This window comes from Oncorhynchus clarkii, chromosome 10 (assembly GCF_045791955.1).
Source record: "Oncorhynchus clarkii lewisi isolate Uvic-CL-2024 chromosome 10, UVic_Ocla_1.0, whole genome shotgun sequence".
NCBI classification, from domain to species: Eukaryota; Metazoa; Chordata; class Actinopteri; order Salmoniformes; family Salmonidae; genus Oncorhynchus; species Oncorhynchus clarkii.
The window spans coordinates 49284232-49428410 of NC_092156.1; the positions used below are offsets into that span (position 1 = coordinate 49284232).

The 144179-nt window shown below is 42.6% G+C and overlaps 5 protein-coding genes and 1 pseudogene across 7 annotated transcripts; 5 read left to right on the forward strand and 1 right to left on the reverse strand.

Moving 5' to 3' along the window:
- The first annotated feature begins 13293 nt into the window (after positions 1 to 13293).
- Positions 13294 to 35793, forward strand: LOC139418706 (RAC-beta serine/threonine-protein kinase-like). The gene is made up of 14 exons (XM_071168358.1): positions 13294 to 14030; positions 15236 to 15400; positions 15598 to 15726; positions 15972 to 16083; positions 16297 to 16444; positions 23978 to 24109; positions 24752 to 24817; positions 24948 to 25016; positions 26203 to 26325; positions 26697 to 26825; positions 30744 to 30958; positions 31167 to 31254; positions 33023 to 33125; positions 34003 to 35793. The coding sequence occupies exons 2-14, from the start codon at positions 15355 to 15357 to the stop codon at positions 34080 to 34082; spliced, it is 1440 nt and encodes a 479-aa protein (XP_071024459.1). The 5' UTR covers positions 13294 to 14030; positions 15236 to 15354; the 3' UTR covers positions 34083 to 35793.
- An 11224-nt stretch (positions 35794 to 47017) lies between these two features.
- LOC139419625 (uncharacterized) lies at positions 47018 to 61848 on the forward strand. 2 transcript variants are annotated; one of them, XM_071169603.1, is made up of 6 exons: positions 47018 to 47729; positions 50552 to 50671; positions 53565 to 53717; positions 58347 to 58438; positions 58625 to 58745; positions 60285 to 61848. In XM_071169603.1, exons 1-6 carry the CDS (start codon positions 47166 to 47168, stop codon positions 60633 to 60635), a joined length of 1401 nt encoding a protein of 466 aa, XP_071025704.1. In that variant the 5' UTR covers positions 47018 to 47165; the 3' UTR covers positions 60636 to 61848. The 2 variants fall into 2 exon arrangements, with proteins under 2 accessions (XP_071025704.1, XP_071025705.1); XM_071169604.1 differs by lacking the exons at positions 58347 to 58438; positions 58625 to 58745 and having other exon boundaries at positions 47064 to 47729.
- Positions 61849 to 70553: 8705 nt separating this feature from the next.
- Positions 70554 to 89520, reverse strand: LOC139418707 (claudin-4-like). 2 transcript variants are annotated; one of them, XM_071168360.1, is made up of 3 exons: positions 88547 to 89520; positions 75991 to 76013; positions 70554 to 70965 (listed from the first exon to the last, which is right to left on the reverse strand). In XM_071168360.1, the coding sequence occupies exons 1-3, from the start codon at positions 89159 to 89161 to the stop codon at positions 70554 to 70556; spliced, it is 1050 nt and encodes a 349-aa protein (XP_071024461.1). In that variant the 5' UTR covers positions 89162 to 89520. The 2 variants fall into 2 exon arrangements, with proteins under 2 accessions (XP_071024461.1, XP_071024460.1); XM_071168359.1 differs by lacking the exon at positions 75991 to 76013 and having other exon boundaries at positions 70554 to 71205; positions 88680 to 89520.
- Positions 89521 to 112824: 23304 nt separating this feature from the next.
- Positions 112825 to 121102, forward strand: LOC139418708 (claudin-like protein ZF-A89). The gene is made up of 2 exons (XM_071168361.1): positions 112825 to 113354; positions 120460 to 121102. Exons 1-2 carry the CDS (start codon positions 112879 to 112881, stop codon positions 121100 to 121102), a joined length of 1119 nt encoding a protein of 372 aa, XP_071024462.1. The 5' UTR covers positions 112825 to 112878.
- Positions 121103 to 123552: 2450 nt separating this feature from the next.
- Positions 123553 to 124173, forward strand: LOC139418709 (claudin-like protein ZF-A89). The gene has a single exon (XM_071168362.1). The coding sequence runs from the start codon at positions 123553 to 123555 to the stop codon at positions 124171 to 124173; it is 621 nt and encodes a 206-aa protein (XP_071024463.1).
- Positions 124174 to 138823: 14650 nt separating this feature from the next.
- Positions 138824 to 139393, forward strand: LOC139419257 (claudin-4-like; annotated as a pseudogene).
- The last annotated feature ends 4786 nt before the right edge of the window (positions 139394 to 144179 follow it).

Here is a 144179-nt window from a genome sequence, read left to right on the forward strand (position 1 = left end):
CCTAACATGGAAAATGTATGATAACAATCCTAAAATGTTTTGAAGACTTTTTACATCTGACATCAAGGTAAACAAAAACATCTACCTATCAAACCTACCTGTTTGGCTGATTGGGTTAAATGTTTGTTCTAGGAACATGCCGTTTTTAATTAAGTTGTCTGTCATATTAAATATTATTTCAAATGCAAATTGTTGTATTCTTAATTATGAAGTTCAAGTTGCATTGTACTTTATAATGTTGGTGGCCTATTTTTTTCATTTTTCTTCATTTTGCAAATGCTGCCGGTTGGTGTCGGTTCTGTCCATTGAGGTATAAAACAACTGTAGACTGCTGCCAAGATGGACGCCTGTTGTTTTCAACGTAATCTACGTAATCATGTTTGCATACGCCATTTTGTGGTCACTGCCATCTGCTTTACAGAGCCGATAACGCCTGCGCACTAGCACTCAGTGCGCACTGGAGCAAGCGCAAGCAGCGACAATGTCATCACGTCAGCCAGATGATTGGCAGGCAATGGATGAATATTAAATGTTCATATTTCTGGCTGTGAGGGATGAAGAAAAAAACGGCCTCGAAGACAATTACTGGAAAAATCATTGGAGGTTGCTGAGGGGAGGACGACTCATAATAATGGCCGGAACAGAGCAAATACCATTCCACTCATTCCGCTCCAGCCATTGCCACGAGCCCATCCTCCCCAGTTAAGGTGCCGCCAACCTCATGTGAATCAATGGATATGTTAGCCACAAAGGTGATAACAAAAGTGTCATTTTAGGAATAGGGTCGTCTATGGGAATTGTCCTTTTGGTTTAGGCTTTAGCTAAACTGCAGTACCAAAAGTGCCCTCTGAGCACAGTGTTCCAAACAAGAACCGTGGCCCCCTTTCCCAAACTTGGCACAGGACTAAGTTTGGGAAAGACTTGATCTACACAATATAAATGCTACTGGTGTGAACCAGATGGACTACTGCCATCATTGCGGGCGGCGGCGAGTCTGATCATCAGACCAATCAACGATTCAGAACTTTCTGAGATCAACCAACCAGCTCGGGGACCTGCTGCTCTATTATTGCACATGAGTTTTTAACTACAATGTTTTGTCCTATCTGTTATTTGTGTAACTTTGTCCAAAGGCTGGAATGTCTGATGAATTTATGATTTGTGCCTTAGTAGGTCTATTGCCTAGCCTGCTTTGTGTAGCATTCAACTGAAATGTGTCTTCCGCAATTAACCCAACCCCTCGATTAAGGCAACGGGGGGCTGCCTTCATTGACATCCATGTCATGGGCGCCCGGGGAACAGTGTATGTTGTTTTGTTTTATGAGGACCACAATGGAAATACGTTTTAACTTGCATTTAAATGCATTAATCCACATGCATGGTTGTATTGTGTTTTTAAATTGTCAAATAACAAAACAATTAAAAGTTAATTGATGTTATAAGAAGCTAGCTAATCTGTTGTAAGAATCTTTAGTGATAGCTCTATCTACATATCAGGAACTTTGTCATTCCTCCTCAGACCTCACCCCTCCCCTAGTCAAATATCAAACTTGCACTAGTCAAGCATCACCCCTCCTCCTCACTTATGAAGTGTCACCCTCAGCCCTGCATTGGTCAGTTATCACCCCTGATCTGGTCAAGCCTAACTTCTTCTCACCCCTTACCCTTCCACTCTTTTATTCACAATGATAAGCTTTTCATTGGCTGAAATACATGCAAAACGCCAACAACCACAATAACATGTGGAAGTATAAGATTGGGAAATTGTATCTGCCAATTCTGATTTATCATAATCATAATTAGCTACAATTAAATTAATTTAAATGAAAGTGTTGTTAATATGGATATCGACATTGTACATTGGCACTTAATCTCATCCACCGGCTCTTTCTCTTTCAAATCGTCTGGTTTGAAAGAGAAAGGCACTTGAATGGAGCCTATGGCAGGAGCGGGAAAAACTCCCGCTGGATGTTCATTGGCTGATCACTTAGTACATCACCATCTACCGTAACCCATAGCCTCCCATCTGCATTGTGGATTTCAAAGTGCGAGCAAAGCAAGTGATTTAGGCAAAACAAGGAAGTGAGTTCGGGAAATCGGAAAGTTTGCTCTGCCGTTAACATTTGCTGATCCTCAACACAGCGCCCATCAATGGTGCGTGCTCAAGTCCCCTCCTATACCCCCTGTTTATCCATGACTGCATGGCCAAGCACGACTCCAAACCATCATTAAGTTTGCCGACAATGATGAGACAGCATATAGGGAGGAGGTCAGAGACCTGACAGTGTGGTGCCAGGATAACAACCTCTCCCTCAACATGATCAAGACAAAGGAGATGATTGTGGACTGCAGGAAAAGGAGGACCGAGCATGCCCCCATTCTCATCGACAGGGCTGTAGTGAAGCAGGTTGAGAGCTTCAAGTTCCTTGGTGTTCACATCACCAATGAACTATCATGGTCCAAACATACCAAGATAGTCGTGAAGAGTGCACGACAAGGCCTATCCCCCCAAGGGGACTGAAAAGATTTGGCATGGGTCCTCAGATCCTCAAAAGTTCTACAGCTGCACTACCGAAAGCATCCTGACTGGTTGCATCACCACCTGGTATGGCAACTGCTTGGCCTCGGTCCGCAAGGCACTAGAGAGGGTAGTGCGTACAGCCTGGTACATCACTAGGGCCAAGCTTCCTACCATCCAGGACCTCTATTCCAGGGTGAGTCAGAGGAAGGCCATAATAGTTCCAAAAGACTTCTTAACAGCTTCTAACCCCAAGCCATAAGACTCCTGAACAGCTAACCAAATGGCTACCCTGACTATTTGTATTGACCCCTCCATTTTATACTCCTGCTACTCTCTGTTTATTATCTATGTATAGTCACTTGACCTCAACCAACATGTACATATTACCTCAATTACATCAACTAACCTGTGCCCCCACACATCGACTCTGTACCGGTACCCCCTGTATATAGTTGTTGTATTCGGCGCATGTGACAAATAACAGTTTATTTTATTTGATCTATATGGGTACCAAATGAGTTATTTCTCATGTAAGATGCTATCTTATGTTAAATATAATCCTGGGAGGGGAAAAAATGTGCCAGGTTACTAGCTTCCGCCAGCGACACAGTGATACAGATGCCCAGTGGAAAGCACCTCAGGTCGGCAAACATCTCTATACAACATCCGTGCACTGGTCGCTAAGTTACGTCATTACTGCTTGATACAACTACATAGCTGTTACCCATTAATCAATTGAAGTCATGAAAGAGAAGCCCCGGTTGCAACGACACGGTTGGATTTCTATTTCCACAGGGGGCCCGTTCGAAAAAGTATGAAAATGTACTAGCAATCTAACCAATGTTAGCCAGTTAGCTTACGTGCTTGACTGCCGTTGTGAGGTCAGAAACGCTCAGATCAACCCTACTCATCGGCCAGAGCGTCCAGTGTGCGCTCTGAACGCTCAGAGAGCGAAACAAGATGGGTGGGGCTAAAGCTTAAGAAGGTGTGAACGATGCTGAATGTGTGTAGACAAAGAAGAGCTCTCCAGTAGGTACCAAAACATTCAAGGCCATTTTCTCAATAGTGAGGTTACAAGTTTATCAACTTTCAAAGCAGAATAACTTTCCCATTGTTCCTCAAATGCAGTGTATGATACAGAGCTACAAAAACTACACCAAACTTAGCATTTCCACTGCCACAGAAACAAACCACTGAGGTATAAAAGAACTAGACACTGCCGTTCACATACGCCGATTCATGGACGGCCCAACTTCAAATGCGCACTAGCTCAGTACGTCATCCAAAAACATGGTAGACATTGGATGAATATAAATGGTAATATCTTCGGCTGTGAGTGGTGGAAAAATAATCAGCTTCAGCTAATAATTCAATGGATCTTTTGTGCACAAAGGTGATGACTAAAGTGTCTTATTAAGAATTTTCAAATATGACTAATTTATATGGCAGTTAATGGAAATGGTCTTTCTGGGCCGAACGTCAGTTAAACTGCAGTACGGAAGCAAGACTGTAGGAGCAGTCGAAACCATGCTTCTAGACCGGAACTCTGGCCCCAGACAGGACTGCTGTATGGGATGAATAGTTTGTTTGACTTTTCTTTCATATATCACAGATTTCTAATATTTTTAATGAATGGTTCACCCTGCAGATTTTTGTACCTATTCAACATTTTGGAACCAGACAACCAGCATGTTGTTGAAATTTGTATGCATAAAATGAGTGGGTGTGTCAGTTCTGTAACCATAAACTCGGAGGGAGGGCCACGGCCAATCGGAGGCCTACTCCTTTCGACATGCCCACTACTTTACTTTCGACACACCCACTCTCCCATATTCCGATCGCAATATTGGGCTGCAGCTACCCTGTTCTCGCAAGGCCTTGGACCAGACCTTTTTTTTCTACTTTTTTTACAGTGCGTTTTTTAATCGTGTTCGAAAGCATCAAATCTATGATGCATTGTGGGTAAATTGTGACTGACTGACTTATCTACAAATAATAATGGGTTGGAACCGGTTGGAACCGGTTCAAGAACAGAATCAGAACCGAGAACCAAAGTGATATAATACTGTTCCGGAACAGAACCGTTATTTTTAAAGCATGGGATTGGTTATTAACATTCTTTTACATTCCAGGCATTTTTTCAGTCCCACAAAAAAATGCAACAAAGCACCTACGTATGCAAAGCCCTCACTCAGTCACTCAGAAACGGATTTCAGTTTCTGCATGCCTGCCAGCTGAAGATCTTTGCAAGTATGTCAGTAGCCTATCTGCCTCTCCTCCTCCCCCTCCGAAGCATAGTCTAGTAGCCTATTGATGTTACAAGCGTGATTCAGAAATTAGGGAGAGAGATTTGAAATTAGAGAAGAATGGATTAAACTTTTCAATGCTAGGTAAGGATACTATAGGTGTCACGTTTCACATTGGATTTATTAACTACTCTGAACAAAAAATTAACGCAACATACAACAATTTCAAAGATTTTACTGAGTTACAGTTCATATAAGGAAATCAGTCAAATGAAATAACATCTATGGATTTCACATGACTGGGAATACAGATATGCATCTGTTACCTGTTTACCCGTTTGTAGTCTTAACACTCTGTATACTCCCCTTGTCCTAAAGGTAAAAAGTGACCCACCTTCACTAAACCCCTAAAATAAAGTTGCTTAATTTAATTTTCAACCCCAAATCTATTTTGCATGCAGAAACAACCTGTCATTCATCACAAACTTTGTGAATATCTGGGTTTTCCCTCTTCACAATGCAGAAAGACTGCATTTAATCAGTGGACACCACTCGTTTTTATTACAACACACCTGTCATAATTGTTTTCTTTACTAAAGTAGAGGTTTATTATTATTATTATTATTATTGGTAAAGGTACTACATAGGTGTAAACATAATTGTTTTAGCAAGACATAGCACTTGTATTGCCTAAGAAAGTAGCAGAAATGTGCAGAAAGTAGTTTTGAATGCATTTTATTGAAGGGAAACAATAACAGTCTTGAACTTATTTGGCAACACAGTGATATATTCTTATATACTGTACAATAAGGAATTCAACTACAAAACACTAGTCTTCTCCAATTTTTTTAACCATTGCCCACACCCACAAGATGTATAAACAACAACAATAAATAAGAATAAAATAAGATAATAGCTATTAAACAAAAACGTGAAGAACATAAATCAATCAACTGTAATTAGCACATGTAGGACAGAATACAAGTGTGTGTGCATGGACTTTGCAGACGTATTTCTCACATGTGCAGCACATAGTATTTGTTTTACAGTCCTTCTTTGGGGGGCAGAATTGGCATCTCCTCCTCTTGCCTGCCCCAGCTGCAGTCTCAGGTGGATCAGGACAAGATTCAGCCCCCTGAACAGCTTTCACAAGCGCTGCAGAGGCTGCTGTGCGGGGGAGGCGCAGCTCTAGGAACAACACTCTTGTTTCCGCTTATCAGGCATCCAGGTAAGGTTGATCTTATTCCATATCACGAAGGCATTGTATGAAGACACATCAATGATGTTATGGAAGATGACCAGGGGCCAGAGGGCAGTCATCCTCCTGCAGCTGTAAGTTCCAATCACCTTGTCCAGGTTGTCCACGCCTCCTTTGTTGTGGTTGTAGTCTAGGATGATGGCTTCCTGTCCTCATGATCACTGATCTCAGCCGTTTTGTGCAGTGTGCTCAGGAGGACCACATTCTCGTTCCACTTTGGGAGGTAAGAAACTAGAGTGGTGGTGGTGGTGAAGACAAACTTTGATGAGGCCTCTCTCCTGCTTGTTGCGAGGAGTGCACGTGGAGCTCAGGCTTGTTCTTTCTAACTGTGCCAACCATGGTGATCTTCCTCTTCAGGAGCTGCTGGCTGAGTTCAATCAGTAGCACACAATAATCTAAATTTTTCATTCATTGTGTGTGTGTTTGTTTGTGGTGTGTAAATTACTTTTGAACTGCTGGGTCAGAAATAACACTAAGACCATCTTTGTAACCTGGTGGTGTTACAGCTTTCATGGAAATATGAACAAAGGCAATGTTTCACTTTTTTCTAATGTTGGGGTCACTCTAGGAAAAGTCATCAAATTTCAAGTTGCAAAAAGATCATTTAGGGGTTTTCTCTGCTGTTAAACATAGTGGCGGGTAATTTTTGACCCTTAAGACAACACAAGGGTTAAAAAAAGGTAGGCACGTAGATCAGCGCTGGACATCTCCTTTGCATTGTTGATCGGGTTGTTGATTGTGGGAAGGAATGTCTCTCACGAGACCAAATCTATTCAACAAGCTATAGTGGATGTTTAAAGATGGTCGATCGACTGGGGGTTTAAATTGTCAGTGGAGATCGCCGCCGTTTTACGGTCTCCTAACCAGTTGTGCTATTATGTTTGTTTTCTTCGCGATAGTTGTAAATAATTTTGTACATAATGTTTCTGCAACCGTATCTTATGGCAGAAAAGAGTTTCTGGATATCAGGACAGCAATCACTCACCTCGGATTAGACAAAGATTTCTTCAACAACAACAACAGCAGCAGCAAGCAGGACTCACACGATATTCTCCAAACAACCCACAGGGCAGACATCCCAATTATTTGCAAAAGGAAGCGACGGAGAGGACGAAGAGCCGGATGCCTCGTCCGGACCCGCAGAAGACAACTAGGAAAGCTGCCATTACTGTCAATAATACTCACCAACGTGCAATCATTGGACAATAAACTAGAAGAAGTAAGATCACAAATATCCTACCAACGGCACATAAAAAACTGTAATATCCTATGCTTCACTGAATCGTGGCTGAATGACGACATTAATATTCAGCTAGCGGAATACACGCTGCACCGGCAGGATAGAACAGCACACTCCGGTAAGACAAGGGGGGGCGGTCTGTGCATATTTGTAAACAACAGCTGGTGCACGAAATCTAAGGAAGTCTCTAGATTTTGCTCGCCTGAAGTTGAGTATATTGTGATAAACTGCAGGCCCCCTACTTGCCTAGAGAGTTCTCAGCTATACTTTTTGTGGCTGTTTATTTACCACCACAGACAGATGCTGGTACTAAGACCGCACTCAGTCAGCTGTATAAGGAAATAAGCAAACAGGAAACCACTCACCCAGAGGCGGCGCTCCTTGTGGCCAGAGACGCGTACAAAGCTCTCCCTCGCCCTCCATTTGGTAAATCCGACCACAACTCTATCCTGCTTACAAGCAAAAATTAAAGCAGGAAGCACCAGTGACTCGGGTCTATAAAAAAATGGTCAGATGAAGCAGATGCTAAACTACAGGACTGCTTTGCTATCACAGACTGGAACATGTTCCGGGATTCTTCCAATGACATTGAGGAATACACCACATCAGTCACTGGCTTTATCAATAAGTACATTGAGGACGTCGTCCCCACAGTGACTGTACGTACATACCCCAACCAGAAGCCATGGATTACAGGCAACATTCGCACTGAGCTAAAGGGTAGAGCTGCCGCTTTCAAGGTGCGAGACTCTAACCCGGAAGCTTACAAGAAATCCCGCTGTGCCCTGCGACGAACCATCAAACAGCCATCAAACAGGCAAAGGCTAAGATTGAATCATACTACACCGGCTCCGACACTCGTCGGATGTGGCAGGGCTTGCAAACTATTACAGACTACAAAGGGAAGCACAGCCTTGAGCTGCCCAGTGACACGAGCCTACCAGACGAGCTAAATCACTTCTATGCTCGCTTCGAGGCAAGCAACACTGAGGCATGCATGAGAGCATCAGCTGTTCCGAACAACTGTGTGATCACGCTCTCCGTAGCCGATGTGAGTAAGACCTTTAAACAGGTCAACATACACAAGGCTGCGGGGCCAGACGGATTACCAGGACGTGTGCTCCAGACACGTGTTGACCAACTGGCAGGTGTCTTCACTGACATTTTCAACATGTCCCTGATTGAGTCTGTAATACCAACATGCTTCAAGCAGACCACCATAGTCCCTGTGCCCAAGAACACAAAGGCAACCTGACTACAGACCCGTAGCGCTCACGTCCGTAGCCATGAAGTGCTTTGAAAGGCTGGTGATGGCTCATATCAACACCATTATTCCAGATACCCTAGACCCACTCTAATTTGCATACCGCCCAAACACATCCACATATGATGCAATCTCTATTGCACTCCACACTGCCCTTTCCCACCTGGACAAAAGGAACACCTATGTGAGAATGCTGTTCATTGACTACAGCTCAGCGTTCAACACCATAGTACCCTCAAAGCTCATCACTAAGCTAAGGATCCTGGGACTAAACACCTCCCTCTGCAACTGGATCCTGGACTTCCTGACAGGCCACCCCCAGGTGGTGAGGGTAGGTAGAAACACATCTGCCACGCTAATCCTCAACACTGGAGCTCCCCAGGGGTGTGTGCTCAGTCCCCTCCTGTACTCCTAGACTTGGCACTCCGGTACCGCTTGCCATGCGGTAGCAGAGAGAACAGTCTATGACAATTTTTAGGGCCTTCCTCTGACACCACCTGGTGTAGAGGTCCTGGATGTCAGGCAGCTTTGCCCCAGTGATGTACTGGGCCGTACGCACTCCTTCGGGTGCGGAATTTGACTTTGGACACTGAAATTGTTTGTTTTTTGTGTTTGATAATAACATTCCGTTTTGGAAGTGAACGCAGTGGTGCGTTTGGTTGGCGGATCTGCACAGCTGTACTGAGACTGTGGTAGGCATGGCCGGTAGATCAGAGTACAGTGGCTTGCAAAAGTATTCACCCCTATTGGCATTTTTCCTATTTTGTTGCCTTACAACCTGGAATTAAAAGCCAGAAATCTTGTTTGTATGTGACTAAATACTTATTTTCCACCATAATTTGCAAATAAATTCATAAAAAATCCTACAATGTGATTTTCTGAATTTTTTTCTCTCATTTTGTTTGTCGTAGTTGAAGTGTACCGATGATGAAAATGACAGGCCTCTCTCATCTTTTTAAGTGGGAGAACTTGCACAGTTGGTGGCTGACTAAATACTTTTTTGCCCCACTGTACCCCGAAGAATTCTGGCTGTTCAGAGGGGGGTGGGGGGGTGCAACTCAACATTAGGAAAATGTTCCTTTTGGGCAGAGTTTCCACTCTCGCTTCACCTCTTCCTCTCTGCATCTATTCAAAACCCAGACATCTGCGAATGCCTTCTTGCTAAGCCATATATTCTTACAAATATTACTATTTTGAACAAATATTACTATTTTGAACAAGCTGGAGACAAGTTTTTCAAAAATGAAGGACGAGGACGGGAGGTTGATCGGCATCAAGTACAAAAAATGTCAACCGTATTTCAGTAGCTCAGAAGAATATATGAGGAAGAAACCGGAAAAGTTCAGGCTGATCCATACGTGGTGTTATTTTGGGTGGAGAGGAGGTTGGGGACTGTTGAGTTGGTGAAAGTAACTCGAGGTGGACTTGCAAGGATTTTTAATGTTTATTAAGTTCAGAGGGAGCGGGCGCTCCATACCACTCGCCTAGGGACAAGAACTGTGACTTGCTTTAATCTCTGGAGCAGGGCGCCTTTGAAAGGAGTGATAACTGGGGTGGTGTTAAGTGTTGAGAAGGACTAACTGAAATGGAAGATTCCCAGTGTCTGTGACGCCCGCCGTTTGGTGCGAAGCAGACCCGGTTGAGAGTGTGGTGAAACAGAGAAGACACTGTCTGTCCGGCTGAGTTTTGATACAGAGTTTTTAACAGACAAAGAGAAGTTAGGATGTGTCAGTTATCCTGTGAGAGCTTTTGTCCCGAGTTTTAAATGCCAAGCTTATGGTCATGCTGCAGCAGTGTGTAGGAGGGAGATTCATAGATGTGAGAAGTGTGCAGGAAGGCATGCGACAAAGCAATCTGTAGTATCCGTGAAAAGGGTTGTGTGTGTTAACTGTATTTTTATGTTTTTTATATTTTTTTATTTTCACCTTTAATTAACCAGGTAAGCCAGTTGAGAACAAGTTCTCATTTACAACTGCGACCTGGCCAATATAAAGCAAAGCAGTGCGACAAAGACAACAACACAAAGTTACACATGAAGAAACATACAGTCAGTAAAGTAACTGAGCTAAACGACTATTGCCCCGTAGCAATAGTCGTTCTCAGTCCTCTCCTGTACTCCCTGTTCACCCATGACTGAGTGGCCATGCACGCCTCCAATTCAATAATCAAGTTTGCAGACGACACTACAGTGGTAGGCTTGATTACCATAAACGACGAGACGGCCTACAGGGAGGAGGTGAGGGTCCTGGGAATGTGGTATCAGGAAAATAACCTCTCAAACGTCAAAAAGGAGATGATCGTGGACTTCAGGAAACAGCAGAGGGAGCACCCCCCTATCCTCATTGACGGGACAGTAGTGAAAAAGGTGGAAAGTTTTAAGTTCCTCTGCGAACACGTCACTGACAAACTGAAATGGTCCACCCACACAGACATCGTGATGAAGAAGGCGCAACAGCGTCTCTTCAACCTCAGGAGGCTGAAGAAATTTGGCTTGTCACCGAAAACACTCACAAACTTTTACAGATGCACAATCGAGAGCATCCTGTCGTATCACCGCCTAGTACGGAAACAGCTCTGCACACAACCCTAAGGCTCTCCAGAGGGTAGTGAGGTCTGCACAACGCATCACTGGGGGCAAATTTCTTGCCCTCCAGGACACCTACACCACCCGATGTCACAGGAAGGCCAAAAAGATAATCAAGGAAAACAACCACCAGAGCCACTGCATGTTCACCCTGCTATCATCCAGAAGGCGAGGTCAGTACAGGTGCATCAAAGCTGGGACCGAGAGACTGAAAAACAGCTTCCATCTCAAGGCCAGACTGTTAAACAGCCATCATTAACATTGTGTGGCTGCTGCCAACATACTGACTCAAATCTCTAGCCACTTTAATAATTAAAAATTGGATGTATCACTAGTCACTTTAAACAATGCCACTTTATATAATGTTACATACCCTACATTACTAATCTCATACTCTATACCATCTAAATCCAATAAAATGTATTGATAAAGCCCTTCTTACATCAGCTGATATTTCAAAGTGCTGGACAGAAACCCAGCCTAAAACCCCAAACACAAGCAATGCAGCTGTAGAAGCACAGTGGGTAGGAAAATCTCCCTAGAAAGCACCTAGGAAGAAACCTAGAGAGGAACCCGGCTCTGAGGGGTGGCCAGTCCTCTTCTGGCTGTGCCGGGTGGAGATGATAACAGAACATGGCCAAGATGTTCAAATGTTCATAGATGACCAGCAGGGTCAAATAATAATAATCACAGTGGTTGTAGATGGTGCAACAGGTCAGCACCTCAGGAATAAATGTCAGTTGGCTTTTCATAGCCGATCATTCAGAGTATCTCTACCGGTCCTGCTGTCTCTAGAGAGTTGAAAACAGCAGGTCTGGGACAGGTAGCACATCCGGTGAACAGGTCAGGGTTCCATAGCTGCAGGCAGAACAGTTCAAACTGGAGCAGCAGCACGGCCAGGTGGACTGGGGACAGCAAGGAGTCTACTGCATCTTGCCTATACCGCACGGCCATCGCTCATCCATATGTACATATTCTTATTAATTCCTTTACACTTGTGTGTATAAGGTAGTTGTTGCGAAATTGTTAGATGACTTGTTAGATATTACTGCACAGTCGGAACTAGAAGCACAAGCATTTTGCTACACGCACAACATCTGCTAACCATGTGTATGTAACCAATAAAAATGTGATTTTATAACACATTAGAAAAATCCATGTACAGTGTTTGCAAATGTAGAAGAGTAGATTGAGTTAAGGCAATAAATAGGCCATAGAGGTGAAATCATTTCAATTTAGCATTAACACTGGAGTGGTAGATGGGCAGATGATGATGTGCAAGTAGAGGTACTGGGGTGCAAAAGAGCAAGAGGGTAAGTAATAATATGGGGATGAGGTAGTTGGGTGTGCTATTTACAGATTGGCTGTGTACAGGTACAGTGATCGGTAAGCTGTTCTGACAGCTGATGCTTAAAGTTAGAGAGGGAGATATAAGACTCCAGCTTCAGTGATTTTTGCAATTCGATCCAGTCATTGTAGGGATACCCATGGTGCTGGAGATCAGAAGTGTCCGGTGAGAGAAAGGCAGGTTGAGGTTGCCAGGATCAGAGTAGTTCAAAAGGTATCATATGATGAGGCAGTGAAGAGAGTAGTAGAGGAAGATGGGTTCAGGGCGAGGGATCCTAAGAGGCTCCCTGTGAATAGGCAGAGGCCAATAGAGTGATAGCAATAACATGTGCTTCAGTAAGGTCGCCATGGTTATCAACTGTGCCTCAGAAATTGAACATAAATCACAGTAAATAGATGTTTTGGTGGCAGCTGCAGAGAAGTACTTGTGTGTACGAGATTTTACTGCAGAATAGTTACAAGATGTGTTGAACAATAGTGTCCCGTCCTCCCAGGGGTGCCAGCCTAGTGTAGAATCAGATAGGGACAAGTAGTGGAATAGTGGTGAGGTGTTAATGGTTTTAGGGTCTGTTGGTATGGCAATTTTTCTTCCTTTTCCCCTACCTTTTGTCACTTCCCTTTTTGTGTCACAAAGTGTAAAGAATTCACACTCCAGAACAGTAGGCGGAAACACAGGGCAAGAGAAGAGAAATAGATGATTTCAGTTGGTTGTGATCCGCCAATACAAATTTAAAGAAGAATATGTCCACGGCTATAACAATGGCCAGATATTTCGCCGGATATATAAATGTGAAGCATCCGTTTGGCGTTTCCACTCACTACCAAATTTGGTGAAGAGAGGAAGCTTGCAGTGGGAGAAGACGGTGCGGGATTAATTTTGACTGACTTTCTGCACATTTTCTCCTCGATTTAAATATGAGATCTCAATAGAGTTTTCTGTTTCCGAAACTAAAATCTGTAACAAACAGAGTGTACTAAACTATGTGAACTTTATCCTTTGCAACTTTTTCCAAAAATGCCGTTGTTTAGAAGGAGTGCAAGGGCGAATATAGTTATTGCACAAGTGCACTTCACAGAGTAGGTGGAAATATGCAAATAATGCTAGTACGCGCCAATAGGACCTCGCTATCTCGTGCTTTGCTCTGACCACCTCCTTGCTTGTTTTTACCTCCTTGCTTGTTCAGATTCATTTCTTCCCATAGGAAATGACAGGCTCTGGTATATCTTGGGTTGGTTAAACAATGTTTGGTATGCCTTCTTGCTCAGGCAGACGCCCGTAAATACGTACCCCGTCTGCGTCATTTCCGTTTGTACACTTTTTTTTTGGGGGGGGGGGGGTATTCCTTCTCGGATGTCCTGTAAATTATTGGATTGAGCCTGTAAAATAAACGGACCTAAACAAGAACAACGTGGAGAGAAAACAGCTTAGAAATACGCATTTATACTTTTTACAGTTTTGGTCATTTTAATTCAAAGAGCAAATAGCTTGCTACTGTTCTGCTGCGTACATACTAGAAGATTAGTGCACCCTGACTCAAACACGCCACTGCAGAAAACGGTCGAAACTCAGGTAACGTTACGCGTTAGCAAGCTACACTGCAGAGAAAAAAAGGGCAACGCTACGTTAGCTGAGATAGCCTTGTTTGTAACGTTGCAGGGTTGACAGGGGGAAAATGTAGACACCGATGAACCCTAATACCAGCCCATGGTGGGGAGTATTAATGGAAGTTAGCTACCATAACTGTTAGCTAGTTTAGCTAGCTAACGTAAAATGTTACATTAACAGTTAACTTGGAGTTTTCTGATGTTTATTTCTTCAATATTGGCTCAAGAGTCGCTAAATCGCCAAGTTGTTGCCAAGAAGGTCCATTTGTACCTTACGTTTTAGTTTCGGTTGCGGGTGGGAAAGTGACAGGTGGTGTTGTCAGTCCTCGTCCAAACATATTTGAAGCTGGTCTTGTCAGCTAACGCTAGCTACCTGCTATGATGAGAGTTCATAGCTAGTGCCGTGTGTGCTGCTTACCAAAAACAGGAATAGCCTATCTAACTTTACAGATATGTGTCAATACAACATTTAGACAGTTTATGCCATGCCGTTTCAATTTACTATTTAAATTTAGCAAGCTACAGATCAACCATCCGTTGATTGCCAACAAAACCGAGAAGTTCTTGATTGGAGCCATTGCGCTACAGTTAGCTAGCTAACGTTAACTGTTTAGCTGTAGCACGTTAACGTTAGTTACATCAAGTTTCAGCCTGATTTTTCCAGCATGTCTTGACTCAGCGTCTCAAGTCAGCCTGAAACTTGATGTAGCCTAGCTAACTAATTTGCCATCTTTATTAGTGTCGGACAGTGTTTATTTTAGCTATATGTTAAACAGCTGATTTGACGGTGTCTGCTAGCCAAGCTAACTGACCAATTCGAACTCTAATGCTCTCTGTACACCCATTGCAACACTTTCTCCCTCCCAGCCATGCTCGTGTGCTTACTGGTACCCTCTGGCACATTTCTTTGATCTATCTGTTTTTGCAGCACCAATAAAGTCTTGCCCCAGCGTCAAATATAAGCCATGCTTAATAAAAGTTGTCGTTTTTTGTCATTCATCCAGAAAGGTTAGGTGCCAGTAATAATTGTCTGGAAAATCATATTGGATGCAAAATGCTGTTAATCTCTGCTCATCTCTTCATACTCTGTGTAGGCTAGCCTATGTCTTACAAACTCATATAGACTAGCTGTCATTAATATTCCTCTCATGTTGTGGTTTGTTTGTCTAGGTGCTGGGTTATTGTAAACACTGACACCCTCCTGACAGTCCAAGTCACTCAGGCCCCCCTCCCTTAACCCCACCCGTTCCCCTCCCCTACCCCCTTCCACGACCATCCCACCCTTGACTATGAATGAGGTCAGCGTAGTCCGAGAAGGATGGCTCCACAAGAGAGGTGAGGACACACAATTTATTATTATTCACAGCTAATATAATCACTTTCAAAACAATTTCTGACAAAGCCAGGCAGAGAAACAACCATTCCAGGCTGTATGTAGTTGCTACTGAATGTACATTGTGGCTGACCTCAGACGAGGCTATATGAGAGTTTTCAGGGGGTGTATACTCAATCCCACTTGTCTCTCTGTGCAGGTGAGTACATTAAGACTTGGAGGCCGCGCTACTTCATCCTAAAGAGTGACGGCTCCTTCATCGGCTACAAAGAGAAGCCTGAGCTGTCCGTCCAGAGCTTGTCTCCGCTCAACAACTTCTCAGTGGGAGGTGAGGGTCCTTCAAAGGGAAAACTTTATTGTTGATGTCTTGTGCTCTTGCCTCCGGCAGTGTTTGTTATTTTGCTGGGTGTTTAGTGCCACCTCTGTACATAACATTTAAATTAAATGTTTGTGTTTTCAAGGCTAGATGTTGCTTTGGGGGTCTTCACACACTTCACAAATTTAAATGAGGTAAAAACACGGGATTGCGGCATTAAAACATTTGTAATGCTGTAATCCCCCCGTTTGTCCTAGAATGCCAGCTGATGAAGACAGAGCGGCCCAAGCCTAACACATTCGTTATCCGCTGCCTGCAGTGGACAACGGTCATCGAGAGGACCTTCCATGTAGAAAGCAATGCAGAGAGGTAAGGAGGGGATAGGGGCAACTATGAGGTGTAAGAATGGGCCAATGGAAGGGGTAGATAAGAGTGGGGAGGAGGGATAACATTCTACATAGAGGTGGAGGGAGGGATGGATATGTTTCTGTGTAAGTCATCGGCAAAAGTGATTCGAAGGAATTCTACAAGCTCACTAATGGTGTAGTAATTGCACATTATTTGGGTGTGTGTGTGTGTCAGAGAGGAGTGGATGCGTGCCATCCAGGCGGTGGCCAATGGGTTGAAGGTGCGAGAGGAGGAAGAGCCCATGGACCTGTTTGGCTCTCCCAGCGACAACAGCAGCATGGAGGAGATGGAGGTGGCCATGTCCAAGACCCGCTCCAAAGTGGTGAGTGTGTTTCTATGACATGATAGACAACATGTTCACTCAGATTATTCTTCCAATATGGTTGGGTGCTAAATCCTGGTTTGTTCCTACCAGTGGCGGTCAGTGACATTTTTAAGATGAGGGAGGATGATCAATTTTTTATGAGCATGGCCTTATTTCTATTACAGCATATTGGATGAATACATTCACCCAGCATATTCCATTCACCCAGCTCAATGTAACATCAATAGGTTTAGGCTACTACATGATACTAGAATGTTCCATATACATATCATGAGGTTGCTACAACCTAGCTTATGACTGAAAGTTTACAACGTATGTGCACAAGTTGAGAGAAAATATGTCTTCAAGGGTAGACAGTAACACATTCAATACCGCCTTGCACACTCTTGCCTGCATCTAGCGGCCTGTCAGGACATCCTGGATCCTGTTGCAGAGGGAGGTGTTTAGTCTCAGGGTCCTTAGCTTATTGATGAGCTTTGAAGGCACTATGGTGTTATGGAGGGCACTATGGTGTTTTATTTCTTTCATGACATTCCCAATGGGTCAGAAGTTTACATACACAATTAGTATTTGTTAGCATTGCCTTTAAATTCTTTAACTTTGGTCAAATTTTTTGGGTAGCCTTCCACAAGCTTCCCACAATATTCCTCCTGATAGAGCTGGTGTAACTGAGTCAGGTTTGTAAGCCTCCTTGCTCGCACAAGCTTTTTCAGTTATGCCCACACATTTTCTATGGGATTGAGGTCAGGGCTTTGTGATGGCCACTCCAATACCTTGACTATGATGTCCTTAAGCCATTTTGCCACAACTTTGGAAGTATGCTTAGGGTCATGGCCCATTTGCGACCAAGCTTTAACTTCCTGACTGATATTTTGAGATGTTGCTTCAATATATTCACATAATTATCCTCCCTCATGAAGCCATCTATTTTGTGAAGTGCACCAGTCCCTCTTGCAGCAAATAGTACGATCGTTGCAAACCGTAGTCTGACTTTTTTATGACGGTTTTGGAGCAGTGGCTTCTTCCTTGCTGAGCGGCCTTTCAGGTTATGTCGATATAGGACTTGTTTTACTGTGGATATCGATACTTTTATACCGTTTCCTCCAGCATATTTACAAGGTCCTTTGCTGCTGTTCTGGGATTGATTTGTACTTTTCTCACCAAAGTATGTTCATCTCTAGGACACAGAACGCGTCACCTTCCTGAGCGGTGTGACGGCTTCGTGGTCCCATATTGTTTATACTTGCGTACTATTGTTTGTGCAGATGAACGTGGTACCGTCAAGGATGATCCAGACTTGTGGAGGTCTACAATTTTTTTCTGAGGTCTTGGCTGATGTCTTTAGATTTTCCCATGATGTCAAGCAAAGAGGCACTGAGTTTGAAGGTAGGCCTTGAAATACATTCACAGGTACACCTCCAATTGACTCAAATGATGTCAATTAGCCTATCAGAAGCTTCTAAAGCCATGACATAATTTTCTGGAATTTTCCACGCTGTTTAAAGGCACAGTCTTTGGCACAGTCTTTGGCACAGTGTATGTAAACTTCTGACCCACTGGAATTGTGATACAGTGAAATAATCTTTCTGTAAACAATTGTTGGAAAAATTACTTGTCATGCACAGAGATGTCCTAACCGACTTGCCAAAACTATAGTTTGTTAACAAGAAATTTGTGGAGTGGTTGAAAAATGAGTTTTAATGACTCCAACCTAAGTGTATGTAAACTTCCGATCAACTGTAGGTGTTCCTTTTGTCCAGGTTGTATAGGGCAGTGTTGAGTGCAATAGAGATTGCATCATCTGTGGATCTGTTGGGGCGGTATGCAAACTTGAGGTTCTAGAGTTTCTGGGATGATGGTGTTGATGTGAGCATTGACCAGCCTTTCAAAGCACTTCATGGCTACAGACGTGAGTGCTACAGGTCGGTAGTCATTTAGTCAGGTTACCTTAGTGTTCTTGGGAACAGTGACTTTGGTGGTCTGCTTGAAACATGTTGGTATTACAGACTCAATCAGGGACTGGTTGAAAATGTCAGTGAATACATGCTTGGAGAACACGTCCTGGTAATTCGTCAGGCCCTGTGGCCTTGTGAATGATTAAGTCATCCGAAAAGCTGGTGCTCTCATGCATGTTTGTGTTACTTGCTTTGAAGCGAGCATAGAAGCAATTTAGCTCGTCTGGTCGGTTTGTGTCACTGGGTGGCTCGCGGCTGTGCTTCCCTTTGTAGTCTGTAATAGTTCACAAGGCCTGCGTCATCCAACGAGCATCGGAGCCGGTGTAGTACAATTCAATCTTAGTCCTGTATTGATGCTTTGCGTGTTTGATGGTTCGTTGGAGGGTATAGCGTGATTTCTTAAAAGCTTCCAGGTTAGAGTCCCGCTCCTTGAAAGCGGCAGCTCTACCCTTTAGCTCAGTATGGATGTTGCCTGTAATCCATGGCTTCTGGTCTGGGTATGTACGTACGGTCACTGTGGGGACGACGTCATTGAAGCACTTATTGATGAAGCCAGTGACTGATGTGGTTTGCTCCTCAATGCCATCGGAAGAATCTCAGAACATTTCCCAGTCTGTGCTAGCAAAACAGTCCTGTAGCTTAGCGTCTGCTACATCTGACCGCTTTCTTATTGACCAAGTTACTGGTGCGCCCTGCTTTAGTTTTTGCTTATAAACCGGAATCGGGAGGATATAATTATGGTCAGATTTGCCAAGTGGAGGGCGAGGAAGAGCTTAGTACGCGTCTCTCTGTGTGTGTGGAGTAAAGGTGGTCTAGAGTTTTTTTTTTTCTCTTCTGGTTGCACATTTAACATGCTGGTAGAGATTAGGTAGAACGGAAGTTTCCCTGCATTAAAGTCCCGGGCCACTAGGAGCGCCGCCTCTGGATGAGCATTTTCCTGTTTGCTAATGGCCGTATACAGCTCATTGAGTGCGGTCTTAGTGCATTTTCCTGTTTGCTAATGGTCTTTAGTGTATCAAAAATATAGGTGTAAACTCTCTTGGTAAATTGTGTGGTCTACGGCTTATCATGAGATACTCTACCTCAGGCGAGCAAAACCTTGAGACTTCCTTAGATTTTGTGCACCAGCTTTTGTTTACAAATATACATAGGCCGCTGCAGAAGACGCTGTACTATCCTGCCAAAAAAGCTTAACTTCTTGACCATACTTGAGACGCAGACGTCTCAAGTATGCCCCTGGAAATGCAAATGCGCTACGCTAAATGCTAAATGTACTCGTTACAACTCAATCTTTGATCAAAATTCACAAGCAGGGTATTGAATTAAAGCTACACTCGTTGTGAACCTAGCCAGCAAGTCAGATTTTTAAAATGCTTTTCGGCGAAAGCATCAGAAGCTATTATCTGATAGCATGCACCCCCCCAAAATGCCAGCACGACACGTAAACAACAGATTTTGCGGTAGCCGGCGCTACCCAAAACGCAGAAATAAAATATAAAACATTCATTACCTTTGACGAGCTTCTTTCTTGGCACTCCTATATGCCCCATAAACATCACTATTGGGTCTTTTTTTCGTTTAAATCGGTCCATATATACCCAAAATAGCTTTGTATGGAAGCTGTGTCATTCAGAAAAAATCATCGTTTTTAAACGCTGCGTAATTTTTTTAAATTAAAAAAGTCGACGATAAACTTTCACAAAACACTTCGAAATCCTTTTGTAATCCAACTTTAGGTATTAGTAAACGTTTATAATCTATCAAAATGATTACAGGGCGATGTCTTTTCAATAGGTCTTCACTTGCAAAACAATGGCTTCTAATGTCTTCATCAACTGCATCCGGGTGAAGACTGGGAAAATGGAGGTCAGATAGATGGATTTTCCAACAATTAATTCAATTGAAAATTAGGACAATGGCGCCATCGTGCGGAATTTGTATGAATTGCAGGCAGTTCGATATTAAATTCTGTTCTCTTTTAACAACTCGTGGAAGTGACTTATGGAAATTATTTTTAGCTTTCAGAGAGCAGTTTTTCTTGCGTTTTTCAATTAAACACACGATCTGTTATAGTCACAGCCGTGATTTAACCAGTTTTATAAACTTCAGTGTTTTCTATCCACACATACTAATCATATGCATATACTATATTCCTGGCATGAGTAGCAGGACGCTGAAAAGTTGCGCGATTTTTAACAGAATTTTCGAAAAAGGAGGGGGTAGAAGTAAGAGGTTTTAACCTGCCAGCTGTATGTTAATCATGTTGTCGTTCAGCCACGACTCTGTGAAACATAAGATATTACAGTTTTTAATGTCCTGTTGGTAGGATATACATGCTCGTAGTTTGTCTATTTTATTATCGATTGATTGTACGTTGGCTAATAGGACCGACGGTTAAGGTAGATTACCCTCTCTGCGACGAATCCTTACAAGGCACCCGGACCGTCGTCCACGATATGTCTTTTCCTCCTTCGAATGACGGTGAGGGCCCTGTCGAGCGTCCGAGGTAAATCCTTCCCGTCCGACTCTTTGAAGAATTCCTCCAGTATGAGGTGAGTAATCGCTGCCCTGATATCAAGAAGCTATTTTCGGTCATAAGACACGGTGGCAGAAACATTATGTACAAAATAAGTTACAAATAACTAAAAACAAAACATACACAATAGCACAATTGGTTATGGGATCGTAAAACAGCAGCCATCTCCTTCGGTGCCATTTATTATCCGTATTATATTAGCTTACGTCATAGTTAGTCAACATAGCTACCAGAACTAAAGCGTTAGTAAACTTGCTACAATCATGCAGTACCGTCATCAAGCAGTTTAGCAGTTACATCAGCAGGCCCCGGTGGCAATAAATTCATAAAACCAAAAGCTTACCTTAACTTGAAAGAGTTCCAGTGTTGGATAGTCAGCTAGCTAACATAGCATGCTTCTGTTTGATCCTGGTGTTTGAGTAGGCTAAAATGGCTAGCTGCATTTGCTAGCTAAGTCAGTGACAAAAACATCTCTCCTTTGTGTCAACTACTCACCACATTTTATGAACTGCAGGGCTAGCTAGCAGTAGTTTCTGCTTTTAGTACTGGATCCATCCTCTGATCTTTTGATTGAGTGGACATGTCAGTTCATGCTGCAAGAGCTCTTATAGACTTCTAAACTTGAAATATGAATATCCTTGTTCATGGTATGGAGGGAGAGAGGGGAATGCAGAACGTTTATGTTCTGTCTGAACATCTTATTGTTAGACATCAGGTATCCTATGGAAAGGAGAAGGCCCACAGTCTGGTTTCTACCCCAAAAGTGAATGGTTATCTGTAGGATGAATGTATATGTTGGAGTCAATTAAGTTTGGATATGAGCCAGGGGCTTGGAATGTTACCGAGTAAGGGAAAGGCCAACACATGGTTGCGGTCACGGATAAGGATGGAGAGCTGTGGATTAGTGAGGAATGGGTGCCGAGGTCAGGTCACATTAAGGGAGAAGGAACCGTTTATTACCAACATTATTTTCCTGCCTAGCAATAAAGGTGTAATGTTTAGCGAAGAGGAAGAGACTTTACCTAAAGTGTGGTGTGTGTGTGTATATATACAATTGTGCTGGTGGGAACATGTCTTTGTCTCTTCAGCTGTCTGACCCATTGGGTGAATAAACTTGGTTTTATAGTTATAGTTTATAAACTTGAACTTTTTATTGTTGTCTGTTAGGTTCTAAATAGACAAGAGTAAAAACTAACAGCCGCCTAGGTTTTAGGATTGAAGCAAATGTACCCCGGGGAGGATGGAAACTAGCTGTCCTCCGGCTACACCATGGTTCTTCCCTACAGAGTGCTGTTGAGGCTCCTGTAGACCTTCATTGCAAAACAATAATTATTTGGTGACCTGTGAATATACACTGCTCAAAAAAATAAAGGGAACACTTAAACAACACAATGTAACTCCAAGTCAATCACACTTCTGTGAAATCAAACTGTCCACTTAGGAAGCAACACTGATTGACAATAAATTTCACATGCTGTTGTGCAAATGGAATAGACAACAGGTGGAAATTATAGGCAATTAGCAAGACACCCCCAATAAAGGAGTGGTTCTGCAGGTGGTGACCACAGACCACTTCTCAGTTCCTATGCTTCCTGGCTGATGTTTTGGTCACTTTTGAATGCTGGCGGTGCTTTCACTCTAGTGGTAGCATGAGACGGAGTGTACAACCCACACAAGTGGCTCAGGTAGTGCAGCTCATCCAGGATGGCACATCAATGCGAGCTGTGGCAAGAAGGCAACAACCCAACAGCAGGACCGCTACCTCCGCCTTTGCAAGGAGGAGCAGGAGGAGCACTGCCAGAGCCCTGCAAAATGACCTCCAGCAGTCCACAAATGTGCATGTCTGCTCAAACGGTCAGAAACAGACTCCATGAGGGCCCGACGTCCACCGGTGGGGGTTGTGCTTACAACCCAACACCGTGCAGGACGTTTGGCATTTGCCAGAGAACACCAAGATTGGCAAATTCGCCACTGGTGCCCTGTGCTCTTCACAGATGAAAGCAGGTTCACACTGAGCACATGTGACAGACGTGACAGTCTGGAGACGCCGTGGAGAACGTTCTGCTGCCTGCAACGTCCTCCAGCACGACCGGTTTGGCGGGGGTCAGTCATGGGGTAGGGTGGCATTTCTTTGGGGGGCCGCACAGCCCTCCATGTGCTCGCCAGAGGTAGCCTGACTGCCATTAGGTACCGAGATGAGATCCCCTTGTGAGACCATATGCTGGTGCGGTTGGCCCTGGGTTCCTCCTAATGCAAGACAATGCTTGACCTCATGTGGCTGGAGTGTGTCAGTAGTTCCTGCAAGAGGAAGGCATTGATGCTATGAACTGGCCCGCCCGTTCCCCAGACCTGAATCCAATTGAGCACATCTGGGACATCATGTCTCGCTGTCTCGGATGCTTTAGTCCAGGTCTGGGAGGAGATCCCTCAGGAGACCATCCGCCACCTCATCAGGAGCATGCCCAGGCGTTGTAGGGAGGTCATACAGGCACGTGGAGACCACACACACTACTGAGCCTCATTTTGACTTATTTTAAGGACATTACATCAAAGTTGGATCAGCCTGTAGTGTGGTTTTCCACTTTAATTTTGAGTGTGACTCCAAATCCAGACCTCCATGGGTTGATAAATTTGATTTCCGTTGGTAATTTTTGTGTGATTTTGTTGTCAGCACATTCAACTATGTAAAGAAAAAAGTATTTAATAAGAATGTCATTAATTCAGATCTAGGATGTGTTATTTTAGTGTTCCCTTTATTTTTTTGAGTAGTGTAATTTAGTATAGTTTGTTCATATGCTAGCTGGGGCCCCCCGACCTCCATGTGGCCCCCAACCAATTGTAGTTTTTAAATAAATTATTGGGGTGGATGAATCGACCTGTTCTGAATATTGGGTAAGGACATACCCCCCATCCCATGTGGCAATTTTGTCTATGGTGTGAATGATCTGTTGTTAAGTATCATAGTTCATCATCAATGTGTTTGGCTGGGCTGGGTTACATAAGATGGTTGAATTTTCAACCCTGTATCTGTGTTGTCAGACGATGAGTGACTTTGACTATCTGAAGCTGCTGGGGAAAGGCACATTTGGCAAGGTTATCCTGGTGAAGGAGAAAGCCACGGGGATGCACTACGCCATGAAGATCCTGCGCAAGGAGGTCATCATCGCTAAGGTAAAGAAATAGGCCTAACCTATACCACTTTACAGTGGTGAAGACTACTGGCCATCAATTTATTGGGAAATTACGATCCTTTGGTATTAGGCCTAATCTAGTTAGTCCGATTGTCCTGTATATGGCATTTTTAGGTGGTGAGTGTTATATTTAAGCAATAAGGCCGGAGGGGGTGTGGTATGTGGCCAATATACCACAGCTAAGGGCTGTTCTTATGCGCAACGTAGAGTGCTAGGACACAGCCCTTAACTGTGGTATATTGGCCATATACCACAAACCCCCTAGGTGCCTTATTGCTATCATAAACTGGTTACCAATGTAATTAGAGCAGTAAAAATAAATGTTATGGTATACGGTTTGATGTACTTTGAGTGTGACTCCAAATCCAGACCTCCATAGGTTGATAAATTTGATTTCCATTGATCATTTTTGTGTGATTTTGTTGTCGGCACATTCAACTATGTAAAGAAAAAAGTATTTAATAAGAATGTCATTCATTCAGATCTAGGATGTGTTATTCAGGGCTCGAACCACCCAGTTTATAATTAGTTATAAGCTAAGGGTCTAAGTACTGTGTTTTGGTGTTTATTGTTGCTGTGAAAGGCTGGCCCTCTGATCTGATTTGTGTAAATGTGTGTCCAGGATGAGGTTGCGCACACGGTTACAGAGAGCAGAGTGTTACAGAACACCCGTCATCCCTTCCTCACAGTGAGTGTTCTGTGTTACTGTCAACCTATTACGTGTGCTGGTCCAAAACAGAACACCCACACATGCTGTTTATTTATAGGAGGGCTTGCGGGATGGGAAATTGATCAATTGTCTCATTCCACTCTTCCAGACACTGAAATACGCTTTCCAGACTCATGACCGATTATGTTTTGTGATGGAATACGCCAACGGAGGAGAGGTGGGTGTCCCAATGACACACACACACACACACACACACACACACACACAAACAAACATGAATGTGTCATTACAGTTTTATCAATTGTTTGAACACTGATTGAAACGTATCCATATGGCCAAAATATATATATATATTTTTTTTCTACATAAGTTTGTCATTTCACATTGTTTTCATGCTAAATGCTAAACACTTTTTTTGCAGAACATTTGACACAAATCTCCATTACAAGAGAGAAAAAACTAGGAATTAAGAAACACTGATCTGGTGAAATTACCATTTGATGACGAATGATACCATTCTGATGGATTCAGATAGAACACATGTCACCAAACAAAGGTGTTAGTTTGTTTTATAAAATACCTTTTCTCATTGACAATTTAGATGTTAATCTAGGGAGGATGGTAACTGACTCTATAGCCACTCCTATCTGTCATGTCTTTAATATGAGCATAGTGGAAAGTGCTTGCCCTCAGGCCTAGAGGGAAGCAGAAGTCATTCCGCTACCCAAGACTGGTAAAGCGGGCTTTACTAGTTATAATAGCAAACCTATCAACTTGCTGACAGCTCTTAGCAAACATTTAGAAAAATTGTTTCACCAAATGCAATGCGATCTCGCTGTAAACAAATTAACAAGACTATCAGCAAGCTTAGAGAAGGGCACACATGTACTGGACTGACACAAATGACTGATGATTGGTTGAAAGAAATAAATTGATAAAGAGATTGTGGGAGCTGTACTGTTACATTTCAGTGCAGCATTTGATATCCAACCTATAACATATTGTGGATTCAGAGCTATCTATCAAATAGAACTGTGTGTTTTCTTTTAATGGAATCTTCTATAATGTCAAACATGTTAAATCTGGTGTATGGCAGGGAAGCTCTCTAGGCCCTCTTTCTATTTTTACCAATGACCTGCTGCCACTGGAATAAAACAGAATGTGTGTCCATGTATGCTGATAATTCAACCACATGCGTTCACACAGATAGTGTGAAAGGTATTTTAAGTTTTGGTGGTGTTAGTGCATTTAGCAAGAGAAATGTTTAGTTTTGGCAAACACTTGCAGTTTAGTGGCTGTTGCAGAAATCGTGTTCAAGCAATCAAGGACATTTTTTTATATTAAAGCATCTCAAATGAATAATTTCACCTTTTTACACTCTCTTGCTGTATTTTTCCCTACAGCTCTTCTTCCACCTGTCTCGGGATCGCGTGTTCACGGAAGACCGGGCCCGTTTCTATGGCGCTGAGATTGTATCTGCATTGGAGTACCTCCACTCTCGTGATGTGGTATACAGGGACCTGAAGGTAAGCACTATCTGTGTTGATTTTGTCCTGCTCTTTGCTCCCTTCATACATCAAAGGATTTTGTTTTTTGAAATTGTAATAATAATCATGCCTTGTGTAAATTCTCAAGACGTTTACAAAAAGTACCATTTGACCATTCTCACAGTTGTTGGTGTGACATGTGAAGCACAACTTTTTAAAATCAATTGACACCTGAAAATGGGATGACCTGAATGGCTGATTCCGTTTGCTAGCTAGCCATCAAGATCATCAAATAAGTCGGTGTTCTCTCAGGATGCAGACTGATTTAACTTACTCAACTGTAACCTTTGATAGTGACATCACCAGGCACTCTGTTCTAATGTCTCATCCATCCTGGTGTCTTTTCTCAGCTGGAGAATCTAATGCTGGACAATGACGGACATGTTAAAATCACCGACTTTGGGCTATGTAAGGAAGGTATCACGGATGGCGCCACCATGAAGACCTTCTGTGGCACCCCAGAGTACCTTGCACCGGAGGTGAGGGCACGGTGCTGGGCATGGCTAGTGCAACATTGTTATTCTTAAAAATAAATAACACCTAATTTACATAAGTATTCATACCCTTTGCTATGAGACTCAAAATTGAGCTCAGGTGCTTCCGGTTTCATTGATCATCCTTGAGATATTTCTAAAACTTGCTTCAACAAAGTGCTGAGTAAAGGGTCTGAATACTTATGTATATGTAATTTTTCAGTTTTTATTTTTAATAAATTAGCTAACATTTCTAAACCAATTTTTGCTTTTTCATTATGGAAATAGATTGATGAAAAATATTTAATCAGTTTTAGATTAAAACAAAATGTAAATAAAAACTCAAGGTGTCTTGAGTACAAAACAATTTAGGCAACCGGGATCTTGATTTGTCTATTTATTTAACTTGGCAAGTCAGTTAAGAACAAATTATTATTTAAAATGACGGCCTAGGAACAGTGGGTTAACTGGCTTTTTCAGGGGCAGAAGGACAGTTTTTTTTTTTTTACCTTGTTAGCTTTGGATTTGATCTAGCAACCTTTCGGTTACTGGCCCAATGCGCTAACCTCTAGGCTACCTGCCGCCCCTATACAGTATATCGCCCAAGCCTAACTGGGCGTGTAGACTTATGTTCCAGCCCTACTCTAAATCAACTGCTCAACAGGACCTTGCTATGCTGACTCAGTTGTGTTTGAGCAGTGCTGGATAAAAAGACTGCACACCCAGTGGCCTAGCTCTCCAGATGGAGATTTGATCAAATCAAATTTATTTATATAGCCCTTCGTACATCAGCTGATATCTCAAAGTGCTGTACAGAAACCCAGCCTAAACCCCCAAACAGCAAGCAATGCAGGTGTAGAAGCACAGTGGCTAGGAAAAACTCCCTAGAAAGGCCAAAACCTAGGAAGAAACCTAGAGAGGAACCAGGCTATGTGGGGTGGCCAGTCCTCTTCTGGCTGTGCCGGGTGGAGATTATAACAAAACATGGTCAAGATGTTCAAATGTTCATAAATGACCAGCATGGTCGAATAATAATAAGGCAGAATAGTTGAAACTGGAGCAGCAGCACAGTCAGGTGGACTGGGGACAGCAAGGAGTCATCATGTCAGGTATTCCTGGGGCATGGTCCTAGGGCTCAGGTCCTCCGAGAGAGAGAAAGAAAGAGAGAATTAGAGCGAGCATATGTGGGATGGCCAGTCCTCTTCTGGCTGTGCCGGGTGGAGATTATAACAGAACATGGCCAAGATGTTCAAATGTTCATAAATGACCAGCATGGTCGAATAATAATAAGGCAGAACAGTTGAAACTGGAGCAGCAGCACAGCCAGGTGGACTGGGGACAGCAAGGAGTCATCATGTCAGGTAGTCCTGGGGCATGGTCCTAGGGCTCAGGTCCTCCGAGAGAGAGAAAGAGAGAAGGAGAGAATTAGAGAACGCACACTTAGATTCACACAGGACACTGAATAGGACAGGAGAAGTACTCCAGATATAACAAACTGACCCTAGCCCCCCGACACATAAACTACTGCAGCATAAATACTGGAGGCTGAGACAGGAGGGGTCAGGAGACACTGTGGCCCACTCCGAGGACACCCCCGGACAGGGCCAAACAGGAAGGATATATCCCCACCCACTTTGCCAAAGCACAGCCCCCACACCACTAGAGGGATATCTTCAACCACCAACTTACCATCCTGAGACAAGGCTGAGTATAGCCCACAAAGACCTCCGCCACGGCACAACCCAAGGGGGGGTGTGGGGGGGGGGCGCCAACCCAGACAGGATGACCACATCCTGTCCACTAATTTGATCACGTGTTTTATACAGTAACAGTGCTGTATATTTGACTTAAGGCATTTTTTCACAGTTATGGTATTGAGTATAATTATACAAAGCTGGTATTGGTATCGAAGCTACATTCCTGAACACTTTGTTTGTCATCTAGCTAGTTTGTAATGAATTATCTCGTAGGGGTATCCTAAACAAATGCACATGGACAAACTCATGCTTCATCCATCTATAGCCTAGCCACTATGCTACTAAACTCAGCAAAAAAAGAAACGTCCCTTTTTCAGAACCCTGTCTTTTAAAGATAATTTTGTAAAAATCCAAATAACTTCATAGATCTTCATTGAACAGGGTTTAAACACTATTTCCCATGCTTGTTCAATGAGCCATAAACAATTAATGAACATGCACCTGTGGAACGGTAGTTAAGACACGAACAGCTTACAGGCGGAAGGCAATTAAGGTCAGTTATGAAAATTTAGGACACTAAAGAGGCCTTTCTACCGACTCTGAAAAACACCAAAAGACAGATGCCCAGGGTCCCTGCTCATCTGCGTGAACGTGCCTCAGGCATGCTGCAAGGAGGCATGAGGACTGCAGATGTGGCCAGGGCAATAAATTGCAATGTCTGTACTGTGAGACGCCTAAGACAGCGTTACAGGGAGACAGGACAGACAGCTGATCGTCCTCGCAGTGGCAGACCACGTGTAACAACACCTGCACAGGATCGGTACATCTGAACATCACACCCGCGGGCAGGTACAGGATGGCATCAACAACTGCCCGAGTTACACCAGGAACACACAATCCCTCCATCAGTGCTCAGACTGTCCACAATAGGCTGAGAGGCTGGACTGAGGGCTGTTGTAAGGTAGATCCTCACCAGACATCACCGGCAACAACGTCACAAACCCACCGTCGCTGGACCAGACAGGACTGGCAAAAGTGCTCTTCACCGACGAGTCGCGGTTTTGTCTCACCAGGAGTGATGATCGGATTTGCGTTTATCGTCGAAGGAATGAGCCTTACACTGAGGCCTGTACTCTGGAGCGGGATCGTGGTGGAGTGTCCATCATGGTCTGGCATAGCATCATCGGACTGAGCTTGTTGTCATTGCAGGCAATCTCAACACTGTGCATTACAGGGAAGACGTCCTCCTCCCTCATGTGGTGCTCATCCTGACATGACCCTCCAACATGACAATGCCACCAGCCATACTGCTCGTTCTGTGCGTGATTTCTTGCAAGACAGGAATGTCAAGTGTTCTGCCATGGCCAGCGAAGAGCCCGGATCTCATCCCATTGAGCATGTCTGGGACCTGTTGGATCGGAGGGTGAGTGCTAGGGCCATTCCCCCCAGAAATGTCCGGGAACTTGCAGGTGCCTTGATGGAAGAGTTGAGTAACATCTCACAGCAAGAACTAGTCAATCTGGTGCAGTCCATGAGGAGTGGAATGCACTGCAGTACTTAATGCAGTTGGTGGCCACACCAGATACTGACTGTTACTTTTGATTTTGGCCCCCCGTTTGTTCAGGGACACATTATTCCATTTATGTTAGTCACATGTCTGTGGAACTTGTTCAGTTTGTCTCAGTCGTTTAATCTTATGTTCATACAAATATTTACACATGTTAAGTTTCCTGAAAATAATCGCAGTTGACAAGAGGACGTTTCTTTTTTTTTGTATAGTTTCCATCCTTTAGCCTACAGGAGAATGCTCATTGCTAAAATAACACACCTGCCTGATAATATGAACCCTGTAGTCTATAGCCTTTTTAGAGCCAGCCCTAAACTTATTTTTGCTAACATGGGCTCATTTCTGGAAAGGAATATTAGCAATTGTGTGTTGTGCAGACCTCAAAATTGGTATTAAATTGTATTCCAAGTGGCATTAAAAAGGTCTTAAAGTTTAAAATTCTACTTCATGGAACCTGCAGATATCCTGCTTAAGATTGGTTCTCTTATCTACTGATTCTCCATTGTTTAAAAAAAAGTTAATCTTAACGCAGTGAGTATTTAGATTGGAGGTATCCCACTCAATGCTAATGTCATCAATCGCCTATGGAACAGTTATATTTGAAGGCCCCCATAAAGTGACTAAGACCGTTTTTTTCCCCCTACCTCCCTGCACGTCAAGGTGCTGGAGGACAATGACTACGGTCGCGCTGTGGATTGGTGGGGCTTGGGCGTGGTCATGTACGAGATGATGTGCGGTCGGCTGCCCTTCTACAACCAGGACCATGAGCGGCTGTTTGAGCTCATCCTCATGGAGGAGATCCGCTTCCCCCGGAACCTGGCCCCCGAGGGCAAGGCGCTGCTCGCAGGCCTGCTCAAAAAGGACCCCAAGCAGAGGTACGTTGTGGTGGGGTTGGGATATGGTTATGTGTGACTGTTTGACTGGCCTGCTCAGGGAGGACACCATTTGTGTTAGGCTGGGTGTCTGCTCAAGAAAGGTGTGTGTGCTCATTGATTGCAGGCCTGCCCACACAGCCCCTAATGTAGTAGAAAATACTGGTGCGAATCGAGCTGGGTTCTCTGATATTCTGTTGTTTATTGACAGGTTAGGGGGAGGACCAGATGATGCCAAAGATGTGATGTCCCACAAGTTCTTCACCTCCATCAACTGGCAGGATGTGGTAGATAGGAAGGTGAGTGAATATAGGCTGATAGATTAGTGGTACTGAATCAGTCAAATGGTGGCATTCCAGGTCATTTTGTTTGCACTTGTTTGACATCAACTGCTGAATGACTGATTCCCAAATGACCTTGCATCATCAATAAGTAAATGAATTAGCCTTGTCTGAGCTAGAACGCCCCATAGGGCAGGAGACGATCACTTGTTTCTGTAGCGTGAGGCAGCTTGATGTAAAAGTACCCCTCGTGCACCCCCTGGACAGGGTGCTAGTATTTTTCAGGGCCTAAAGCAAATTATTTTCCTTAATGCTGAGTGCTAAGCAGAGGATCCTGAGTCCTTTTCCTTGATGATTGGAATATGTTCAGAGAGACTGACGATACCATCAACAAGCTAACCACCTCCGTCGCCAGCTTCATAAGGAAATGCATCGGCAATAGTTGTCCCAACAGTGAAGGTTCGCTGCTTCCCCCAATCAAAAGCCCTGGATAACACAGAGGTTGGCGCTGAACTAAAGGACAGGGCTACTGCACACAGGGCCATCACAGACAACTGCTGAGGACAGGAATAAGTACAAGAACTCCTGCTACGACCTCCGCAGAGTCATCAAACGAGCAACGGGACCATGTAAGAATAAAGTGGAACTATAATACACAGGCTCCGACCCTGTCGCCTGTGGGAGGGGCTACAGTCCATTACGGATTACAAAGGAAGACCCAGCCGTGATCTGCCCAACTATGCCTCTCTACCAGATGAACTCAACCCATTTTATGCACACTTCGACAATAACACCACCATACCGTACGTGAAGGCCACCACTGGGTGATCTCTCTCTCTCTGAGGCCGATGTGAGTAGGGTCTTTAATCAGGTAAACACTTGCGGGGCCTGACGGTATTCCAGGGCATGTTCTCAGAGATCAGATCAGATTGCAGGCATATTCTCTTTGTCGGAGTCTGTAATCCACATGTTTTAAGATGACCGTCATTCCTGTTCCCAAGAACTCTAAGGCTTCATGCCACAATGACTACCACCCTGTAGCACTCACATCTGTAATCATGAAGTGCTTTGAAAGGCTGGTTATGGCACACATCAACTCCATCATCCCAGACGCCCTAGACCCAATCTAATTTGCATACTGCCATAACAGACAACGCAATCTCAATTGCATGTCACACTGCCCTCACCCACCTATACTGAACAAAAATATGAACTCAACATGTAAAGTGTTGGTTCCATGTTTTATGAGCTGAAATAAAATATCTCTCTAAAATGTTGCACCCTTTTTTTGACTGTTAGTGAGCATTTTTCCTTTGCCAAGATAATCCATCCACTTGACAGGTGTGGCATATCAATAAGCTGGTAAAACGTGATAATTACACAGGTGCACCTTGTGCTGGGACAATAAAAGGCCACTCTAAAATGGGCAGTTTTGTCTCAATGCCACAGATGTCTTGTGAATGTGACATTAAAACTTGAAACTAGTGCCAAGCAGAGAGGCATGAGGTCCCATTTTCAGAGTCTTTGGTATGACTCAACCTATCAATCTCCAGGCGGACACTTTAACCATAAGGCCACAGAGTTGGTTGCATCATAGATCGTTATTATTTGTAGATGGCAGTCAATCAGAATTTACCAACAACGCATCACACATTTGATGCTCTCGAACTCAGCCAATATCAATATGTTTTACAAGTCATCTGAGATGGCAGAGGAAAGGTTGGTACTGTGATTGCTGTGATGTCTACTTCTGGACCATTTAACCAATCTCTGCTCTCTACCTCAGCTGACTCCGCCCTTCAAGCCTCAGGTGACGTCGGAGACCGACACCCGCTACTTTGACGATGAGTTCACGGCACAGACCATCACAGTCACACCTCCAGACAAGTGTGAGTTTGTGTGTGTTTATGTGTGCATGTGAGTTTGCAAGTGTTTTTATTAGTGTGTAACTAGATTTTCATCCAATTGGCGATAGATGTTTACGCAAGTATTCTAAAATGTACATAAAAACAAAAGGAGCATCAAGCTCATCACTGTGCACTATCACCACCCTGTGAAGTTCAGAACTTATTTTATCTATAGCCTAAAATAGGGCATGCTTTCCTGAGTCGTACTGGGTGGACCACACACCAAATCATTGACTCCCAAGTTTGTTTTGATATGGATATTTGAGCATAAAGGCATTTCCACTGCCATTTCTTGCATTATTAATTTTGCTGACACAAAAAGATGCAGGAAATTGCCAGGGACATCACGATACTTAGGTGCCGATATGTATTGTGATTCTCATGATTCTATACGCATTGCGATTCGATGTTCCAAACATATTGCTCTAATAAAAAAACATTGCACATGCGAAAACAAGTTTTTTTTTTTTTTTTTTTTTTTTTTTTTTTCAGTCAGGTAAATAAGTGCTGAAAACAAAATGTCTTTCTATTTAAAAAGATTGAGAACACGCTATGAATGAAACATGCTTTTTGGTGCAGGTACAGCCAACTAGCTATATTGTCTTTACAATATATCGTCAAAAAAAGTATCCCGATATGTAACTATAGATATTTTTTCCCCCCCTATCAATATTGTTTAGCGTATTTAGTTTTGGTGACGTTTTTTTTTGTTGCTGTTTCATCACGTCTGTCGTGACATTTTATTTATCCGACATACTTTACTCGCATAAAAAGGTTGGATGGAAACCTGATTTGTGCCACTTTATGCCACCAGCAGGGACGACGTTACGGCGCTGACACTGTTTTCTCTGTTTTCCAGATGACAATCTGGACTGTGAGGACCCCAACCAGCCAGCGCACTTCCCCCAGTTCTCTTACTCCGCCAGCATACGAGAGTGACAGTCTCCACCATACACACACTGGAGAGACCCATACCGCATCAGCTCACACACTCGCGTCCACACTTGTAAAAAAAAAAAAGACTGCAGTCTTGAGACACCACAGGCTGATGGATCTCTGGTTACAGCGGGGATCTAAGTGCCTAGGCTTGCAGCCATCTTGTCTTCTCAAACTTCGCCTACACTATGGTCATGCACAAATGCAGCCTGTGAACTGCACAGGACTTCAGTACCTCATGTCGTCAGCAGCAGCAGTAGCACATCAGCCATGCACAGGGAGGACTAGAACCTATAGGTGGCGCTATAGGACACTACTGCTCCTCAGATTTGAGGCACTGATTTCTCATTTCTTTCTTCTCTCGCTCTTTCTCCCCTTGCCCCTCTCACACTAACCCAGTAACTCACACAGCTGGGTAGAAGAGAAAAAAAAGTCACAAGTGATTATTTTCAAAAATGAGAAAAAAAATATTACACCCCCCAACCGATTGTTACAGTTGATAAGGAGTCATATTTCAGATTTATTCAAGTGGTCTTTTTCTGGAACTAGCTGTTACCAATAGTGTTGAAGTGGTTCTACTGGGGGGGGGGTGTACATTTGTGGTGGTGGTAACAATTAAGATGTTTCTCCCTCAATGTGTTTGACTATGCTTGGAGAAAAAGCGATACAAAATTGAATGTCTGCATTTCGTGTGTGTGTGTCAGAGTGCGGTCGTGTTTGTGTGAGCTAGCTGATTGACGTAAATTGCCTGGTGAGTATAAGTAGATTAATTTGCCACGTCACACTACACGGATGTTTCCGACACTCAAGAACCTACTCTGGAATATGAGAAGATGCAGGACAGAGTACTACCATTTTAACTGTAATCAAATGAAATGAACTAGTATTATGTTCTTGTTTCTGACTGCTCATTGTGAATAGAACAGCAAGTGCTACAGAGAAAAGGAATGGGATTTAGGGAATCACTGTACATATACAGGGAATCACTGTACAAGGTGTATATGTACATTTTGTAAAACCCTGTTTTTAATTAAGGACTGGTCTCAACACCTCTGCTCTGAGACACACCAGCCATATGATTTACAAGGGTCGACGAGCAGTGGGGCTGCGGTTACACAGGCAGCCCAATTGATATCTTATGACCAATCACAGATCTTTTTCAGAGCTGATCTAATTGGTCAAAAGACCAATTAGTGAAAAGATCAGAATTGTTCTACCTGTGTAAACGCAGCCTTATATACTTAAGCAGACCTCCTTTTACTCTAATTATAAGATTTGTATGTTTTATTGTTATCTTGTTGCTTCGTGCAAGTATTTTTTTTTTTCAATTGTCATAAACATCTGCTGTACTATCAGAAATGGCCACACAGGTATTGATGAGTGGATCAGTGAAGGGTTGCCGTTCTGGTCACAACACCAGGTGTGTGTTGAATGTAATCACGCCTGCTCCTCGTTGCCTGGTCTCACTGCTGACGGTTGCTGGTCGAGACGAGGAGATTCAGGTTGTTCTCAAATGTTCTGTTAGTCATGTGAGCCTTGTGTCCATTGTGTGCCATTTTGAAATCATTTCTGAGAGGAACTTTTCTCTATTCCACCGTGCTGTTTCCCTGACCCCTTTGAAGAAATTACTACTCTCGTTTAAGAAAACCATTCATAAATGTCTAAATGAAAGTCTGTTTCCCCTGACTTATTTCAATTAAAGGATCTCATTGTATGTATTTTTTTGTTTTATACCGTGTGTGTGAGACACCTGTATGCATGTCACACCTGTCTGTTCAGGCTTGCATGTGTATTGTATAACCCCTCCTCCCACACACACGTAACATACTCACTTGGCGGGAACTGTAACAAGGCTCAGATAGCGAGGATCACTTCATGGCACAGACTGCTCAGCCCCTCACACGTCCAGACCGTGCATTCCCCATGGTCGCCAACCCACTTCTGATTATTTGAATCAGCTGTGTAGAGCTACTGCAAAAAACAAAACGTGGCCCCAGGAGCGATTTTTGCGAACCTGCTCTAGGCCTGCCTTCTCGATGGTCAATTGTGTAAATTGTTACAACGGGTAAAGGATCCTGTTTAAGTTATTTAGTCTACGCAAAATTAAAACAAAATCTATCACTACTGTCAACATAATTTCTTCTACACACAAATGGGCCCACTCACACAACTTCCTACAAACACACAGACAGATTAAATAACACAGACCAAGAATCACAAATATAGCTGTGAAGAGCAATGAACAGGGTTCACAGAATGACAGAAAGGACACTATCAGTTGGATATGCAACTTTCTTATATAAAAAAGCAAGCACACTATCATGTAGGAACTATGATGATTGCACATAGTCTAAACAATGTTCCCTCTAAACTGCGTGTGTGTGTGTGCGGGGCTGTGCACCTCTTCCAGGACTGCCACGCAGAAGAAATGCCAGGCTGCACAGACACAAGACATTGAACTTCACTGAGTTGGCCACATGCGTTTGCAATACATAGATCAATGTTTTTTCTGTGATCTAATCAACATGTCAGCCCCATTGTCAATACAACAAAACAAATCTAACTTTGCAAGATTGAGTCTGATTTTGTTGTAGGCAGAGCCAGTGTGGAGTGGAATTCTGTTGGCGGGTAGCCCACAAGCAGGTCTTTCAATCATCTGCAAGTGAACGCTCTTTTCAGATCAGAGCCACGCGTGTGCACATTTGTGGATATTCTTTGATAGTGAGTTATTACCCAGTTATAGATACGTATATGTCGGCAATGGAGATTTACTGCTTCCCACAAGAGGACAAAACATGCAGGCTACATGCAGGCTACATGCAGGCTACAAAACCTTATGTCTTAAGTAAAGGAGCACTGTTGTATTTTGAGACAGGCTTGAATATTCAAATTAACAAATAGGCAGAGGGTAGCTTACATTGTCTAATTCTCTGTATGGTGTTAATCATTCATTTTATTTTCTATGGTGGTTTCTTGCGTCATACAACAAAATACAATGCAATTGACAGTCACCTATTTGGCCCATAGAGTTAGATCAAATAAAACATATTATTAATGTCAAGCGCTTCATAATGGCAAAACATGTTTAATAGTCTCATGTAATGTAGCCCTGCATTGAACACCACATATAGGCTACTGTAGGCCGTATCTGTGACCGACCAGCTGAAATTGGTATTATGTATCAAAATTTGAAATTTGTGTTTTTTACTTTGGATAAAAGTAGAGACTCAGAGCTAGAAAAAGGTATATCATACACTACAGTTGAGGAACAATGGGAAAGTAATTTTGCTTTGAAAGTTGATAAACTTGTAAACTCACTTTTGAGAAAAATGTTTTGGTACTACTACTGGAGAGCCCTTCTTTGTCTACACCCATTCAGCATCGTTCACACCCTCTTAAGCATTAGCCCCACACATCTCTTTAAGGGTTGATCCAAGGGTTCTGTACTAACAACAGCAGTCAAGCACCCAAGCTAACTTGCTAGCTACTTCCAGACACAAATGAGTGAACAGCTCACTGAACATTTCTCGCCCTAGCAGAGCTGATTAGGCTGTTATGTTATCAGAGCGTTGGGGACTGTAACTGTGCTGCTGGCAAGAATTTCATTATGCTTTTTTGTCCATCTGTACAAACAATAGTACTCAAGTATAAACAGCATGGGATCAAGCAGCCGTCATACCGCTCAGGAAGGAGACGCGTTCTGTTTCCTAGAGATGAATGTACTTTGGTGTGAAAAGTACAAATCAATCCCAGAACAACAGTAAAGGACCTTGTGAAGATGCTGGAGGAAACAGGTACAAAAGTATGGTCTGATGACACAAAAATAGAACTGGGCCATAATGACCATCGTTATGTTTGGAGGGAAAAAAGGGGAGGCTTGCAAGCCGAAGAACACCATCCCAACCGTGAAGCACGGGGGTGGCAGCATCATGCTGTGGGGGTGCTTTGCTGCAGGAGGGACTGGTGCACTTCACAAAATAGATGGCATCATGAGGTAGGAAAATTATGTGGATATATTGAAGCATCTCAAGACATCAGTCAGGAAGTTAAAGCTTACTCGCAAATGGGTCTTCCAAATGGACAATGACCCCAAGCATACTTCCAAAGTTGTGGCAAAATGGCTTAAGAACAACAAAGTCAAGGTATTGGAGTGGCCATCACAACGCCCTGACCTCAATCCTATAGAACATTTGTGTGAAGAACTGAAAAAGCGTGTGCGAGCAAGGAGGCCTACAAACCTGACTCAGTTACACCAGCTCTGTCAGGAGGAATGGGCCAAAATTCACCCAACGTATTGTGGGAAGCTTGTGGAAGGCTTCCCAAAACGTTTGACCCAAGTTAAACAATTTCAAGGCAATGCTACCAAATACTAATTGAGTGTATGTAAACTTCTGACCCACTGGGAATGTGATGTAAGAAATAAAAGCTGAAATAAATCATTCTCTCTAGTATTATTCTGACATTTCACATTCATAAAATAAAGTTGGGATCCTAACTGACCTAAGACCGGCATTATTTACTAGGATAGAGTAGGCAAAGACTCTACTCTATCTGCTTTAGCACTCAGAGTACACGGAGGAATGCTTGCTTACAGCAGGCAGATGTGACATTGTCATTCCAGGTGGACAAACTAAATGGATTTGTCCCTGTATCCCAAGAGGGGCCCCTTCAATGATGAAATGGTGTTATTTGGACCGAACGCGAGAGTGATCTGGGGCCTGACCTACAAAGTCAGGTTGTGAAAACATTAAAACCCCCATCTCGAAAAGTTGACATTGCAGTAGTGAATACTACCAAACATTACATTACCTTACCAAGACAAACAATGCTAGGGACATTACAGAGGGGGGTAGAGTATAACCCTGTTCCTGTGCCTAGTGGAGAAAAGGTTACTGTAGCACAGGTTCATGACAGGTCCCCACCAGAGCCTGGACCTGACACGGGTCACACAGGGTGGGTGGGAGGCACCTGTAGATTTACAGCACTTGAGCCAAGAACAACAAGAACTAGTCAAACAGATGCTCAGAGAGGAATTAGCCGTTTCTTTTGCCAAAGATTATGTACATCGGGGCATCCCATACCCCCGTATTCACAAAATACTTGATGGTTTGGGAGGAAACTCATGGTTTACAGTTTTAGATCAAGGAAAGGCATACCACCAAGGCTTTGTGTGTCCAGATAACACACTGCCCTTAGCACGCCTTGAGCCTTATACGTATGGAACAGAATTCAAGCCAAACAGGCTTATCAAACAGTCCCTCTGCCTTCCAACGAAGCAGGGAGGAAAGTTCAGAGGGTATAAGAGAATATGTATACCATATTTGGATGATGTGCTTTTTTTTTGTCAGTCATTTGAACAACACGTGGAAGATGTCCAATCAAATCAAATCAAATGTTATTGGTCACATGCACGTGGTTAGCGGATGTTAATGCGAGCGTGGCTAAATGCTTGCGCTTCTAAATCCGACCGTGCAGTAATATCTAACAAGTAATCTAACAATTTCACAACAACTACCTTTTACACACAAGTGTAAAGGAATGAATAAGAATATGTACATATAAATATATGAATGAGCAATGGCTGAACGGCATAGGCAAGATGCAGTAGATGGTATAGAGTACAGTATATACAGATGAGATGAGTAATGTAGGGTATGTAATGATTATATAAAGAGGCATTGTTTAAAGTGACTAGTGATACATTTACTACATCCAATTTTTTATTATTAAAGTGGCTAGAGATTTGAGTCAGTATGTTGGCAGCAGCCACTCAATGTTAGTGATGGCTGTTTAACAGTCTGATGCCTTTGAAGCTGATAGAAGCTGTTTTTCAGTCTCTCGGTCCCAGCTTTGATGCACCTGTACTGACCTCGCCTTCTGGATGATAGCGAGGTGAACAGTCCATGGCTCGGGTGATTGTTGTCCTGGACGATCTTTTTGGCCTTCCTGTGACATCGGGTGGTGTAGGTGTCCTGGAGGGCAGGTAGTTTGCGGTGATGATGCGTTGTGCAGACCTCACTACCCTCTGGAGATCCTTACGGTTGTGGGCGGAGCCGTTGCCGTACCCGGCGGTGATACAGCCCGACAGGATGCTCTCGATTATGCATCTGTAAAAGTTTGTGAGTGTTTTTGGTGACAAGCCAAATTTCTTCAGCCTCCTGAGTTTGAAAAGGCGATGTTGTGCCTTCTTCACCACGCAGTCTGTGTGGGTGGACCATTTCAGTTTGTCCGTGATGTGTATGCCAAGGAACTTAAAACTTTCCACCTTCTCTACTACTGTCTCCTCGATGTGGATAGGGGGGTGCTTCCTCTGCTGTTTCCTGAAGTCCACAATCATCTTCTTTGTTTTGTTGACGCTCAGTGTGAGGTTATTTTCCTGACAGCACACGCCCTCACCTCCTCCCTGTAGGCCGTCTCGTCGTTGTTGGTAATCAAGCCTACCACTGTAGTGTCATCTGCAAACTTGATGATTGAGTTAGAGGCATCCATGGCCACGCAGTCATGCGTGAACAGGGAGAACAGGAGAGGACTGAGAACGCACCCCTGTGGGGCCCCAGTGTTGAGGATCAGCGGGGTGGAGATGTTGTTTCTTACCCTCACCACCTGGGGGGCGTCCGGTCAGAAAGTCCAGGACCCAGTTGCACAGAGCGGGGTCGAGACCCAGGGTCTCGAGCTTAGTGATGAGGTTGGAGTGTATTATGGTGTTAAATGCTGAGCTGTAGTCGATGAACAGCATTCTTACATAGGTATTCCTCTTGTCCAGATGGGTTAGGGCAGTGTGATTGTGATTGCGTTGTCTGTGGACCCATTGGGGTGGTAAGCAAATTGGAGTGGGTCTAGGGTGTCAGGTAGGGTGGAGGTGATATGATCCTTGATTAGTCTGTCAAAGCACTTCATGATGATGGAAGTTAGTGCTACAGGGCGGTAGTCGTTTAGCTCAGTTACCTTAGCTTTCTTGGGAACAGGAACAATGGTGGCCCTCTTGAAGCATGTGGGAGCAGCAGACTGGGATAGAGATTGGTTGAATATTTCCATAATCACACCAGCCAGCTGGTCTGCGCACGCACTAAGGATGAGCTAGGGATGCCATCTGGGATGGTAGCGGGCCGTATTGTTTGGTAGCAGGCCGTGTCGGTGGCACTATATTGTCCTCAAAGCGAGCAAAGAAGTTGTTTAGTTTGTCTGGAAGCAAGACATCGGGGTCCTCAACGGGACTGGCTTTCTTTTTGTAGTCCGTGATTGACTGTAGACCCTGCCACATACCTCTTGTGACTGAGCCGTTGAATTGCGACTCTACTTTGTCTCTATACTGACACTTAGCTTGTTTGATTGCCTTGCGGAGGTAATAGCTACACTGTTTGTATTCGGTCGTGTTTCCGGCCGCCTTGCCCTGATTAAAAGCAGTGGTTCGCACTTTCAGTTTTGCTCGAATGCTGTTCAACAATCCACGGTTTCTGGTTGGGGAAGGTTTTAATAGTCGCCGTGGGTAAAACATCATCGATGCACTTGCTAATAAACTCGCTCACCGAATCAGCATATACATCAATGTTGTTGTTCGACGCTATCCGGAACATATCCCAGTCCACGTGAACAAATCAATCTTGAAGCGTGGAATCAGATTGGTCGGACCAGCGTTGAATAGACCTGAGCACGGGTGTTTGCTGTGTTAGTTTCTGTCTATAGGCTGGGAGTAACAAAATGGAGTCGTGGTCAGATTTGCCAAAAGGAGGGCGAGGGAGGGATTTGTATGCGTCGCAGAAGTTAGAGTAACAATGATCCAGAATTTTGCCAGCCCGGGTCGCGCATCGATATGCTGATAAAATTTAGGGAGCCTTGTTTTCAGATTAGCCTTGTTAAATTCCCCAGCTACAATAAATTCAGCCTTAGGATATGTGGTTGTCATGCCCTGACAATAGAGATCCCTTGGTTCTCTATGGTGTTGTAGTACAGGGCGTGACTAGGGGGTGTTCTAGTTCAATATTTCTATGTTGGTGTTTTGTATGGTTCCCAATTAGAGGCAGCTGGTAATCGTTGCCTCTAATTGGGGATCAATTTTTCCCACCTGTGTTTGTGGGATATTGTTTTGTGTATGTGCATGTGGCACCACTACTTTCAAGTATTCGTTGTTTTTTTATTGTTTTTTGAAGAAGTTTCTCTTTATTAAAAGATGTGGAACTCAACACACGCTGCGCCTTGGTCCGTCTCTTATCACGAACGTGACAGAATATTCCACCAAGAAAGGACCAAGCAGCGTGCGGAGGATAAAGTGAGTTGGACCCGGGAAGAGATAATGGGAGGACACGAGACCCTTCCTTGGGGGGAGTCGCCAAGGAGCATAGGGGGGCAGTGACGATGTCAGGGACCGCGGCCACAGAAACCCCAAGATGTTTTTTTGGGGGGGGGCACGAGGGGTGGTTGGTCGAGTCGAGGGGAGTGCCAGAGCCCGCCTGGGAGTCGATGGAACACTGTGAGGAAGGATACCGGAGAGAGGGGTTAGCAAGGAGTATGCTGCAGCGCAGGCTTGCTGAAGAGCGTATTTTCAGTCCGCTGCCAAAGAAACCCCAATCATTTTTTTGGGGGGGCACATGGAGCTGGCGACTGAGTAGAGGGAAGAGCCAGAGTCCGTCAGGGAGGCGATGGAGAAGTTGGGGGAGAGAGAGAGGAGAGAGATGTTGGTCAAGTGTGTTCTGCTCAACATTCGACCTGAAGAGCCAGTCAGCAGTCTGGTGAAGTCTGTGCCGGCTTCACGCATCTGGCCTCCAGTGCGCCTCCCCAGCCCGGAGCGTCCTGTTCCGGCTCCAAGCACTCGACCTGAGGAGCGTGTCATCAGTCCGGTGCAACCTGTGCCGGCTCCACGCATCAGGCCTTCAGTGCGCCTCCCCAGTTTGGTACGTCCTGTGCCAGCTCTCCGTACCCTCCCAGAAGTGTGTGTCAACAGTCCAGCGCCACCTGTGCCGGCACCACGCCCCCGGCCGCCAGTGCGCCTCCCCAGTCTGATATGTCCTGTGCCTGCTCCCTGCGCTCGCCCTGAAGAGCGTGTCACCAGTCTGGTGCAACATGTGCCGGCTCCACACATCAGGCGTCCAGTGCGCCACCCCAGCCCGGTACGTCTTGTGCCAGCTCCCCGCACTCGCCCTGAAGTGTGTGTCATCAGTCCGGTGAAACCTGTACCAGCTCCACGCACTAGTCCCCCAGTGCGCCTCCCCAGCCCAGAGCGTCCTGTGCCGGCTCCACGCACTCGACGTGAGGAGCGTGTCATCAATCCGGTGCAACCTGTGCCGGCTCCACGCATCAGGCCTCCAGTGAGCCTCCCCAGTTCGGTACGTCCTGTGCCTGCTCCCTGCACTCGCCCTGAAGTGCGTGTCATCAGTCCGGTGCCACCTGTACCGGCTCCACTCACTAGGCCTCTGGCGACGGTTCACAGTCCAGAGCTTCCGGCAACGGTTCACAGTCCAGAGCTTCCGGCGACGGCCCACAGTCCGGAGCTTCCGGCGACGGTCCACAGTCCGGAACCTCCGGCGACGGTCAACAGTCCGGAACCTCCGGCGACGGTCAACAGTCCGGAACCTCCGGCGACGGTCAACAGTCCGGAACCTCCGGCGACGGTCCACAGTCCGGAACCTCCGGCGACGGTCAACAGTCCGGAACCTCCGGTGACGGTCAACAGTCCGGAACCTCCGGCGACGGTCAACAGTCCGGAACCTCCGGCGACGGTCAACAGTCCGGAACCGGCCTCCCAGGTGGCGCAGTGGTTAAGGGCAGCTGTGCCACCAGCTCTGTCGTAACCGGCTCTGTCGTAACCGGCCGCGACCGGGAGGTCCGTGGGGCGACGCACAATTGGCATAGCGTCGTCCGGGTTAGGGAGGGTTTGGCCGGTAGGGATATCCTTGTCTCATCGCGCACCAGCGACTCCTGTGGCGGGCCGGGCGCAGTGCACACTAACCAAGGTTGCCAGGTGCACGGTGTTTCCTCCGACACATTGGTGCGGCTGGCTTCCGGGTTGGATGCGCGCTGTGTTAAGAAGCAGTGCGGCTTGGTTGGGTTGTGTATCAGAGGACGCATGACTTTCAACCTTCGTCTCTTCCGAGCCCGTACGGGAGTTGTAGTGATGAGACAAGATAGTAGCTACTAAAAATAATTGGATAACACGAAATTGGGGAGAAAAAAGGGGGGTAGAAAGGGGGGTAAAAATAAATAAATATATGTATATATAACAGTCCGGAACCTCCAGTGAGGGTGAATGGTCCGGAGCCTTCTGTGACGGTCATCGACCCGGAGCTTTCAGTGACGGTCAACGGTCCAGAGCTTCCCGGGACGGTCAAGAGACTGGACATTGGTGAGTAGTATACTCGGGAGCGGTGGGAGATATCCGTCAGGTACTCAGGCAGCTAAATAAATGGGGTATTAAACTCACGGCTGATAAGTGTGACCTATTCAAGAATGAGGTCAGTTATTTCTGATAAATAATTGATTCTGAGGGTTACAGAATGGATCTTAAATAAATTGTAGTCATGCAAGATCTGGTAAACAGGCCACCAACAAATGTGAGAGAGCTGGGGGACCAACTGGGGTTTCTGGGGTACTACAGGGATTATGTACAGAACTTCAGCATCTGGGAAGAGAAGGACCAAGATAGCTATGCAGTTGGGATAGGCTCCACCCCACCAGAAAGTTATATGGGATGATGCTCACCAGAGAGCATTAGAGTGTGTTGACTAATCCACCTGTGCTTGCTTACCCAGATTTATAGGACCATTTTATCCTGCATGTTGATGCCTCTGAAGAGGGATTGGGAGGTGTGTTATACCAACGAAAAAGTGGCAACTGAGAGTCATTGGATATGTCTCCTCATACTGACACAAGCAGAGAGATACTATCACCTGCACTCGGGGAAACTGGAATTCTTGGCCCTCAAATGGGCAGTGACTGAGCGGTTCCGAGATGATCTCTTTTATGCTCCCTCTGTGACAGTGTACAGTGATAATAACCCCTTGACATACGTACCAACTACAGCAAGACTGAATGCCACCGGTAATCTCTGGGTGGCGGAGCTGTCTGACTTCAATCTCACACTGAAGTATCGTCCTAGAAAGGTGAACACTGACGCAGAGTTTCTGTCACGTTCTCCTTTGCATGCTGAACATTACATGAAAGAATGCACGGAGAAACAATCACCTGAGAAGGTAAAAGCAACAACAGCATGATTGTGTAACTGGGATATCTGCGGTCACGCTAAGGCCATCAGTGTAAGAGAAGCTGTCAAGGTGGGGGGGGGGGGTCAGTTACAGACCGATTGTCTCATGCATGCTCAGTCAAAGGCAAAGTTAAAAGATGCAACTGTATCCAGAATCTTGGGACTAAAAAGACAAAGGACTAAGCCAAAACCAACAGAATGTCATCAAGAGTCATGTGAAGTCTCACCAGAGGGATTATTACAAAGGAAAACAGCTAAATGGACACAAATTGTGGTACCAAGACCGTACAGAACACTCATTTACAAGTACTTACACACTGAAATGGCCCATCTAGGAACAGAAAGAGTACGGAACTAGAAAGCTTTTATTGGCCGCGCATGCAACATGACATTGAATACTTTATCACTAAAGTGTGTAAGTGTATCAAACAAAATAAACCCAGTGTAATAACTAGGGCCCCGATGCAACATGTACGGGCTGCAGCTCCTTTTGAGATGATTTCAATTGACTATGTGCAACATTCTCACTGCACCTAACATCAATACTAAACTTTAGACATACGAGTTACCACACCCAGTCTCAGGGAGGGTTAACTCTGGGAATTCCCCTGGTATCTACTGAGTTAGGTAAATCGGCTTTAAGTTGTCTCGCACCTTATTTGTGGAACAATCTTCAAAAAAATTCTTACATTTGATGTTCTGGTGCCTCTAGGGCTTTTCAGAAAGCTGACTGAGGACTTTATTACTGATGAGTGTGTTTGTTTTTTTATGACCGTGTTTTTCTTTCTGCTTGCATTTAATATTTATATTTTGATGTGTGTATTTTCTGTCATTTATGTAATTCAGCGCTCATCTGTAAGAGACCTTGGTCTCAGTATGACTCCCTGATAAAATAAAGGTTAAATAAAATCAATCTGGTTTACTCTCTGTGGAGGGAATGGCTGCTGAGGGGCTTTCTGGTTTCATTGTGAGACAGAGGGGGTTACTGGGACAGAACAAATGAGAATAATGTCACAGAGCATTGCTGTATATACTGGGCATTCTTCTACAGGGGCTAAACAGATCCCACATTCTTTGCCTCCTTCCACTGTGTCAAATTTATTATTTATCAGGAGTATCAGTGAGAAAGTGGTGGTTCTGCATTCCTAGTTGGACACACATTAAGGAAATGATGTAGTCATGGTTTGCACTTCTCCTTATTCTTCTTCTTTCAACACATTTTACCATGTCCAAAGAAAGTCAGTCTGTGCTGAAACAGATTTTTATCTGAGACTGATTTTATCTCCAATCCACTCCCTAATGTTTTTCACTCTCTTTCGCTGTCCCCCTCTTTTGTTATTTCTGTCCCTACCCCTCCCTTTACTCTTTTCTCTCACACACACACTTTCTTCTCCTCCCTCTGCAATGGGTATCTGTATAGCACAACGTTGCTATATGACAATAGGGCAGTATAAACAGGTAGATGTTGTACTTGATGCCTGTAATCTGTGTCTGATTGTGTTAAGAAATCAAAGGGCCACTTCCCTCAAGCCCTGACATGTTGACATATCCGTATCCAGGCTACACCTTCACTGTAGCAATAGAAGCAGAAGTTGAAGGAAAGTAGGGTGAGGGTGCAGCCTTTTCTGACATCACACAATTACATCATCACACATAAGATGTTTTTGTCCTATTCATGTCCCTCAGTGTTCAGGAAAAACAAGTTGTTAGACATTCTGTCTTTTTCTCTCTTCTTCTTTTTCTCACTCTGTCATATCCTCTTCTCACTGGCAGTCCGTTTTTGATGTCCGAGTGAGATTGTGAGCTCCTCTTCCATTCTGTCTTTTCTGTCTCTATAACTCTCCTCTCTCGTTGGTTTGCTGTTTTGGTGGTGGTGACCCCTGTGTTAGACCATGGGAGATCCAATAGCTTTCTCCGTCCTAAACAAGAGACTGAGACCACAGTTCACTGCCATGGAACGCCTCTGCTACTCCTTGGACACACTGGAAGATGGATCACAGCGGCCTGGCACGGTCAGGGGTGGTTCAACCACACGGTCTACAATACTGAGGGATGTATCACAAACACAAGACGACTCAAGCTCGACCACTACCAAACCAGAGCAGGAGGATGTGGTAACAGAAGGGTTGATTTCCCTGACTGAAGAGGGGGACATCGGTCCTGAACCGTTGGCCATGCCTATGATCAATGATTGTTCAATGCTGTTCCTGACAGTAGAAGATGCTGGTCCTGATGGGTCTGGTGAGCTGGCCGTGGTCAGGGACAGTTTGACCGTAGCGAGTGACGGTCCAGATGGTTTGACCGTGGTCATTGAGGGAGACGGAGACGGTTCTGATGCAGTCAGTGAAGATAGGAGCACGTCCAGACGGAGCTACATAGATGGAATGTTACCCGACCTCATCAGGAGTGGACGACCGCTCAACAGACGCAGGACACTAGGGCCAGTCTCAGACACGGTGAGAGAGAGAGAGAGAGAGAGAAAGAGAGAGAGTGAGCAAGAGAACAAAAATGAGAGATTATGTTTGTGTGTGCTGTGAGGCCAGAAATGTGCATTCAATGTCATTCGATGCAGTAAATGTTATGGAATTAAAATATCTTGCACCAGGACATATCTTGCACTAGAACACAATGCACCTCGTTCACTACTAGCGTGCAATACTGTGTGATACGGTGCTATATAATGCTATCAGCTCATGGAGACAGGTTTGATTTGTGGCTGTGTATGGTTGCTAAAGGAGATATGTGGGAATATTGTTGTCTCTCTTTGAGCCCTTATCAAATCCAAATCAAATCAAAATATTAGTCACATGCGCCAAATACAACAGGTGTAGTGAAATGCTTACTTACAAGCCCTTAACCAACAATGCAGTTAAGAAAAATACCCCCCAAAAATAAGAGCAGCAGTAAAATAACAATAGCGAGGCTATATACAGGGTGTACCGGTGCAGAGTCAATGTGCAGGGGCACCGTTTAGTGGAGGTAATTGTAGTAATATGTACATGTAGGTAGAGTTATTAAAGTGACTATGCATAGATAATAACAGAAAGTAGCAGCAGCGTAAACGAGGGAGGGGGGGGGCAATGCAAACAGTCTGGGTAGCCATTTGATTAGATGTTCAGGAGTCTTATGGCTTGGGGGTAGAAGCTGTTTAGAAGCCTCTTGGACCTAGACTTGGCGCTCCGGTTCCGCTTGCCATGTGGTAGCTGAGGGAACGGTCTATGACTAGGGTGGCTGGAGTCTATTTGACAATATTCAGGGCCCTCCTCTGACACCGTCTGGTATAGAGGTCCTGAATGGCAGGTAACTTGGCCCCAGTAATGTACTGGGCCATACGCACTACCCTCTGTTGTGCCTTCCAGTCGGCGCAGTTACCATACCAGGCAGTGATGCAACCCGTCAGGAGTGAGGCCCCTTGTGTGTGTGCATGTATATTTACAGTACCAATCAAAAGTTTGGACACATCTACTCATTCAAGGGTTCAAAAATAAATAATACATTGTTGAATAATAGTGAAGACATCAAAACTATGAAAAAAGACATGGAATCATGGAGTAACCAAGAAAGTGTTAAACAAATCACACTCTTGGCATTCTCTCAACCAGCTTCATGAGGAATGCTTTTCCAACTGTCTTGAAAGAGTTCCCACATATGCTGTGCACCTGTTGGCTGCTTTTCCTTCACTCTGCGGTCCAAATCATCCCAAACCATCTTAATTGGGTTGAGGTTGGGTGATTGTGGAGGCCAGGTCATCTGATGCGGCACTCCATCACTCTTCTTCTTGGTCAAATAGCCCTTACACAGCCTGTAGGTGAGTTGGGTCATTGTCCTGCTGAAAAAATGAATGATAGTCCCACTAAGCACAAACCAGATGGGATGGTGTATCCATGCAGAATCCTTTGGTAACCATGCTGGTTAATTGTGCCTTGAATTCTAAATAAATCACAGACAGTGTCACCAGCAAAGCACCCCCACACCATCACACCTCCTCCTCCATGCTTCACGTTGGGAACCACACATCCGGAGATAATCCGTTCATCTACTCCGAGTCTCACAAAGACATGACGGTTGGAACCAAAAATCTCAGATTTGGACTCATCAGATCAAGGGACAAATTTCCACCAGTCGAATGTCCATTGCTTGTGTTTCTTGAAACCATTCAAGTTTATTCTTCTTATTGCTGTCCTTCAGTAGTGGTTTCTTTGCAGCAATCCGGCCATGTCGGCCTGATTCATGCAGTCTCCTCTGAACAGTTGATGTTGAGATGTGTCTGTTACTTAAACTCTGTGAAGCATTTATTTGGACTGCAATTTCTGAGGCTGGAATCTCTAATGAACTGCAGCAGAGGTAACTCTGGGTCTACCTTTCCTGTGGCGGTTCTTATGAGAGCCATTTTCATCATAGCGCTTGATGGTTCTTGCCTCTGCACTTGAAGAAACTTTCCAAGTTTTCCACATTGACTGACCTTCATGTCTTGAAGTAATGATATATAATTTCTCTTTGCTTATTTGAGCTGTTCTTGCCGTAATATGGCCTTAATCATATACCAAATAAGGCTATCTTCTGTATACCACCCCTACCTTGTCAAAACACAACTGATTGGGTCAAACGCATTAAGAAGGAAAGAAATTCCACAAATTAACTTAACAAGGCAGACATGTTAATTGAAATGCATTCCAAGTGGCAACCTCATGAAGCTGGTTGAGAGCATGCCGAGAGTGTGCAAAGCTGTCATCAAGGCAAAGGGTGGCTATTTGAAGAATCTCAAATGTAAAATATATTTTGATTTGCTTAACACGTTTTTAGTTACTACATGATTCCATTTGTGTTATTTCATAGTTTTGATGTCTTTACTATTATTATACAATGTAGAACATAGTAAAAATTAAGAAAAACCTTGGAAGGAGTGTGTCCATGTGTATGTCCATGTCCATCTGTATGTTTGTATGCAAATGTGTGTGTGCGTGTGTGTGATGAGCTGTTATACACGTATCCAGTACAACACGATTTCTCAATCTCTGATATTTCACTCAGGAATCTGGATTAGCAGGGTTTCTTTTTACCACTGGGTCCGAGTTTTTTTAAGAGAAAGGTTGTGTACATGTGCATGTGTGTGTCTGTGTGCATCGTTAAAGGTAGTGTCTCGGGAGGTGGTTTGTGCATATGTCTGTGTGTTTGCATGTAACACTGTGTCTGTGTATGTCTAGTTGAAGTGAAAAGTGAAATTCTTGTAGGAAGTTGATTAACGTGCTTCTTTACATATGTGCTTCTTTGTGTTTAGTTGAAGGAGGTGCGTCGGGAGGTGGAGCTATCTCGGAGGCGCAGTCTGAAGCTGAAGGCTCAGGTGGATAAACTACAGGAGAACAGAGAGGGACCGGGATGGAGTCAACACAGAGCGAAGGTAACACGCAAACACATTTCAGATACAGTCAAGCTTTCAGAGCATTCAAGCAGAACAAGATATTTCAAAGGTAATTTCAAAGGCATAAGGCCTGGTCATACAATCATTGAAACAGAAACAAAAACAGTGTTATATATAGAGGTTGAATAACAACAAGACACACACAACAATAGGGCTTGAATGGATTATGCTGATAACTGTATGGGAAAGGAGTATGTCTTACTGCACACTAGGAATGAATCATTTTGGTTTCTGTGGAGCACATCACCTTTAGAAGTCTGTGTGTATGTTGAACTATCTTCCCCTCTTTCAATCAAATGTATTTATAAAGCCCTTCTTACATCAGCTGATGTCACAAAGTGCTGTACAGAAACCCAGCTTAAAACCCCAACCAGCAAGCAATGCAGGTGTAGAAGCACAGTGGCTAGGAAAAACTCCCTAGAAAGGCCAGAACCTAGGAAGAAACCTGAAAAAGGAACCAGGCTATGAGGGGTGGCCAGTCCTCTTCTGCCTGTGCCGGGTGGAGATTATAACAGAACATGGCCAAGATGTTCAAAAATGTTCATAGATGACCAGCAGGGTCAAATAATAATAATCACAGTGGTTGTAGAGGGTGCAACAGGTCAGCACCTTAGGAGTAAATGTCAGCTTTTCATAGCTGATCATTCAGAGTATCTCTACCGCTCCTGCTGTCTCTAGAGAGTTGAAAACAGCAGGTCTGGGACAAGGTAACACGTCCGGTGAACAGGTCAGGATTCCATAGCTGCAGGCAGAACAGTTGAAACTGGAGCAGCAGCACGACCAGGTGGACTTGGGACAGCAAGGAGTCATCAGGCCAGGTAGTCCTGAGGCATGGTCCTAGGGATCAGGTCCTCCGAGAGAGAGAGAGAAAGAAAGAAAGAAAAAAAGAGAATTAGAGAGAGCATACTTAAATTCACACAGGACTCTGGATAAGACAGGAGAAATACTCCAGATGTAACAGACTGACCCTAGCCCCCCGACACAAACAGCAGCATAAATACTAGAGGCTGAGACAGGAGGGGTCGGTAGACACTGTGGCCCCGTCCGACGATACCCCTGGACAGGGCCAAGCAGGCAGGATATAACCCCACCCACTTCTAGCCCACAAAGACCTCCCCCACAGCACAACCAAAGGGGAGGCGCCAAACCGGACAGGAAGATCACGTCAGTGACTCGACCCACTCAAGTGACACACCCCTCCTAGGGATTTTTTATTTATTTCACCTTTATTTAACCAGGTAGGCCAGTTGAGAACAAGTTGTCATTTACAACTGCGACCTGGCCAAGATGAAGCAAAGCAGTGTGACAATAAACAACAACACAGTGGGATAAACAAAAATACAGTCAATAACACAATAGAAAAATCTATATACAATGTGTGCAAATGGACCTCCCTTATCTCACCTCATTTGCACACACTGCATATATACTTTTTCTACTGTATTATTGACTGTATGTTTATTTATTCCATGTGTAACTCTATGTTGTTGTATGTGTCGAACTGCTTTGCTTTATTCTTGGCCAGGTCGCAGTTGTAAATGAGAACTTGTTCTCAACTAGCCTAGCTGGTTAAATAAAAGGTGAAATAAAATTTTAAAAAACATCACCAAGAGGTAAAATATATAGTGAAAACAATAGTGGTCATAAAATCATTCATAGCACGGCTTTTGATGATCCTTGGTTGGGGTCTGAGCAGATTATTTGTTGCGATTGAAAAGTAATAAAATGGTGGTCCGATAGTTCAGGATTATGAGGAAAAACATTAAGATCCACCACATTTATTCCACGAGACAAAACTAGATCCAGAGTATGACTGTGGCAGTGAGTAGGTCCAGAAACATGTTGGTGATGGCTCTGAAAGCCTTTTGGAGTGGGTCTGTGGACTTTTCCAAGTGAATATTAAAGTCACCAAAAATTGTAATATTATCTGCCATGACTACAAGGTCCGATAGGAATTCAGGGAACTCAGCGAAGAACGCTGTGTATGGCCCAGGAGGCCTGTAGGCTGCATAGATTTCATGACTAGAAGCTCAAAAGACAAAAAAAACGCCTTTTTTTTTGTAAATTTAAATTTGCTATAGTAAATGTTAGCAACACCTCCGCCTTTGCGAGATGTGTGGGGGATATGGACATTAGTGTAACCAGGAGGAGAGGCCTCATTTAGCACAGTATATTCATCAGGCTTAAGCCATGTTTCATTCAGGCCAATTACATCAACATTATGAATAGTGATTAGTTCATTGACTAGCTGCCTTGGAAGTAAGTGAGGGATCTAAGATTAATGTAGCCCTATTTTGAGATGTGAGATATCACAATATCTTTCAATAATGGCAGGAATGGAGGAGGTCTTTATTCCAGTGAGATTGCTAAAGCGAACACCACCATGTTTAGTTTTGCCCAACCTAGATCGAGGCAGAGACACGGTCTCAATGGGGATAGCTGAGCTGACTACACTGACTGTACTAGTGGCAGACTCCACTAAGAGGCAGACAGCCTGCTGCCTGGCCTGCATCCTCTCATTGTGAAACTAGTGGAGTTAGAGCGCTGTATAAGTTCGTAGATAAGATGAGAGCACCCCTCCAGCTAGAATGGAGTCCGTCACTCCTCAACAGGCCAGGCTTGGTCCTGTTTGTGGGTGAATCCCAGAAAGAAGGCCAATTATCTACAAATTCTATCTTTTGGGAGGGGCAGAAAAAAGTTTCCAACCAGCGATTGAGTTATGAGACTCTGCTGTAGAGCTCATCACTCCCCTTAACTGAGAGGGGGCCAGAGACAATTACTCAATGCCGACACATCTTTCTATCTGACCCCTCTCTCTCTCTTCCCCCTCTCTCTACCCCCAACCCCTCCCTCGCTACCCCTATCTCTGCAGGTTACAGAGGAGGTTCACTCCATTCTGAGGTTGTTGCTTCCTTTGACAGAGTCCAGCCCAGTAGAACCCTCTGTTCAGGAGAACAGTCTGGATACAGCACTGGTTCTGCTGCAGAACGTGGCACGCAAACTAGCATTGAACCACACAGCACAGGTGAGTCTTAACTAGCACTGAGTCACATAGCACAGGTGAGCCTAAACTAGCACTGAGCCACACAGCACAGGGTGAGTCTAAACTAGCTCACAAGTCTCAGCCACACAGTACAGTTGAGCTCAGACTATATTTTGAGGAGTTGCAACCTGATTGTCAAAACAATAAAATGTATTTAAGTTTTTGGGTTCCAAAATATTTCCTCCAACTTGTTCTTAGTGAATGTGTCCCAGGCTTATGACACAGTCTTGTGCTCATACAGTCATACCTCCCAGGGGAGTTTAAATCGCATATATATCAGCAAACAATTTAGGCAGAAGAACCATCGATACCAAGAAACCAGTAGCGGCTGCTCAGAGGAAGGGGAGGACCGTCCCCCTCAAGGAATTTCATAAAAATGGAAAAACTTTTTTTAGATAAAGCTATACTAAATATGTTCAAGTCTCCTAATAATTGATAAAAACACATTGTTTTGCAATGAAGGTCTACAGTAGCCTCAACAGCACTCTGTAGGGTAGAACCATGGTGTAGCCGGAGGACAGCTAGCTCCTCCTCTGGGTACATTGACTTCAATACAAAACCAATGAAGGCTCGTGGTTCTCACCCTCTTCTATCGACTTACACAGTAATTATTACATCTTCCAGAGTATGTCCTCCAACCGATCAAGTAACATTTGATTTGGAATACAACAGGTGTGTAGACCTTACATTGAAATGCTTACTTACAAGCACTTAACCAACAAGAATATATCTAAAAACAAAACGTATGAGAGCTCTTGCAGCATGACCTGACATGTTGTCCACCCAATCGAAGGATCAAATAATAAGTATACTGTAGTACTGAAAGCATAAGCTACAGCTAGCTAGGACAGCATTGCATAAAATGTGGTGAGTAGTTGACTCTAAGAGATAGAAAGACAATAGTTGAACAGTTTTGAACAAATTAATTTCTTAAAAAATAAAGGAGAAGTAAGAGCGAGAGAGAGAGTCATTTTGTTTCAGTTTTACAAATGCAGCTTTCTAGTTAATAAGCCTGGAACTGGAACTCTTCCAAGTCAAAGTAACCTTCTGGTTTTATTCATTTTATGGCCACCGGCCATTATGACAAATAATGTTTCCCAGCCAAATAGTACCCCCCTCTGATTGACAATGGGATTCGATAAACTATTATCGTCCGTTGCTATATCAACGGTGTGATGACCTAATGATTGGACGTTTGGAGATCATTACAGCGTAAAATAGGTTATTTTCATCATCGCTATGCGAACAAGGCTGATTTCCGCGACAATGTCGCTGTTTAAACAAGTTATGTTTAGCCAATACATTTAAAACTTATTTTGGGTACCTTCCTAACATAATAACACAATCCATGTCTTAAAACATTGCTACATTTCGGAAATGGCAAAGACAACATGTAATCTGCGTGACACATTAAAGTTATTTACTTTACACATCAGGAAAACAGCTCATTTCCACTCCATTCATATGCAAATCTGTTTGATTCATACACTGGCTTGTCTGGCTGTCATGTTTATTTTAACCTTCCCTTATCTACACTGAAATAATATAATTTCAGTAATCCTCTATTATGATTAAAAAAAAATATATATATATACATATATATATATATCTCGCATAGCTCATTAGTACACCCTTGTGGTTGAACATATATGTAACTTTTGCAGGTCCTAGGATACAACAATGAATAATGTGGAACAAATAAATACCACCAAAGGATACCTTACAATTTACAATAATGAACACCTTGTGAAACAGCTGTGAAAACCAACCTGGCATTATTTAAGATTTTAATATATAAACTTACATCGTTTTTGGTACAGTTGTGTCATTAATTTATTTTCACAGATTTGTTGTGCACTCACATGGCAACGATAGACTAAAATACTAAATTCTGGTGTGTGGAATGTAGAGGAGGTGGTTGCTGTGTGGGTGGGAGGTTCTGCCTGTCACTTGTTCTCAACAGGCAGCCAGTCTCAGAAGGGGGTCTTGAAGAGGGAGACTGCAAAGTCCAGGCAATGCTGCCCTCTTTGTTCTGAGTGTTTGCAGTGCTAGTGTTTTTAGTTAGTCTGTGCATCTCACATATTATGTGCCCAGTATGATAGAGCAAGAAAACCTTCTTAGCAGATAATGACAACAACAGTAGCTGTAGATGATGTAATGAAAAAGGACACTTACTGATCATGTGCCATGGTGAAAAAACTTTGATGGGCTTCAACTCCGGCACCACAGTCTTTGCTCTCTCAAACTTCTGGCAGGCTAGACAGGGTACTGACCTTTAAGCAAAAAGTGACAAATTGAAACATTGTGTGCTCTCTGATATGACATTCATTGAAATCATAATAATTTCTGATATAATAGAATATGATTGATAAACAAAAGGTTATTTCACTTGCCCAGCTGTCCACCTCCTTGACAATTCCCCGTCAGAAGAAGCGTAGGTTGATTTTGGCAATCATGCGCTTCACTCTGAAATGGCCACCATGCATCTCGGTCAGCAAGGTCAGAGTGGCCTCCTTCTCCTCCTTAGCAACAATCACCCTCCTGTGTGGCTGGCCATCCTTCCCCATAGGTACATGTGATTGCCTAACAAGTTTGAAGAGAAGAGTTTTTGAAATACTCAAGTCTAAGTACATTTGCACTGCTGTCTTTCTCTCTGTCTTCCACTCTCTTTCCACCTCTCTCTCCCTATTTCATCCTTTCTTTCTCCCCCCCATTGTCTGTCTAGCGAAGATACCTAGTCATGGGCATTTGGAATTACCATAATTGCTTACACCTATTCATTTGATTGATCAGGTTTAACGTACAGCTAGACACCTCAATATGACAGACATAACTATATCAGTGGAGGCTGCTGAGGGGAGGACGGCTCATAATAATGGCTGGAATGGAGTCAATTGAATGGTATCAACCACATGGAAACCACATGTTTGATACCATTCCATTTACTCCATTTCAGACATTATTATGAGCCATCCTCCCCTCAGCAGCCTCCACTGAACTATATGTATAGCTAGCAACTAGTTAACGTTAGATGGAATATGGTTGTCCATACGAAATCCGTCCAGTTATCTAATAGAGGTTTACTGCTTAACGTTACCCTGAATTGTGAATTTCTCTGCATGCTGCGCCTCTTGCTGAGATCAGTGCTGTCTTCATAGTACTTTGCCTGGTTGGAAAGATAAAAGAAAATCTCCTCAAGGGATGCCATTGAAGTGCAACTACATACAAACAGAAAGCTGCAATAACAGTTACAGTAGCTTGCAAGCTAGCTAGCTAATGTTAGCTAAATAAAACTGTCTGGCTAGCTGGCTGGCTACTGTAGCTGGCTAGCTGACTAGGCAGGCTGAGTTATATAAGTACAGTAGCTAGCAATGTCAATCTAAAAACAGCTTAAAATATTTATTCCTATATAACAATATTTGCGTATATAAAGACAAATAGGTGGTAAACAAAGTGTTTTCTTTCCAGTCGTTTCGGTCCTCTGAAGCAGCAGGTCGTCACCGTCAAAAACACCGTCCTTGGAGAACAATTCTGAGCTAATAATTTTGTTCGGACTGAGCGAGCATTTATGCAGTGAAATAGAACTGCCCGCATCCTCCTTCCTTCGTGACCACTACGAGGTAAAATAGAGCCAAGCAACCAGCATAGCAGTGGACTCTTGGTTCATTACGTAATCCGGTCAAAATGTTTCAAGTTCTAGTAACAGCCCTAGCAACAGAAGCTTGAACTTATCGAATTCTATTGTGACGCAGAGGGGGACACAATTTGGCCGGGGGACACTATTTGGCATGATAGTGTTACTGCATAAACTGCTTACTGACTATAGACTGTAACGTTACTACATGATTGTGGTGGGTTTATTAACACGTTGGTTATATTATCTATGTTGACTATGACGTTACTTTAGCTAATATGGTAACGACGATGTAGGCTGTGTGTAGCGGTTATGATATGATGTGGCTTGGAAAGTTTTTTTTGCCTGGTCACATAGAGCTGATGTGTTGTCAATTGAAGTCCACAAATGAAGGGAAAAGGTGAGAGGAGTAGAGCTCATAGATGCAAGAATGAATACAATGGGGCTCCTATGAAAGTGAGCTGTGTTTACGTGTGATCAGGGGTGTATTCATTTCGCCGATTCTGTTGAAAAAAACGTTTCTTTAACAAAAGCAAACAGAATGAAACTGGGATAAACATAGCTGCATCTGCACTGGTTTGCAACTGTTGGAATAATGATTACACCCTAGATAGATGCAGGCAAGAGTGTGCAAGGTGGTCCTGAATGTGTCACTTCAAATGTTTCTCTCAACCTGTTTGTATCTACGTTGTAAACTTTTATTCATAGGCTAGGTTGTAGCAACCTCATGATGGGCATAGGGAAAATTTTAGTATCAATGTTATATTGAACTGGGTGAATGGAATATGAATGACAGTCATCACATTTGCTGTAATAGAAATAAGGCCATGCTCAAGAAATTAATAAATTGTCCTCAATCGTCTTAAAAGGCACCGACTTCCACTGCAAAAACACAATTTTATCTCAATGTCCGTATGAATGTCAATTAAACAAACTTCCTTTCTTTCCCTACCACTCTTTCCTTTTGGCTTAACAAGGATTCCAAGTCCGGGGATCGTAGAGAAAATGATGTGGATGGCAGTGCTGTTCTACAACAGGCACTACAGGACAGAGACGATGCCTTGGAGAAGTGAGTGTACACATACACACGAATGTGCATGCATGCAGACACACATGGCTCACACACTTAACACGCACGCACGCACACACCATGGCAAAGAGAGTTGTCAATACTGCTTGTCTAAAAGAGGGATCTGCATCGTTCCAGTAAAGGAATGAGACTTTGATGGGGTTTTTTCCACTTCCTGTTGAACAGGAAGAAGGCCATGGAGGCGGAGCTTCTTCGCAGTAAGACAGAGATGATGTTACTTAACAACCAGCTGCTGGAGGCTGTGCAGAAAAGACTGGAGCTCGCTTTGGAAGTAGAGGACTGGAAGGTACTTAGAGAGAGACAGAGACAGAGACAGAGAGAGAGTGATGAGGGAGGGGGAGAAGAAGGTACTGAGAGAGATGGAGGGAGAGAGGGAGGGAGGGAGATGGACGAGGGAAGAGGGGAAAGAATGAGTAAGGAGGGGAGAGAGGGAGGATAAGCACGAAGGGAGGAAGGGTAGGGAGAGAGCAGAAGAGCCAGAGAGGGGATGGAGTTATGGATATTGTTCTGTAGATACAGTGGATATACTGTAGAGTGAAGAGGAAAGATGAGAGAGATAGTTGAAAGAAAAAGGTGAAAGAGCGCTTGAGTAATGTGAGCAGAGAGAGAATATAGAGAGAGAGAGTAGAGAGAGAGTCACAGTCTATGGGAAGGGAAAAAGGGATATGTCTGAGACATACAGTACGAACATGTTACTGTGGAAAACAAGCTCTCACTAATCAGGGGAAAATAGCAAATTACCCATGGTTTAACACCAGTGTTGGGGAGTGGTGAACTACATTTAGTTCAACAAGTAATTTCATACGATTTTATAATTCTAATATTAGTGTTTTCAGTGGTTAATAACTTGTTTTTGCCATGTAGTGGTGTAGCTAAATACTGGAACTAGACAACTTTTTTTTTGCAAATAAAAAAATAAATAAAAATATGGGTGAACTAGGCAAGAATGTCCTTTCTCTTTTGGCATCTCACTTGAAAAAACTTTTGTGTGCCTATTTCTCACTTTTTGAGTTCAGTAGGCTAAATGACACATTCTGTTGACATCTGACTTCTTTTAGTGTGACGTAATTAATGGGTAGCTTGGTAAATACGGTATATTTTCAGAGTAGCTTTCCCAACACACACACACACACACACACACACACACACACACACACACACACACACACACACACACACACACGCACGAGGGGAGCGGCTACGTCAACAACCCTCCGACTCTACTCCATCCCTTCTTCAGTCGGGAGTTGCACATATGTGTCAGGGCAGCAGCAACACAGGTTGTTTAGACTCTAGGTTAGATGATTATGAATATTATATTATGAAGTTATCATTTAAGAATTCAAGAGCATTGAAGATAAAGCACCTGTCCCTGTGCACGGTCCTGCATGGGTATGAAATACACGTACATTATTTACACGGTGTAGTGCATCCAGCCGGTACATATCACCAGCTGGTGTCCTAGCATGACACTGTAGTAATAGAGCCTGGGGCCTCAGGGGCCATCTGGTGAGAGACCAGCTCCCTCTAGTGGTGCAATAGAACATGATATTATATTACCGTCTTGGGGACAGTAGACCACTGATCTAGCAACAGCGGTCTTATTCTTTCCAATGATCATAACCACTTATGAATTAGGGGACAGAGTTGATTCTAGGTCAGAATAAACTAAAAACACAAGTAGTCAGAATATATACCAAGTTGTACCAAGTTTGGTGTTTAAGGGGTAGAAGTTGCAGCGTTGGGCAAAAAAAGATAAACAATAGAAATACAATTACAATACTGGAATACCATGATGAGATGAATAAAAATGTCCCTTTATCAGGACGATATCCAGATGATCCTCCAGCAACAGCTCCGGAGCCAGCAACAACAGGCAGCAGAACAAGCCCAGAGGAAGCCGTCCCGTCTGGGGCTGCTGAGGAGGACCAACAGACCCCCACTCCAGAGGCCAGCCTCTACCCCCTTGACCTACACCACTGGACAGGTTCCCGTTAGTACCCGCGTCCCTTCCCCCTCTCCCACCCCCCAATGTACCCCTGTCACCTGGAGGGACAGGCTGAAAAGGGGGAAGGTGGGTCGTCATAGTGGCCAGGATGCAGAGCAGGCATTGCAGGCATCGCGGTCGTCGAGCGGCAGCAGACTGGAGGAGGGGTTTCATACCATAGACTTATAATAACACATCATACACAAAATCATATGCATTTAAGGGAGGGATACAACTCATATCTATGTACTGTATTTACTGGTAACTACTGATCAATCTTTCTAACTGTGGATTCTTACTGGGAGAGATACATTGAGCTGATAGTGAGTCACAAGCAGATTCATTCATCCAATCTACTAGTACTGTGCACCGCTCTGATCTGTTTGGCTTTAGGAAAATATTTTCCAGAGAATTCTGTCTATTGGTGCCTGGATACTACATTTGGGTTGGAGATTTTCCCTCCAACTCTAGGCATACATTTTCTATTGTAATGACAAGCAGTCATGTTGACTGTAACACGTGTCTCTGATTAAAGGGGCAATCCTTAGTTGCTAGGGCAACATACATTTTTGGACTTAGAAATGAATGATATCTACCCATTGATTCTTGAAGAATATAACATATAAATGCATATCAATGCCTAATGAGCTTAGTTCAACTGTCATACTCCATCAGAACCCAAAATATAAGCTTGTTTTACTCCAATGTTTGTAAACATAAATGTAAACAAACAGGGCCAATTGCAACCACTGATGGCCACTAGATTATCGCCAGCCGATCTCTTGTTAAACCATCAATACATGCAAAAATGTATGTTGCTGTAGCAAATAAGGATTGACCCTTTAATCAGACTAAGAGATTGGAGAATGAATCTGCTTGTGACTGTGTATCTAACCAGAGGGTGAAATTGAGAGGTGGCACCACAGGTTCAAAAGTGGTGTGGCACTGGTCAGGTAAAACTCTGGGCCCTATTCGTAGGCTATGATAAAATATTATTATTATTATAGATAGAACAGATGAAAAGGGAAGCTATGAATAGGGCTGGAGTTTTTCTTGTCAGGACATGGGAATTGGAATCACTCCTGGCCTAAGGTGAATCAAACCCTTTCAAACTCCTACAAACCTTGTTATTGTTCATTCTGAAGCCTTTATGTATGGCAGAGTTACATTTAGCACTATACACAGTATAATTTGTAACAAGGCAGGGTTACATTTAATATTATACACAGTAGAATTTGTAACAATGTTTTTTTTTATGTGTAAGTCATAAAACCACTAACCTTGTGTCATTGTCCTGGTCTCCATCTGGGCCACCAGAGGTTGGATCCCTGCTTCTCACTGTTGGAACTGATTGCCTGTAAAATCCATACTGTCAATCATTAAATCAACTACTTTAAAAAAATGTATTGAAAATGATATTCCCCTTTTCATGAAGTAGATGTTATTGACTGTCACTCATTCTATTGCACTCAATTCTAACCAAACCTGCGTTATCAGTTCATATCAGTAGGTGTCACTGTGCACGAAAAGACTGACGCCATGATGGCTGACTGTCTCTGTATTTGTGAAAGCTATGGTGGTGCTAGAATCCATAAATTATATTTTTCTGCATAAGCCATCCAACTGTTCTGTTGGACAAATGTGTTATATTGTCTCAGTAGACTGCTCTGTGGGATAATTTCTAGGGGTTTACTTTTAAGTCAGTGAAATTTGCTCCACAGATATATTTCAATAATCACCAGCAGTGGAAATAGGATAATACAGTGCCTTGCGAAAGTATTCGGCCCCCTTGAACTTTGCGACCTTTTGCTACATTTCAGGCTTCAAACATAAAGATATAAAACTGTATTTTTTTTGTGAAGAATCAACAACAAGTTGGACACAATCATGAAGTGGAACGACATTTATTGGATATTTCAAACTTTTTTAACAAATCAAAAACTGAAAAATTGGGCGTGCAAAATTATTCAGGTGTTAATACTTTGTAGCGCCACCTTTTGCTGCGATTAAAGCTGTAAGTCGCTTGGGGAATGTCTCTATCAGTTTTGCACATCGAGAGACTGAACATTTTTCCCATTCCTCCTTGCAAAACAGCTCGAGCTCAGTGAGGTTGGATGGAGAGCATTTGTGAACAGCAGTTTTCAGTTCTTTCCACAGATTCTCGATTGGATTCAGGTCTGGACTTTGACTTGGCCATTCTAACACCTGGATATGTTTATTTTTGAACCATTCCATTGTAGATGTTGCTTTATGTTTTGGATCATTGTCATGTTGGAAGACAAATCTCCGTCCCAGTCTCAGGTCTTTTGCAGACTCCATCAGGTTCTTCCAGAATGGTCCTGTATTTGGCTCCATCCATCTTCCCATCAATTTTAACCATCTTCCCTGTCCCTGCTGAAGAAAAGCAGGCCCAAACCATGATGCTGCCACCACCATGTTTGACAGTGGGCATGGTGTGTTCAGGGTGATGAGCTGTGTTGCTTTTACGCCAAACATAACGTTTTGCATTGTTGCCAAAAAGTTCAATTTTGGTTTAATCTGACCAGAGCACCTTCTTCCACATGTTTGGTGTGTCTCCCAGGTGGCTTGTGGCAAACTTTAAACAACACTTTTTATGGATATCTTTAAGAAATGGCTTTCTTCTTGCCATTCTTCCATAAAGGCCAGATTTGTGCAATATACGACTGATTGTTGTCCTATGGACAGAGTCTCCCACCTCAGCTGTAGATCTCTGCAGTTCATCCAGAGTGATCATGGGCCTCTTGGCTGCATCTCTGATCAGTCTTCTCCTTGTATGAGCTGAAAGTTTAGAGGGACGGCCAGGTCTTGGTAGATTTGCAGTGGTCTGATACTCCTTCCATTTCAATATTATCGCTTGCACAGTGCTCCTTGGGATGTTTAAAGCTTGGGAAATCTTTTTGTATCCAAATCCGGCTTTAAACTTCTTCACAACAGTATCTCGGACCTGCCTGGTGTGTTCCTTGTTCTTCATGATGCTCTCTGCGCTTTTAACAGACCTCTGAGACTATCACAGTGCAGGTGCATTTATACGGAGACTTGATTACACACAGGTGGATTGTATTTATCATCATTAGTCATTTAGGTCAACATTGGATCATTCAGAGATCCTCACTGAACTTCTGGAGAGAGTTTGCTGCACTGAAAGTAAAGGGGCTGAATATTTTTGCACGCCCAATTTTTCAGTTTTTGATTTGTTAAAAAAGTTTGAAATATCCAATAAATGTCGTTCCACTTCATGATTGTGTCCCACTTGTTGTTGATTCTTCACAAAAAAATACAGTTTTATATCTTTATGTTTGAAGCCTGAAATGTGGCAAAAGGTCGCAAAGTTCAAGGGGGCCGAATACTTTCGCAAGGCACTGTATATAGACTCATCAAATCAAATTCTCCAAATGCCATGAAATGCTCACTTACAAGCCCTTAAGCATTTCACAGTAAGGTTTACACCTGTTGTATTCGGTGCATGTGACAAATAAAATGTGATTTCATTTGATTTGATTGTGACACCAGCTTTGACATGAACTACGAACTTCACGTTGGTGCTCATCGGCCCTTTTACATGGAAATGAATTAGATACAATATCTGGACACAACACAAACTGCTTAGACAGTGGTAGCCTGTTAAAAAAGAAGGCAAGCATGCACACACAGTGACACACATACAGTATGACATACACGCTAATGGCTGCAGTCAATTTAAGTGCTGTAACACCATAAAGAAATTAAAGGATCGTTACTAATTGACTGTGAATGGCACACTAACCTACAGTAAATGACAAACTACCTTCCAGCTGTGTTCCTTTTTTTCTGGTCATTTATGTGACATGATATTTCTTTAAAGTCCGGCACTTTTCAGAATGCAAATTATGCAACTACTTTCCCTGTAAATGATCATTTGTAGTCACAATTTGTAATCGCAGTAAATAAAAATGTCCTGCTCTCTCTCTCTCTGTCTCTCTCACCCTCTTTTTTTCTCTCTCTCTGTCCCTCTGTCTCTCTGTCTTTGAACTTTTAACATGAAATGTTCCCTCAGATAAGAACCATAATAATATGTCATTATGTAAGAGGAGAAGAAGGTGTCATAAGGAAACTATTGTGTATAGCTTACCACACAAAACCCAATCCAAATGTTTCGGTCCAATTACTAATTAAATGTTTCTAATATTTCACAACACTTAATTGTCCGTAATGGGATAAACGAGTTGTAATGAATTGAAATGTCAGTAACATGCTGTGCGCACTAGCCTTGAGAAGTAACCAACTGTTGACAGTTTGATACCAGCTAGAGATAGCTATCCCTGGTTTACCTGCGTCAGTGTTACAGGTGAGGCGGGGTGGGGCAATGCTCATTTTGAGGCAAAAATACGTAGAGGGTCACTCCAGAGCACATTACAGCACACTTCAATACACGGTTGGGGTAAATTCGAATTCAAGTCAGTCGAATCAGGAATGATTTGAATTTGAAATTCAACTTTTTTTAAAGCTTTTTTAAATAGTTTCTTTTTTTTCTTTCTTCTTTTTCAGTTTGTCATTGAAAATAGATGCTATTTTGTCAATTCTTGAATTGAAATTTCAGTTTAATTTAATTAGTAAGTCAGAAGAGCTTAGTGCCTCTCCAACAGTTGTTAGTGCCTTTCCAACTCTTTCTCCTGAAGTGTTTCACCACCACGAAATCACCTGGTTCAAACAGTGTTCAGCTCCACCTGCTAAATTTGGCAAAGACGCCTTCACCTGGGGGAAAAGAGTCTTAAGAACACTGTTAAGGGTGACACAATATGACCTCCTCCATTCCTTGAAGGGACAACCTGTTCTGGGTATGATCTCTCTCACGAGTGCTTTCGCCACAGCAGCCGGTGTGTCTCTCCTGCAAGGGAAAGATTCAATCCATTTAGAAAACATGTCAACACTCACTATACAATACTTATTCCCCTCGCAAGGGGTCAACTCAATGAAGTCCATCATTAAGTGCTCAAAAGTTCCTTCGGGCCTTGGATTGACTGAAATGTTGGTCAGTCATACAAATCAAACATTTCTTGCAGAAATTATCTGCAAACACAGTGCCACCTACTCTACACCAACATTTATTTACAATATCCACCATCCCTCCTTCGACAATTTTGCAAGGAACTGGAAAGTACAATGGGACATGGTCTGCTCCACTCATCAAGCCATACACCCGAGGTGTCCTTATGACAGCACCCCGCCCACTTCAGGTGTCTCTAAAGCATCAGCCTTGGCCTGTAACGCAACAATATCATTAACAGAGAAAGGGTTGGTGGGAGCTGGAACTGCTGCCATCTGTAGGAGGGAGGAAACAGAAGAAGTAGTAGCCAGTTTAGCTGCACAGTTAGCCTTGGCATTCCCAAGATAAATGTTATCTTTAGAGTGTGGGCCTGACACTTTATCACCAAGATTGAAGAGGGGAGTTGAACAGCCTCCAACAGAGAGGACACAAGCTTACCATGAGTAATTTGTTTTCCAGAGGAGGTCAAAAACCCTCTATTCTTCTACAATGTTCCAAATCATGCACTACACCAAATTAATACCTACTGTCGGTGTATATGTTAACAGAGCTGTCTTTATCCAAAATACAAGCTCTAGTCAAAATATAATTATGCTCCTTGAGCTGACAAGTGAGATGGGAACCTTGCACTCTCCACAGTCTTCAAATTAGTCACAAGAGCATAACCAACTTAAGGCTCTCCTTTATCATTATGCTGAGCAGACCCATCTACAAATCCGGATTTCCTAACAGGGTAGCTCAAGTCCAACCTAGGGCTACAGTCAATTTCAATAGCTAAGTCACAGCCATGGTCTTCACCAGCATCTGCTATTGGGAGAGTTCAGTTAAAGGGTAAAGAATTGTACACCGTTTCAGAGTAACATGGGACATTGTCAACAGAATGTTCTGATCGTCTAGCAGTCTCGCAGGCTTTAAATGAGCCGTTATTGCCTGTGTAATAATTGTGTGCACAGCATGGGGCACATGAAGGGCTAGAGGAGACACAGCCACAATATCAGAACATGCCAAAACAGCCTCAGTAGCAGCCGCTACTGATCTCAAACAGGAAATCATTCCCCTGATCACACTATCCAATCGTTTAGAATTATAACAGATCAGATCCATGATACTCCGTCAAAAGTGCTGACATAAACTCACCCGTCTCAGAAACAAACAGATGAAAAGGTTTCGTATGGTCGGGCAGGCCCAGGCAAAGGGCGGACATCAGAATTGGTTTCAATTTTACCAATGCTACCTCAGCCTCATTGGACCAGACCACAACTTCACTCGCCTCCATCTTTGTCCCATAAATACAATCCTGCAGTGGTTGAACTATCTCTGCATAGTATTTCAACCACGGACGACAGTAACCAGCCACACCCAACAAAGACATCATGTGTTGCTTGGTACCAGGTTTTTAGGCAACCCTTTAATTGCCCATCGCTCCACCATCTCCTTTCTGGGTTACATCATCGCTGCAGGGAGTGTACAGATGGATCCCGGAAAGGTGAGAGCGGTGGTGGATTGGCCCCAGCTTACATCCAGAGTGAAGCTGTAACGTTTCCTGGGATTCACCTATTTTTATTGACGCTTTATCGGGGATTACAGCACCCTGGTTTCCCCCCTGTCTGCACTCACCTTTGCCATGGTTCAGTTCATGTGGTCCCAAGCTGCTGACCAGGCATTCCGGAATCTCAAACACCGCTTCAGCACAGCTCCCATCTTGGTTCATCCTGACCCGTCACGCCAGTTTGTGGTGGATGCCAATTCTTCGGATGTTGGAGTGCGGGCTGTCTTGTACCAGCGTTCTGCCCTGGACCTCAAATTACATCCCTGCGCCTTCTTCTCCTACCGCCTCAACTCCACAGAGAGGAACTATGATGTGGAGAATCGTGAGTTTCTCGTGGTGAAGATAGCATTGGAGAAGTGGAGATAACCGGATGTTCGTTCCTGACAGGGTCTGCTCCTCATCCTGGAGTTGGCCCACTCCTCCAGGCTTGCCTGCCACCCAGGCTCCCAGCGGACCCTGGCCTTTGTGCGACAAAGCATTTGGTGGTTCCTGACGTCTCCTCGTTCGTCGCCGCATGCACGATCTGCACAGAACAAGACTCCTCGGCAAGCTCCGGCTGGTCTCCTTCAACCTCTGCCTGTCCCTTACCATCCCTGGTCTCATATATCCCTGGACTTTGTCACATGTCTCTCCCCCGTCTGATGACAACATCCTGACCTTAGTGGATCGGTTTTCCAAAGCTGCCCACTTCATTCCTCTCCCCAAGCTTCACTCTGCCAAAGAGGTGGCCCAGCTCATGGTGCAGCTTGTCTTCCGGATACATGGACTGCCTGTGGGCATGGTCTCCAACCGGGGTCCTCAGTTCTGGTTCTGGTTCTGGAAGGCATTCTTGCCACTCATTGGGTCGTCAGCCAGCCTGTCCTCTGGGTTCCACCCCCATTTCAACTGCTAGTCGGAGCGAGCCAACCAAGACTTGGAGACAACTCTGCACTGCCTGCGCCCACAACACCCTTCCTTGCTCTGCCACTGGTCTATCGCCCTGTGAATGTTCCCTGGGGTATCAGCCTCCACTCTTCCCTGAGCAGGAGGAAGAGGTTGGCATACCTTCGGCCGGCCAATATGTTTGTCCGCCACTGTCATCTTACCTGGAAGAGAGCCTGGTCGGCCCTTCTCAAGTCCACCTCCAGGTGGCAGATCACCACCGAACCCCGGGCTCCCCGGTCTCGTTTCAGGCAGTAAGTATGGCTGTCCACCCGGGATCTACCCCTACGGGTGGAATCCTGCAAACTCTCCCCCTGGTTTATCATCCCTTTCCCCATCTCCAAGGTCATTAGACCCTCTGCTGTTTGTCTTCTGTTGCCATGTACCCTCCGTATACATCCCACTTTTCATGTTTCCAGAATTAAACCAATGTCTCACAGCCCTTTGTCTCCTGTTTCCAAACCCACCCCTCTGCACCGTCTCATCGACGGCCAACCGGCGTACACGGTGAGCCGTCTAATGAAAGTTCAACTTTGGGGCAGGGGGTTCCAGTACCTGGTTGACTGGGAGGGTAATGTCCTGGAGGAGAGGTGCTGGATCCCCGCTAGGGACATCCTGGACCCAGGCCTCATCGCGGATTTCCAAAGCCGGCACCTTGGTCAGCCAGGTATGCACCCAGGTAGGACACCAGGTGACGCCCCTAGAGAGGTGCAGGGGTATTGTCACTCCCTGATCTGTTTCACCTGTGTTTGTGCTTGTCTCCACCCCCATCCAGGTGTCACCAATCTTCCCCTCAGTGTATTTATACCTGTGTTGTCTGTTTGTCTGTTGCCAGTTCATTTTGTTTCGTGAAACCTACCAGAGATTTTCCCCTTGCTCCTGTCTGTTCAAGTTCCTGTTTTCTAGTTTTTCCCACTTTTGACCATTCTGCCTACCCTGACGCTGAGCCTGCCTGCCGTTCTGTACCTTGCCACACGACACAGGATTATTGACCCCTGCCTACACTGACCCTGAGACTGCCTGCTGTTCTGGACCTTTTGCACCCTATCTGGATTACTGACCTCTGCCTGCCCTTGACCTGTCGTTTTGCCTGCCCTTGTACTAGTAATAACCTTTTGTTACTTCGACACTGACTGCATTTGGGTCTTACCTGAAACGCGATACACTTGAAGTCAATATTACATGAATCACTCTGTATTTTCAGCAAGCTGGAGAGGTCAGTCAGTTGGATGCAGAAATTACCAGTCTGAAGTGAGCTCTATACATAGTGACTTATATGCGGTCACATAAAAACCAACATAAACATAATTCATCGGATTGATTCCAGCATATGACTGACGCCATCTCCTATCTTAATTCATACAACATATTCTGGGCGTTCTGCCAGATGGTCCTAAGGAAAGGGTCATTACTCCCTCATATCTTTACCCAGCACTGGCAGGAACCATGGATTGCTTATGACACAAAGACAAAATTAACATTTTCAATGCTATCTCATCACTACATATAATGATCCTGGTTTACTGTCCCTCCTATTAGAATCATGGTTTTACACACTGCACAACTATACAAATGGAATAGTCTTCTTCCTTTACAAGTGACAGTACAGACACAGTATCATAATATTTCTGAGAAAAAAATCTGAACACAAAGCATGCATGATATTAAAAAAGCTATGTAATATATGATTGTTTGTACAAAAAAAATCTTATTACAACAAACATATACACGCATCGACCTAAATACAGTGAAACTGTGAAGAGGAAGACATCTATGATAATGTGACCTGAGGCTGTATCATGGACCTAGCACAATCTCTCATAGTCAAATACATTCAAAAGACACACGCATGCGCACACACACACACACACACACACACACACACACACACACACACACACACACACACACACACACACACACACACACACACACAAACTGAATCTCTTGATCAAATCCATGTAAAAACAGAGAGAGCTAGTTACTCCTCTGTGTCAGTGATACACAGTGCAACATTTTAACTAAAAGTTTCAGTGTAACAAAATCCTACCTTGCCAATAGCATACTATGGACACAATAAGGCCCTCAGTAATGCACTACAAATATGAGCCCACTTACTGTGCAACTATAGATTTTTTTCTCAAGTACTTGAAAACCAATACCCTTCAAGTTTAAATTTACAGTATGGTGCTGAAACAAAAGGGCGTTGGTTTGTCATCTCAAGTTTGAAGTGAATGAATAAAAACTGAATAATTTAAACTGTTGTGAAATAATTAACAGTTGTCAACCTAGCCATTTGGGATTATATGTACAGTATCTAGGTCTTAACAGCCTCTACCATACGTCACACAAACCTTCACACTATAAAGCTGAACAACGAAACTAAATAGAAATACGCAGGGGAGGAAAAGCCAAGAAGTAACATTAAAGCACACATTTCTTCATGTTGGAGTCTTTCTAGGAGATTCCTCTCCTAGTTTTTGTGTCAGACAGCAAACGAACACGCTAATGTTCAGGATAGCGATACCTCTCCTCTTCTTTTCCTTCATTTTTTTCGGCCCTCCATTCAATCAGGCAGGTGAAGAAATCTCTCTCAGACGTAGTCCTTCCTGACATATCCCGCTGCGCCCCCGCTGTGAGGGGCGGAGTAGGCCATGCCGGGGGGCTTGTACCTCTTCTCCTCCCTGGGGGGGCAGGAGCTGCACAGCATGGCCCCTCCGATCAGTAGCAGGGCTGCAGCCCCCCAGCCAATGTAGAGAGAGGCCCCCAGCTCCCTCTTCTGTGCGTTGATCAGCAGGGGGTTGTAGAAGTCTTGGATGATGGTGCTGGCCGACCAGGAGACAGGGATGAGAACTAGGATCCCGGCCAGGATGAAGAAAATTCCGGAGATGATCATGACTTTAGCTTTGGAGGGTTCATCATCGATGCAGTTGGTGCACTTGGCTCCGACGATGGAGACCATCACCCCTAGAATCCCCAGGATGATTGCGATGATTGTCATGGCTCTGGCGGCCTGCAGGTCCTGGGGCAAGGCCAGGAGGGAGTCGTAGACCTTACACTGCATCTGGCCCGTACTCTGGGTCACACAGTTAATCCACAGGCCTTCCCATATGGTCTGGGATGTGATAATGTTGGCTCCGATATAGGCCGTCACCTTCCACAATGGCAAAGCACAGACCACGATGCCCAGGATGAATCCTATGACGCCCAGGGCAATCCCCACAATCTCCATACCCATCGACATGCTGGCTCCCTGGACTGGCTCTCTCCAACACCTGCCCTTCCTGGAGGAACGAGGAAGTGACTTAACTAAGAAGTTCTTTGAACCTGCTGAGATTCTCAACTTCCAGAATCCAGCGCACAAATTCTAGAACTAACAGAGGATTCAGTCAAGCTGAGATTCTAATCAAAGCAGAAGATTCTGTTCCAAATCTTTGTGGTTCTTTGTGTTCAGTGTTCTTCCTTGTACTCTCTCGCTCTCTCGCTCTCTCGCTCTCTCTTTCTCGCTCTGTGTGTGGGGGTGTGATGTAGCTAAGTGATGCTGCCACATAATCAGAGATCCTTTATACCCCAGGGTAGGCAGGAGAGAAGGAAGGGAGCAGTCACCTGGTGATGATGTCTCCGTATGGTAGAACAGGTGTCTTCAAGCTCTTCACAAAAACAATGCCCTGACCATAGAGGCTACTGAGAGAAGTGGATGGATGGAGGAGGTGGAGGAGGGAGGAGAAGCATGAGAGATGAGAAGAGAAGTGAGGGAGGGAGGGAGGGAGGGAGGGAGGGAGGGAGGGAGGGAGGGAGGGAGGGAGGGAGGGAGGGAGGGAGGGAGCCAGAGGGGAGGGTTTCACCTGTAACTTGACTGTTCCTTACAGGAACATAAGGACAATGACAATTACCCTGGCCTTGCCTGCTCTCTTTTTTCATGCCTTTCAGAAGAAACAATGCCCTCTAAATGTTGGGGAAAAGTATGCTAAATCATGTCTTCTGACTGGATTTGCACTGTATATTTGAGGTACAGGCTGGTATAGGTGGGTCGTTCCACGAAATGAGTTCATTTTTAATGAGTGCCTTTTTAATATGAATAAAGACTTGCTAAAGTGCCAAAATTCTGCATTTGACATGTCCCTCCTTGCACCCTCTGTGACTTCTAGGAATATTTTAACGCACTTAACCGCACACTTTATCCAAGTTTTTACCATCATTGTAAAGCACTAGTTATTTTGTGGCTTTGACATAGTCATTTCTGAAGATTATAATTTATTTCATGTGATTAGCGATTCATTTAAGTCTGTCCCTCATTTTAAGATCAACCCTTTTATGTGAACTGAACTCTCATTTTAATATGGTGAAACTATTCATTTAAATAAATACAAATTCAAAAGAAACATTCAACATCTGAAAGTAAAATCATAGTGTGGATAAAAACTGAGTGGGTCATGCATACAGTAACACGTCAACCCTGTTACCCTGTTACTCAGAGATATACAGGCTTGAAATGTTTGAACAAATTACATTTTGTTTGTGAAGCTTGCATTAAATTGCCACTTCCTGGTGCACAGAACAAGCTTCCATTCTCCCTGTCACAGGGGGATTCATTGCTGATTTAGAATGAAATCATCAACCTTGGCACGGTCAATCATGTTACTTTATTTGGCATTTAATATAGTAAAGTAATTAAAACATTTTTGAGATGAGAAAACATATTTTTATGAAGTGAAACATGTTCAAATTCAGTAAAATGATTTCTTATTATAATTTGTGGAATAGTCTTCTTCCTTTATTGGTGGAACAAGTCAGGAAGTGTCATATAATGGTTTGAATACAGGTGTATTTCACACAAAAAAAGCATGGAGGAGGGGAAACCAGTTATGTTGGTTTGGGCCTGTGGCTACTTATTTGCATGGATACCACACACACACACACAAACACACACACACACACACACACACACACACACACACACACACACACACACACACACACACACACACACACACACACACACACACAGACACAGACACAGACACAGAGTAATACGCCTTACATTGTGATCCCCCTAGACCTATAGCAAAGTACACAATTACATTTTATGATAGTGATTTCTGACAGCGGTCTCTTGGTCCCTTGACTCTAATGGTAATTATTCCATAGTTTGTATACTTCTTCCTTAGTTTGTTTTCCAATTAGAATGTATTAATAAAAGACAATAAGGAAAAGGTTAACGTTCCTGTCAGAATTGGTGTCGCTTTATAATGTTAGCCTACTTCCACAGAAACCTGCTGGCTTTCCACAGCCAGCAGGTTTCTGTGTCTGTTCCTGTAACAGAGCAATTGTGTGTGCAAATATTCCCAGATCCCTGAAAACCTGCAGAACTGTTTTCTGAGTAAACAGAGAGAGAAAGTGAGAGACAAAGAGCATAGACACCCTTAGCATACTAACTCCCCCACCTCTATGATTCAGAGGGGTTGGGTTAAATGCGGAAGACACATTTCAGTGGAATGCATTTAGTTGTATAACTGACTAGGTATCCCCCTTCCTTTCCCTCATCTTAGTATCGGTTAGATACACACTCACATTACACGGCCAGGGATCATCCATAAATACCCAATGCCAGGTTAGAAATACCATAAAAAATGTCACCCACACTTTCAATTGTTGTATATAAGTATAACTAATATTGAGTCACTTTTAAATCCTTAAGAGTCTATTGATGCACCCGCGCATCATTCTAAGTAACATAATGAAAGAAATCCCCATCAAAATCTGTCATTTTAAGCTAGAGATATGGGGTTAAAAAAATAAAATAATTAAACGTTAACATTTCCTGAGTGTTTATATGGACTATCGTAGTAAAGGCCAAATTCAATATTTTATCAACCCTTTTTTTCAAAAACAAACAAAAACACACTAATGATTGACTGACACATTGTGATGACGGCATGGTGCAGTTGGTGAGAAGGAACTGCAGCGATTTGAAGGCGACTTCATAAAAAAACTCCATGATTTAAAAAAAGTTAATGTAGTCGATATAGTCAAGCGCAAGTCAATTTTTATCCCCATAATGCAAGACACTTTGAAAGGCGGTGACGTCTTGACAAAAGTGATCCGCTCAAACACACCCACTCAGTCAGGTTGAGGTCACTCATGAGTTGAAATCACAGGATGTAGAATTTGAATATGAGTGACAGGAAGTAGAATTGAACTTGGTCATAGAACATGAGAGTTTCATTGAATCTGACAAGTCACACTTCCAGATACCAAGAATACAGAATATCACTTTTCTCTGGAAACAATGTTCCTATACTCTTTTAACCTTAGCGCTTAGAATACCCAATTATATTTCGGCAAACAATGTAGTTAAATTGGACCCTACCTTTGATATTGTGTTTTGTATTCTAAAGCTACAATCTGTGATTGGTGCAAAGACTTTGTGGACCTTTTGGATATAATGTAAACCCATTGATTATTGGAGAATATCATACTAGATGCCTCATGAGCATAGAACTGCTGATCATCCCCATTATAACCCAAAAAACAAAACAGTATGGTTTAATTTCAATGTTTACAAACAATACAAATGTAAACAACCCATGTATCTACAGTATGAGCATATATTGCCATCCACAAGGATACACTGTGTAGTAGTGAATGTTTTAAGCCAAAAAATGGAAGCGCCAGAGTCAATCCAGGAGCTAGAAAGCTTTAAAGACCACCACTCCTAGGCCCTGTCGGATATGAAACATGTCGAAGGCAGCATCCGCACTAACTCCGTCATACGCCCGCTGGCAATGAAGTCACGGGCCCGGCCTTCTTCACACCACGTCACCAGCGAAGGAGAGTCTTTCACCTTGGAGGCAGTGGACTGTGCCAGGGACGTACTGAAGTATATCCACAAAAACCTGGAGAGACTGGAGATGCTCCAGACAATTCAGCAGAGCATCGCAGAACTGACAGCCAGCTTAGAGTTCAGCCAAAAGGAAATAGACAAACTGAAGAAGGAGAATACATCTTTGAAAGGTACTGTACATACAGTGCGGAATGCTGTTGAGACAATTCATCTGGAGAACAGAATGCTGAAGGAGTTCACTGCTTGATATACAATCTCGGGGAATGAGAGACATTCTAATTTGGGGGGGGGGGGGATTTCTGAGACAGACAATATCGAACCAGAGAATAGTGGGAAGGAACTTATGACTGAAAAGCTGAAACTGCCCTCTGATGTGGTGGAGAAATCACCTTCTCCAGGGTGCATGGAATGGAATGGGGAAATCCTTCAGAGGCAGACCTCATTGCCTTCTTTGAACATTTCAAACAGAGGAAAATGGCCAAAAGCAGAGGCAGAGAATTAAAAGGAATAACTATGGGATGAATGACCGCTTTCCTCACAACATAAAAGGGCCAGGTGTTCAGATACACAAAAATGACTCACTCATGGTTAACATGAGTCCTGAATCCAGTGTTCCACTAAAAACACAGTGGCTACCTCTACAAAAATTTCATATTCTGTCGATTTGCAATTATCAAAGAAATGTCCCCATATCACCCATATAAATCTGTGTAGTATCCCTAATAAGATCCATGAAGTCTATGACTTGTTGCATAAAAACAACGTGCATGATCTAGCAATCACAGGAACCCATCTGGACCATTCTACTACTGATGGACAGGTCAGCATCAGTGGTCATACTATGATTACAAAGGACGAGGCGGTGGTGCAGCAATATACTTTATATATACACAAAATTCAATTTAGGGTATTGGGCTATTTCAGCCACACCTGTTGCTGATAGGTGTATCAAATCGAGCACACAGCCATGCAATCTCCATAGACAAGCATTGGCAAAAGATTGACCTGACTGAAGAGCTCAGTGATTTCAATGTGGCACCATCATTTAATTTAATTTTTACTTTATTTAACCAGGCAAGTCAGTTAAGAACAAATTCTAATTTCAATGACGGCCTAGGAACAGTGGGTTAACTGCCTGTTCAGGGGCAGAACGAGCCTTGTCGGCTCGGGGGTTTGAACTTGCAACCTTCCGGTTACTAGTCCACCACTCTAACCACTAGGCTACCCTGCCGCCATAGCATGCCACCTTTCCAACAAGTCAGTTCGTCAAATTTCTGCCCTGCTAGAGCTGCCCTGGTCAACTGTAAATGCTGTTATTGTGAAGTGGAAATGTCTAGGAGCAACAACTGCTTAGCAGGGAAATGGTAGACCACACAAGCTCACAGAATGGGACCTCCGAGTGCTGAAGTTTGTAGTGCATTAAAATCGTCTGTCCTCGGTTGCAACACTCACTATCTAGTTCCAAACTGCCTCTGGAAGCAACGTCAGCACGAAAAATGTTAGTTGGGAGCTTCATGAAATTGGTTTCCATGGCCGGGAAGCAGCACATAAGCCTACAATCACCATGTGCTGGCTGGAGTGGTGTAAAGCTCCCCACCATTGGATTCTGGAGCAGTGGAAATGTTTTCTCTGGAGTGATGAATCACGTTCACCATCTGGCAGTCCGACAGACGTATCTGGGTTTGGCGGATGCCAGGAGAACGCTACCTGCCACAATGCCAACTGTGACATTTGATGGATTAGGTACAATAGTCTGAGGCTGTCTTTCATGGTTCGGGCTAGGCCCCTTAGCCCCTTCAAGTGAGGGGACATCTTAATGCTACAGCATACAATTACATTCCAGACGATTATGTACAACTTTGTGGCAACAGTTTGGGGAAGGCCCTTTCTAGTTTCAGCATGACAATTCTCCCATGCTCAAAGCAAGGTCCATACATAATAGTTTGTCGAGATTAGTGTAGAAGAACTTGACTGGACTGCACAGAGCCCTGACCTCAAAACCTTTGGGATGAATTGGAATGCCGACGTAATCGCCCAACATCAGTGCCCAACCTCGCTAATGCTCTTGTGGCTGAATGGAAGCAATTCCCCGCAGCAATGTTCCAACGTCTAGTAGAAAGTCTTCCCAGAAGAGTGGAGGCTGTGATAGCGGCAAAGGGGGAACCAACTCTATATTAATGCCCATGATATAGAAATACTACGACTAGAGTTCAACTTACCATTTCAACCACCAAAATGAGTTGGATGTGTGTACATTTTCAAATGTATCTTACCTGGATGTTATATGTGACAGTATTGACCATGCTACTGATGAAAACAAAAAGTGATATATTCTCAAAGATTTTAATATTAACTGGAAGCACTATGAGTGAGGGCAACAAATCCAAACCTGCCAGATTCAATGATAGTGTAAATCTAACGGAAATATTTAATGCCACCACTTAATCCTCCAGAAAAAGGTTTGGCAACCAAACTTCATCATGTATTGGTTTGATATTTTGCAGTAAAAATATGTACCTTTGGGCTCGACCAATCATAGTATTATTAAAAACAAAAAACTACATATTAAGTAAGAAGTTGGCATTGGTCTGAAACCGAAAAAATAAATGAAATTCACATAAGCACCACAATGCCTATTCTACCCAGGCTCTACCAAGGTTTTCTGACTGGTTGCATCACCGCCTGTATGGCAACTGCTCGGCATCCGGCCGTAAGGAGCTACAACCGTAAGGAGCTAGGGTAGTGCATACGGCCCAGTACATCACTGGGGCCAAGCTTCCTGCCATACAGGACCTATATACTAGGCGGTGTCAGAGGAAGGCTCAAATAATTGTCAAATACTCCAGTCACCCAAGTCATAGACTGTTCTCTCTGCTTCCACACAGCAAGCGCTACCGGAGCACCAAGTCTAGGTCCAAAAGGCTCCTTTACAGCTTCTACCCCCAAGCCATAAGACTGCTGAAAGAAATAATCAAATGGCCACCCAGACGATTTACATTGACACCCCCCCCCCCCCCCCCCTCCTTTGTTTTTAAACTTGCTAGTCGCTGTTTATTATCTATGCATAGTGACTTTACCCCTACCTACATGTACAAATTACCTCAACTAATCTTTACCCCTCACATTGACTCGGTGCCGGTAACCCCTGTATATAGCCTTGTAATTGTTATTTTATTGTGTTACTTTTTATTTATTTTTTACTTTTGTTTATTTAATAAATATTTTCTTGACTCTATTTCTTGAACTCCATTGTTGGTTAGGGGCTTGTAAGTAAGCATTTCAAGGTAAGGTCTACTACACCTGTTGTTTTTCGGCGCATGTGACAAATAAAATGTGATCTGATTTGATATGATTGCTTATTCTATTGACCTAATCATGGCATCAATAGCCTGCAGTTTCACATTACCACAGATATCAGCTGATGAAGTGCTCAAAGCATTAATTTGATTACCTGAGGTCTCCTGGGCTCAATCTCATTGACAACAAACAATTTTGACTAGCAGCGCCCTACTGTATATTGCAGTTCCAATTAGCCATATTGTTAACCTCCCATTAACCCAAGGAAAGTTTCCTAATGAGTGGAGGCATGCAAAATTGTGCCCAATTCCACAAGAAGAAATTACCTTTTACAATATCAAACAGTAGAACAATTAGCTTACTGTTGTCATTTAGTACGATTTTGGGAGAAATTGTCAGAAACCATATATGGGAATATATAGAACAAAATAAAAGTATCACAGCCTACCAGCATGCATACCGTAAGGATCATATGGCTGCAACAGTTCTGGCTGATTTAAACAAGATCAATGGCAAGTCACTTGACCAAGGTAAACTTCTTCTTGATTTTATTGCTGCTTTTGACTTTGATAATCATGATATGCTGTTGATGAAATTGTGTGAATATGGATTTGATAACACCTCATTTAGATGGTTACGGCCCAAGCAAATGTACATTCATAAATGGTGCCTATTCTGATCCTCATTCTGTAACTGTGGTGTTTCACAATGTAGTGGCCAAGGACCTCTTACACAAAGTATTCACAGCCCTTGACTTTTTCCCAAAATTTTTGTGTTACAGCCTGAATTAAAAATGTTTTAATTTACATTTTCTGGCACTGGCCTACACACAATGACCAATAATTTCAAATCAAATCAAATCAAATTGTAAAAGGCCTCCTGCGGGGATGGTGGCTGGGATTAAAAATGAATAAGTAAATAAAATATAAATATAGGGCAAAACACACATCACGACAAGAGAGACAACACAATGCTACATAAAGAGAGACCTAAGGCAACAACATAGCAAGGCAGCAACACAACATAACAACGACATGGTAGCAACACAACATGGTAGCAGCAAAAAACATGGTACCAACATTATTGGGCACAGACAGCAGCACAAAGGGCAAGCAGGTGGAGACAACAATACATCACAGAAAGCAGCCACAACTGTCAGTAAGAGGGTCCATGATTGAGTCTTTGAATGAAGAGATGGGTAGATGGGTAAAAAAAAGCAGACATTGAATATCCCTTTGAGCATGGTGAAGTTAATAATTACACTTTGGATGGTGTATCAATACACCCAGTCACTACAAAGACACAGGTGTCCTTCCTAACTCATTTGCCGGAGAAGAAGGAAACCACTCACCATTCACTCACCATGAGGCCAATGATGACTTTAAAATAGTTACAGAGTTCAATGGCTGTGATAGAAAACTGAGGGGGGATCAACAACGTTGTAGTTTCTCCACAATACTAACCTAATTGACAGCATGAAAAGAAGGAAGCTGTACAGAATAAATTACCATACATGCGTCCTGTTTCCAACAAGGCAGTAAAGTAAAACTGCAAGAATTTGGGAAAGCAATTAACTTTTTGTCCTGAATACAAAGTGTTATGTGTAACGCAAATCCAATACAACTCATTACTGAGTACCACTCTCCATATTTACAAGGATAGTAGTGTCTGCATCATATTATGGGTATGCTTGTAATTGCTAGGGACTGTGGAGGTTTTCAGGATAAAACAATAAAAGGAACCAGGCAAACCTGGTTCAGTCTGCTTTCCACCAGACACTGGGAGATGAATTCACCTTTCAGCAGAACAATAACCTAAAATACATAACCTAAAAAACACTGACGTTGCTTACTAAGAAGACGGTGAATGTTCCTGAGTGGCAAAGTTACAGTTTTGACTTAAATGTGCTTGGAAATCTATGGCAAGACCTGAAAACAGTTGTCTTGCAATGATCAACAACCAATTTGACAGAGCTTGAAGAATTTTGAAAAGAATAATGGGCAAATATTGTACAATCCAGGTGTGGAAAGTTCTTAGAGATTTACCCAGAAAGACTCTGAGCTATAATTGCTGCCAAAGGTGATTCTAACATGCATTGACTCAGGAGGTTGAATACTTATATAATAAAGATATATTACTGTTTTTATGTATTTTTTTTTACAAATGTATGAATTTTTCTTCCACTTGGACATTAGAATATTTTGTGTACATCGTTGACAAATTTTTTTTGAATTGAATTGAAATCCTTTTTAATCCCACTATGTATCCCAACAAAATGTGGAAAAAGTCAAGGGATATGAATACTTTCTGAAGGCACTGTATATACTTGCTTTATATAAATTACAGTGGGGAGAACAAGTATTTGACACACTGCCGATTTTGCAAGTTTTCCTACTTACAAAGCATGTAGAGGTCTGTAATTTGTAACATACAGTGCCTTGCGAAAGAATTCGACCCCCTTGAACTTTGCGACCTTTTCCCACATTTCAGGCTTCAAACATAAAGATATAAAACCGTATTTTTTTGTGAAGAATCAACAACAAGTGGGACACAATCATGAAGTGGAACGACATTTATTGGATATTTCAAACTTTTTTAACAAATCAAAAACTGAAAAATTGGGCGTGCAAAATTATTCAGCCCCTTTACTTTCAGTGCAGCAAACTCTCTCCAGAAGTTCAGTGAGGATCTCTGAATGGTCCAATGTTGACCTAAATGACTAATGATGATAAATACAATCCACCTGCGTGTAATCAAGTCTCTGTATAAATGCACCTGCACTGTGATAGTCTCAGAGGTCCGTTAAAAGCGCAGAGAGCATCATGAAGAACAAGGAACACACCAGACAGGTCCGAGATACTGTTGTGAAGACGTTTAAAGCCGGATTTGGATACAAAAAGATTTCCCAAGCTTTAAACATCCCAAGGAGCACTGTGCAAGCAATAATATTGAAATGGAAGGAGTATCAGACCACTGCAAATCTACCAAGAACTGGCCGTCCCTCTAAACTTTCAGCTCATACAAGGAGAAGACTGATCAGAGATGCAGCCAAGATGCCCATGATCACTCTGGATGAACTGCAGAGATCTACAGCTGAGGTGGGAGACTCTGTCCATAGGACAACAATCAGTCGTATATTGCACAAATCTGGCCTTTATGGAAGAGTGGCAAGAAGAAAGCCATTTCTTAAAGATATCCATAAAAAGTGTTGTTTAAAGTTTGCCACAAGCCACCTGGGAGACACACCAAACATGTGGAAGAAGGTGCTCTGGTCAGATTAAACCAAAATTGAACTTTTTGGCAACAATGCAAAACGTTATGTTTGGCGTAAAAGCAACACAGCTCATCACCCTGAACACACCATGGCCACTGTCAAACATGGTGGTGGCAGCATCATGGTTTGGGCCTGCTTTTCTTCAGCAGGGACAGGGAAGATGGTTAAAATTGATGGGAAGATGGATGGAGCCAAATACAGGACCATTCTGGAAGAAAACCTGATGGAGTCTGCAAAAGACCTGAGACTGGGACGGAGATTTGTCTTCCAACAAGACAATAATCCAAAACATAAAGCAAAATCTACAATGGAATGGTTAAAAAATAAACATATCCAGGTGTTAGAATGGCCAAGTCAAAGTCCAGACCTGAATCCAATCGAGAATCTGTGGAAAGAACTGAAAACTGCTGTTCATAAATGCTCTCCATCCAACCTCACTGATTTCGAGCTGTTTTGCAAGGAGGAATGGGAAAAAATGTCTGTCTCTCGATGTGCAAAACTGATAGAGACATACCCCAAGCGACTTACAGCTGTAATCGCAGCAAAAGGTGGCGCTACAAAGTATTAACTTAAGGGGGCTGAATAATTTTGCACGCCCAATTTTTCAGTTTTTGATTTGTTAAAAAAGTTTGAAATATCCAATAAATGTCGTTCCACTTCATGATTGTGTCCCACTTGTTGTTGATTCTTCACAAAAAAATACAGTTGTATATCTTTATGTTTGAAGCCTGAAATGTGGCAAAAGGTCGCAAAGTTCAAGTATATTGAGAATACTTTCGCAAGGCACTGTAGGTACACTTCAACTGTGAGAGACGGAATCTAAAACAAAAATAATCCAGAAAATCACATTGTATGATTTTTAAGTAATTCATTTGCATTTTATTGCATGACATAAGTATTTGATACATCAGAAAAGCAGAACTTAATATTTGGTACAGAAACCTTTGTTTGCAATTACAGAGATTTCATGTAGTTCTTGACCGGGTTTGCACACACTACAGCAGGGATTTTGGCCCACTCCTCCATACAGACCTTCTCCAGATCCTTCAGGTTTCGGGGCTGTTGCTGGGTAATACGGACTTTCAGCTCCCTCCAAAGATTTTCTATTGAGTTCAGGTCTGGAGACTGGCTAGGCCACTCCAGGACCTTGAGATGCTTCTTACGGAGCCACTCCTTAGTTGCCCTGGCTGTGTGTTTCGGGTCGTTGTCATGCTGGAAGACCCAGCCACGACCCATCTTCAAAGCTCTTACTGAGGGAAGGAGGTTGTTGGCCAAGATCTCGCGAATCATGGCCCCATCCATCTTCCCCTCAATACGGTGCAGTCGCTCTGTCCCCTTTACAGAAAGGCATCCCCAAAGAATTATGTTTCCACCTCCATGCTTCACGGTTGGGATGGTGTTCTTGGGGTTGTACTCATCCTTCTTCTTCCTCCAAACACGGCGAGTGGAGTTTAGACCAAAAAGCTCTATTTTTGTCTCATCAGACCACATGACCTTCTCCCATTCCTCCTCTGGATTATCCATATGGCCATTGGCAAACTTCAGACGGACCTGGACATGCGCTGGCTTGAGCAGGGGGACCTTGCGTGCGCTGCAGGATTTTAATCCATGACGTTGTAGTGTGTTACTAATGGTTTTCTTTGAGACTGTGGTCACAGCTCTCTTCGGGTCATTGACCAGGTCCTGCCGTGTAGTTCTGGGCTGATCCCTCACCTTCCTCATGATCATTGATGCCCCACGAGGTGAGATCTTGCATGGAGCCCCAGACCGAGGTTGATTGACCGTCATCTTGAACTTCTTCCATTTTCTAATAATTGCGCCAACAGTTGTTGCCGTCTCACCAAGCTGCTTGCCTATTGTCCTGTAGCCCATCCCACCCTTGTGCAGGTCTACAATTCTATCCCTGATGTCCTTACACAGCTGTCTAGTCTTGGCCATTGTGGAGAGGTTGGAGACTGTTTGATTGAGTGTGTGGACAGGTGTCTTTTATACAGGTAACGAGTTCAAACAGGTGCAGTTAATACAGGAACTGAGTGGAGAACAGGAGGGCTTCTTAAAGAAAAACTAACAGGTCTGTGAGAGCCAGAATTCTTACTGGTTGGTAGGTGATCAAATACTTATGTCACGAAATAAAATGCAAATGAATTACTTACAAATCATACAATGTGATTTTCTGGATTTTTGTTTTAGATTCCGTCACTCACAGTTGAAGTGTACCTATGATAAAAATGACAGACCTCTACATGCTATGTAAGTAGGAAAACCTGCAATATTGGCAGTGTATCAAATACTTGTTCTCCCCACTGTACCTCCCTCTCCAATTCTACGGAAACCATGCTTGCTGACAAAACCACTTTCTAGTAAAAGGCAATTCTGTAGGTCAGCTAAAAAAGTATCTTGAAGCTGACAGGATAATTATTTCAAATTGTATAACCCCAAACAAATTAGTGCTAAATACAAAGAAAACCAAGGCAATATGTGCGAAGAGCAGAATGAATAAACCACCCTCCTTACAGCTGACATTTGGCAGGACTCCCATAGAAGATGTTTCAGTGACTAGGCTGTTTGGTGTGCTGCTGGACAACTGTGTATCTTGGTCATCACACATTTCACAACTCTGCAACAAAATGATCAGCACCTCCTGTATGTTAAGAAGGATTGCCAGAGCAAATTCTGGAACAAATCTCACAAGCTCTCCATAGTCAAATTACCTCGCCTGGAGCAATGCAAGTGTTGGTGACCTGAAGAGACTGCAGATAGCACAAAATAAGGCAGCCAGAATGGTTATTCAATGTGGTTATGATTGGTCCTCCATAGAATTACATAATGCACTCAAATGGCCTGACTGATGAAACATGCGCAGAGAGATAGCGGTTGCTAAGTGCGTCGTTGGAGCATGTGTCGATACTGATAGGATCGAAAGAAAGGGGATGTTGCTCTCGGATCAGCATTCTCAATTCAAATCTTACATTAACATTGCAATTATTTCACAATACTAACGACAGATCAGCTCCTAGAGAGAAATATTACCACCTATGCCTGCAAATATTGCGGTGGTTTATTCTAATGCTTATCCCTCCCAAAATCTCTACAAAATTACAGATCTTGCACATCACTGTACAGGTTAGGCTGCACATCATTAAATATATTGAGACAAATTACAGACAGTAGCCTACTAGTAGCAAAATATAACTACATTTATTGAACATTAAATATATTCCAATATGATTGAAATAGGCCTATGGCCTACTATATTTACATTTCAATGCAGCCATCTGTTTTTATTTTAAGCTTCTTTTTATGTCCCTTGTTTGTAACCATTGCAAAGACATTGGAAACTTTATACTGAAGTTATAGGCTGTCATAAAGAGATGGATAAACCATGTGATCCTATGTTTAACTGATATATTCTGTGTATAAAGGGATGCAGGAGGGCAAAAAAAATCATCTAACACGCTTAGCTGTTCTACGAGTGGTCTGAGGCAGGCGTTAGATTACTAGCGTTTTCAAGTGCAACGTTAATTCACATGTTTTTGGGAAACAGCTTTAACGGTGCTCCTACGAACGTTGTAACGATGAATTTTGACTTAAGACGCTATTGGGAATCTCGGCCCAGTCCAGCATCTCTTAAAGTTGCAATATGTAACTTTTTGGGGTAACCCAACCAAATCCACATAAAAATGTGAGTTGTAGACCTGTCATTCTCATTGTAAATCTAACAAGAGGAGTATCTGTTCTATGTGTGCTATTTCTATGCTTTAAGTTAGTTTTTTGCGTCTTTCACTTTCGGTTTTGTACACCAGCTTCAAACTGCAGAAAATGCAACCTTTTTGGTTTTGGAAATTATAGTTTACAGCGGTTAAATACTTGCTTGTTTTGTCACATAAACTGAAATTAGGCAAAACTATTAGAATTTTAGCAACCAGGAAATGGCAGAGCGATTTTTGCATACTGCATCTTTAAACATTCCTGGATTGTTAGGGTTTTCTTCCGATGAAGGAGAGGCGGACCAAAATGCAGCGTGGTCATTTTTATACATCTTTAATAAAGATGAAAAACAAACAATACAAAAACGTAACACAAAAACCTAACAGCCTATACTGGTGCAAACCAAACACAGAGACAAGAACAATCACCCACAAAACACTCAAAGAATATGGCTGCCTAAATATGGTTCCCAATCAGAGACAACGATAAACACCTGCCTCTGATTGAGAACCAATTCAGGCAACCATAGACTTTTCTAAACAACCCCACTATACCACAATCCCAATACCTACCAAAACCCCAAGACAAAACACACCACATAATAAACCCATGTCACACCCTGGCCTGACCAAAATAATAAAGAAAACACAAAATACTAAGACCAGGGCGTGACATGGATGCTTTTTCATGTGTGTTTGAGGTCATTGTCCTGCTGTAAGACCCACAACCTTCAATGGAGACCCAGTTTGTCGACACTGGGTTGAGCATTTGACTACAAAACACATGATAATCTGTTGATTTCATGATGCCTTGCGCACATTCAAGGCCCCCAGTACCAGAGGCAGAAAAGCAACCCCACAGCACTATCAAACCTCTACCATCTTTGACTACAGGGAGGGTGTTCTTTTCTTTGAATGCTTCATTTGGTCATCAGTAAACACAGTGTTGATCTGTATTGCCAAAGAGCTCTAATTTTGTTTCATTGGTCCACATAACATTTACCCAAGTATTTAACTTGTTTAGGTGGATTTTTGAGTTCAATCAGGCTTTCTTGTGTCTCCTTCAGCGGTGGGGTGTTCCTATGTTTACCAACGACCAAAATAAGTGTTCAAAGAAATGATCACCCTCTACACAATAACGTATGTGGGGAGGTTCAATAATGCTGTGAGGTTGCTTTGCTGCCTCTGGTACTTGGGGCTTGGGGCCTTGAATGTGTGCAAGACGTCGGGGCCTTGAATGTGCGCAAGACGTCATGAAATTAGCAAATTATCAAGGTGTTTTGGAGTGCAATGTTCGACCCAGTGTCCAAAAACTGTCTCTTTTGAAGGTTGTGAGTCTTCGAGTAGGACAACAATCCCAAACTCACATAAAAAGCACCCTGAAAGGGATGAAGAAGAAACGCTGCACTGTTTTGGAATGGCCAGTGAAGAGTCCAGATCTGAATCACATCACCGCTCTATGGTGAGAGCGGAAAACAGCATTTGGTGGAGGGCACCCCTCAAACAATGAAGAATTAGAGCAGTTTACTGCTGAAGAGTGGGACAAATTGCCAGTAGAAAGGTGCAGCAAGCGTATTTGTCACGCCCTGACCTTAGAGAGCTTTTTATGTCTCTATTTTGGTTTGGTCAGGGTGTGATTTGGGGTGGGCATAAAATTTTCCTTTTTCTATATTTAGTATTTCTTTGTTTTGGCCGGGTATGGTTCTCAATCAGGGACAGCTGACTATCATTGTCTCTGATTGGGAACCATACTCAGGTAGCTTTTTCCCACCTATGTTTTGTGGGTAGTTATTTTCTGTTTGGTGTTTTCTGCACCTGACAGGACTGTTTCGGTTTGCATTAGTGTATTTTTGTATTAGTGTTCAGTTTAAATAAAAGTCATGAACACTTACCACGCTGCGCTTTGGTCCGATTCTTCCTCATCAGACGACGACACCCATTACAGTATTGATGGTTAAAAGAAAGCATTTGTTGGCAGTTATCTTCGCCAAAGGATTTGCAAACCAAGTAATAGTTCCGGGGTGACAATTTTATCAATGCCATTTGTCTTTATTTTCTACTTCAAAATTGTAACCTTAAGTTTACCAAAATATAATTAGTTCTGCAATGTTGAAAATCCAGTAAGGTGTGGAAACACAAAGTTTGTAGGTAATTTTTTAAGAAACATGCAAGGGTGCCAATATATTTGGCTGTAACTGTACACTGATATTTATTAATCAAACTGAAAACACAATATTGTCAGGCAGAGGTCCACCATTTACAGTACAGTAGTACTGTACTTACACGTACCATCGAAAGGTTATCTATTTCAAAATAATTTACAATATAAAACAGAGCCCAGATTGGCTGTGAATTTTTATAAGAATGATGAAAAGATAACATATCGCATATCGCAACAACAAAAACAGATTCAAATTCCAAACTTCTTTATGAGCCGTTTTTTAAAAACAGGGTTACTCTATGGGGAGAAGATTTGCTCCCATCCCAACAATGTCTCTGCTGTCAATGCTCGTTGTTCTTCATAGTTTATGGCTGTTGACCAGACTGTTTGGTTGAGCCCCAGTAACCCTGCACAGTATATTTTGGTATTTATGTATCATAAAATATATTTATCTATTTTCCTAGTCCTACTGCAAGTATCTTGCTTTGTTGGAACGTCTGTTGGATTGATTGGACTCTGACACATAACCTATTTATCCACTGAAGGAAATAGTTTTCTGCAAACTGTATACACAACAGTTATTTACAATACAATACAAGCTTTGCAATGTCCTACCTCTTCTTCTCACAACAGTACAAAACCCAAAGGTTTCACATATTCCATGTAACATTTGGAAATGAGTGATTCAAACCACTACAACGAAGAATAGCAAACAAAAACAAAAAAGTTCAGATAAATATGATATAAACATTAAGTTCAGCTGTAGGTCAACTTGCCATGACGTTTTTTTAATCAGAACATCTATTATATAATGACATGCGTAGTCAAGATACAGTATAATATACTGTATCTTGTAATAATTGTTGTCATAACAAACTGTATAAGAAATTATTAACTGTAGTTATTGTAGTTACTTCCTCTGGGAATGTAACTCATTGCCAATAAAAAGCACTCAGTTATGTTGAGTGCCTGACAACTGATAGTAAACCAGACAGAAGTATAAAACAACATACATCTTGTTTTCGTGGACTTTTTTTTCAGTCTCAGAGGAGACTTGATTAATGAGCTCTTGTCACCTTAAGCCGCCCTGTGGTCGATACATCCCCCTTTCCATGAAGGCAAGGATGAGTAATAGAATTTGCCCATGGTCCTGGTATATTTAAACAAACTGTGGAAACACTCCGTTATATTCTCAAGAAACCCACAAATAAACCGACATGTTGAACACCCCCCCCCCCCCCTCCTTTTCTCACACATAGTCTTTCCTGTTGTAGGAGCTAGGGGCCATGGACCTTGGAGCAGCGGAATACGCCATCTGGCTTTGGGGAGGGATTGAGTACCTTTTCATTGGTTTGTCTTCCTGAGGAGGGCAGCTGCAGCAGAGGATAGCCCCCCCCAGCAGCAGCAATGCGGCCGCGGCCCAGCCCAGGTACAGCGCTGCCCCGATCTCCATCTTCTGTGCCGAGGGGATGATAGGGTTGTAGAACTCCAGGATGATGATGTGGGCTGACCAGGACACAGGCACCAGCTGGACCAGTGAAGCTAGGATAAAGGCAGCTCCGGCGGACAACACCACCTTGGCCTTCACTCCCTCCTTCTCGATGCAGTTAGTACACTTGGCTCCGATGGTCGCCACGAGGAGAGCTAAGACCACCAGGATGATGGTGGCCACAGAGAGAGCTCTGGCAGCCTGCAAGTCCTGGGGCAAGGCCAGCATGGAGTCGTAAACCTTACACTGCATCTGGCCTGTGCTCTGAACCACACAGCTCATCCATAAACCTTCCCAGTAGACCTGGGCTGTGACGATGTTGGCTCCGATGAAGGCTGAGACCCTCCACATGGGCAGAGCACAGCTCACTACGCTCAGTATCCAGCTGGACAGGCTCACACCCACTAGCTCCAGAGCGAACGACGCCATCGCACCGCACTACAATTAAGTCTCACTTAGGATTAAGATGGCACTCCTCTTTCTCTCACTCTCCTTTTCTTGGTCTCAGTCACTCACTCCGCTGCTGTGGCTCTTTCGCTCCTTTCTCAGTCTCTTTATTTATTTTCTTCTCTTTCCCTATCTCAGACTCTCACTTTGGCCTTATTTCCTTCTTCTTTCTCTCTCACTCTTCTTGGTTGTTACTATTTCTCACCTTTTAACCCCTCACACTGTCTTTCTCCCCTGTATGCAGTCCTTTTTTCCTTCTTGTCTCCTTCTGTCTTTAGCAGCTCACCTCTCCCTTGTCTTAGTATCCAGAAACGAAAGCTTCTCAAAGTGTGTTCTCTCTGTGTGTGTGTATCTCTGTCTCTTTGCTTTCGGGTGAGGAGTTGTCCACTCTTATCTTGATATATTTTATTGCAGCTTGGTCAGACCCACCTAAGCCATGACATCACACATCAGGGCCAATCGATTAGGTGTTGCCTGGACATCGGCCATGTTTACTGCGAGGGTGTGTGTGTGTGTGTGTGTGTTTCTCCTCATAAAAGGGAGTAGTATTTATGGGTTAGCCATTAGCCTGCAGTAGCACTGTGTTCTGTGGTGTGTATTGGTGTTAATGGGTAAGAGCTTGCTATGTGGTTGATGGGTAACCAGATGATAAGGAGGCAGGGACACTGAAACAAAGCTGGTTAGGGTGTGTGTGTGTGTTTGTGTATGTGTATGTGCATGTGCGCATGCATGTATATGTGCGCGTGTTTGTGCATGTGTGTGTGTTTACTGTGGCCTACGTGTGTAAAAATGGGCTGCATGCTGACAATTCATTCTTAGGGACCTTTGAGGGTGTGCACACCTTCGTTCCAGCCCTAGACTAACATACACACCTGTTTCAACTAATTAACAAATCACCATGCCCTGAATACTTGAAACAGGTGTTAGGGTAGGGTTGGAGCAAAAATTGTGCTCATCAAGTGGTTCCCACACAGGAAAGGATGAGAAACACTGATGTACATTAAAGGAGTCACACCAACACTGTACAGTCTGCAGCGATTGCCATTTTTACTGTCTTAGATTGGCAGATTGGTTGGTTATGTTGGCAGTAGTGTTGGCACCATACCTTTACACTTGTGGAGCAACCAAAGTCCACTGCGGCAGATTTAACCTAATAATTGAATAGCACAAATGGTTAAAACAGGGCATATAACAATTCCAGTAGCACATAGCGTCTTGTTTGCTCTCCTTGAGCTCTATCTCTCGCTCTCTCTCTGTAAGCCTGCATGGGGGATAGGTTACAACATGCAATATAATATATCTCACATGCTTTGGGCCACAATACTCATAGAATTCTACAGGACAATGTCAGGACATCCGTCTTCGAGCTGAAACTGAAGAGCCTGCAGCAAGACAATGATCCAAAACTCACAATCAAGTCTACATGAAAATAGCTAAAAAGCAACACATTTGAACTTATACTGTATCTAAGTAACATAATAATAAAAAACATCCCATCAAAACCTTCAGTCTAATCCATCAGTTTAAGCATCTATGGTGGAAGGTGGCCGAGCTACAGCGAAAATCGCTCTTCTCACGAAAATGTCTGTAGCGTCCCGCTTTGTCTGAAGTCGGTAGCGCTGATGTGCCACCTTCTGTCTGTGGCGTCCTGACCATTTGAGATACAAACTAATATGACCCCATGGAAAAGTGAGACTCTCACGAACACTATGGTGTTCTCCATTTTGCTCTACGACCCCCACAAGTGTTACAGGTCTGAAGGTAATTCATACCAATGAATGGAAGTATGGAGGTAGTTTTGTGCCAACAAAAATAAGGGGTTAAAAATGTGTCCAAAGAAACGTATCTCCTAGATATATTGTATCTTGACATGCTATATATAATTTGACCACATTAGTGCATTTGTATTGTGACAATAATCCATATAAAGTACAGTAATTTGTTAAATTAGAGGGACATGTGAATGTGAAACCATTGTTGCAATACTATGAAAGACTGAAGTAATGGGAAATCGAATGAGAGATGGCTGATCTTCTTCTGTTGGAAGATTTGACACACTGCATTTCGACAGAGATCATGTTTTTAGAGATAAGTGGGACTTTTTTGCAGAACATAGAGATTGGCAAATCAGATATAATTTCCCAAAACCAATATTATAGGATATTTGTGAAGATTTAAGACCTAGTTTAGAAAGGCAAACACATTCCTTTTCAGTGCTATCCACCCTCAAGTGCTATCCACCCTCAGGTTTCTGTCAATGGGCACTTTTCAGCGGGAGCTTGCCCGATGGGCATATCACATCCCTCGATGAGCCAATGTTTTGGATGAAATCATTGGCAAAATGAACTGTAATATACAATTTCCATACACCATCACACAACAGGTTGAAGTCAAGAGGGATTTCTTTGCCATCAATGGGCTTCCCAAACACAAACAGAGAAATAGACAGCACCCACTTCGGCATTAAAGCTCCATCCCAAAACGAGTTAAACTACATCCTCAGAAAAGGCTTCCACTCTTATGTGCAGGTAATAGGTTATGTGATCTACAGAAATGCTGCTGAATCTGGTGGCCGTGTGGAGCGCACGACTTGTTAATTCTGTAGATCAGCAATGTAGGCTTATAAGCCTACAGGAGGGAGCTGTTGACGATGGATGGCTTATTGGTGAGTGTTGCCTACTCATTTGAAGTATATTTGCCATTGCTAAAGCAACTTGAACTGTACTGTTGGTCCTCTCTTTGTTGCTATGTTTAATTTTTACTTGTCAAATCACAACTGAGCAAGCCAAATTAAAACTTTGAGAATTTGTGATTTTAAAAAAAAAAATTGAGGGGTTGGGCCGTTGTAGACTATTTCATAATACAGTGATGTATTTTCCCCACAGGCTTTAAAGGGATGACCATATGTTGTTAACCTTTAAAAGTCTATGCCATTGGGGGGATTATACGAAGGTATAAAGCAAAGCAGTTTGACACATACAACAACAGTGACACATGGAGTAAAACAAACATACAGTAGAAATATAAGGCTATATACAATGTGAGCAAGTGAGTTGAGATAAGGGAGGTAAAGGCAAAAAAAAGGCCATGGTGGCGAAGTAAATACAATATAGCAAGTAAAACACTGGAATGGTAGATTTGCAGTGGAAGAATGAGCAAAGTAGAGATAGAAATAATGGGGTGCAAAGGAGCAAAATAAATATATAAATACAGTAGGGAAAGAGGTAGTTGTTTGGGCTAAATTATAGATGGGCCATGTACAGGTGCAGTAATCTGTGAGCTGCTCTGACAGCTGGTGCCTAAAGCTAGTGAGGGAGATAAGTGTTTCCAGTTTCAGAGATTTTTGTAGTTCGTTCCAGTCATTGGCAGCAGAGAACTGGAAGGAGAGGCGGCCAAAGGAAGAATTGGTTTTGGGGGTGACCAGAGAGATATACCTGCTGGAGCGAGTGCTACAGGTGGGTGCTGCTATGGTGACCAGCGCGCTGAGATAAGGGGGGACTTTACTTAGCAGGGTCTTGTAGATGACCTGGAGCCAGTGAGTTTGGCGACGAGTATGAAGCGAGGGCCAGCCAACGAGAGCGTACAGGTCGCAGTGGTGGGTAGTATATGGGGCTTTGGTGACAAAACAGATGGCACTGTGATAGACTGCATCCAATTTATTGAGTGGGGTGTTGGAGGCTATTTTATAAATGACATCGCCTAAGTCGAGGATTGGTAGGATGGTCAGTTTTACAAGGGTATGTTTGGCAGCATGAGTGAAGGATGCTTTGTTGCGAAATAGGAAGCCAATTCTAGATTTAACTTTGGATTGGAGATATTTGATATGAGTCTGGAAGGAGAGTTTACAGTCTAACCAGACACCTAGGTATTTGTAGTTGTCCACATATTCTAAGTCAGAGCCGTCCAGAGTAGTGATGTTGGACATGCGGGCAGGTGCAGGCAGCGATCGGTTGAAGAGCATGCATTTAGTTTTACTTGTATTTAAGAGAAATTGGAGGCCACGGAAGGAGAGTTGTATGGCATTGAAGCTCGCCTGGAGGGTTGTTAACACAGTGTCCAAAGAAGGGCCAGAAGTATACAGAATGGTGCCATCTGCGTAGAGGTGGATCAGAGACTCACCAGCAGCAAGAGCGACATCATTGATGTATACAGAGAAGAGAGTCGGTCCAAGAATTGAACCCTGTGGCACCCCCATAGAGAGGCCCGGACAGCTGACCCTCCGATTTGACACACTGAACTCTATCAGAGAAGTAGTTGGTGAACCAGGCGAGGCAATCATTTGAGAAACCAAGGCTGTCGAGTCTGCCGATGAGGATGTGGTGATTGACAGAGTCGAAAGCCTTGGCCAGGTCAATGAATACGGCTGCGCAGTATTGTTTCCTATCGATGGCGGTTAAGATATCGTTTAGGACCTTGACCGTGGCTGAGGTGCACCCATGACCAGCTCTGAAACCAGATTGCATAGCGGAGAAGGTATGGTGGGATTCGAAATGGTCGGTAATCTGTTTGTTGACTTGACTTTTGAAGACCTTAGAAAGGCAGGGTGGGATAGATATAGGTCTGTAGCAGTTTGGATCAAGAGTTCCCCCCCCCTTTGAAGAGGGGGATGGCCGCAGCTGCTTTCCAATCTTTGGGAATCTCAGACGACACAAAAGAGAGGTTGAACAGGGTAGTAATAGGGGTGGCAACAAATTTCGGGCAGATAATTTTAGAAAGAAAGGGTCCAGATTGTCTAGCCCGGCTGATTTGTAGGGGTCCAGATTTTGCAGCTCTTTCAGAACATCAGCTGACTGGATTTGGGAGAAGGAGAAAAATGGGGAAGGCTTGGGCAAGTTGCTGTGGGGGGTGCAGTGCTGTTGACCGGGGTAGGGTTAGCCAGGTGGAAAGCACGGCCAGCCATAGAAAAATACTTATTGAAATTCTCAATTATAGTCGATTTATCGGTGTTGACAGTGTTCCCTATCTTCAGTGCAGTGGGCAGCTGGGAGGAGGTGTTCTTATTCTCCATGGACTTTACAGTGTCCCAGAACTTTTTTGAGTTTGTGTTGCAAGGAAGCAAATTTCTGCTTGAAAAAGCAAGCCTTGGCTTTTCTAACTGCCGGTGTATATTGGTTTCTAGCTTCCCTGAAAAGTTGCATATCAAGGGGGCTGTTAGATGCTAATGCAGAACGCCATAGGATATTTTTGTGCTGGTTAATGGCAGTCAGGTCTGGAGAGAACCAAGGGCTATCTGTTCCTGGTTCTAAATTTCTTGAATGGGGCATGCTTATTTAAGATGGTGAGGAAGGCATTTTTTTAAATAACCAGGCATCCTCTACTGACGGGATGAGATCAATATCCTTCCAGGATACTCCGGCCAGGTCGATTAGAATGGCCTGCTCGCTGAAGTGTTTCAGGGAGCGTTTGACAGTGATGAGTGGAGGTCGTTTGACCGCTGACCCATTACGGATGCAGGCAATGAGGCAGTGATCGCTGAGATCTTGGCTGAAAACAGCAGAGATGTATTTAGAGGGCAAGTTGGTTAGGATGATATCTTTGAGGGTGCGGCTTTGGGGTGGTACCTGGTAGGTTCATTGATAATTTGTGTGAGATTGAGGGCATCAAGCTTAGATTGTAGGATGGCTGTGGTGTTAAGCATGTACCAGTTTAGGTCGCCTAGCAGCACGAGATCTGAAGATAGATGGGGGGCAATCAGTTCACATATAGTGGCCAGAGCACAGCTGGGGGCAGAAGTGGTCTATAGCAGGCGGCAACGGTGAGAGAGGTTAGAGAGGTGGATTTTTACAAGTAGAAGTTCAAATTGTTTGGGTACAGACCTAGATAGTTGGACAGAACTTGGCAGGCTATCTTTGCAGTAGATTGCAACACCGCCCCCTTTGGCCGTTCTATCTTGTATGAAAATGTTGTAGTTAGAGATGGAGATTTCAGAGTTTTTGGTGGTATTCATAAGCCAGGATTCAGACATGGCTAGAACATCCGGGTTGGCAGAGTGTGCTAAAGCAGTGAATAAAAGGCTTCTAATGTTAACATGCATGAAACCAAGGCTATTACGGTTACAGAAGTCATCAAAAGAGAGCGCCTGGGAATAGGAGTGGAGCTAGGCACTGCAGGGCCTGGATTCACCTCTACATCACCAGAGGAACAGATGAGGAGTAGGATAAGGGTACGGCTAAAAGCTATGAGAATTGGTCATCTAGAACGTCTGGAACAGAGAGTAAAAGGAGGTTTCTGGGGGCGATAAAATAGCTTGAAGGTATAATGTACAGACAAAGGTATGGTATGATGTGAATACAGTGGAGGTAAACCAAGGCATTGAGTGATGATGAGAAAGATATTGTCTCTAGAAACAAAATTGAAACCAGGTGATGTCATTGCATGTGTGTGTGGTGGAACTGAAAGCTTGGATAATGTATAATGAGCAGGGCTAGAGGCTCTACAGTGAAATAAGCCAATAAACACTAACCAGAACAGCAATGGACAAGGCATATTGACATTAAGGAGAGGCATACTTAGCTGAGTGATCATAAAGGTCCAGTGAGTAGTCAGGTTGTTTGGGGTCACGGCGATTCAGACAGCTAGCCGGACCATCGGTAGCAAGCTAGCATAGGATGGAGGTCTGTTTTTAGCCACCTCTTGCATTTCAGTCGGAAGATTAGTGGGGTACCGTGTGGTAGAGGGGATGAATCCAATTGGCAAAATAGATATAGTTATAGTGACCCAAGAAAAATTGTCAGATTGAAAAATTGTCCGATCGTCCTATTCAGATAGCAGCTGATAAGACAGCTAACGATTAGCGGGCCGCAGATGGGCGTTCAGGTAACGTCGCGATGGAGGGGCAAGTTGGATAACTTCCTCGGGCAGATAAAGTCGGTAGTCCAGTCATGAAGGCCCGGTGGGGCTCCGCATTGGCAGTAAAACGGGTCCGGATAGGTGATTGTAGCCCAGGAGTGGCTGATGGAACTCTTCAGCTGGCTAGCTCCGGAATAAATAATGTTTGCTCCGGGATCGACGTAAGCCAATAGTCACATGGATAGCACAGTTCTTGTGCTGACGTTGGTTCCAGAGGCCGTTTGAAACTTCTTAGTGAGTGTTGCAACTGAGGACAGATAATTTTTAAGCGTTATGCGCTTCAGCACACGACAGTCCTGTTCTGTGATCTTGTGTGGCCTACCACTTCACGGCTGAGCCGTTTTTGCTCCTAGACATTTCCACTTCACAATAACAGCACATACAGTTGACCAGGGCAGCTCTAGCAGGGCAGAAATTTGACGAACTGACTTGTTGGAAAGGTGGCATCCTATGACGGTGCCACGTTGAAAGTCACTGAGCTCTTCAGCAAGGCCATTCTTCTGCTAATGTTTCTGTATGGAGATTGAATGGCTGTGTGCTTGATTTTTTTACACCTGTCAGCAACAGGTATGGCTGAAATAGCTGAATCCACTAATTTGAATGGATGTCCACATACTTTTGTATATATATAGTGTAGGTACTGTACGTGCCTGCGTACCTACTTGTGTAAGTTTCAGGGTGCATGTATGTGTGACTGGATATTCCAGCACTGGTACATCCACAGAAGAAATCAGGTGTAGAATATGATCTTGTTTATTTGTACACTTTATCGCTCAACACACTTTAGAATCACTCAGACAGGCCACTCCACCTTGGACAAACTAATCATATATTAGCAGCGATAAGATAACCTGGGCTGCATCCCAAATGACACCCTATTACCTAGTGCATGACTTTTGTCCGGGCCCTGGTCAAAGGTTGTGCACTATTAGGTAATAGGGTGCCATTTGGGACGTAGCCGTCAATCTGTATAAATAAAGCACACATTAAGTGTTTGTTCAGTCAAATAGAAAAAGATTTTAGATGAATGCTGATCAATACTTCTGAAGAGCAGAAGACTTGAATTACAGGCTGTCATTGTGTATGGCTGGTTTCCCAGCCACAGAAGCCCAGCAAGTGTTGAAACCGGTTCAGGGAACAGAACCGAAACAGAAAAATAACAAAACATTTCTAGGAACAGAAATGGAACCAGGAACCAAAGAGATCCATACTGTTCCGAAACAGAAACTTTATTTTAAAAGCATTGGAACCGGTTTATAACATAATTTTACATTGCAGGCATGTTTTTCTAGTCCCACAACAAAATGCAACAAAACGCCTCTGAAAAGCCCTCACTCTGACACTCAGAAACTTATTCCATTGTCTACCAGGAAGCTGAAAATCTTTGCCTGTGAGTATTTAGACCTCCCGCCCCTCCCCCACCCAAGAGTAATCTACTCTTCTGATTCAGAAGATAGGGAGAGAGATTATTTTATTAGCTTGAGAAGAATGGATAAACTTTTTCAATGTTAGTTAAGGATACTATAGGCCTAGTTATCACGTTTCATGTTGGATTTAACTACAAAAAGTTAAGACAAGTTTTTAATTCTGGTGCCGCTCTGCACACATAAGCTTGTTAGCTAGCTAGCTCAAAGGACGTTCAAAGTTCCTCCATAGAAGCCACTCTTCCTAGGTATAATTCTGCGGATCTAATTCATATAACGCATGTCGTAACAAGACGTACAGTGCTTCAAGCCACCTCCTCTACAATCTTGCTCCCCACCTGCAAATTTCAACCGCATCTTGCGCCATAGGCTACACTTGTCATTCCATCACACATGTAAACAACTTGATTTCCTGCTCTTTCCGCACTGATTGGTGTACTAATTTAATGAGCTAAATTGTGTCATCTCATGTATTTTTTTTTTTACATAAGCTCATACATGATCTACAGTCGCTTTAGCCTGAGTGCCAGTCTGTTTCATTTAATTAAATAACTCCTTGTCACTTATTGTTATGCCAAATGTTTGGCTTGACAGCAATGAAGTTGACAACAGCAAAAACAGATTTGGGACTAGACTATATCTGTCTGCCTGCCCTACAGGACTATGAGGCAGAATGATTTAAAATAGGTCAAATACCCCAAAATATATTTTTTTGTAGAGATTGACGAGGACGTCTTGGTGTTCATCCCAAATGGCACCCTATTCACTAGTATAGTGCAGTACTGGTCAGAAGTAGTGCACTATATAGGGAATAGGGTGTAATTTGGGACTTATCCTATGATTTCACCATAGAACTTTCAGTGAACGGAAAGTCGGCCAATGAGAGAATGTAAACTAATGACCTAACTGAAACTGCATGGGGCAGATGAATACACATCAGTGGAAAACCAGGAACAGGGCAAAACCACAGGACAACCAAAACCAACAGAGAACTGATATTTTGCATCCCAAATGGCACACTATTACTTATGTTGTACACTACTTTTGGCCAGGGACCATGGGGAAAAAGGTACAATTTGGGACACAGTAACAAACTGGCGGGCTGACCATGATTATCTGTGTGATCTGGTGACACTAGTTATTTGTTTAGTTTCATATGAACTCAGACAAGGAAGAGATTAGGAACGAAGCACTGGCATTACCCAGAAAACGACACTACATCAAACTACACCTTACGAGCTGATGTCCCTATCAAACACTTGCGACAGTATGATAGAACATTTCTGAAAACATAAAAGGAGAATTAAGTATTTATTTTATTAAAAAGAGTACTGGCAGAAAAGTTTGCAAAATTAATGGTAATTTTTTGTTGTTGTATCAAAACATAACATTTTTGTACATCCTTTAATATCTCTTAACACCTTTTTCTGCTGTTTATAAGTTATTTATAATGTTTATAAGTTATTTAAAACTGAGTGATCGAGGCCTGTAAGGTGTTTGCTCATAGTTAAAATAGTATCTATTTGGAGACATCACCACAGACATATCTAGTACTATTCCATCAACACACTTGGTGTTGTCCATACGGTAAGTGTGTGCATGCGTGTGTGTTGTCCATATTGGAAGTTCAGTCTCAAGCACTTCCTAACTGTTCCCATAGCAACAGCACGCTGTGACCTTTTGATTTATGTTCTATCCAGGGGTAGGATAAAGTTGCACTCAACACTGATCTGGTGAGTTTTATCTGTACCTCCACTAATGGTTTAAATTTGAGTTTGGCCAAGGTAAGCTGATCCTAGATCAGTGCCTTGGGGAAAGTGCTAAGGACAAGAGTGGAGACTTGTGTATATAAGAGTTTCTGTCAGGGTCGAGGCGTGTGTGTTTAGAGTAACCCTTAGGTCCAGGCAGTTCTCAAGAGAGGGTTTGCTCAGCCTACTGAATAATCTCTGTTACACACACCAGCAGTTAATAACCAAAGCATAGAGAACATCATGTTTTACCCTAGAACAGACACACAGAGACCTGGGGCCTCATTTGTCAATAATGCGTAGAAACTATGCAAAAGTACTACTTATGAACAGAATGTTCATTAGCATAGAGAAAGTGATTTACCAAACAACCAATACAAGCATCATATGCGCAGCGGTAGGAGATAACCGTTGATAAATACCAATTGTTCCCAGCCTCAGTGCTCGTGCACGACCTTGGCTATTTGTACTTTGAAACGTCCCTGATGAATCCTTAAGAGTCTACAGTGCTGTGGAAAGTATTTGGCCCCTTTATGATTTTTTCTGTATTTGCATATTTTTTATACTCTGTTATTAGATCTTCAACCAAAATCTCATATTAGATGAAGGGAACCTGAGATTACAAATAACAAGCAAAAATGTTTACTTATTTCATTTATTTCATTAACTTCTTGCTCCTACTTGAGACGCAGATGTCTCAAGTAGACACCTGGAAATGCAAATGCGCTACGCTAAATGCTAAATGTACTCGTTAAAACTCAAACCTTTATCAAAATTCACATGCAGGGTATTGAATTAAAGCTACACTCGTTGTGAACCTAGCCAACAAGTCAGATTTTTAAAATGCTTTTCGGCGAAAGCATGAGAAGCTATTATCTGATAGCATGCAACACCCCAAAATGCCTGAATGCGACGTAAACAAAGACTTTGCTTATCCGGCGCTACACAAAACGCAGAAATAAAATATAAAACATTCATTACCTTTGACGAGCTTCTTTCTTGGCACTCCTATATGCCCCATAAACATCACTATTGGGTCTTTTTTTCGTTTAAATCGGTCCATATATACCCAAAATAGCTTTCTATGGAAGCTGTGTCATTCAGAAAAAAACATTGTTTTTAAACGCTGCGTAATTTTTTAAAATTAAAAAAGTTGACGATAAACTTTCACAAAACACTTCGAAATACTTTTGTAATCCAACTTTAGGTATTAGTAAACGTTTATAATCTATCAAAATGATTACAGGGCGATGTATATTCAATAGCTCCTCGTCTGCAAATCAATGGCTGCCAATGTGCACATTGAAAACATCCTGGTGGAGACCGGAAGAAACGGAATCCAGTTAGTTGGATTTTCCAACAAAAAACTCAATTGAAAATGACGACATCGTGTGGAATCTGTATGAATTGCATGCAGGTCGATATTAAATTTTGTGCCCTTTTAACAACCCATGAAAGTGACTTATGGAAATTATTTTTAGCTTTCAGAGAGCAGTTTTTCTTGCGTTTTTCAATGAAACACACGATCTGTTATAGTCACAGCCGTGATTTAACCAGTTTTAGAAACTTCAGAGTGTTTTCTATCCACACATACTAATCATATGCATATACTATATTCCTGGCATGAGTAGCAGGACGCTGAAAAGTTGCGCAATTTTTAACAGAATGTTCGAAAAAGGAAGGGGTAGACTTAAGAGGTTTTAACAAAGTTATGCAACACCCAAATCCGACATGGGTCCCATTATGCCTAGCGAAATCCGAACACTGCATTCCACAGTCAGAACCTTACACCAGTGGTTAAGCATGGTGGTGGTAGTGTGATGGCTTGGGGATGATTTGCTGCCTCAGGACCTGGACGACTTGCCTTAATAGAAAGAACCATGAATTCTGCTCTGTATCAGAGCATTCAACAGGAGCATTCAACGGTCAGGCTGTCCGTCTTCAAGCTGATGCTGAAGTGCATGCAGCAAGACAATGATCCAAAACTCACAATCAAGTCTACATGAAAATGGCTAAAAAGCAACACATTTGAAGTTTTGGAATGGCCTACTCAAAGACCAAACATAATCCCAATTGAGATGTTGTGGCAGGACTTGAAATGAGCAGTTCATGCTTGAGAACCCACAATTTTGGCTGAGGGAAAGCAGTTCATGGAAGAGTGGGCCAAATGACGTGAGAGACTGATCAACAACTACAGGAAGCGTTTGGTTGGAGTCATTCCAGCAAAAGGTAGCACAACCAGTTAGTGAGTAAGGAGGCAATTACTTTTTCACACAGGGGCATTTGGTGTTGCATAAAATTGTTTATGAAATAAATTAAATAAGTATGAAATTGTTGTGTTGTTTGTTCACTCGGGTTTGTTTTATCTAATATTATATTTTAGTTGAAGATCTGATAATATTCCGCATCAAAGATATGCAAGGGTAGAGAAAATGCTAAAGGAGGCAAATACTTTTTCACAGTACTGTATCTAAGTAACATAATTTAAATTTATAAAAACTTCAGTCTAATCCATCAGTTTAAGCGTCTGCGGTGGAAGGTGGCCGAGCTACAGCGGTGTGTGTCAGACCGTGAGACATCCCGAAAATCGGTCTTCCCAAGATGTCGGTAACGTCCAAACGGTTTTTGACCCCATGGAGAAGTGAGACTCTCACGAACACTATGGTGTTCTCCATTTTGCTCCACGACCCCCACAAGTGTCACAGGTCTGAAGGTAATTCATACCAATGAATGGAAGTATGGAGATAGTTTTGTGCCAACAAAAATAAGGGGTTAAATATGTGTTCAAAGAAACATATCTCCTAGATATATTGTATCTTGACATGCTATATATAATTTGACCACATCAGTGCATTTGATTCGCGATAATAATCCATATAAAGTACAGTAAATTTGTTAAATTAGAGGGACTTGAATGTGAAACCATTGTTGCAATACTATGAAAGACTGAAGTAATGGGAAATCGAATGAGAGATGGCTGATCTTCTTCTGTTGGAAGATTTGACACACTGCATTTCGCAGAGATCAAGTTTTTAGAGATAAGTGGGACTTTTTTGCAGAACGTAGAGATTGGCCAATCAGATATAATTTCTCGAAACCAATATTATAACATATTTGTGAGGATTTAAGACCTAGTTTAGAAAGGCAAACACATATATTTCCAGTTCAAGTCAATGTGCTATCCACCCTCAAGTTTTTGTCAATCGCCACTTTTTAGCGGGAGCTTGCCCGTTTGGCATATCACATCTCTCGATGAGCCAATGTTTTAGATGCAATCAACAGTAAAATTAAATGCAATATACAATTTCCATACACCATCACACAACAGGTTGAAGTCAAGAGGGATTTATTTGCCATCAATTGATTCCCAAACACAAACAGAGAAATAGACAGTACTGACTTCGCCATGAAAGCTCCATCCCAAAACGAGTTAAACTATGTCATCAGAAAAGGCTTCCACGCTTATGTGCAGGTAATAGGTTATGTGATCTCCAAAAAACGTTGCTGAATCTGGTGGCCGTGTGGAGCGCACGACTTGTTCATTCTGCAGATCAGCAATGTAGGCCTATAAGGAGGGAGCTGTTGAAGATGGATGGCTTATTGGTGAGTGTTACTCATTTGAAGTACATTTGCCATTGCTAAAGCAACTTGAATTGTCCTATTGGTCCTCTATTTGTAGTTATGTCTTCATTTTTACTTGTCATACCACAACTGAGCGAGCCATATTAAGACTTCCAGAATAAAAAAATAAAAAGTGTAACTTTTTTGGGTTGGGCCGTTGTAGACTATTTCTTGGTACTGCGTTGTATGTTCCCCACAGGCTTTAAAGGGATGATTTTGACCATATGCTGTTAACCTCTAAAAGTCTATGCCATTGAGGGGGCTTTATAAAATATAGAATTTGGCCGTTACTACTATAGCCCATAGATATGCATTGAATAACACCACATTGAGAAATGGCATAAAAGAGAGACAAAAAAAGTGTCTGTCCTATACAAATGACCAAAAGTATGTGGACACCTGCTCGCCGAACATATAATTTCAAATTCATTGGCATCATTAATATGGAGTTGGTCCCACCTTTGCTCATACTGTATAACATTGCTGCTTGGACTTGCTTCCATTCAGCCACAAGAGCATTAGTGAGGTGGGACACTGAAGTGTGGCGATCAGACCTGGTTCACAGTCGGCGTTCCAATTCATCCCAAAGGTGTTCGATGGGGTTGAGGTCAGGGCTCTGTGCAGGCCAGTCAAGTTCTTCCACACCGATATCGACAAAACATTTCTGCATGCTGAAACAGGGAACAGGCCTTCCCCAATCTGTTGCCGCAAAGTTGGAAGCACAGAATCGTCTATAATGTCATTCATTATATGCTGTAGCTTTAAGATTTCCCTTCACTGGAACTTAGGGGCCTAGCCCGAACCATGAAAAATAGCCCCAGACCATTATTCCTCCTCCACCAAACTGTAGATTTGGCACTATGCATTGGGGCAGGTAGGGTTCTCCTGGCATCAAACCCAGATTCATCTGTCGGATTGACAGATGGTGAAGCGTGATTCATCACTCCAGAGAACGCACTTCCACTGCCCCAGAGTCCAATGGCAGCGAGCTTTACACCACTCCAGCCAACGCTTGGCATTGCGTATGGTGATCTTAGGCTTGTGAGGCTGCTCGGCCATGGAAACTCATACTCTTGTATATATAGTGTAGGTACTGTACGTGCATACGTACCTACTTGTGTAAGTTTCAGGGTGCAAGTGTGTGTGACTGGTTATTCCAGCACTGGCACATCCACAGAAGAAATCAGGTGTAGAATATGATCTTGTTTATTTGAACACTTTATCGCTCAACACACTTTAGAATCACTCAGACAGGCCACTCAGACAAACAAATCATATATTAGCAGTGATAAGATAACCTGGGCTGCCACCCTATTACCTAGTGCACTACTTTTGTCAAGGCCCTGGTCAAAGGTTGTGCACAATTACTGTAGGTAATAGGGTGCCATTTGGGACGTTGCTGTTAATCTGCGTCTGAGGAAGGATTCAATGGCACAAATAAAGCACACATTAAGTGTTTGTTCAGTCAAATTGGAAATGATTTTAGATGAATGCGGATCAATACTTCTGAAGAGTAGAAGACTTGTATTACTGAGTGTTATAATGTATTGCTTGTTTCCCAGCCTAGTCTTGGACTAAAAAATCATTTCCATTAAAAAACGTTTTAGTTCAGGACTAGGCTTAATCTGTGTCCAGGAAACTGGACGGTGGTCATACTATCAGCAAATTATATGTTGATAATCAACTGCTTGCTAAGATTACGGTTAGGATTAGGTTTAGAATAGGTGTAAGCGTTAAGTTTCGGGTTAAGTTAAGGGTTCAGTTCAGGGTTAGGATAACGGTTAATGCTTGGGCTACTAGATAGTTAGTTACTAGATAGTTAGAAATGTTACTGTATATTGTCTGTAGTGCATCTACAGATCCAAATAAAGAATTACCCAGAATTGGACAACCCAGAAATGAACTAGATGTGCGGGCTTTAGTTCCAGCCCAGCACTAACACAGTTGATTTAATTAATTGATCAAAATCTATACAAAGTGTGTACCAAAAAAGGGTTTCTATGCTTCCTCCCATAAAAGGCCTGAGAGTTACATTTCGAGTGAAGATGACACTTTCCTCCTAAAATGCCTAGTGTACACAATCAACTTTAGGAGACATGGGTCCTGTCTGAAACCTAACACTATGGAAACACAGCCAACTGTACCATGTTACTACTCTAACACTCATACTCCTTACCTCCCCTTTTGTAGTTGTTACAGGGAGTTTCAGTCAGCCACAGATCTCTCTCTTGCCCCCCCCCCCTCCCCTCTCTATCAATTTCTCTCTCGTTCTCTCTCTATGTCTCTCTCTTTTTCTCTCTCTCTCTCTGGAGATTGATAAACGAGTTTCAGTTGGCAGAGGGATTATCCTGACTCTCTGTCCGTGTTCCGCTTGTTTGCTTGTAAGGTTCCAGGGACCTGAGAGAGAGCAGAGGTCATTCTTTGTTCTGGTGGGAGCAGCAGGCAAATAGGAGGCTAATTACGAAACTGTGTGTGGTTGTGTGACTGAGTGCATGTGTGTGAGTGACTGAGTGACTGTGTAAGTGTGTGTGTGTATGTGTGTGTGTGTGTGTGTGTGTGTGTGTGTGTGTGTGTGTGTGTGTGTGTGTGTGTGTGTGTGTGTGTGTGTGTGTGTGTGTGTGTGTGTGTGTGTGAGAGACAGTGCATGTGCATGTGCATGTGCATGTGCATGTGCATGTGCATGCTTGTGTGTTTCTATGGGCTGTGTGTGCCTACTGGCATGCAGACTAGCAGGCCTAACTGTCCATGACAGTAGTCTAGCAGGTCACTGGTTGGCGTTGCTTGACTGTGTATAGACATGCTCAGTCAGAGAGCTGCTTGGTTCCGTCCCAAATGACACCCTACTTTCTTATATAATGCACTTCTTATGGCCAGGCCCATTGGACTCAAAAGTAGTCTACTATATAGGGACTAGGGTGCCATTCAGAACACACCCATGTTGTCTCTACTGTCCTGTTAGATACAGTGCATTCAGAAAGTATACTGACCCTTTGACTTTTTCCACATTTTGTTACGTTACAGCCTTATTCTAAAATGTTTTATATAAATAAAAATCGTCAGCAATCCACACAATACAACATAATGTTAAAGCGAAAACAGGTTTTAAGAATTTATTAAAAAATGTAAAACAGAAATACATTATTTACAGAAATATTTAGACCCTTTGCTATGAGACTCGAAATGGAGCACAGGGGCATCCTGTTTCCATTGATCATTCTTGAGATGTTTCTACAACTTCATTGGAGTCCAACTGTAGTAAATTCAATTGATTGGACATGATTTGGAATGGCACGCTCTTGCTTATATAAGGTCCCACAGTTTTTTTAATGCTTATTTTACCCTATAAGTTGACTGAGAACACATTCTCATTTACAGCAATGACCTTGGGTATAGTTACAGGGGAGAGGAGATGAATGAGGCAATTGTAAGCTGGGGATGATTAGGTGACCATGATGGTATGAGAGCCAGATTGGGAATTTGGCCAGGACACCGATGTTAACTCCAATACTCTTATGATAATTGCCATGGGATCTTTTAGTGACCACAGAGAGTCAGGGCACCCGTTTAACGTCCCATACAAAAGACTGCACTCTACACAGGCCAATGTTTCAAATCATTGCCCTGGGGGATTGGGCTATTTTTTTAGACCAGAGGAAAGGGTGCCTCCTACTGGCGCTCCAACACCACTTCCATCAGCATGTGGTCTCCCATCCAGGGACTGACCAGGACCAACCCAGTTTAGCTTCAGAAGCAAGCCAACAGTGGGATGCAGGATGGTATGCTGCTGACTATGTCAGATAGTGCATGTCACTGCAAAAACCAAGCCATGAGGTCAAAGGAATTGTTCGTAGAGCTCCGTGACAGGTTTTTTGTCAAGGCACAGATCTGAGGAAGGATACCAAAAAATGTCTGCAGCAATGAAGGTCCCCAAGAACACAGTGGCCTCCATCATTCTTAAATGGAAGAAGTTTGAAACCACCAAGACTCTTCCTAGAGCTGGCCTCCCAGCAAAACTGAGCAATCAGAGGAGAAGGGCCTTGGTCAGGGAGATGACCAAGAACCCGATGGTCACTCTGATAGAGGCTCTGTGGAGATGAGAGAACCTTCCAGAAAGACAACCATCTCAGCAGCACTCCACCAATCAGGCCTTTACGGTAGAGTGGAAGCCACTAAAGCATCTAAAGACTCTTAGACTATGAGAAACAAGATTCTCTGGTCTGATGAAACCAAGATTGAACTCTTTGGCCTGAATGCCAAGCATCACATCTGGAGGAAACCTGGCACTTTCCCTACGGTGAATCATGGTGGTGGCAGCATCATACTGTGGGGATGTTTTTCAGCGGCAGGGACTGGGAGACTAGTTAGGATTGAGGGAAAGATGAGCAGAGCAAAGTATAGTTAGTCACACTGAGTGACAGAGAGATTTGTTTTCCCACGAATAATACGCTACGGTAGCTTTGATGGGGAAAACAGGAAAATCATCCGATTTAATAGTCTATTGCAGCTTGATTCAAAATATCTAGCTGGCTAGTTTATAATTCATTCATGAATTCGGAATAGGGGAGGATTTCGATAGTCCAGATACAGTGCCTTGCGAAAGTATTCGGCCCCCTTGAACTTTGCGACCTTTTGCCACATTTCAGGCTTCAAACATAAAGATATAAAACTGTATTTTTTTGTGAAGAATCAACAACAAGTGGGACACAATCATGAAGTGGAACGACATTTATTGGATATTTCAAACTTTTTTAACAAATCAAAAACGGAAAAATTGGGCGTGCAAAATTATTCAGCCCCCTTAAGTTAATACTTTGTAGCGTCACCTTTTGCTGCGATTACAGCTGTAAGTTGCTTGGGGTATGTCTCTATCAGTTTTGCACATCGAGAGACTGAATTTTTTTCCCATTCCTCCTTGCAAAACAGCTCGAGCTCAGTGAGGTTGGATTGAGAGCATTTGTGAACTGCAGTTTTCAGTTCTTTCCACAGATTCTCGATTGGATTCAGGTCTGGACTTTGACTTGGCCATTCTAACACCTGGATATGTTTATTTTTGAATCATTCCATTGTAGATTTTGCTTTATGTCTTGGATCATTGTCTTGTTGGAAGACAAATCTCCGTCCCAGTCTCAGGTCTTTTGCAGACTCCATCAGGTTTTCTTCCAGAATAGTCCTGTATTTGGCTCCATCCATCTTCCCATCAATTTTAACCATCTTCCCTGTCCCTGCTGAAGAAAAGCAGGCCCAAACCATGATGCTGCCACCACCATGTTTGACAGTGGGGATGGTGTGTTCAGCTGTGTTGCTTTTACGCCAAACATAACGTTTTGCATTGTTGCCAAAAAGTTCAATTTTGGTTTCATCTGACCAGAGCGCCTTCTTCCACATGTTTGGTGTGTCTCCCAGGTGGCTTTTGGCAAACTTTAAATGACACTTTTTATGGATATCTTTAAGAAATGGCTTTCTTCTTGCCACTCTTCCATAAAGGCCAGATTTGTGCAATATACGACTGATTGTTGTCCTATGGACAGAGTCTCCCACCTCAGCTGTAGATCTCTGCAGTTCATCCAGAGTGATCATGGGCCTCTTGGCTGCATCTCTGATCAGTCTTCTCCTTGTATGAGCTGAAAGTTTAGAGGGACGGCCAGGTCTTGGTAGATTTGCAGTGGTCTGATACTCCTTCCATTTCAATATTATCGCTTGCACAGTGCTCCTTGGGATGTTTAAAGCTTGGGAAATCTTTTTGTATCCAAATCCGGCTTTAAACTTCTTCACAACAGTATCTCGGACCTGCCTGGTGTGTTCCTTGTTCTTCATGATGCTCTCTGCGCTTTTAACGGACCTCTGAGACTATCACAGTGCAGGTGCATTTATACAGAGACTTGATTACACACAGGTGGATTGTATTTATCATCATTAGCCAACTCACTAACAAATGTTAATTCTTAAATCCTTATTGTGTACCTACTGTATGTTTGTCCTCGGTTGTCACGTGCCTTTTTTGTTTGCTGAAATCAATACTTTGGAATAAACCATTTATCAAATACAACCACTGACTGTTTCCTCATTGCTGTTGGTCTAAAATGGCAACTCAGCTTGTATACGCATGTGCCAATTGAATCTCAGTAAGGAAACAGTTTGGGGCCATACATTATGCTAGTAGGTTGATGACAACAGAAATGAACTGTGAAATATTTTAGGGTATGAGAGGAAGAGACATTACAGGCTATCCAAAAGAAAACTATTCATCCACAAGGTATCAGACAAAAAGCAAAATGTACAACAAGTAAAACCTGCATAAAGAATTAATGTCTCATGGTGATCTGCTGTATTATAGCCGATATTGATGACACTAGACAAGTCAAAGACTGTCAGTATTATGGCTGCCTAGGCAAAAATATGTTTCCGTGTAGCTACAACAACATACAGTAGCCCACCCAAATACAATGTGTCATGCTCTTCGTGTTACACTTACCCAGTGGGGCAGCTTAATGTCAGGTTAATGACAGTAAGTAAACAACACTGAAATATGAGAAATGTATATATTTCATGGAGAGAGGGGGAGAGACAGAGATACATTCTCAGAAATACAATTCATGTGTTTTCATGTACAGTCATGGCCAAAAGTTTTGAGAATGACACAAATATTAATTTTCACAAAGTCTGCTGCCTCAGCGTGTATGATGGAAATTTGCATATACTCCAGAATGTTATGAAGAGTGATCAGATGAATTGCAATTAATTTGCCATGCAAATGAACTGAATGGCCAAAAAACATGTCCACTGCATTCCAGCCCTGCCACAAAAGGACCAGGTGACATCATGTCATTGATTCTCTCGTTAACACAGATGTGAGTGTTGACGAGGACAAGGCTGGAGATCACTCTGTCATGCTTATTGAGTTCGAATAACAGACTGGAAGCTTCAAAAGGAGGGTGGTGCTTGGAATCATTGTTCTTCCTCTGTCAATCATGGTTACCTGCAAGGAAACACGTGCCGTAATCATTGCTTTGCACAAAAAGGGCTTCGGAGGCAAGGATATTGCTGCCAGTAAGATTGCACCTAAATCAACCATTTATCGGATCATCAAGAACTTCAAGGAGAGCGTTTCAATTGTTGGCAGCGGGCAGGTGTGAGTGCATCTGCACGCACAGTGAGGCGAAAACTTTTGGAGGATGGGCTGGTGTCAAGAAGGGCAGCAAAGAAGACACTTCTCTCCAGGAAAAACAACAGGGACAGACTGATATTCTGCCAAAGACACAGGGATTGGACTGCTGAGGACTGGGGTAAAGTCATTTTATCTGATGAATCCCCTTTCCGATTGTTTGGGGTACCTGGATAAAAGCTTGTCCGGAGAAGACAAGCCGCCTTCAACATCGTTTTAGAGAATTTGGCAGTAAGTTCATCCGGCCTCACAACTGCAGCCCACGTGTAACCACACCAGCCAAGGACCTTCATAGCACATCCGGCTTCTTCACCTGGGGGATTGTCTGATACCAGTCACCTGGACAGCTGATGAAACTGAGGAGGATTTCTGTCAGTAATAAAGCCCTTTTGTGGGGAAAACTAATTCTGATTCGCTGGGCCTGGCACCTCAGTGGATAGCCCTATGCCCTCTCAGGACCACTCATGGCTGTGCCCCTGTCCAGTCATGTGAAAGCCAAAGATTAGGGCCTAATGTATTTATTTAAATTGACTGATTTCCTTCAATATGAACTGTAACTCAGTAAAATCATTGAAATTGCTGCATGTTGCATTTATATTTTTGTTTGGTTATATTTTGATATGCATTTTGCATACAAGCGTTCCACACCACGGTTAATTCCATGTATGTTCTCAACACACAGTACCTTTAAAGCTAATTGTTTTTAATTGTCCTTGGGTTCCACTAAGACCCTCCATTTATGAACACACACTCTCTCGTTTTTATTTGTGAATCCACATTCCTACAGAGTTCTTGCAATACAGCATTGTGATTACAATTCTAAAGCTGTGACCTTTAAAATGACACGCACAGAAACACACACCTCTCAAAATGTCCCAGTGAGTGGATGGTGACCATATTAGGTGTTTGTCAGAGGGACTAGTATTTGGAGGAGAATGACTCACTAACCGTCACTTGGTGACAACCCCTCCCCCTCCCCTACCCTCATCCCTCCCCTCCCCTGTCACTAAACTTAAACAAGAGAGGGGGAGGGAGAGGTAGAGAGAAAAGGAAGAGGGAGTGTCGTGTTACCCATAGGTGTCATTAGACTTGGGTTTCCGGGGTTGCAGCCCTGAATGTTTTTGGTCCAGACGCAACCTTTTGATGGTCAGAGAATTTAGAAATTCCAGGCTGTATGTCTGATAGTTGTAATAGGTGCGTGTCGGTGGCAGGGAAGTCTGGCTCTATATAATACTGTACACTTTCTTGAATTTATTCTGGATTTGGAGACTGTGAAAAGACCCTGGTGGGATAAGTGTGTGTGTCAGAGCTGTGTGTAAGGTCACAATGCAAACAATTTGGGATTTTCAACACATTAATGTTTCTTATAAAAAGAAGAAGTGATGCAGTCAGTCTCTCCTCAACTCTTAGCCAAGAGAGACTGGCACTCATAGTATTTATATCAACCTTCTGATTACAATTAAGAGCAAAAAATGACGCTCTTTTTCTGGGACAGCTGCAGCTTAATTAACTAGATCTTTCCTTGCCGCACTGGACCACACGACTAGACAATAATCAAGATTAGACAAAACTAGGCCCCCAAGAAAGTAGTCCTCTCTGTTTAGATCACATACACTATCAAGCATTTCACACATATTATTTAGATACTGACTGTTAGCACTTGGTGGCCTATAGCAACACCCCAAAAGAAAAGGCTTTAGATGTGCCAAGTGAACCTGCAACCACAACACTTCAATAACACTTGGCATAAGATATTCTCTAAGCATTACCGGGATATGGCTCTGAATATATACAGCAACACCTCCCCCATAAGCATTTCTGTCTCTTCTATAAATGTTATATTATTGTATTGCTATTGGTGCATCATCAAATTAATTATCTAAGTGAGTCTCAGAAATGGCTAATATATGAATGTTATCTGATGTTAGCAAGTTATTGATTCCATGAACCTTATTTATAAGGCTACATATATTAATATGGGCTATTTTCAGCCCTTTCCTGGGTAGCTATCAGAGATGGACTTACTATTGAAAAGGGCAGGGCCACAGAGGGTGGCCCCTCCCTCGGTGGCTGCTCAAGCACACTCCTCACTGGCTCAGGCAGCGCCTCCTGGAGAGAGCGAGAGCGAGAGATTAGAGGTCTCCTCAGGTTCCAAAAGTTGGAGCCCGGAACTAAACTAAACGGACCCAAGGACATTCAGACCCAAATCCGAATGAACCCAATAATTTTGACAATTTTAAGGGGACCCAGACCCAAACGGACTCTAGAACAATAAAAACCGAACCCGAATGGACCTGAGGAGAACCCGACCTAGACCCGACAAATTATTTATATATACGTACACTAGATGACTGATTGGGGGCTCTATGTTGAAGCCAACGTGCCTCTGTCTTGGCACTCCCTCACCATTGTACATTTTTGGGGAATCTACAAACGTTTATTTCTCATTTGTTTTGCCACATGTATTATATTACAGACACCTTAATGCATGCTTTTAAATTATATTACGTGAGCAAAACATACAAATAAAAAATGATTATGATTATTTTTCTCCCCAGTAAAACAAAATAAATACTTAAATGCATGTCATTGCAAACTTGAAACATTTAATTGAAATACTGTAGAAGTGAAGACCTTTAAGAGAGAGAGAGCGAGAGAAACCTGATTTCAAGCCCGGCCCTTCCCCTCCCTCCCTCCCGAAGGGGGAGGCCAGAAGAATCTGTTCTCCTGGTAGTCCTTCCCCACTTGGGACTCAGACCTGGAGCAGCACACACAGAAACACAACCACCCACTGTATTCAGATTAGACTGAGAGAAGACAAATAACCTCTACATCACAAAGGGCTGTCCAGTTTCACTCAGACCCACAGACAAACCAACGCCAACCGGATCTAAGATGGTGTCGGCTGGGCTACAGATGCTGGGCACTGCCCTTGGGATCATAGGCTGGATTGGGACCATCATTGTTTGTGCCATGCCCATGTGGAGGGTCACCGCCTTCATCGGCAGCAACATAGTCACCTCGCAGACCTCCTGGGAGGGTATCTGGATGAGCTGCGTGGTCCAGAGCACGGGCCAGATGCAGTGTAAGGTCTACGACTCCATGCTGGCCTTGAGCTCTGACCTACAGGCCGCCAGAGCTCTGACCATCATTGCCATCCTCGCCGGCATTATTGCCATTCTGCTGGCCGTAGCCGGGGGCAAGTGCACTAACTGTGTGGATAACGAGGCGTCCAAGGCTAAAGTGGGTGTGGCATCCGGGGTGGTGTTCATCATTGCCGGAGTTCTGTGCCTGATCCCTGTCTGCTGGACGGCCCACAGCATCATCCAGGACTTCTACAACCCGCTCCTGGTAAGCGCTCAGAAGAGGGAGCTGGGGGGGGCGCTCTACGTGGGCTGGGGGGCCGCTGCCCTGCTGCTGATTGGAGGGGGTTTGCTCTGCTGCAACTGCCCCAAGAAGGATGAGGGTTCCTACACCGCCAAGTACAATAAGGCTCCTCGCTCCGAGACCTCAGCAACGTCCACTGGAAAGGACTTTGTCTGAGTGAGGAAGAGAGAGAAGAGAGGGAGGGAGTAAAGAAAGGAAGATATGTCTGTTTGCCATGAGAGACTGTCTGATCCAGCTGTATATATGTGTATTCTGAGTCACTATGGTGCTTCTGTATTACGAAGGTTTGAGGACGATATTTATTGGTGATGAGCGAAGAAAAGAACCACAGTGACTAAAGATTCCATGTAACTTAACATTGAAAGAGAATCACACCCAAAGAGGAACTGAATTCCTTTAAACCAACCCCATGTAGTCTGCAGTTTTGTGTGTTTTGTATGTATTTTTGTGGAAATATGTGAGTGTGTGCCTTTACACCTTTTGGCAGTGTGTTTTGTTAATTGTTTTATCCCAGCCATGTTTGTTACAATTGTACATTATTATTTATACATGTTATTGTTAAAGGGATACTTTGGGATTTTGGCAATGAGGCCCTTTATCTACCTCCCCAAATTCATATGAACTTGTCTCTGCGTGTGATTTGAAGGAAGTTGCTAACTAGTGCTAGTGCAATTGCTAACTAGCTTTAGCGCAATGACTGAAAGAATGTGAGTATCTGATAGCATGCGAGCAGATACCCACAGACTTCCATTAATTGTGCTAACACTAGTTGTTATTGGCTGTGGAAGCCTCTAACTTCCTTCATACTGTACACACAGAGACAGAAAATGGTATCTTTGATTTCATCTGACTCTGGATAAGTAGATTAAGGGCTAAAGATAAAGTTTCCCTTTAATATTGTAATTTGTATTCATCTTTTTTAAAACACGTATGAGTTACAGTAAATGGTTTTGAAACGAAATAAATATTTTTCAAATGAATTTGATTTTTTCATTCATCAACACCACATTCAACATGAAACTTATTTTAGCACTATTTCTATTAGATACATGTAACTGGCAAGTAAATATTCAACTATGCACGAAAAACAACATACACCTCCTTTTGCCCTCAGAACAGCCTCAATTCGTCATGGCATGGACTCTACAAGGTGTCGAAAGCATTCCACAGGGATGCTGGCCCATGTTGACTCTAATGCTTCCCACAGTTGTGTCAAGTTGGGTGGATGTACTTTGTGTGGTGGACCATTTTTGATACACAAAGAGAAACCATTGAGCATGCAAATAGCAAAGCAGGATCTTTGGGAACCATTTTGTACAAAGCCTGAAGAAAATGAAACTCACTCCAATCCATTAGTATTGATCTTGAATTCAAATTGTTTGGAATATTCAAGATTACCCAACCAGTGTATTGTAGTTTTGTCTTTTTGATATATACTATTTTTCCTCCATGCACCTGGAAATACCATAGTCTGTGTGAAGTACTCTTTTTTTAAGTGAACAAAGCCTGTTTGCAATACAATAGAACTTGAGAAGGATCCATTGTCTTGACTCACCCATCAGGTCTAGGTGTGGCACAGCAAAGGAGTATGAGATCACGTGGTACTGATAGCTCCAAACTCATTCTTTGTTCAAATAGGGAGCTTTAACTGCAAACAGGACAGGGGGTTGGGGTTGTATTTGAATAAGTACAACACTGCATATAATGATCAGATAAAAAACTGTGTCTACAGAGTCTACATTGAAATGCCAGGTGATGTTTGAGACAGAGAGAGAGAGATGGGTTGAGTGGAGTCAATTGTAATGAATATGTGACTACAACCGGTGTATTTTTAGCAGAATAAAAGTGAGTGCGGCAGTCCTATTCTCAGACTGCAAAAGTGAATTGGCACTAAAATCCGTAAGAGTCTATTGACGCACCGGTGCATCAATCTAAGTAACATAATAAAAAAATCCCCATCAAAATCTGTCAATTTAAGCTAGAGATAATAATTATTTTTCTGTTAATTGGCTGCGTCTCAATCCACCACATTCGCCTATGTCAGCCTTCACTTCCGCATCTGCCTTGGAAGGTGGGCGAGCTACAGCTGTGTTTGTCAGACCATGAGATATCCCGAAAACGTCTGTAGTGCCCGAAAGGTTTGACCTACAAACTATTATGACCACTCTATGGAAAGGGGAGACTCTCAACCCCCACAAGTGTCAGGTAACACATACAAACAAATTAAAGTATGGAGGTAGTTTTGTGCCAAGTTAAATATGTGTCCAATATATATATACATATATGTACATTTCCTGAGCTTTCTTATATCTCCTAGATTTAGAACAGACACTTCGAAACCTTATTCCTTATGATTTATTTTTTTGACTGTCTTTTTTGCCATTTATGAATGTGTCATTCAATGCGTTTCTAAGGGCTGTAGTAGTAAAGGCCAAAATCAATATTTTATCAAATCATTGTTTTATATGTTTTTTTGATACCTAAAGGGGTCCTAAAATTCTAAATTAATTGATACATGGTATGACCATCTTTAAAAAATTCCATATGTTAGCTTAGCACTTAGTATATAGTTAGTAGGTCAAAAGTTCCCAGATGTCGTTCTAAATTTGCCAAAATGCAAAGTATAAAAGCAGTGGACGCTATTTCCGTGCCTATAAAGCCCATAATGCAATTCTTGAGAAAATGGGCGTGGCTTCACAATGTTTTCAGGTTTGATGAAAATGTCAGAAAATATGCAGCCAAAGTCCGGCGCGAGCGGATACAAATTCAATGCTTTAACTAATTATGACAAATGTTAAGGAATGTAATAAAGTAATGACTTTTCAAATAAGTTACATTGCACTTTATATTAGCTGACAATTTGTTAGCTATGCTATCCTTATGAACCGCATAGCATTACAGCAGTATGTACCGGTATGTTAGCTAGTTACCTAACATTAGTTGGCTACTAATATATTAACCTTACCAGGCAGTATATTAACCATATGCCATCTAACTAACTACCCAACGTTTATTGACTTGATTATTCACGTCATTCTTAGCTAAGTGGTACAGTTCTCAATGGACATTGTTTATTCTGTCTATCTTCTCGTCTGAGTGTGCCAGAGCACAGAATATCTGACGAATTTACAAACGCTCAACACCCTGTAGAATATAGCCGGTGTCAGTAAACGTTACAGCAGCACAGTTACAGTCATCAATGCTCTGGATAACATGAAAACAGCCTAACCAGCTCTGCTAGGGTGATTAAAATTGTCAGAGTGAGATGTTCTCTCATATGTGTCTGGAAGTAGCTAGCATTGCTAGCCAACGTTAACCAGTTAGCTTGGGTGCTTGACTGCTGTTGTGAGGTCAAAACCCTCTGATCAACCCTACTCCTCGGCCAGAGCGTCCAGTGTGTGCACTCTAAATGCTCCAAGAGCGGAACACTGAATTTACTAAGGGGCAATCTGAACAATTCTCTGGATTTCTCTCTTTCATCAACATAAAATATGCAACCAAGAGGAACTGAAATACTATCAGAAACATGTTGGATCATTTTGACAGCTTTTCATTTGTTTAAAACCCGTCAACAAACTGATGTCATTTGGACATTTTTCATGCCACTCTCCTCCTTTTGCCATTGGGTAGAGAGAAAGTGTACAGTTTTACAGCTAATTTCTTGCTATTCTACACATTTTGTCATGACTTATGCTACATTCAGGATATCTGAGTGAGAGTGACTAACAAAATCAAGACCCAGGGGCCCCCTGGGCATGCTCACTGTGCGCCCTGGCAGTATTCGACCATGATGACTACAAGTTTATATAATTGGCTAGACTAACAATCAATTTTGTTGTTGTTGTTGCTGGCCCTCTAGGCAGAGTTCCTCTGTCCAGTGTCTGTGTTCTTTTGCCCATCTTAATCTTTTATTTTTATTGGCCAGTCTGAGATATGGCTTTTTCTTTGCAACTCTGCCTAGAAGGAAGCATCCTGGAGTTGCCTCTTCACTGTTGACATTGAGACTGGTGTTTTGCGGGTACTATTTAAGGAAGCTGCCAGTTGAGGACTTGTGAGGCGTCTGTTTCTCAAACTAGATACTCTGATGTACTTGTCCACTTGCTCAGTTGTGCACCGTGGCCTCCCACTCCTCAATCAATTCTGGTTAGGGCCAGTTTGCAATGTTTTGTGAAGGGAGTAGTACACAGCGTTTACGAGATCTTCAGTTTCTTTGCAATTTCTCGCATTGAATAGCCTTCATTTCTCAGAACAAGAATAGACTGACGAGTTTCAGAAGAAAGTTCTTTGTTTCTAGCCATTTTGAGCCTGTAATCGATCCCACAAATGTTGATGCTCCGCATACTCAACTAGTCTAAAGAAGGACAGTTTTATTGCTTCTTTAATCAGGACAAAGGTTTTCAATTGTGCTAACATAATTTGAAAAGGGTTTTCTAATGATCAATTAGCCTTTTAAAATGATCATCTTGGAATAGCCGTCACAACGTGCCAATGCAGGTAACAAATGTTTTGTTATGCAGACACCAGTCAAAAGTTTGGACACACCTACTCATTCAAGGCTTTTTCTTTATTTCTACTATTTTCTACATTGTAGAATAATAGTGAAGACATTAAAACAATGAAATAACACATATGGAATCATTTAGTAACCACAAAAGTGTCAAACAAATCTAAATATATTTTAGATTTGAGATTCTTCAAAGTAGCCACCTTGATGACAGCTTTGCACACTCTTGGCATTCTCTCAACCAGCTTCACCTGGAAGGTTTTTCCAAAAAGTCTTGAAGGAGTCCCCAAATATGCTGAGCACTTGGTGGCTGCTTTTCCTTCACTCTGCAGTCCAACTCATCCCAAACCATCTCAATCGGGTTGAGGTCGGGTGATTGTGGAGGCCAGGTCATCTGCTGCAGCACTCTACTCGTGTTTCTTGGCCCAAGCAAGTCTATTCTTATTATTGGTGTCCTTTAGTATTGGTTTAGTTGCAGCAATTCGATTCACACAGTCTCCTCTGAACAGTTGATGTTGAGATGTGTCTGTTACTTGAACTCTGTGTAGCACTTATTTTGGCTGCAATTTCTGAGGCAGGTAACTCTAATAAACTTATCCTCTGCGGCAGAGGTAACTGTGGGTCTTCCTTTCCTGTGGTGATCCTCATGAGGGCCAGTTTCATCGTAGCACTTGATGTTGTTTGCGACTGCAATTGAATGAACTTTCAAAGTTCTTGAAATGTTCCGGACTGACTGACCTTCATGTCTTAAAGTAATGATGGACAGTCATTTCTCTTTGTTGTTTTTTGCTGTTCTTGCCATAATACGGACTTGGTATTTTACCAAATAGGGCTGTCTTCTGTATACCACCCCTACCTTGTCACAACACAACTGATTAGCTCAAACGTATTAAGAAGGAAAGAAATAACACTAATGTACTGTTGCATTCCAGGTGACTACCTCATTAAGCTGGTTGAATGCCAAGAGTGTGCAAAGCTGTCATCAAGGCAAAGGGTAGCTACTTTGAAGAATCCAAAATCTGAAATATATTTTTATTTGTTTAATACTTTTTTGGTTACTACATGACTCCTTATGTGTTATTTCATAGTTTTGATGTCTTCCCTTTTATTCTACAATGTAGAAAATAGTAAAAAATTTAAATTAAACTTGAATGAGTAGGTGTGTCCACACTTTTGACTGGTAATATATATATATATATATATATATATATATATCCATTGATTCTTGAAGAATATAACATAAATCCCTCATAGGTTTAGTTCAACTGTCACACTCCATGAGAACCCAAAATATAACCTTGTTTTATTCCAATGTTTGTAAACATTGTAAATGTAAACAAACACAGTGTAGCCTCATAACATGGTTAAACTAATAATGTTCTATCATTGATGGTCAGTCCTTGCATCCATAGCTCTGTCTATTAATCTGAGAGTGGTTACATTTCTCCAGGCCCATCCCTCAGATATTTACCAAAACAGAGGCGTGGCAACCATTTCATCTGTGGCTTTGTCCTTTAAACAGCTGCATATTGTCAAGATATCGAAGTGTCACCAACAGGCCTATAGCACATTTTTTTGATTCAACTAGTCAAGTCAGTTAAGAACATATTCTTATTTACAATGACGACCTAAGGACAGTGCGTTAACTACCTTGTTCAGGGGTAGAACATATTTTTACCTTGCTAGCTCTGGGATTCAATCCAGCAACCTTTCGGTAACTGGCCCTACGCTCTAACCACTGGGATACCTGCCACCCCCAAAATGCCGCATATGGCATTAATTTTTTCACATGTAAATAGCACTTTTCAGTAGTGCTCAAACCATGCCATTCCATGAGCGCAGCATTTATTTTTCAACTCAAATCAATGAACCGAATCAGTCCTCCATGACAACAAAATCATAAGTAACGAGGAGGGGTGGCTAATAAGTCCTTCATTTTGGGGTCATGCTCAGGTAAAACAATTTGGCTAATCTATACTTCCATATTCCCCTTGAAGATCAATGACTGGAATTCTGATAGACTTTGGTTAATGTAAATATATAGTTTACTCGTATTATTCTATGTTGTAGAAAGCGATGGGTTAGAAGAAGCCTACATAACCAACCCATAAAGTAAAATTTAACATCCATACATGGCCAGCTATGTAAACTTTAACAATGATTTATCCTGCAACAGATGTTGTTCAAATGGTAACATACACTTGTCTTCTTCTATTGCCTCTTAAATGGAAAGCAATCTAAAAGTAACGGAATGTAATCAGATTGTTACTGAGTTTGGGTAATCCAAAGGTTACGTTACGGATTACAATTTTGAACAGATAACTAGTAACTGCAACAGATTACATTTAGAAAGTAACCTACCCAGCCCTGGTTAATTGTGAGCAACACGACAGGCAGACTGGCCACGTTTATTAGTTCAGTGGGTGTGTATCCAATAAACATCCACAGGTGCTTTCAATCGGCTCAATTAGTGACCACACCCTGGCAGGTGGGTATATAGGTTGGGGTCTGTAGCCTCACCACAACCATAACACTGCTACACACAGGTCCTTCTGGGTTCACGTGAGGCTTGCATGCGTACAGAGAGCGAAAGCAATGGCCTCCGCTGGTCTCCAGATTCTGGGCATCGTCCTGGCTCTTATCGGTTGGCTAGGGGACATTGTCATCTGTGCGCTCCCCATGTGGAAGGTGACTGCTTTCATAGGCAACAACATTGTGACAGCGCAGATGTTCTGGGAAGGCCTGTGGATGAACTGCGTGACACAGAGCACGGGCCAGATGCAGTGTAAAGTCTACGATTCCATGCTAGCGATCCCTCAGGACCTCCAGGCCGCCAGATCTCTGGTGATCATCTCCATCCTCGTGGCCCTGATCGGCATCCTGCTCTCCGTGGCAGGCGGGAAGTGCACCAACTGCATCGAGGACGAGGAGGCCAAGTCCAAGGTGGCCATTGCATCCGGCGTGTTTTTCCTGGTCTCTGGCGTCCTCTGCCTGATCCCCGTGTCCTGGTCATCCAACACCATTATCAGGGACTTCTACAACCCGCTGCTCACCGACCCGCAGAGAAGAGAGCTGGGAGCTTCACTGTTCATAGGATGGGGCTCTGCTGGCCTAATGCTCATCGGAGGCGCATTTCTCTGCTGCCAGTCTCCCCAGCGTGAGGAGAGTGTGTACTCTGCCAAATATTCTGCCCCTCGCTTCACTGCCAGTGGAAGGGCCCATGTCTGACAGATTAACACTTACATTGAACCGTGTTTTAATATGGACATTTCATGCTTGTGTAGTCTGAACGTGGGTAAATCTGTTTCTCAACACTTGACAAGGATGATTTGATATTTTAGCTTAACAGCTTCATTGCTTTAATAAATTATATTTTAATGCTTATCATTTGTTCTTGAATTGTAACATTTGGAGAATTTAGGCTAGGTCTCATGGTATAGTTAACTTGCGTGTGCCCCCCCCCCCCCCCCCCCCAGAACCACATCGGCGACAACTTTTCTGCATAACTTCTGTATCTTTACTCAATGAGCACAGTGCTTAAAAGTAACTGCAAGTAAAACTCATACAGACAAAATATACTTGTGCCCATTAGTAAAAGTGAATAAATAGTTTGCAGTCTAATGTAAAAAAGTTGTAACATTTTCTGCTTTTTTGACAATTTCTCAGATTGCACTCAATGTGGTAAGGATGTACATCTGTCTGCTATAAAATGGTATGTCTGTTCTCTAAATCAAATGGACACGATGTGACTGTCTTGAATACAAAGGGTGAACTGGTACAATTTCCCCCAACTCCTGGGTCAGTAACAGGGCTTTGGGTGTCATGTAAGTTTGAATTGGGAACTTTAACTTTGAGGCAGAATTTAAATGACTTACATTCCATTAACTGGCCCTTCATCTGACCTAAATGTTTGGCATTAGTGAGACTGGTGCAGTGAGTGACTGTTGGCCATGTTCACTCAGTCACAGTTGTGACAGTGTTATGGTAGTCCTGGGGTACAGGCTTGGTGGCCCCTTGGGTTTGTTACAACTAACCCTGACCATTAGCTAGCTTACATTATAGCTATAGCGTTAGCATTCCTAAATTAAATCATATCTATACACACTGGCTATAAACCTGTTTGAATCTTTAAAGCAGGTGATGCCATTCCAAAAACAACTTACCTCAATCGTTTGTTTAATCAGATCATAGTATCTCAGGGACTATCGTCTTTCATATGACGGTTGAGGACTTAACAGCATGTATACAGTGAGTCTGGTTCTAGCTTGTTCCTGATTGGAGATATTTAGTGTTACAACTATCCCCAGTTAGGACAGTGTAATCCCAAATGTATTTTTACTATCGGGGTGGCTGTCTCTCCCTGATGTGTAGATGTCCCTGCTAGAGCGTTTCCACTGTGCTTGATTGGAGCCAGGCCATGTGGGGTCTTCACTAGTTAACAGCCACAAAGTAAAACCTCTCCTGTTTCTACAATTTCTCTTAATGTTTTTATTTATTTGTATAAATACCCCCACACATTTTTGGGATATAAAGCAACCCACCTTGACTTAGTGGAAGCCAGATGGTCAAAAAGCCAGCAAAGGCCCTTATCAGGATTGTGTAAAGTATAGGCAAACATGCTGTTATCAAATAATATAGGCCTTCCCAAAGAAATGTAGGCCTAGTATACAAAATAAGAATGCAAACTCAAACAACCAAAGTCTCAAACATATGTTTATACTAGAAAATTGTTGCTTTGTGTGTTTACTTTGCTTTTGAAAATCCTTGATTTTTCTACGGTTGCCTTATAAGGTACCATAAGGTGGGAAGGGAAGAAAGGATGGGCGCATATGAAAAGGATTCTAACAGGGCCATATCCTAATTTGCACACATGGGAATGTGATTTTGGTTGTCAGATGTTAACTGGATAATCTACCAAGAAGGGGATTTGATTATCTAGCCCACGTTGCCCTGGTGGGAAGAGATTGCATTTGTTTCGGAACCGGGCTGCCACCCAGGCATGAGACAGGTGCCCCAATCTGTCCGATGACAAAACAAAAGTGACATGGTTAAGCACATGGAGTAATGAGGATTCTGTAATTTCACATGCAAAAGTGATTGCTTTTGATAAAACACTATCTGCCTTCCCAATGAAAACTAGTTTGAAAATCCAAACATATTTTTTGTGAAAGACATTGTTGTAGGCTTATGTTCTGAACAATGCACCATGTTGCCAACATGACTGAGGGGGACAGATTACTGTCTGATTTGGAATGGGCGCTCCTCCCTCACCGCTTTCACCCAGTTCAAGTCACAAGCCATAGACTGGTGCACTGCGGGTCAGCTTAATCAAACTTCCTCAGTGGATACAACTGCCTGTGTTTAGCTGACATGCTTCCAATGAATGAGCTTGTACTATTAGCCTCACAGCTTGTATCAATGATGGTTAATTATGTTAGCTACCTTCCACAGGTGACCAACACTATAGGCAGACTGGGCAATTTATTATTTTTGGAGGGTGTGTAGCGGCCAATAAACATCAACAGGTGCTTTCAATTGTCTTAATTAATGACCACACCCTGGTAGGTGGGTATATAGGTTGGAGTCTGTAGCTTTACTATTTCAGCAAGTGGTCCCCCCTGCGAAACACTGGTCCTTTAGGTTTTATGTGAATCTTGGCTGACTACAGAGAGAAAGTTATGTCCTCTGCTGGTCTCCAGATTCTGGGTATCTTCCTGGCTATTATTGGTTGGCTAGGGGACATTGTCATCTGCGCGCTCCCCATGTGGAAGGTGACGGCTTTCATAGGCAACAACATCGTGACTGCACAGACCTTCTGGGAAGGCCTGTGGATGAACTGCGTGCAGCAGAGCACAGGCCAGATGCAGTGTAAGGTTTACGACTCCTTGCTAGCTCTCCCCCCGTACCTCCAGGCTGCCAGAGCTCTGGTGATCATCTCCATCCTTGTGGCCGTGATCGGCATCCTACTCTCCGTGGCCGGGGGGAAGTGCACCAACTGCATTGAGGACGAAGAGGCCAAGTCTAAGGTGGCCATCACATCCGGCGTGTTCTTCCTAGTCGCTGGCGCCCTCTGCCTGATCCCCGTGTCCTGGTGCGCCAACACTGTTATCAGGGACTTCTACAACCCGCTGCTCACTGACGTGCAGAGGAGAGAGCTGGGAGCTTCACTGTTCATCGGCTGGGCCTCTGCTGGCCTAATGCTCGTCGGGGGTGCGCTTCTCTGCTGCCAGTGCCCTCTGCGCGAAGAGAGGGGGTACTCTGCCAAATATTCCGCCCCCAATGGAGGGGCCTACATCTGACAAGATGAACACTTGTTTTACATGGCCGTGTTTAGTGCAGTACGAATGAATTAAGTTTTTCGATTCACTTCAGTGCACCTGGACATTTGTCAAAAGGCAGTTGTAATCCAATTTTTGTATCTACTGTTTTTAGCTAACTGTTTTTATCTAACTGCTTTAATAAATATTGTCATTTGTTCTTGAATTGTAACATTTGAAATATTTTGTTTCAAGTAGGTGGGGTCTCATGGTATAGACAAGGGTTTAACTTGTTTTCACTCACAATCTAGTCATGATCCCTTTAATCAGAACAATATAAGTAGGCAAACTAATATATGCCCTCCATGCTTGTCTGTGTGAAAACACTTTAGGGCAAATTAATCAGATTTGACCATACAGACATCTCAAAGCCAGGAATCAGATTTGTATCTGACTTCAAACCACTTACGAAGGTGGCTTAAAATATCTGATTCCATGTGCTTTTTGGCTGTTCAGACTGGAGGAAAAATAACAGATTCAAGATGGATATGCAGAAAAGTAGAACTTGAGTCACTACAATCTGCTAATGTGAACCTGACATTTGTTTAATTCTTCAATCTCTGTCGACTTTGTTGATCATTGCTAGACAGACATTTTCAAAACTTGCCATAGATTTTCCAAGACAATTTAAGTCAAATCTGTAACAAGGCCACTCAGGAACATTTAATGCCATCTTGCTAAGCAACTCCAGTGTAGGTTTGGCTTTGTTTTTCAGGCTATTGTCCTACTGAAAGGTGAATTAGTCTTCCAGTGTCTGTTGGAAATCAGACTGAACCTCTAGGATTGAAAAAATAGAATTATATACTGTATGGAAACTGTTGTGCCAAAAATAAGGGGTTCCATTACATGTCAATTTTTTTTACCCCCTTTTATGGTATCCAATTGGTAGTAATTAGTCTTGTCTCATTGCTGCAACTCCCATATACACTCGGAGGCAAAGGTCAAGAACCATGTGTCCTCCGAAACACAACCCAACCTAGCCACACTGCTTCTTGACACAACGCACATCCAACCCAGAAGCCAGCCGCACCAATGTGTCAGAGGAAACACTGGTCAGCGTGCACTGCAACTGGCAGGAGTTGCTAGTGCACGATGAGACAAGGATATCCCTGCCGGCCAAACCCTCCCTAACCCAGACGACGCTGGGCCAATTGTGCGTTGCTCCATTGACCTCCCGGTCGCAGCCGGCTGCAGCAGAGCCTTGGCTCAAACCCAGAATCTCTGGTGGCACAGCTAACACTGAGATGCAGTGCCTTAGACCACTGCGGCACCCGGGAGGCCCTCCTGATCATTCTTATATCGCTCAGATATAGGACAGACACTTCAGAACAAACTTCCTTTTGATTTTTTGGGGGGACTATCTGTTGTTCAATGTAGAGATTCTGTTGTTCAATGCGTTTGTATGCTACGAGCAATAAGGACAAATATTTGTTTACTTTAAGGGGCCTTAAAATTCTAAATCAAATAGCAAAATGACTATGCCCCCTCTTACCAATGACTTTGACTACACCTATTACAAGCTCCACCACCTGCCTCCTCTTGCGAACCTGCTCTCTGTGAGCAGACATCTGACTGCCACTGAGCAGATTTTTGGAAGCACTACTTCTGTGGATGTTGCTCTTCTCAGGCTCTTCTACTCTTTGGTGAATATGTTTCCAACCTGTCATTCCACTCATGAAAATACTGCTGTATGTGGGCTTGGCAAATGCCATACAAATTTAACAGTATAAAGCATGGCTTTCTTCCGATTGGTGCCATCTTTAAAAAAGAAAACCGTTTTTTTTCTGTTGAGGGTGGAAACTGTGGTAGCAATTTTTTGGGAAAAAAGACAAAAAAACTGCAGATTCTTTTAAACAACACTTTATTATAAGATTTGCAAAAATAGAGCATCAACCATCCACTACTCAACAGTGCATAGTTGAAAGCTCAACGAACAGTGTCGGTTCACATCCTTTTTGGATATGTGGCAGTCAACACATAGTGTGTAAAAGGCAATTAGTTGTCTGTGCAGATTTAATGCATTCACAACAGCAAACACTATAATGTGCTCCTTTCTGCAAGTTTCCGTACATGTGATTTCCTGTAGATAGTAAACCCAAAGGGACGTCACATGCTGCGGTCACATCCAAACGGACCGTGGCTATTACGCCCAGTCTTATGACTAAGTCCCACAAAGACAAGTTTGTATCAGGTTAGAAAAAACACGAGCATATAACAAGAGACTATTCTTTGAACAGTAAAACACGGGATAGCGTGACTAGTATATAATTTTCCACGACAAAACAAGAAAACGTGTTTAGGTCGTCTGACTTGAAATAATCAAAAGTTGGGCTGGTTTCCTGGCTCTCGTTGACTCTCTCTTCCACTGCAGCTGAACTGGGCCTGTCATCAACCTGGATATGAACGAATTAATAAACTAAATAATTATAGAGGCCCAATATTGTTGACAAAATACGAACAACACAGCAGCATCCCCACCGTTTGATCAAATGAATGAATAATAATAACAACAATAATAATAATAAAAGTACTTTTTGTATGGCATGAATGGGGCTGGAGAAAAGTAGCTTAGCACTAAAATGCAGTTGTAACTCATAGTTGTTTTAGCTACAGATTACAAATACAGAAACATAGTGGAAACGGTAGCTTAATAGTCAGGCTGAATCATCATGCTATGTCAAAGACTGACTAATGTCAATAATAGGGCTTCAAACAAACATTAGCGTGTTGAATGTAATGTAAAAAATATTGATTTCCACCTAAATAGACATTCCCAAAAGTATGCATTTATCATGAACAATAACTAATATTGCTGTATACTCCAAGAAAGATTGAAATCTAACCTTTCTGGTAAAAATATACTGAACAAAAATATAAACGCAACATGCAACAATTTCAAAAAGTGTACTGAGTTACAGTTCATATAAGGAAATCAGTCAATTTAAATACATTCCTCAGGCCATAATCTATGGATTTCACATGACTGGGCAGGGGCACAGCCATGGGTGGGCCTGGGAGGGCATAGCCCACCCACTTGGCAGCCAGGCCCACCCACTGGAGAGCCAGGCCCAGTCAATCAGAATGTGTTTTTCGAAGGGCTTTATTACAGACAGAAATACTCCTCAGTTTCATCAGATGTCCGGGTGGCTGGTCTCAGACAATCCCACAAGTGAAGAAGCTGGATGTGGAGGTCCTGGGCTGGCATGGTTACATGTGGTCTGTAGTACTTACAAATTCTCTAAATAACATTGGAGGCAGCTTATGGTAGGAAAATTTATATTTCATTATCTGGCAACAGCTCTGGTGGACATTCCTGCAGTCAGCATGCCAATTGCACACTCCCTCAAAACCTCAGACATCTGTGGCATTGTGTTTTGAGATAAAACTGCACATTCTAAAGTGGCCTTTTATTGTCCCCAGCACAAGGTGCACCTCTGTAGTGGTCATTCTGTTTAATCAGCTTCTTGATAAACCACGCATGCCAGGTGGATGGATTATCTTGACAAATGAGAAATGCTCACTAACAGGAGATAGACATTTCTGGGATTTTTTTATTCCAGCTCGTGAAACATGGGAATAACACTTTACATATTGCATTTATATTTTTGTTCAGTGTAAATTACTGAGGTGTACTCACGTTTGAGGACACAAGCTAGAGTACAGACAGGAATAAATATCTCTCCGGGAAGAAGAAGAAGGGGTGTATGTTTCATGATTAACTACTCATGGTGTGATTGTGATAACATACAGGAACTCAAGTCCTTTTGTTCACCCGACCTAGAATTCCTCACAATCAAATGCAGACCTTATTACCTCCCAAGATAATTATCTTCAGTTATAGTCACAGCCGTGTATATTCACCCTCAAGCCGGTACCACGACGGCCCTCAAAGAACTACACTGGACTTTATTTAAGCTGTAAACCACATATCACGAGGCCGCATTTATTGTAGCGGGGTATTTTAACAAAGCAAATTTGAGGAAAACGCAACTATCAACACATTGACTGCTAAAACTCGACCACTGCTGCTCCAAATTCCCTGGATGCCTACAAGGCCCTCCCCCGCCTTCCCATCTTATAGACAGAAACTCAAACAGGAAATACCCGTGCTAAAGGACTTCACAACGCTGGTCTGACCAATCGGAATCCACGCTTCAAGATTGTTTTGACCACACAGAGTGGGATATGTAACAGGGATTAATACACTGAGAGATGTTGTTCCCACTGTGACTATTAAAATCTACCCTAACCAGAAACCGTGGATAGATGATTGAATACAAACATTGTAGTTATTCCCTCTGTATGGCAATCAAACAGGCAAGCGTCAGAATAAAGACAAAGTGGAGTCGCAATTCAACGACTCAAACACGTCTCGTATGTGGCAGGATCTACAGACAATCACGGACTACAAAGGGAAAACCAGCCACATCGCGGACACCAATGCCTTGCTTCCAGACAAGCTAAACACATTCTTTGCCCGCTTTGAGGATAACACAGTGCCACCGATACGGCCCACTACCATTGACTGTGGGCTCTCCTTCTCCGTGGCTGATGTGAATAAGACATTGTGTGTAGATTGATGAGTTAAAAAAATATTTAAAATATTTTAGAATAAGGCTGTAACATAACAAAATGTGGAAAAAGGGAAGAGGTCTGGATACTTTTCGAATGCACTGTATATAGACAGGTGGGTTTCTTTCTAAATCATGTCCAAGCAATTGAGTTGGCTACAGGTGTAGTCCAATCAAGTTGTCGGGACATCTTAAGGATGATCAAAGGACATGGGATACACCTAAGCACAATACTTTATGTGCTTAGGTGTACTTTATTAAGGCACTGTAGAGAGCAAAATACTTGAAATAGATGATTTACTACTATGAAGTAGGTCCAATTAAACAAGAGATGGGACGAATTGTATCCTATTTTGTTACATAAGCTACGTCGGGAGTATGAAGCCATCACAGTCAGAAAGGGTGAGAAAGTTATTCTGCAATGATCATGGAAATAAAATAATCAGGAAATACTTTTTTTTGTTGCAAGCAGACTAGCCTATAGCCTGTGTTCTCTTCAGTTCAAGAAGGAGAAGCGAAGGTGAGGAGGACCGGAGGTCAAGTTTGATAGCTTGCTACTACTATAATTTATTTTATTAAAAACAATATGTTTCTTGCCCATGATGTACCAAACTTATTGACCCACAATAAGCCAGATTCATGTAACTTACATTGTGGTGTTGAAACTTGAAGCAGCAGCCGCAGCACAATCAATCGGAAATGGAAAAATGGTTTTTCAAAAGAGACAGCCGAAGAACCAATTCTTCTGTGAAAAGTATTGCAGACAATAAAGTTAGATACTGAAAACGTTGTTTGTTAAATTTACATTTGTTTCCCAAGTTAATCTGCGACATATTGTTACATTTAAAATCATCAAGCAATGGCAAAAACAAATCTGAATCACAATTTTTCGCACATTACTGAGTACATTAATTGTTTCATAATTCAGCTATAGACATTAGAAAGACTGGGACACTGTCACACCCTGACCATAGTTTGCTTTGTATGTTTCTATGTGTTGGTTGGTCAGGGTGTGATCTGAGTGGGCATTCTATGTTGGATGTCTTGTTTGTCTATTTCTATGTCTGGCCTGATATGGTTCTCAATCAGAGGCAGGTGTTAGTCATTGTCTCTGATTGGGAACCATATTTAGGTAGCCTGGGTTTCACTGTGTGTTTGTGGGTGATTGTTCCTGTCTCTGTGTTTGCACCAGACAGGACTGTTTAGGTTTTCACATTTCATTATTTTGTAGTTTATTCATGTATAGTTTTCCTTTATTAAACAAACATTAATCATCACAACGCTGCATTTTGGTCCGACTCTCCTTCACCTAAAGAAAACCGTTACAGACACAGAATATATAAAGCTCCGTTGTTTTATTTGATATATAATTAATAAGAGCAGTGTGATGGGGTAGATCCTCAAAGGACCTCTGAGCACTGAATGCAATCTGGAGCATAGTGGCCCTCTCGAAGAGTCGTGCGATGGGTCAGATCTGCAGTGAAGAGAATCCGCACATTACATCTTTATTAATTTGGGATTTTAAAAGAACTAGACAAGGACATTCTTGAAGAAACTTGGTGAGCTCGTGACTAGTACCATGGAAAAAGCATTTCTATGGAACTAGTTGAAGAATTTTGTGGCAGTCATAGCTTAGATTTCTTCAAAAAAATAGTAACTTGCTTATATACATACTTTGCGTCCTTCTCCACCAAGCCAGTCAGGGGCATATTTTAGGACTTTCCAGAAGGTTCGCAACACATCAACCTTCGAGGTTTCTGGCTTTCATTACACTTACTGTAAGCATAAAAATATCAAATTAAGGTCGATGTCCGTGCCCTGTGGAAATCCAACTAGGATGATACAAAATCCACATAAAAATCTCTCAGAGCTCTGAGACAGGATTGTGTTGAGGCACAGATCTGGCGAGGGGTACCAAAACAAGTCTGCAGCATTGAATGTCCCCGAGAACACAGTGGCCTCCATCATTCTTAAATGGGAGAAGTTTGTAAGCTCCAAGATTCATCCTAGAGCTGGCCGCCTGGCCAAACTGAGCAATCGGGAGAGAAGAGGGAGGTGACCAAGAACCCAATGATCACTCTGACAGAGCTCCAGAGTTCCTCTGTGGAGATGGGAGAACCTGTCCAGTAAGGACATCCATCTCTGCAGCACTCCACCAATCAAGCCTTTATGGTAGAGTGACCAGATGGAAGCCACTTCTCAGGAAAAGGCACATGAAAGCTCGCTTGGAGTTTGCCAAAAGGCACCTAAAGACTCTCAGACTATGGTCTGATGAAACCAAGATTTTACTCTTTGTTCCTGAATGCCAAGTGCCACGCCCAGAGGAAACCTAGGACCATCCCTATGGTGAAGCATGGTGGTGGCCTGCTCCAGTGCTCAGACTGGGGCAAAGGCTCACTTTCCAACAGAACAACGACCCTAAGCACACAGCCAAGACAAAGCAGGAGTGGTTTCGGGACCAATTTCAGAATGTCCTTGAGGGGTCCAACCAGAGCCCAGCCTTGAACGCGATCGAACATCTCTGGAAAGAACGGACAATAGCTGCAGTGACACTCCACATCCAACCTGACAGAGCTTGAGAGGATCTGCAGAGAAGAATGGGAGAAACTCCCCAAATACAGGTGTGCCAAGCTTGTAGCGTCATACCAAAGAAGACTCAAGGCTGTAATCGCTGCCAAAAGTCCTACAGCAAAGAACTGAGTAAAGGGTCTAAACACTTATGTCAATGTGATGTTTCAGTTTTAATGTCTTTTTGTTTTATGCTATCTTTGCTTTGTCATTATGGGGTATTGTGTGTAGATGAGGGAAAAAAAAACAATTTAATAAATGTTATAATAAAGCTCTAACATAACAGAATGTGGAAAAAGTCTGAATACTTTAATGCACTGTATACAGTGCCTTGCGAAAGTATTCGGCCCCCTTGAACTTTGCGACCTTTTGCCACATTTCTGGCTTCAAACATAAAGATATAAAACTGTATTTTTTTGTGAAGAATCAACAACAAGTGGGACACAATCATGAAGTGGAACGACATTTATTGGATATTTCAAACTTTTTTAACAAATCAAAAACTGAAAAATTTGGGCGTGCAAAATTATTCAGCCCCCTTAAGTTAATACTTTGTAGCGCCACCTTTTGCTGCGATTACAGCTGTAAGTCGCTTGGGGTATGTCTCTATCAGTTTTGCACATCGAGAGATTGACATTTTTTCCCATTCCTCCTCCTTGCAAAACAGCTCGAGCTCAGTGAGGTTGGATGGAGAGCATTTGTGAACAGCAGTTTTCAGTTCTTTCCACAGATTCTCGATTGGATTCAGGTCTGGACTTTGACTTGGCCATTCTAACACCTGGATATGTTTATTTTTGAATCATTCCATTGTAGATTTTGCTTTATGTTTGGATCATTGTCTTGTTGGAAGACAAATCTCTGTCCCAGTCTCAGGTCTTTTGCAGACTCCATCAGGTTTTCTTCCAGAATGGTCCTGTATTTGGCTCCATCCATCTTCCCATCAATTTTAACCATCTTCCCTGTCCCTGCTGAAGAAAAGCAGGCCCAAACCATGATGCTGCCACCACCATGTTTGACAGTGGGGATGGTGTGTTCAGCTGTGTTGCTTTTACGCCAAACATAACGTTTTGCATTGTTGCCAAAAAGTTCCATTTTGGTTTCATCTGACCAGAGCACCTTCTTCCACATGTTTGGTGTGTCTCCCAGGTGGCTTTTGGCAAACCTTAAACAACACTTTTTATGGATATTTTTAAGAAATGGCTTTCTTCTTGCCACTCTTCCATAAAGGCCAGATTTGTGCAATATACGACTGATTGTTGTCCTATGGACAGAGTCTCCCACCTCAGCTGTAGATCTCTGCAGTTCATCCAGAGTGATCATGGGCCTCTTGGCTGCATCTCTGATCAGTCTTCTCCTTGTATGAGCTGAAAGTTTAGAGGGACGGCCAGGTCTTGGTAGATTTGCAGTGGTCTGATACTCCTTCCATTTCAATATTATCGCTTGCACAGTGCTCCTTGGGATGTTTAAAGCTTGGGAAATCTTTTTGTATCCAAATCCGGCTTTAAACTTCTTCACAACAGTATCTCGGACCTGCCTGGTGTGTTCCTTGTTCTTCATGATGCTCTCTGCGCTTTTGACGGACCTCTGAGACTATCACAGTGCAGGTGCATTTATACAGAGACTTGATTACACACAGGTGGATTGTATTTATCATCATTAGTCATTTAGGTCAACATTGGATCATTCAGAGATCCTCACTGAACTTCTGGAGAGAGTTTGCTGCACTGAAAGTAAAGGGGCTGAATAATTTTGCACGCCCAATTTTTCAGTTTTTGATTTGTTAAAAAAGTTTGAAATATCCAATAAATGTCGTTTCACTTCATGATTGTGTCCCACTTGTTGTTGATTCTTCACAAAAAAATACAGTTTTATATCTTTATGTTTGAAGCCTGAAATGTGACAAAAGGTCGCAAAGTTCAAGGGGGCCGAATACTTTCGCAAGGCACTGTATATGGAGACTGTTTAGTGGCAAAAATATGTGGTTAATTATATCTTTCTTACATAGGACAGACACTTCAGACTATCCCTTTTTGGGACTGTTGTTCCATGTAGCAAAACTGTTATTCAATCATTTTTTATGGGCTCATAGCAGTAAGGCCTAAAATAATTCAAATCAAATTTTATTTGTCACATGCGCTGAACACAACAGGTGTACCATGAAATGCTGACTTAAAAGCCCTTAACCAACAATGCAGTTCAAGAAATATAGTAAAAATATTTACTAAATTAACTAAAGTAAAAACAATAGAATCAATCAAAAGATAACAAGAAATGTTAACATTATCGAGGCTATATACATGGGGTACCGGTACAGAGTCAGTATTTTTTTTTTATACAGCACGAGTCAAAAGTTTAGACACACCTACTCATTCAAGGGTTTTTCTTTCTTTTTTTTTTACTATTTCTTCATTGTAGAATAATAGTAACCAAAAAGGTGAAAAACAAATCCCAAAATGTTATTTATTTTAGATTCTTCAAAGTAGTCACTCTTTGCCTTGAAAGCGTTGCACACTCTTGACATTCTCTCAACCAGCTACACCTGGAAGGCTTTCCCAACAGTCTTGAAGGAGATCCCACATACAGTTGAATCTCGGAAGATAACACACACTTAGGTTGGAGTCATTAAAACTCCTTTTTCAACCATTCCACACATTTCTTGTAAACAAACTATAGTTTTGGCACGTCGGATAGGACATCTACTTTGTGCATGACACAAGTACTTTTTCCAACAATTGTTTGCAAACAGATTATTCCACTTATAATTCACTGTATCACAATTCCAGTGGGTCAGAAGTTTACAATACACTAAGTTGACTGTGCCTTTAAACACCTTGGAAAAATCCAGAAAATTATGTAATTGCTTTAGAAGCTTCTGATAGGCTAATTTACATAATTTGAGTCAATTGGAGGTGTACCTGTGGATGTATTTCAAGGCCTACCTTCAAACTCAGTGCCTCTTCGCTTGACAATATGGGAAAATCAAAAGAAATCAGTCAAGACCTCAAAATATTTTTTTGAGACCTCCACATATCTGGTTCATCCTTGGGAGCAATTTCTAAATGCCTGAAGGTACCACGTTCATCTGTACAAACAATAGTACGCAAGCATAAACACAATGGGACCACGCAGCCATCACACCGCTCAGGAAGGAGACGCATTCTGTCTCCTAGAGATGAAGGTTATTTGGTGCAAAAAGTGCAAATCAATCCCAGAACAACAGCAAAGGGCCTTGTGAAGATGCTGGAGGAAACAGGTACAAAAGTATCTATTTCCACAGTAAAATGAGTCCTATACCGACATAACCTGAAAGGCTGCTCAGCAAGGAAGAAGCCACTGCTGGCAAACCCCTGACTTCAATCCAATAGAAAATATGTGGGCAGAACTGAAAACGCTTGTGCGAGCAAGGAGGCACACTGGGAATGTGATGAAAGAAATACAATCTAAAATAAATCATTCCAGCTACTATTATTCTGACATTAGACAATCTTAAAATAAAGTGTTGATCCTAACTGAACTAAGACAGGGAATTTGAACTAGGATTAAATGTCAGGAATTGTGAAAATCTGAGTTTAATGTATTTGGCTAAGGTGTATGTAAACTTCCGACTTCAACTGTATGCTGAGCACTTGTTGACCTCTTTTCCTTCACTCCGCGACCAAACTCATCCCAAACCATCTCAATTGGGTTCAGGTGATTATGGAGGCCAGGTCATCTGATGCAGCACTCCATCACTTTCCTTCTTGGTCAAATAGTCCTTACACAGCCTGGAGGTGTGTTGCGTCATTGCCCTGTTGAAAAACAAATGATTGTCCCGCTAAGCGCAAACTAGATTGGATGGCGTATCGCTGCAGAATGCTGTGGTAGCCATGCTGGTTAATTAAGTGTGCCTTGAATTCTAAATAAATCACAGACAGTTTCACCACCAACGCACCCCACACCTCCTCCACCCCTACTTTGTCACTCATGGTGGGAACCACACATGAGGAGATCATCCGTTCACCCACTCTGCATCTCACAAAGACAAGACGGTTGGAACCAAAAATCTCAAATGTGGACTCATCAGACCAAAGGACAGAGTTCCACCTGTCTAATGTCCATTGCTCGTGTTTCTTGGCCCAAGAAAGTCTCTTCTTAATGGTGTCCTTTAGTAGTGGTTTCTTTGCAGCAATTTGACCATGAAGGCCTGATTTACGCAGTCTCCTCTGAGCAGTTGATGTTGAGATGTGTATGCTACTTGAACTCTGTGAAGCATTTATTTGGGCTGCAATCAGAGGTGCAGTTAACTCTAATGAACTCATCCTCTGCAGCAGAGGTAACTCTGGGTCTTCCTTTCCTCTGGCAGTCCTCATGAGATTTAGTTTCATCATAGCGCTTGATGGTTTTTGCGACTGCACTTGAAGAAACGTTCAAAGTTCTTGACATTTTCTGCATTTACTTACCTTCATGTCTTGAAGTAATGATGGACTATCGTTTCTCTTTGCTTATTTGAGCTGTTCTTGCCATAATATTGTTAGGTTCTAATTTTCAGAGTAAAACCTCAACAGACACTATGAAAGCTTAACCAAGTTTATTCTTCCCAGAGGATCAGTACAGCTGCATTAGACGACGACACATTCACACAAGCACTGATATTTAACTTTGTTGAGTCTCCTCCTACACATCCTAACAGCCAATGCATTTCTGTTTCTAGACAGAACCTTAGTGATATCTGTTCTTCCTCACTTCATCTGACCTGACCTCTGCCCCAAAGTGCTCACTCCTCTCCAACTCATCGCTGTTATGGTGACTGGTACCAGACTGTGTGTCTTCTTCTCCCAGAGGATCCCTTCCATAGGATCCCTGATGGCTAACAATAACATATCCTGACATAATGTAAACGTTATACATTACCCTCTCTTACTCAGTGACATGAATAATTATATTTCATATTCTTAGAACCCAACAATTTGGACTTGGTCTTTAAAAAAATAGTGCTATCTCTGTATACCACCCCTACTTTGTCACAACACAACTGATTGGCTCAAACGCATTGAGGAAATTAATTCCACTATTTAACTTTTACCAAGGCACACTGGTTAATTTAAATGCATTCCAGGTGACTATCTCATGAAGCTGGTTGAGAGAATGCCAAGAGTGTGCAAAGCTGTCATCAAGGCAAAGGGTGGCTACTTTAAATAATCTCAAATGTAAAATATATTTAGATTTGTTTAACACTTTTTTGGATACTACTTTTTGGATACTAGAAAATAGTAAAGTAAAGAAAAACCCTGGAATGAGTAGATGTGTCCAAATTTTTGACTGATACTGTACATCAACGGGTCTTAAAATTCTAAGTCAAATAGCAAGATTATCCTTAGTATGACCTTAAAACAATTTTATATAGCTTAGTAGAACCCCCCTCTTGGCTTAGACAGGGGTTTAGACTCTTATTAGACTCTTAATGATTGGCACAATGTGGGCATCCAGGACGCGACAGAACAGTAACTCACAGTAAAATACCAGTCCCGCTTTATATGAAGTTCAGCTTATAAGAGCTTCATAAAGCCTTCATAAGCACTACATGCATTTTTTTTATATTTTTTTTATTTCACCTTTATTTAACCAGGTAGGCTAGTTGAGAACAAGTTCTCATTTGCAACTGCGACCTGGCCAAGATAAAGCATAGCAGTGTGAACAGACAACACAGAGTTACACATGGAGTAAACAATTAACAAGTCGATAACACAGTAGAAAAAAAGAGAGTCTATATACATTGTGTGCAAAAGGCATGAGGAGGTAGGCAAATAATTACAATTTTGCAGATTAACACTGGAGTGATAAATGATCAGATGGTCATGTACAGGTAGAGATATTGGTGTGCAAAAGAGCAGAAAAGTAAATAAATAAAAACAGTATGGGGATGAGGTAGGTAAAAATGGGTGGGCTATTTACCGATAGACTATGTACAGCTGCAGCGATCGGTTAGCTGCTCAGATAGCAGATGTTTGAAGTTGGTGAGGGAGATAAAAGTCTCCAACTTCAGCGATTTTTGTGTTACAAAGCATCTATAACCATATGTCATGCTTTATAAAGGGTTCATAAATTTGGCATAACTATGTGATATCATCACCAAAGTAAAATGTGACCGAACCCACTATGTTGAATATGATATAAACGTGTTTTACGAAGTGTGACATATTGTGCTGAAGGATGGCATATGCTCTAAAGTGATGTCATGTGCGCAGAAGGTCTGGTGGAACAACGCATCAAACTTGGCTTTCGTTAGTTAGGGTTAGGTTAAAAATCCAATTTTAAGGTGATAAATTGTGGAAATGGGCAGGGTTTATCCATAATTATGACTTTTTGACAGTGTTAAGTAGTGACGATGACAAATACTTTACTCAGTAAATGTGTACAGAGGCAAAAAAGAGAACTTTTGAACAAGATCATATTTTATTGTTTCCGTCATATCATTCCATTCAACAAACATTGTTGGAAATGGGTGTAATTGGCAACTCTTCCTCTTCTCGGCATCTGCACGTGTGTGAGTTTGAGTGAGTGACAGGGAGAATGAGCAAGAGAAGTGGGAGAACCTTTACATGGACTCACCAAGGGAGGTGTCTGTTTTTCACCTGAAAAAAAAGTGAATGAAAATAGCATTTTATTCACTTTACAAGCTTATTACTAGAAGTGATTATATTTCAATTGGATCTACTTACACTACACTTTTAGAAAAAAACATTTCCAAAAGGGTTCTTCGGCTGTCCCCATAGGAGAAGCCTTTTGGCTCCAGGTTTAACCCTTTTTGGTTCCAGGTAGAGCCCTCTGTGGAAAGGGTTCTACATGGAACCCAAAATAGTTCTAACTGGAACCAAAAGATGATTCTATGGGGACAGCCAATATTTTGCCTCTCAGCAGTCTGCTAGACAGACAGAGAGAGATAGGCTATGTTTTGCTGTCTATTTACATTTCTTAGTCATCAGGTTGGATAACTTCTGTACACCTTCCCTTTGTTCCCTCCTCCATCCAAGCTAGAAGATTCATGAAGAAAAAAAAGCATCAAGAATTGAAAAAGGTATACGAGAGGCCAATTAACCAACAGACAGTGTTAGAGATGATAACAGTAATGAGGGAATTTCCTCTATGCATTGATAAACTCTTCTGGCTTCTCGTGAACATGCCATTTACGTGGTTTGTCTATGTCAATCAACTCTTGTTGATTAGGACATGTCTCAGAGTATGAGTGCTGATCCAGTGTCGGTTTTGCTTTTTAAATCATAATCATTAAGAGGAGGAAACTGATCGTAGGTCAGCACTTCTACTTTGAGAATCTTTATGAATACAGCCCTGAGGATTTGATGTTCTGACAAAGTTGCAGTTTGTGTGTGTGTGTGTGTGTGTGTGTGTCATTGTCAAACTTGCCATTGTCAAACTCTTCACTCTATACTCTCCTGTCACCCTTTCTCTCTGCTTCCAGCAGCTCAATCAGTCCATACTACCAGGGCTCCATCAGGATGGTGTCGGCTGGACTACAGATGCTGGGCATAGCCCTGGCAATCATCGGTTGGCTGGGAAGCATCATCATCTGTGCTCTGCCCATGTGGAAGGCAACAGCGGAGCCAACATAGCCACTGCTCAGGTCATCTGGGAAGGCTTATGGATGAACTGTGTGACCCAGAGTACGGGCCAGATGCAGTGTAAGGTCTACGACTCCCTCCTGGCCTTGCCCCAGATCCTGCAGGCCACCAGGGCTCATCATAATCGTCGGCGTCGCCGGCGTGTTCGCCATCCTGCTGGGCATTACCGGGGGGATGTGCACCAACTTTGTGGACGTCGAGAGCTCGAAAGCTAAAGTCGCCATCACTAGCAGGTTCATCCTCCTCATCGTTGCCCTCCTGGTCCCTATCTGCTGGTCGGCAGACACCATCATCCAAGACTTCTACAACCCTCTTCTGATCAAGGCCCAGAGGGAGATGCGGGCATCGCTCTACATCGGCTGGGGCTCCGCAGGGCTGATGATCCTGGGCGGGGCACTCCTCTGCAGCTCCTGCCCACCCAGCGATGAGAACAAATACGATGTCTAGTACACTCCAATGCTGCTGCCAGCAGCAAGGCCTACATCTAGATGTTCAGACACACCACAGACTAGACCACCCAGAGCATGGATGAGGGGACTGAATGGAAGGGGTGTTGAAAAAAAATGGGACTCTCCAGATTGTTCACTGTGCTATTTTCATGTTTTTACAGAAGCTTCTACCACATTCCTTGCACTGATGCAGTTTCTCTACATTGTGAATTTGCTGAAGGAGTTTTTTGCTTTTACTGTCCTATTTGACTGTTGTACCACTGTGAAATTGACGTGTCAATGTATGTGTGAGTGGACAGTGTTGGCTAAAGTATGTAAAAGTATGGTGTAAAAGGTGATGTCAGTTCCTCAAATGTCGAGGAGACCCTCTCTAGGTTATACAAAAAAGTATACAACTAAGCATCATAAAACAGAATTCCACACACTCTTGAACACACCTGTTATCATTCTGGAAACATATTATTGGACTCTGGGCAAGGTTGAATTGGGCAAGGTTGAATTGAACTGTTCTATTAATATTGTTTGTATGTTGCATTCCTACTGTCACATGGATTTGTATTGCTGTGTCGTATTACACTCAGTACTACTCTATATTATTATTCTATATTATCTGCATCTTAAGATGTATTTTAAACCAAAATGTGAAGTATTCTATTATTCCAAATAAATGTTTTTAAGAAACAGTAATAGTTTCCAAGTCAGACCATTCATTTCCGTTTTAAAAAGTAGATTTAAAAAAACAACTTGAACTTATGACTGAGGGGAATAGCTCAATGTGTATGTGTGACACACTGAAATTACTGGTTGGGCAGTGTTGCACTCAGCTCAAGTCATTTTGTATATAAAAGGAGTCTGTGCAAACAGGTTGTGTTACTAAGAGACGTGACAATGTGGCCTACTTCAGAAAGAATGTTACAGATCAACACACAAAGAGCGGGGGGAGAGCGGGGGAGAGGAAGAAGCGCTATAAACAGAGGGGAGAGGGAGACGGCGAGGCAGTCAGACAGGAGAGGGAGACAGAGGTAGAGAGACGGGGGAGTAGAGCTTTTGAGTGTGTGTGCGTCCGTATACAGAACCAGTCAAAAGTTTGAACACACCTACTCATTCAAGGGTTTTTCATTATTTCTATTATTTTCTACATTGAATAGTAATATTTGAAGACATCAAAACTATGAAATAACACATATGGAATCATGTAGTAAATGTTTTAAAAAGTGTTCAATCTAAATATATTTTATATTTCAGATTCTTCAAAGTAGCCTGTTGCCTGGATGACAGCTTTGTACACTCTTGACATTGTATCTCTGAGGCCCTACTGTATGTTGTTAGTTATCAGAGGCAGTAGTAATACCAGAAGTAGCAGTCAAATACCTTAGCTTATATGTAAACTTTCTCCCTTCTGAAACTAAGTTTACAACCCTTATTCTACAAGACAAACTTGCACATGTTTTAATAACACAGAATAATCCATTTGAGGAAAAATAAAAACATAACATATAACTGCTCTTTAAATTACATGAGAACCAGTGTCTAAACACAGGCCTCCTCACAACATATAGGACAGACATCCCTCTAAGTACTCATGCTCAGAAATATTCTCAGGAATAGAGAATAGGTCATTGAAATCATTCATATTACAAATCATAAGTAACAACCCAACTATTTAGCAAACCAATATTTAGAATATCACTCCTCAGTGATTCAAATTTGTCTTATCACTCAAAGTAAAAACCTCAATTTAACACACATCAATATTAGCAGATTTACATACAGTATAATTATCCCATAATTCTACTATTAACTTTTTTAATCATGATTTTAATACAGATCAGTATCTCAATGCATTCTTAATCTAAATTACTACAATTTACATGGTGTAGACCTCTTCAATCAATCTGATACCACAAAAGTATAAACAATTTTAATGGCACAGTTAGATTAAACCCCCCCCCTCTCAGGCACGGCATCTTCTGGCATCTTCGTTTTTCTTCAAATAGCTTTACAGTTCAAAGTGGACGGCCCTTGATAATGTCCCAATTTCAATGTCTCATCTTTACCACTCATGTCTTGTCCATTCGTCAACCAACATACCAGCATCATAAGAAAATGTTAGAACAGATCTTTCTCCATGATCACTCCAAGTGGATTCTCACAGTATGAGAGAACCATGAAAGAAAAGCAGTTGATAGCTTAGATCTGATACTGTACACCAATTTCTGGCTTGGTTCTTTTCTCTCGGTAGAAGTGGTTTGGAAAGCCTCCTTCAATGCCTTTGTCTCTTTTCTTCAGCCAGTTAGAGGGGGTTTTGAGGTACACACACCATTCGGTCCAAATTATCTCTTCCATGCATTAAGATACCGTCTGATGTCACCCTTCATGATCACCTCGAAAGAACAGATCAGAACAACATTTTAGTTCAGTTCAGTTCATTAAACTACATGATAAATAATTACTTTTACCAATTATTCTTAATACACATATCTAAACATATTTCACAGAGAATATCAAAACATTCTATTGAAACTATTCTTTCAAATTGGTTTATACTCCCCATCTCACTGTCAACTCCATCGTAGAGCCCAGGATCAAGAAATTAGACCTATACCCCTCGGGAATAGAACAAAACAAACACAACACTACAATACACTCAACAATACAATACACTCAACAATACAATACACTCATTCACATATCACTTAAGTTGTATAACTTCAATTCAAACCCTCAAAAAACTGAATCCTCCCCCATGTTTTACACACATCTCTCCGTATGAGAGTAATGTAAAACAAAATGTCAGCTAACCTAATCAAATTAAAATCACTAAACTGAAGAAGAAAAAAAAATAAAAACACTCCACAAAGAAAAATTATTTAACCCCTATGGTCATAGGAAAATAGACTTAAAGCAGCATACCCTTAGTTAAAAGCAATGCCCTCTTCACACTGGTCCAAATTACAAATATGGATTAAGAAACATATTTACCAATTACACAAATTATTTTGAAAGCAGTATTACAAATGACCATACATTTATTTTCCAAATGGCTTTCCAATGCGGGTGATCAAGCCACAACGGAAAGTCATCAGAAGGTCATCATAGGTCATACAAAACCCTCCAAAGCAGTGTTTTGCACTATATGAAACAATTTGCAAACAATAATCAACTAGTTCCAAACATTTTCATAATTCCATGTTCCCAGAACATTCCTTTATCAAAAGAATTTGCGTGTGTAATGAAAAGTCAGAAAATAAAAACTCATTACAATCCCAATGTGGTGAGTGGCCCCTTCAATGTGGTAGTTTATGGCCCCAATTTCACTCACTCTCCCCAAGAGTACATTCCCTGGACACATTCCAGAGAGACAGTGAAATATCAATTTTCCCGAAGAAAAACACAAAAACACTTAGTATTCATTTACACTACATTGATTCAGAAACTCAAACGTGAACTATAAACCAAACCTAATCAAATCAACGTATATGCATGATAAGTTAAATCAACTCCTAAAAAAACTTTTAATCAGCAACCTAATAATTTCAATCTGTTGATATAAATTTAGTAAAAAAACTATTCTGATTTTTTTAAACAAATCTAAAATCCTTCAAAAGTCGGTGCTGTCTCATCATCGTAAAATAAAAATAAACTTATTTTTTTCCCCCACTGATATCCACAAAGGTCAATACTGTTCAGCACATCCATTAATTAATGATCTTCCTTTAGTCTGTACAGGGTCTGAAGTTCCAATGTATGCAGATGATACAGTGATAAATTCATGCAAATAACAAACTACACAAGAACTCACTACTATAATGATTCAGATGACAAAATAGCTAAGAGACTCATGTTTACATCTCAATAAAATAAAACACAGTCTGCATGTTCCTCAAAAAACAACTACTGATGTAAAAAGCTCCTGGTGGTATCTGATTTTAAGTGCCAAGGCATCATACTTGATTCCAACCTTTCTTTTAAAAAGCAAATAATAAAGGAACTCAAATACCAAATTCAACCTAGCTAATTTACCAAAACATATGAAATTGTTTTGACTACACTATATAACTACTATAACAACACTATAATTAAAATCTATGATACTCTCCCACTTAACATACTAGTTTAGTCTTTGGCCCAATCTCGCTTTTCAACATTCATACCAATTCAGTCTTCTGTCAACAGGTTCTCATACCATTCAATCCAGCAATCACCTTTAATGACCTGACATTGTTCCACATAATGGAAACATACCATAACCTTAGAGTACATGAACTTTCCTGCTCAAATTTACTGGTGTTACTTAAACAATCAAACCAAGAATCAATAACAATCAGAAGCTATCCTTACGATGTTTTATGATTCAGACATCCAGTCTCCCAATTCTCATAGCCTAATACAGTAAATATAAACGCCACAAATCTATGATGCCCACCTAGCGAATCAGCTGCTAGAAATACAGACAAAAATGTACCTGAACAACGGTTAAAACAATTAGAGTAAGGTTATTGTATATTCAAACTAATAACGCAAATTTACGTTATTCTACAACAATCTACCTTCCTCCAGCAACTTTCCCTGACAATGAGCAGCCAACATAACAACCCACTCTCTTCCATACTTTCAACTCAACTTTCCTATTTCTTTTTCCCCCAGTTGGGCAAAAATATAACCCCTCTCATTTCAACGTTTTTCCCTTACCTCTATCGTAAGATTAAAACCTCAACTTTATAACTTCCTCTTCTCTTTGCTCTCCACACTTATGAAATGTATCATATTTCTTTAAAAATAAC

Coding starts and splice junctions, on each gene's coding strand:
- LOC139418708 (XM_071168361.1), top strand. CDS start 112,879: ATGGTGTCGGCTGGGCTACAGATGCTGGGCACTGCCCTTGGGATCATA. Junction 113,355..120,459: donor GTAAGCGCTCAGAAGAGGGA/GCTGGGGGGGGC, acceptor ATGCGTACAGAG/AGCGAAAGCAATGGCCTCCG.
- LOC139418709 (XM_071168362.1), top strand. CDS start 123,553: ATGTCCTCTGCTGGTCTCCAGATTCTGGGTATCTTCCTGGCTATTATT.
- LOC139418706 (XM_071168358.1), top strand. CDS start 15,355: ATGAATGAGGTCAGCGTAGTCCGAGAAGGATGGCTCCACAAGAGAG. Junction 15,727..15,971: donor CAACAACTTCTCAGTGGGAG/GTGAGGGTCCTT, acceptor CGTTTGTCCTAG/AATGCCAGCTGATGAAGACA. Junction 16,084..16,296: donor GTAGAAAGCAATGCAGAGAG/GTAAGGAGGGGA, acceptor TGTGTGTGTCAG/AGAGGAGTGGATGCGTGCCA.
- LOC139419625 (XM_071169603.1), top strand. CDS start 47,166: ATGGGAGATCCAATAGCTTTCTCCGTCCTAAACAAGAGACTGAGACCA. Junction 47,730..50,551: donor TAGGGCCAGTCTCAGACACG/GTGAGAGAGAGA, acceptor CTTTGTGTTTAG/TTGAAGGAGGTGCGTCGGGA. Junction 58,439..58,624: donor AGAGACGATGCCTTGGAGAA/GTGAGTGTACAC, acceptor CCTGTTGAACAG/GAAGAAGGCCATGGAGGCGG.
- LOC139418707 (XM_071168359.1), bottom strand. CDS start 89,161: ATGGCGTCGTTCGCTCTGGAGCTAGTGGGTGTGAGCCTGTCCAGCTGG. Junction 71,206..88,679: donor AAGATGGAGATCGGGGCAGC/GCTGTACCTGGG, acceptor CCAGGGAGCCAG/CATGTCGATGGGTATGGAGA.